Source organism: Dermacentor silvarum, chromosome 8, assembly GCF_013339745.2.
Source record: "Dermacentor silvarum isolate Dsil-2018 chromosome 8, BIME_Dsil_1.4, whole genome shotgun sequence".
In the NCBI taxonomy this organism is placed as follows: Eukaryota; Metazoa; Arthropoda; class Arachnida; order Ixodida; family Ixodidae; genus Dermacentor; species Dermacentor silvarum.
In genome coordinates this window covers 52597971-52742149 of record NC_051161.1, presented here as the reverse complement: position 1 = coordinate 52742149, position 144179 = coordinate 52597971, and the positions used below count along the sequence as shown (strand labels likewise).

Here is a 144179-nt window from a genome sequence, read left to right as displayed (position 1 = left end):
GCAAAAACGTGATTGACGAAACTGACTTCTTATTGGGGCGTAGCTGTGCCCACAAAAGCAAGTTGCACTCGAAGCACAAAGATAGCGGCGAACACAGTCGGCGATCGTCGAAATCTTATCAGCAGCGAAACGTGTCGGCTTTTATACACAAGTTATCGAAGGTTCCAGAGTAATCACTGGGGCCCGCGTGTCTTCCAGGAAGTACTAGACAATTCGCGTCACTCATAGAATCAGATTACATAAGCGTCGGTGACAAAAGACAACGGATAGAAGCACCAATAACGTTACAGAAACTTCCGATACATGCAGGTGCGTCCTGCGCGGAGCGATAACGTTTAACATTTTGTTAGCCGGTGAAAAGCGGTCACCGGTGAAAGATAAACAAGTACACGTGTCAATACCCAAAACATCGTCCCGATGCTACAAACACGAAAGCGAAAACAAAACACCGCGTAATAAAGAAAAAACAACACAGCGGCAAAGTCCCTAAGTTCGTCAACGGGCGTAGAAAGGCTTAAGACGCACCACGTGGATGACTTCAGGTCCTTCGTGATGCCGCTATGATTGCGAAATACCGTCTGGCACGACCTCATAGTCCAGTGCGCCAATACGTCGGATGATGTTACAGGGTCCGAAATAGTGTCGGCACAGTTTCTCGCCAAGTCCTCGTCGGCGTATCGGAGTCCAGACCCAAAAACTTACGGCGGGCTGGTACTCGACATAGCGTTGTCGAGGATTGTAGTGTCGGCTATCGGTTCCCTGCTGGTTATTGATGCGCAGGCGGGCGAGCTGTCGACCATCTTCGGCGCGCTGCAAGTAGGTGGCAACGTCGAGATTGTCTTCGTCGGTGACGTCCGGTAGCATGGCGTCAAGCGTCGTTGCCGGGTTCCTTCCGTAGACCAGGTTGAACGGCGCCATGTGCGTCGTTTCTTGCATGGTCGTGTTGTATGCGAAGGTCACGTACGGAAGGATGGCATCTCGCGTCTTGTGTTCGATGTCGACTACATTGCCAGCATATCGGCGATGGTCTTATTCAGGCGCTCAGTGAGGCCATTCGTCTGCGGGTGGTATATGCGGTGGTCTGGTGATGGCTTGTCTGGCTGTATCGCAGGATGGCTTGAGTTAACTCTGCGGTAAAGGCGGTACCTTTGTCGGTGATGAGGACTTCTGGGGCATCGTGACACAAGAGGACGTTCTCAACGAAGAATCTGGCTACGTCGGCGGCACTGCCTTTGGGCAAGGCTTTTGTTTCGGCGCAGTAGTGAGGTAGTCCGTAGCTACGACGATCCATTTATTCCCGGACGTCGACGTCGGGAAAGGCCCCAGTAAGTCCATCCCGATTTGCTGGAAGCCTGGAACGGTCGGCGAGGTGGTCGGCGAGGAAGTACAACGGAAAGCTGCACTTCGTAAAGGACACAGACGCGAGTATCCAGGCGTTGAGCCACCGCAATCTCTGCGCTGCAAGATGTTCGTACACTACAACACCGCCCTTCCCTCTAGTGCACACATCGAGCGAGTTTTCAGTGTTGCTGTTGGTGTCTTCGCAAGAAAAGAGGATGACCAACGAAAATTGTGAAAAGCGGTTTCTTAGTGAAGTTAAACAACGTATGAAGGACTGCAGAGGGCGCACTGAAAGAGCCAGGCCAGTTCGTTCTATTTACTGTATTTGTGCGATGTTAACAAAATTGGGAGGAAAGTGAAGAAAAGGTAATGGGATTACCTTTTGGTTATTGCTCAGTTGCTCTTGTGGGGCAGTAATTGGTTGTAGCCAATTGTATTCTCCAATTAATGAATCGTATTTGTAATCGGTTACTCTCTTTTTTTTTGTAACGCGCACAGGTCTCGCCGGGGCTGATAAGATATTCAATAGAGTTAAGGTTGCAGAAAGGGAGCAGACAAAGAGAGAAACGAAGAGGGAAAAGTTGGGAGGTTACCAAGGACGGGCCCGGTTGTCTACCTCACACTCGGGGTGGGGGAAAGCGGAAGCTAGATAAAAAGGAAACATAAGAAAAAAAATCACAGCATATCCACGGGGTGAATGATGATGAGTGGGCGAAGCTCCGGAGGGAATCATCGGATCTCCCGCTTAAGGGTACGCTAGCACAAACGCGTTAGAAACGTGCAGTACTCTCTAGTAAGGGGGAGCGGCCACAGCGTCTTACGCAGCCATTTACACATGCCGGAACGTGCACCGCGTTTGCCGACGCCATCACATGACTGCTGAGAGAGTATACCCGCCGTATTCATAAACGCTCCTCGACTTGAACTTGACTTGCCACCGCCTTGGGCAGCGCGTTCGAAACGCGTTGAAGGTAAGGCGGAGAGGCCACAGCGTCTTACACCAGCTTCTTACACGGGCCGTAACGCGCTAGCACAAACGCGTTAGAAACGCGCTAGAAACGCGGCCTTTCGTTAATGTTGGGTATTTATTGCCATCGTGGTGCGCGTGTCTATGTGCGCTTCGTGGCGTAGTGGAGAATAAAGAAAAAAAAAAGCTTCGTGGCGTAGTGGGCTAACGCCGCGCGCTCGGAAGCGAGGTGTCCCTGGTTCGATTCCGCGCTACGGACACAACTTCGGAATTTTTTTTTCTCATTTTTCTCAGACTGGTTACACACTACTACTACGACGACGGGGACGGAACGGGTGCCGCTATAAGGAGCTTCGCTCCTAAAATCATTACGAGGTAGCCATTGTGAACACCCTAGTTTCTTAAGCTGCGCTGAAAATGCCATGCTATGCGCGCCGACGAACGACGTTCCCCCGGCTGCGCGCCGACGAGCGCCCTCTGCCATGGAGGAAGGAAACCCTCTGCACAAGCTCATGTTTCCCGATGTATTGCCAGATGGCGTCCATGTCTCACGCAGCGCCTCCTCAATTTTATCAATGCCAGCCAGATGCGGCCGATTCAACATAAAGGAAGCGCTGTCTGAGGCAGGGCAAAATATAAATGGCCGCTTGATGAAATAATGCGGTAAAATGAAATCTATTCAAACAAACCTTCATGCCAGGACGGAAATGGTACGAGAACAGCATCACGGGTGGCCGCGGATCAGACCAGCACTCATGTAGTACGGCCGGCAGAAGACTATCGTGTTTCGACGACATTTGCAGCGAAGCACGCAGATACGCGGCAATTTTTTTTAGCCACTTATGTGCGCGAAATAGTTTTAGTTTTACGTCAGCCTGTACTAAGCTGCCACTTCGACTGTGACCTATCAGCGTCTGTACCTTACTGTCTGTGAAATGTGATGTGTGTAGACTACGAACAAAGCACCCGTAATGGGCACCGAAACGTCAAAGAATATTTTTTTGTCCTTTGTTTCTCTTGGCGAGTGTATATACGTTTTTCTTTAACCTTGCAGTGTGTGGTTACCCTACTTTGGTGACCTGTATATGTACGTAGTTAATACAAAAAATTACAGAAATTCAGAGAATTGTCTCCTAAAGGCCGTTTCACATGATGCGAGTTTCATCGCACCGGAAGTGCGATTTCCGTCGCATGCGACGAAAATCGCAGTCGCAGTGCCGACTCTGCGATTTTCGGCTGCGACCAACCGGTTGATCGCAGCATCGCAGCGATCGCTGCGATTTTCCGTCGAAATTGCACCGAGAGCTATTTCGCGGTCTGTTTCGGAAATGGCGTCTCGCTCAACAAGTGCGATGCGCGCGAAGGTGGATTGCTGAATCCGGTACGTACGTGAAGGGAGAATAAAAAACTCGTGCCACAGATTCCATTATCCCATTTCTATGCGTTCGTTGACGCGCTACGTAGCAAACGATGTGAATTTTCACCTTTGATTCGTATGCTGTAGACACACCTACGCGAGCTCCTAATACTACGAGGTGTTCGGTCCCCACGAGACGACACGGCCTTTTGGGGTCGTCAAAATTTTAATTTGTTGAGTAGCATACAGAAATCGCACGTACGAAGCAGTTTAAATAATTGCAACATCTGCAAGAGCAGATGACAAGGCAGAAAAGTACCCGAAGTTTCAACGTTGCGCTGAACGCACGACCGTTTAGATGCATTCTTTTCTGCCGGTTTTCCACACACGTAAGCTTCCCGGGGCATCTTGAAAGGTTATCTGGACTCACTTGCTTATTAAACTTGACATGCCAAGCGTGCAGGCTATCGTAATTAATTTTCTACGACAGCATATTTAACTCCGTGGCTTGAATAAACAGAGTCAAATTGTTTTCGAATGCTCCATGCACGTTAAGTTGTATCTTCTCTGATGGAGAACTTTTTTTCCTAGGAAGAAATCAATAAACCTTGAATATATTGCGGACTTTTTATCCTATTCAGGCTGAACGACGCATAGAAGGCACTTGAGACAACACACAGCGCTGAACAACCAGCTGCGAACAGCTGTTTACGTACGTCATGCATAGGAACCGCCGTTGCGCACTCCAAAACAAATTTAAACTTTAAAACGTTTTTAAATTACAAAACACGCGTAATATTTGGTCCTAATAAAGAGAGGTCAATTATCTTATAACGCGCACGTCTTTTTCTTTACATTAAAAGAATTACGCGGCGTGTGCGACAAAACCGAGCAGCAAGCAACCCTGGGCGTCGCATCAGTCGCATTGTTGTAATCGCAATCATGCGAATGGAGCCTTAATACGTAACATTCTTTGGCTGGGCTCGTACTTTTCATTCCCAATGTTTAGCCTAATTTGTATTTTTCTTTTCCTGTTGGCCTACCCCAAATTTTAAGTTGGTCCACGCCAAATTTAGGTTGGCCCACCCCCATATCACCCTCAAATTTAGGTTGGCCTGCCCCAAATTTTAAGTTGGCCCATTTCCATATCACCCCCAAATTGAGGATGGCCCACCCCAACCCCATGTATTTCCATGGAGCCCTATGTACTCTTATAGGAAAAGAGTCACGCTTTTTGCATTACAGGCATGATTTTGCATGATCTTGCTTCCAAAAATCGCTGGGGTGCTCGCGAAAAAATGCTACGCATTAAAACAAAACACAGAGGTTAGAAGAAATGTACATACACCGACGTGTGGGAGTGATGCTAAAGAAAGCGTCGCTTTAGAAACGCCACAAATGTCCATGCATTCTTTGAAGACGCCATGCACGCAGCCAACAAGCATGGCGTCTGCTTTGCCCTCACAAAACTGATCAGGGACTCACAATCGGCTGTAACAAGCCAGGCGATAAATATACGCAGCTTATTAAAGTTTGTGTTATCTCTGAATTCATTGTTTTTTTTCTTCTAGCTATTGCACTCTGCAGGAATATCTATCTATTGCTGTCATTGTTTGATAAAAGTATTTGAGGGCCTGCCGGAGTTCACGAAAAGAAAGAAACGTTCGCGAAATGCGGCCACGGGCACCTGCATACACAACCACACGAGGGTCAATGACTGAGCCGACGAAATGTAAAAACGCGGCTAAGGAATTAGATAAACTATCCGTGGACACGCACTGTCGCAGATAACGCTGCTCTCGCCTCGCGCTCAATCGGCGCCGACGAACGATAGAAGTGGCCTTGAAACCTACGCGAAAACACCTTAACAGCCATAGAGGCGCAAACTCCACCTAGCTGACGGTGCGGCGAGTAACGCCTATAAAGCGACCACAAATGCAAGGTGCTATTTCTTGCTGTAGATAGACTGGTCGCAAACATATCGCCGAACAACCTCACCCTCGGCGTTCCTCCGGATTTCGCTTTTGCCACCGTTTCTCGAAGACGCTATGAACTGTCTAATGGGAACGGTTCGATTCTGGAGGCACTCGTCTATGCGGGTCATAGCCGTCGCTCCCTCGACCAGGAGCAGTAGCAGCGAACGCGACCCGAAGACGTTTCTGTGGCTCAGAATGCACAACTACCGGGACAACCTCAAAGCCCTGGACAGTGTCCGGTTCAGGCGGCCGGCTACCGAGGACTTCCAGTACCTGGAAGTTGGATGCGGACCCGGGAACTTCACGACTGAAGCCCTCCTGCCTCGACTGCGTCCATGCCGCCGCCTGGTGACCACTGACAAGTCGGCGTCCATGGTGGGCTACGCCCGCGAGCACTTCCGAGACCACCGGGACGTCGCCTACGAGGTCCTGGACATCGAATGCGGCGGCGAAGCCGCCAACCATGCCGAGTGTATCGTGGACACGTACGGACCGTTCGACCGCGTGTACTCGTTCATGACCTTCCACTACGTGCGAGACCTGGAGCAGGCGTACCGCAACGTGTTCTTGTGCTTGAAGGACGGCGGCGAGTGCCTGACGGTGTCGTTCACGGGTGCCGCGATCACCGACGTGTGGTACCGGCTTTGCAACGCCGAAGAGTGGAAGGCCTTCCTGCCCGTGAGTGCTTTTATTCACAAATCCATACAGATGGTCTCGGTAGTTTTATAAGTGGTTGCTTGTTAATCTAGGTAAGGGATAGGAAGGAACGAATATGCTCCTGGACCCACTGTAACCGTCTTGGCTCGAGCTGCTGATTCCTGAACGGAGGCCAGCGTAGGGCTTACGGGAATACCAGGCAGGGAGATAGGATAGTTGAAATTATAGCTGGAGAGGCAGGGAGATAGGATAGTTGAAATTATAGCTGGAGATGGAAAAAAAAGGCTATTTACATTCTGTGTGTAAGGACTGTGAGTCCGGTCTGGAAAGTTCGAAAATTCGCTTCCGTAGAAAAATCGGCGGAAGAAAAAACTAATCTGACAACAGCTGTTTAGCTTCAAGGGATACGGTGTCCGAGACATATGCGGCTTGAATGCCTTCGTCCATGGCCACCACTGTGTCTATTCGCTATTAACCAAGTATGTCTTTATCTGTTACGCAACATACCTCTCTAGCGCTATAAGCAGAATACATAGAAAAAGTATCTGCCTCCATTCCCTCCTGTGAAAGTGTATGTTCAGAGAAGCTGGTGCGGACATTAGACGACTTTACACAAGCACCAGCACCACAAGCGACGTACGTGTACGTCACGCGTGCACCCACGTGTGCGGAAGTGCAGCGTACATCCTCATTCTTCTAGGCCGTCCGCACGTGCCTTATTGAACTAAATGAATGTTTACAAGTAAATTGCTTCAGAAAATGCGTAAAGTACGACTTACAAGCTGCAGACATGATAGCTTTGGTTTCTTGTTCGATTATAATTATGGTGTTATAGAGAATATAGACCATGTGCTCGTGGTGTGCCCTGAGTATGCACGCGAAATACTTACACTGGCAGCCACCTTGAGACATTTATATAATAGACCACTGTCGGAGGACCTCTTGCTAGGCGCAGGGCCACAGAGTTGTCAGACAACAGAGGCAATGCGTGCTTTTTCACGTTTCTTAGGCGGCGACACGGGCCTGGACTCACGCTTGTGATAATCATTTATGCAATGTGTCCTTTCACCTAGTTCCTCCCATTATCATCCCCCATTGTGACCCTCTTTCTTCCCCTTCCCTCACGCAGGCCAGATGCTCCATATTCCGGCCGACCCCTCTACATTTTCACATCAATAAACTACTTCTTATATACGAGAAAAAAAAAACATAAATCTGTTTGCGTAAGAAAATGCGTAAAGTACGATTTACAACCTCCAGACATGATAGCATCGAATTTGTATTCCAATATAAGCGAAAACGTTACGCGGAAACTCAAATACAAAGTCTTCCAGCTGCTGTTTGTTTTTGGGCCCTCCATCTGGCGCAACTGCGTTATTGAACTAATTGAATATCAGAAAGTAAAATGTGTTAGAAAATTCGTAAAGTACGACTTACACACAACCTACAGACATAATAGCATCGTATTGTAATTGGAATATGCGAGAAAAGATCATTATTTTACACGGAAGCTCAAACACAAACCCCTTTTCAGGGTTCCGTTTTTTGGGTATGCACGCCGCGAAAGATCCCGACCAACTAGAGGCTAACAGCTTCGCTTTAATTTCAAACATCACTCGCGACATATTAACAGAAAGTAAATGGCAGGCAACGAAGTCGATAGAAATAAAATAGGATTGTTACCAAATTTTGTAAGGGTTACCGTTCTAAATGAATCCACGCGTTGTTAAGGTGTATATCCGTCTTTGGTTCGGAACGACCAGTTTAATTTACGCGTTGTACATGTTACGTGAATATCTACACTGCCATGTTTCAATGTACACCCAAATCATCAATCCGTCTTCTGCTAAAAGAAAAAAAAAGAAAGAAAGAAAAACAGCGTAAGGAGAAAGAGGGGTGAGGTGGTGGCAGAATTAGGAAGTCAAAAACATTCAAAGTACAGCCGACCTCAAAAGATTACGCAACATGGAATCTAATTCAATTAAATTGTGAGTTTTAACGGCCCTAATCTACACGGTGGATTTTGAAGAACGTCGTGTGAAGGAATCCGGATTAATTTTGATCAACTGAGTTTCTTTAAGCAGCACCCGGTGCATGGTATAGAAGCGTTTATGCATTTTGATGGGATCAAAATGCAAAACCGCCCGTGTACTTAGCTTCAGGTACAGGCTAAGGAACCTCAGATGGTCAAACCTAATCCGGAGCCATCCGCTGCGGTGTGTCTCGTATCCAGATCGTGATTTTGGCGCGTAAGATCCCAGAACCCAATTTCTTTAAATCAAGGCACATGACTATTGGCAGGAATGGCGATGCTCTCTTCAGCTGGCGGAGCATGCGCACAAGCGACCATGTCGTTTCAGCTTCCTTTCGTAAGCAGCGCCAAATGCATACCAGACGCGCACCGCAACCGCGTTCAAGACGAACGTTGCTCTAGACGGCCGTGACCCGAGTTGTACGCTCATGCTGCAAAGTGGTCGTCGCGTCAATGTCGCTCGCAGATGCTTCACTTCACTTTATTTCCTTAAAGAACCCTCTGGGGGGTATTACATAAGGCTATTACATAATTATTACTAATCATCATTGCAGTTTTGCGCCTCTAACTTACGTCGCCTACCGCCATCATTCATATCCGTCGACATGACACTAAACCGTCTTTCCCATTTCGCAAGATCGCTTCTCTGCATGACACATTTGCTCGGCTAAAAGCGGCACCGATTACTATTCAAACTTCAAACAAAAACCAAGTGCAAGCTGCACACGTGGGGGGCCTGTTGCTTGCGCATGGTTTCATCACGTTTTTTTTTTTTTTTTTTTTTTTTAAGCGAAAAAAAAATTTTGCGAACTTCGCCGGGCTTTCGTTACCGTGGGTGCTGCGTGGCTGTTCTCTAGCCAAATAGGCCAACCAATCGCAGCGGAGGACGCGCGCCGTGCGTGCCGCTGGGTTCTTCGCACCACCACCAGATGACGCTCGCCTCCGCTCATCCCGTTTCAAAGGGGATGCCAATAAATCATCATCATCATCATCATCATCATCATCCGCTCTACGAGGCGTAATAGTTCAGCGGAAATCCGCTAGGTGGAGATAAGTAATTAAAGGGAAACTGAGACACCCACCCAAATGTAGCAATTTGCTACAATGGAAACCCAACGGGGTTCCTCGAAAGAAAGCCTCGCAGTTGAAGAAAAATTCGTCCTGGTCCGGGACTCGAACCCGGGACCACCCGGCGGTCCCGGGTTCATTGGATCTGCTGCAATTGTTTTTACGATATATGTCACAAGCAAACTGCCGCTCGTACTCGCTGATTAAAAAAAATCGCCACACCTCGATTAGCTCTCTTCACAAACTGCTTCTCGGGAAAGCTGGCTTTGTAATTAGGAAAAGGGTTATCACTTCTTCCTTTAAGGCGGTGTTTCATTGTTTGTTATTTTTCTTCGCAGAATCCGAAGCAGTTGCTCTCCGAGCGGTTCTGCTACAGCGTACCCATACCGGAGGAGAGGATAGCGAGCGAAGAGCGGCTGGCAATCGCCGCTGCCGGAATGGAGCTTGTGTCGTGCCGAATGTACGATAGCGTCTGGACGATGCCCGACTTGGACAGCTGGCTTGGTAAGCGAAGCCGACAAAGCGGCCACCGTATAAACGTTCGAAGTGTAGCATTCGCAAATACCTTTCGTACGCTATAGAACAAGACGTTCTTGTCGCCTTTTATGTGTCCGTTTTGTGTTCAAAAGCCATTCTTCCTATGCATGTCACGAAAGCAGTGTCACTTGCAATATCAGGTCATGTCTTACCAACCATAGCCCCCGTCGAAGCCCTTCTAGCTAACCTATATAAAACAGTGGGCGCAATGTGCGCATACGCAGTACACAAACTTTGTGTTTTAGGTACGCGCGCTAACTTTCAGGTTTAGCTTTTCGTAACATGGCGGCACCGAGATCACCCGCTTCGAGTCGGCTTGGCTGCTATAGCTCTTAGTGCAGACAGCAATGAATGTTAAAATCAGTTCACTTTGAGGACACGTATACCCGATGTCTTGTCTTTGATTTAGAACCTCAGTTGTCAGCGTTGACGCTGCTGTTGTCGCGAAAGTTCCTGTGGGTATGCCTACCAGACGGTTCCACAACATTTTATGTTGGCCATGCGGAACGCTTTGCTCAAGCTTCCACAAGAAAATGCATGTAAGGGAGCCGTACGCTGTATTGGGTGCGTCCACGTAAGTGGCTGAAACGTTATACCAAAAGTGTATAAGGAACGTGACGTCCTTGTCGTGCCCTTGCACTGGTACTAGTATGTTCCACTAGGCGGAACATATTTGCGAGAACGTTCCATTTCTGTATATCCAGATCTGTAGCGCCCAGATATCGGCGGGCGTGCCTGAGAGAGAGGGGTAAGTGAAGGCAATTAAGAGGTGCGTTCACCTCAAAAACGTCTCCACACTGGCCGGTGAACAAAAGTGGGCAGCCTGCAAGTTTCTGTTCGTGGTGTCAGTCATCGTGGATGCGGCTAGCAGAATTCTTCCCTTTCTTTTTCTCCTTCCTTTCTCTTCTTCCAACAGCCAGAAGAACATGTAGTCGCTTTTTCTACAACCAGACGCCAGCTGACGCTGACGCCGACGCTGCGACGCGTACACGGGGTTCCCGATCGTTCAACATGCGTCGCGAAGAGGAACGTTTTAATCTTGTTCCGCATAACTTTCACGAACTCAGTGAAACATCTTTGCAAAAATATTTTACTACCTAATCTAACTTACGTGGAACGAGATTAAGGCTGCATAGTTTCACACCATACGCGCGCCTAAGTCTGGAATCTAGATATTGCTAGACAGATATATTGTACCAGCATGCGCATAGTCTGGAATGAGGGATGGATAAGCCTGAACTCGGGGGGTCTATGTGGACGCTGTCAAACTCCGCCATATTGTCGAAATTGCCACCTTGTCAGTTCTGGTTGACTCAAAACGTCACATCGCAACAGAATTCGTCATGGCGTAATTTAGGTGTCATGCAGAACTACGCATTATTGGTCCCTCTGCCTTCGAACGACCTTTCGCATTCACATGTTAGTCATTATACAGCTAATTTACCGCTGCAGCTGCGTTGCATGCCAACATTAACTCATTTGGTCTCTTCATTCTATACCGTTAGGTGGTTCTACAGAACATAACCAGCAGTACTTTAGAACGTAAAAAGCAAAATTAATCATGTAATGCCCAACGTATCATATGATACTACGCTGTTCTGATATCCTCAAAACTCTGATTTAAGCGCAACGTATTGTAGCATGTTCGGTACGCCGGAAGAAGTGCTCAGTTGTGAATATTTAACCAAATATTATAATGAATAACTTATAGCTAACCTAACATTTTATTCTTTGTGCATATAGAAATGTATAGTTCTTGAAGAAAGTAATAATTTCACGCGAGCGTCGACAAACACGACAGTCAGCGCCGTGTCGCGCATCGCGGCTATAGCTCTAAAGTAGCCCCGGCAGGCGCATGCGCACAGTGCTTCTTCTTGTCCGGGGATCGTGTGCTAGACTATTCCGGTAAAATTCATATATCCCGTGCTACCTAACCGCTACCTGCGCCAAAAAACGGAAAAACACGCACACGCACACACACGCGCACACACACACACACGCTTCTGCGCGCACAATGGTCAAATTTAGTGGTTGCCAACGACACATGTACCGCTAAACATCGGGGGCCATCCCGGATTCATTTGAATAGTCTAGCAGACGATGCTCGGGCACTAGGATGCTCTGCGTGCATGCGCCTACACCCTGGCCACCTTCGAAGGTCTATACTCAATGACACGACACTGATCGACGCGCCGGTCGGGGCCCCTGTGAGATTTTTAAATGCAAAAAGATGTGCTCCTCGTGGCCAGAAATAAAAGTGAACAAGCTACCCCTAAGTTTTCTAGATGTGTTAACTTTGTTTGGGCATTACGGAATTACGCCGGATGGTGAGCTAGCGTCAACCAACGTCCAGGTCCAGCGACGCAATTACGTTAAGACAGGAGAACGTATCACACTTCAGCGCTATCAAATTGCCGTGGTAAAAAGCTCGTGCGTTCACTTGTATGTCCTGCAGATTGCTACGTGCCATTCTTCAGGCTGGACGCCCAGGTGCCCGAAGAGAAGCGTGTCGCCTTCTTCGACGCCTGCAGGTCTCCGCTCCAGGAAGCCTCGACCGCGACGCCCTATGGAGTCGGTCTGAGGCACAGCGTCATCGTGGTCCACACGCAAAAGCCATGTCGTAACACTGACTTCGATTCGCGATAGACCGTATAATGCGACCCCACAATACCTGCACTCAGTGGCTTGCCCCCTTGAGGGGCCGCCGGACTGAGGCGCAAACACCCTATCGAATCAGCAGTTCGATCGTTCGCGAATTGGGGTATATACTGAAGGGCGTTTTATGTCGCACATAAGATAGCCGCTGATAACATAAATCGGGCCATCAAAGCACCGCCACAACAACGTAGCGATGCAGCCCATGTGTGCGCTTTTTAGACCCCATTGCGCCGATGCAGTCCTCAGAGATGCGTGGACTGCGTTTAGATAAATGTCATCGGAAGAGCGCGCAGCGCCGGACGTAAGGATTGGTGAACTGAAGCTGCTTTCTGTTCGGAGACTTTGTGAATTGTTCGAATAAATTATTTCTCTAACTGGTTTCTGGATCTTGCTGTCGTTCTTGTTTTTCTTCGCTGATTGTTTCTCTTTGTCCCAGCCGGAAGAAAGACGTAGCCAGCGCCTCTACGAGGCGCCAACATCTTGAATACATTTGTAAAAGAGTAAGGGTGGAGAGGTAGGTGCTGTAGTTACGAAGTATAGTTCGTAACTATAGCTCATTATGATGCGTATACGTACGCTATTAGTTTCGGCTATAGTTATTGCCCCGGTTATAGTTACAGTTGCGCCGTTATATACGCTGCTTTCGGTACAATCTTAATCCCGTAACGTCGAGGAAGCATGATTTAGTGGAACCTTTAGCACGTTTGATTGTGCATGCGATTTTGTCGCGCACAGCAATCACGGTGCCTATACTCGTGATTTCTGCGGCGTGTAACGCTTAGAGAGCGTCATTTGAAGTCACTTTTTTGCAAGTTTGATTTACACGTGGCGAAATTTAAAATGGCTCGCGTACTTAGACTGAGTTCAACGGTAAAGAAATCAAAATCTGTAATTTGGGCGTGCCTCACAATCGCACATCGTGGCTTTGACACGTAAAAGCTCATAACTTCTTTTTGTTTATGCGTGGATTTTGTCTATTTCCCGCGCATCTCGCCTGCTAAGCGTGAGCACAGCGGCGGTGTCACACTCGCAAAGCGCGACTTGATTTTTACGCTGGTCCTGCGGTATGACCGAATTATTCGTTCATTTTCCCAGCAGAGCCTAATTGGTAAACCCACCTTCTGAGCAGACACACACAGCTGTTCTAAAGTTGTAACACCTTCAAGTATGAAAAGGCACTTTAGAATTTGAAGGTATGCCAACTGCAGAGAAATGGTGTACAGGTATATCTTTCTATTTCTCAACAAAACGTCGTTTCATGCATTGACGCACAAAAATTACTGGAATGCCAATGCGTCTCTCCGCGAAGTTCTGGAATCATTATCTCGAAACTGGCGTCATCCTGAGAAATCGTTTCAAGTGGATCCGCCTTGCGAACTCCACGGCTAGTGTTTGTAAATTGCAATATGGGCAGTAAGGTAATTAGTTTACAACAGAAATAGTGAATTTTTGTTAAGTAGTGAAATATGCATTTTCATTTTTTTTTTGTGCGAGTAGTGTCCGTCTCTACGAGTAGACCCGCTCATGTACTAGAATTGTGCTATCTGCCGGGGGCAACCTTTAAAATTTTTGAAAACACCGTGTGTGTGTGTGTGTGTGTGTGTGTGTGTGTGTGTGTGTGTGTGTGTGTGTGTGTGTGTGTGTGTGTGTGTGTGTGTGTGTGTGTGTGTGTGTGTGTGTGTGTGGTGTGTGTGTGTGTGTGTGTGTGTGTGTGTGTGTGTGTGTGTGTGTGTGTGTGTGTGTGTGTGTGTGTGTGTGTGTGTGTGTGTGTGTGTGTGTGTGTGTGTGTGTGTGTGTGTGTGTGTGTGTGTGTGTGTGTGTGTGTGTGTGTGTGTGTGTGTGTGTGTGTGGTGTGTGTGTGTGTGTGTGTGTGTGTGTGTGTGTGTGTGTGTGTGTGTGTGTGTGTGTGTGTGTGTGTGTGTGTGTGTGTGTGTGTGTGTGTGTGTGTGTGTGTGTGTGTGTGTGTGTACATATATGAGAGAGAGAGAGAGAGAGACCTACACGATACGTGAGGCCCAGTTTTGTGTGTCGTTCCTTTTCGTTGTAGCCAAACTTCGTTCAATAGAGGGTGGAGGCACGGGCAACGGTGTCCGCGAGCGCACCCCTTCCGTCCCAATACATCTCCTCCGCACGCGCGTCATCCGTGTCTTCGACCGAGAACACGCGGAATAATGCCAAGAGTGGGCGGGTTTCCAGGCCGGGACGCTGACCACGGGGTGTAGGCGAAGCATGCAGGAGGAAGAGGAGGGAGGCGCCATTTTTCACGGCATCCTTCCGCCCCTCGGTCGGCGTCGTTAATAACCATATTCGGTCGACAGCGCGACGACACCGGCGACGACGAAGCGGCATCGGCTAGACGACCACCGCCGCTGCACTTATGGCTCTCGCGTCCTATTGGTAGAACCGTGCAGTATGCGATGGCTCGGTGGCTGTATATATAGCGTTCTGCTTGCTAAGCACGCGAGGTTGCAAGTTCCAGTCCCAACCGCGGCGGCCGTCGCATTGTGGTGGGAGCGGAACGCAACAAACTATTCTGTAGTTAGATTTAGATGCACGTTGGACAACCCTAGGTAAACGCACTTAAACCGCAGCCCTTTACTACAGCGTCCCTGATTAGCCCGTTTTTGCTTTGGGACGATAAACTCCACACTTGAGGCGAGCAACGCGAAATTAACTTAATGCGAGGGAACGGAAGACGACACGTCCTTCGTATTAAGCGATTTCGCGCTGATTTCCTCAACAGTGGAATGCCTGCTCGCTCAGCGAACACCCATCTTTCTAAACTCCATAATTTCATTTTGATTTGAGCGAAAAACGCGAGACAAAGACGATGAAAAATGTGCACCAGAAAAGTGCGTGCTGGACTTACGTGCTCTGCGATAAAGGTTGTCAAGAAAGTCAGCTGTAGAGAGAAGGAAAACGTGAGCTTGTCAGGGAATGGTTTTTTCTTTTTTCTTTAATTGACACGAATAATTAGACAGACCGCCGACATCGAGAGATAGCGCCGGCTTCTCCTTTTCGCATGAGAAACATGGAAATATATGTCGCATGCCGCAGCCACACGATCACAAAAGTAAAACTAACACATCTTAACGAACGTGATAAAGTGAAACGAATACTCAGTGCACTAAATATGACAGCAGAGAAAGGAATGCATGTTTGCAAAATGTCGTATGCACTATACAGATGCCTGGAGCACAAAATGTGACAGGAGAGAACAATCGGCACTTGTCACTGCTTCAAACTGAAAATGCAATATATCACACGAAGTGTAATTGCCACCGGACAAGGTAACTTGAGTTGCGAACAGCATTAGGAAATGCAGCGCGCGCATAAAACAAGGAAATGGACAATTGCATGACGTCTTCGCTGTCTTGCTTCTTTCTTTCACGCATCTTATTTCTTAAACGCTGTTTACAACTGAATTCGACGACTCCAGGCGTTCCGTAACGTAGCACCTGGTCGCTGCAGAAGCTCTAGTGCGCTTCACGCGAGATACTCGCTGAAGCGTAAGCTTTACTGAAATGTATATACCCATCAAGAACGCATCAGAATCAAGACATCCATACGGCATCACCTTCCCGCTTTAGCACTGCTCTTTTCTTCTTTTGAGCTTTCTTGAGGCTGTGACAGAAGACACATCGAATAATCAAAAGAAACTCATATGAGAAGAGGCAGTGGCAGGCTCGTCGGGAACTCAACCGAGATTGTGGCACAGCTTCGTGGCGGAGGGGTTTGTAAATGTTTCTTCCAACTGTTCCGTTAATGAACTTAGAATAGGGACGCACACATGAGTGTGTGTCAGTCTCACACCTTTAATTGCGTGTGTTTTTAAAGAAAACATGAACAGCTAGCGCTGCAGAGCGAAGCGACCAAATAAAATTAATTTGAAAGTCCGTTGCGATTAGGTGCGAACTGTTCTCTAATCGCGGGATTATTTTGCGTACTTGAAATATTCCCGTGCGTTTCTTTCATATCCCAAGGAGTAGACGAAGTGCGGCAACATCTTGCGCTTGTGTTAATAAAGGTAAAATAAAAGCGATGAAAAAAGTATTACAAGCAACCATTACTCGGAGATGTCAACCAGTCTTATTGAATTTTTTTTATGTAGTTTGGCACGAATAAAAGCAATTCAATTGGCTGTTGGCCATACGCACGTCTTTCATAATGGACAATGCGACAGGCCGCAAGCTTGGTTGCGAATTGTTCTTGCATGCTTGCTGCTATGCTAAGTCGGACACCCGATTAACTGACGACGCGACTATATATAGGTTTCGTCACATTGCACCCTTCTAGCGAGACTCGGTGCAGAACGTTGACACGCGACTGGCAGAACATGCGTGAGGACCGATAGGGAGTAAAGGATCGAGAACCCAAGGGGTATCGCCGAAACAACGCCAGCAAAATCCCGAACAAACTAGAAGGCTTAGCCGACCGTGCGCTCGCTCGCGTTGCCTCCTTTACGCCCGGCTTCTGTCACTAGATGTGTGCAGTGCGGCGGATCCTATATACGGACGCGCTGAGGCGAGTGCCAACGCGCGGAAGAATGTAGTTCCATTTTCCGATGACGTTTTCACTTCACAGTTTTGACTGTTCAAACTGCACACAATTGCAGCGCTTCAACGTAGCGCCGTGCATGTGTTCTGGATCGTCGTCTGCTCGCAGTTCCCGATAGCAGACGACGTCTTAGCAGACGGATGTTCGTGCACACCGCGTAGGGATACATATACATGATCGCCCAAGGTTGTGATTGACTGACGCGACACTTCAGCCTTCATAGTGCTGCATGGTATTATCGAAGCGGTCCTCCTGGTCATCGCGGGATCGTGCCTCACTCTTTTCTTTTGGGGGCCTTTCTCAATTTCTATCTATTTTCTTTGCGAGCGAGCGTGTACTTCTGGCATGGTCGCAGTGCTCACGAAGAATCCGCGGCTGGTCCCAATGTGGGGTGTTATGGGTCCGAGCAGCGCGCGCCAGATCGAACGGGCCGGTCATCCATCATTTCCAGCTTCGCACAGACTCGAGACCTCCCGATTGTTTGTTGGATTCGTTTCGATTGGCTCTTGCCGACTTATTTTGTCGGCCCGCCGAGCCGGCCCTCTTGCTCTCTCCAATGGTTCCGAGTGTGGCTGCGTCCAGCGACGACCATACGGGTCATGCGTTTATTTATTACATTTCCTTGCCATCGTTTTCTTTCTTCACTTTTGTTGTTACCCTAGCTCCGTGTGATGCCTAGGATTTTTGCAGCCGTCTCCTCCGTACACTGGTGCAAACAGAATAAAATCAGTAGTGAGAACAGCAGCGATTCCTGCAACTCTGAACTCAGCCACGGCGTCAGAAGCAAGCTCTCATAACGGAAAACCCCATCTCTCTCGCTTGCTTACTTGTTAAAAAAATGAAGCTATTTTTTTTTTAACACGAAAGTGTTTTATGCCGGGGTCCACCAAGACTTCACTGACGTATTTCCGTCACGGAAATACGTCATAGAACATAATACAAAGAAAGAAACCAGAAGAAAAAGTTCCACAAACATGCAAAATTTGGGAATCGAACCCACGACCTCTCGGTCCGCGACGATAGATCGCCGAGCGTTTAACCCATTGCGCCACAAACGCATTTGCGAGAGCTACACAGACGCGCCTTATATATCTAACACTCCTCCGTGTACCCGCGCTCTTGTTCGGGGCGGTGCCGCCGCCTACGAGCAGAAAAGAGAAGTACTGCATTATGACACTAACGCGCACCGACAGTGAACGCTTCGGTGGTCTCACCACTACGACGCCTCGATGCCAGCATTCGAAGGGACGCTGGCATCAAGAAGCACTACCAACGCCACCTAGGTGGCGTTGGTAGTGGCGTTCACCGTACTCAGCACAGCGGAGCATGGCCTCCGCAATTAGCTCTGAAAATGTTTCTGAAGTTGATCGCGGAGGCTGCAATTACGACGCGCTGTACGCGCTGATTTGACTCGGTGACGATTCTGTTACGTGCTTTGTCTTGCGCGTTGTATTAGTGTGTCAGTTACGTGCTTCGTCTTTCGCGTTGTGCTAGCGTGTGCAGCGTAGTGCAGCTTCCATATGCACGACGGTTGCTCATGGTCATCGACGTTGGTAGTCGTGATGGAGGAGACGTGCCACCAGGCGTCAGCGTGGGTGCATCAACGCCTAAGGGCGCTTTAGCCACAAAACACCAATAGACATTATATATCAATGTGCAATAAACATTACACTACTTCTGTGAAGACACGTTTCACTTTCGTGTTCTATACCGATTCCTATATAAGAGGGATCAACCACATTTTTTTTGAAAACCAATTTCCTTGCGACACGCTCGACATCATCCTCGTTCACTACAGTGTCGCTTACTGTGCACTTCCAAATACACGCATAGGTAGCGCAACTCAGAATCTGTGTGGATGCCAAATTCCCGCACAAACAGCCAAGCGTGAATGTTGCGCGATAGCTCATGGGTTAGTAAAATCTTCATTAGGGCTAGTTGGTTCATATTTAGAACTAAGGATTGAACAGCGCAAATAAAACAAGGACACGAAGAAACAAATACCACAAACGAGCACTGACTGCTAACTGGAAGTTCACCAGCCATTTTTGTCCCTTTCCCAGTATAGGCATGCGTACACCAGTCACATATACATAAGCAAAATCATAATCTTTCATGCAAGAAAGCTGTTTGTTTTCCCGACAAAGAAAGAAGAAGAGCGCCTACACATTTATCTCCTTCCTGTCGAATATCATATGATGCCATTATTTAGCTTTCCCTCTTACGTTTTCCTTTCCCTATGAATTTTGTCTTTTAAAGCATGGGAGCGCATGCGCACTTGTAACAATGTCCCGCTAAATGACTTCCATGTCCATTCTTCACGTTAGTGCAGTACTGATGAGCTCTGTCACTGAAACGCTGTCCCGTTTCTCCTATACGAGTATATGTTTTACCGCAGCTCAGCGCTATCTGGTAGATAACGTTGAGCGTGCACTCCCTGAAACAAGTTTTATGACAGGTGGAGGCACAGGGGCCTTTCAAGCGTTTTCATACGATTGCATGGAGAGGAAAGCTTGCACGGGGCACTGAAAAGTAAATTAACATTATGTCTATCGGGAACTTTCTTTAGATTTTGCGACAACTTGTGCAAGTACGGCACCATTTGCACTGGTCTTTTGTCTTTATTATTTTCTTTGTGTGCAGGTTCCAAGCTTATACTCTTTTCTTTCTGCAAGGTGGTTTCGCATACCGAAGTGATGACACAAGTGGGGAAACCTGCGTTCTCTAATCATGCTGTCTGGTTTAATAAACTTCCCTCACACTCGTGCTCACATAACTTACTCAGTGCTGCCTGAATGCATGCGGCTGCTAGGCCCCTCTTAATCAATTCTGAGCGCGCGCTGTCGTAGGGCAACAAGGTTTTCTTAGATCTGGGCCAAGCATCCAAGCTCATCCAAAGAAAAAAATGGGCAAGTTTGCACTCGGTCGCGCAAAGCTTAGGCACAGCGAAACTTACTGGCTGCTACTGCTATAGGTATTAACTTGGTTGCTGCTAGGTCTTAACTTGGTTTAAACTTAACTACGCATGTAGGGAGGTATTCTCGAGCGATCATTTTCGGAGGTACCTTCCCTTTCGCGTCATTTCGCGTGGCTAGCGTTGGACGCGTCGGCGCCTACGAGCGACAGCGCTCCTGGCATGCCACAAACGCAGGCACGCTAACCAAGTTTGGTACAGTGCCAAGAACGCTGTCGCTTGCCGACGCCGAACGCGTTGGCGACATTTCGCGTGACCAGTGCTGGACGCGTCGGTGCCTACGAGCGACAGCGTTCCTGGCATGCCACAAACGCAGGCAGGCGCAGTGCCAAGAACGCTGCTCCTTGTCGACGCCGAACGCGTTGGCGACATTTCGCATGACCAACGCTGGACGCGTCAGTGCCTACGAGCGACAGCGTTCCTGGCATGCCACAAACGCAGGCAGGCGCAGTGCCAAGAACGCTGCTCCTTGTCGACGCCGAACGCGTTGGCGATATTTCGCATGACCAGCGCTGGACGCGTCAGTGCCTACGAGCGACAGCGTTCCTGGCATGCCACAAACGCAGGCAGGCGCAGTGCCAAGAACGCTGCTCCTTGTCGACGCCGAACGCGTTGGCGACATTTCGCATGACCAGCGCTGGACGCGTCAGTGCCTACGAGCGACAGCGTTCCTGGCATGCCACAAACGCAGGCAGGCGCAGTGCCAAGAACGCTGCTCCTTGTCGACGCCGAACGCGTTGGCGACATTTCGCATGACCAGCGCTGGACGCGTCAGTGCCTACGAGCGACAGCGTTCCTGGCATGCCACAAACGCAGGCAGGCGCAGTGCCAAGAACGCTACTCCTTGTCGACGCCGAACGCGTTGGCGACATTTCGCATGACCAGCGCTGGACGCGTCAGTGCCTACGAGCGACAGCGTTCCTGGCATGCCACAAACGCAGGCAGGCGCAGTGCCAAGAACGCTGCTCCTTGTCGACGCCGAACGCGTTGGCGACATTTCGCATGACCAGCGCTGGACGCGTCAGTGCCTACGAGCAACAGCGTTCCTGGCATGCCACAAACGCAGGCAGGCGCAGTGCCAAGAACGCTGCTCCTTGTCGACGCCGAACGCGTCGGCGACATTTCGCATTACCAGCGCTGGACGCGTCAGTGCCTACGAGCGACAGCGTTCCTGGCATGCCACAAACGCAGGCAGGCGCAGTGCCAAGAACGCTACTCCTTGTCGACGCCGAACGCGTTGGAGGCTAGCTGTTCGATATCAATCGGCCATCTTCGTTGTGTCTTGAGCTTTGCGCGGCCTAGTGCAAGCTTTCGCCTTTTTTTTTTTTTTTCAACTGGCTCAGCGCGCCGCGGAGAGGAGAGAGGCGGGAGTCAGGAAGGCAGGAAGCTGGCGAGGAGGAGACCGCATGCCTTCTCCTCCTTCTCCTTCAGGTTGCCATGGCTACGGCACGGCAGTTTCCTTGGCACGCACCACAAATTACGGCTGGCTTAAACAGCTTCGCTGTTAAAAGAGAGATCAATTTTAAGAAATTGAATGCGGTTATTAATCGGCAATTCGTACGTGAACTTAAGTCCTCCCGATGAGTTGATGAGCATGTCCAATATTTCTTCGACGACGTCATGAAAATGCATACACACGTCTTTCTTCATAACAATTAAATAGTCGTCAACGTACCTAAACGCTCGCGTACAGGCGTGTCCACCAACCTACCAGAAAACATTGTCAACAGAGGATAAAAATATATCGCACAAAATAGAGGCTCTGGCTGAGCCTATACAGATGCCGGTACTTTGGATTGAGAACTGGCCATCATAATTGATGGCAGTTGAATGAAGATAAAAATCTAACAGCGTTAAGACATCACTGTTAAGACCCACAGAATTCAGAAAATTCAGTTCTCCCAAATCTTCTATCCTTTTACGCACAGCACACATCAAACTATCACGCAGCACACAATAATATAAGTCCTCTACATATATTGCAAATACGTTTTGTGCAGTCCCCCGGTCTTCATTCATTACCAAGACAACCTCTTAGGAGCTTCTTACCACAAAAGGATCCTTTATCTGAAACTTCTTCAGAAGGCTTTGTAGAACTTTTCCTATGATGCCTTCTCGCGGACACAATAACCAAAAAAGGTGATCAAGCTTGTGGGTTTTGAAAGGGAAGAAAGCTTCAAGAAACTCTGTATCAGCTTTGTTAACAAGCATCTGTAACGAGTCCAGTTGCAAGTCTTTGAACGAAAAATCCAAGCAAGCTGTATATGAAGAACTTCAAAGCCGTTTCCTTCGAATCGAAAAATGCAAGAGAAGGCCACCCTAATGCTAGTCAAAGACTTGCAGCTGGACTCGTTACGGCAGCTAGTTAACAAAGCTGATACAGAGTTTGTTGAAGTTTTCTTCACTTGCAAAACCCACAAGCCTGATTACACTTTTAGGATTATTGTGTCAAAGAAGACGTCGTGGCAGTGCCATGTAGGAAAAAGTTCTGCGAAGCCATCTAAATAATTTGCAGATGAAGAACGCTTTTCTCTTGGAATCTTGAGTTATTCACTAAACACAGTCTAAACCCTTTCTAAACCCTAAACACTTTCGCAAGACGCAGCCGGAAAATTCACAACTGTCCATATTATGCAAAGTGTCTTTAAACGTGCGCGCATCCATGCACGCGCTCGCAGTCACCATCTACGATGCCTCGGGGTTACAATACAGTCGCTTTTCCCATGTGCGATGACCGCTTCTCGTCGGTAGGTTTATACGAGCTCGGTTAGCCGTCTCGATTTAAATAATAATTTAATAGCAATATAAAAGCGCAGTTATCACGCTCGTGGCAAATGTGTCAGCATTGTTGCACGGACGGCGGCGCTAGCTCACGTATATGCTCGCTAAGCCCCAAGACGTGGTCGAGAGCTCCGCGACTCGCTCCACCACATTCGCAGGGGACGTGACGAGTGCAGTCGTTGCTCATAATTTGGTGAATATATTAAGCGTTCGGTAAGTTCGCGTCCGAAAGACTGCGTTGAGCCTACTCGAAGAAGCCTAACCGATCGACGAAAAAATACGTTCAGGCTTAACGCTTCCTCGTCATTCTCTACCAAACGTACACACAACACTTTAAAAAAAAGTGCATATATAAAGTACAGTCACGTAAAGAGCAGGCATGGTAAAGTGCAGAGGCACAAAGTTCAGATACATGTAGAGCGCACTTTTTCTGAGCACTTTTGTTATCCACGCGCGCACTAACTTGGAGTTTTATTCGACCTCAAAAATGTTTCACTTGGAAGTGTATATACACCCTGTACCCGTCACTCTGGCTCAACAAATATATGGCCTTTTGGTGCTGAGCCCAGAGGTCGCAGGTTCGTTTCCACGGAGGCGATGGAATCCGATGGGGGCGAATTGCAAGAACGCTTGTGTGCTTACGATTTAGGTGTACTCTAAGGCAGCCCTGCGTGGTACACGCAAGATTTCCGCACGGCATACAACATTACCTTGTTTCTCTCCAAGTACGTGTTCTTGCATGTTTTTAAAGTTTGGTGCAAGGTACGTGGGACCCTCTGTACAAGCATTGTGCTTGGGCATTGCCTTCTTGCCCTGTAATGCAATAATATGCGAAGTGGATCACATAAAAAGAATCCGATGACTATTTCTGAGGACAATGTATCTAGAGATGACGATTTGAACGCTTGTCAAAGTAAACAGCACAACTTGTACCGTAGCAGAATGGTGCCCACGCTGAAACGATCATCGCGCATGTTTCTAAACTACGCATTGCTCCCAAACAGCAGCTTATAGAGTACAGGGAGAATGCTGTAGTAAGGACACATTCGTGAAACGAATTTTCAGAAATACGCAACTGATCTCCGAGGCTGATTGTAGGCTCAAACACGCGCGCACACATCGCGCTGGGTGCGATGTGTGCGCCTCAACGCCGCAGAAACTCCGCAGAAACTCCGGCCATGCCAACTTAAACCACTTCTGTACGTCACAAAGAACCGTTTCCCACGCAGAAGACGCCACGTCATACTAAATAGACCACGCGACGCGAACACAACCACGGGAAACTGTCGCTGACCGTATCATCATCATCATCATCATCATCATCATCATCATCATCATCATCATCATCGGCAGTCCTCCGATAAACGTATTAGACACGTTCCACTGTACCTCGGAAAAATACTACGCACAAACTGTCGACGATGATAGTCATTGTATATACAAACGAATGGTCAAACGCTTCTAGAAAGCTATTCGCTTTATTAAAGGAACGGTGCTCTTGAAAGCATACACTTGGTGCGGTGAGGATGTTTATGTAGTGTTTCTTGTTTCATTATGTAAATACGTAGAGGACAGAGCCGTTAACCAGCTCATCTGTAGTGGTAGTATAAGTGGTTATACGTTCAAGCCCATTCGCCCTATGTGTCTTGTTTCCAGCGGCGCAAACGCCGACGACTCCATGCCTTTCCTCGCTTCTGTTTATCACTCTATCGGCGGTATGATGCACGGTGTATAGCGCAGGGCTCCAAGTCAAAATCTTGACCACCTCGGGTTCTTTTAAACTTGCAACTCAATCTAAGTACCCGAGCGTCTTTGCAGTCTACCTCCCATCGGAACAAAGGCCGTGGACTACACTCGAGTGAATGCGATATACCGAAGCGAAAATTCAGGCGGCGCCAAAAACAATAGCCGCTGAGGAAGACGAAGGAAAAAAAAAAAGCACTGTTGAAGTAAACTGCATCCGCTGTGACGACCGTACGCGGCTGCCGACACCGACGCAGGGGGTACCGGGCGATTTATAGATTCGAGGAGCAAAGTTATACGTCGAGGCCGGAAATGTGCTCGTTTTCGGAGGTCGAGCACAAATCAAAGAATTAAAAGGTGGTGCACTGCAAAGGAAACTGGCGGCAGCAGCAAAGACGGCTGCGAGGCGTAACGTTCTGCTTGGAGAAACTTGGCTTATTGTGGTACACGCATATCGTATTCAAGATCGCCGGCGGCTCCGAGTGCGAAAGATAAAACAAAAGGGATAATGATAAAATACAAAACAAGAGCGAAAGAAAGAAATGGTGAGAGAGAGAGATTTCCGTCGAAATTACGAATGACGAAGAGTGTGGGTTGGAAGAGGGAGGAGAGTCGCATCTCGAGGAGAAGAATGGAGAAAGAAAAATAAGAAAAGAAAAGTCAGTTATTTGTTACGTTTCGTTTTGCTTTCGCTCGCATCGTGAGAACTCAATGGAACCGAAACGTCATTAGCGGAAGCGACGGGTAAAAACGATGCGATAAATTTGTTCTTTCCTCTCCGAAATGCGCCAGTTTTATGACCCCCTATTTTTTCGTTCCACAAGGGCAACAGCGCGAAAACTGAGCCGCTGAAGAAAGAAAGAAAAAAATAATGAATGAATGAATGAATGAATGTGCGAAGTATTTAATGGAAAGAAGAAATAACTTATGAATTAATCAAAAATTGAATCAATTAAAGAAAGAACAAATAAAATAAAGGCTAATTGAATGACTGAATGCACGAAAGAGTGAATGAAAAAAAGAAAGAAATAATGAACGGACGAAGCAAGAAGGAAAGAAAAAGGTAAAGACGAACAGGTGAATGAGAAAAAGAAAGAAAGGAAGAAGCGGCTTTCCTGGGGTGTAGTATACGTTTCGCAAATACATTTAACAGACTGTGTAGAGATGCTTAGTCGCACGAACGTCCGAGTATCAAACAACGTCAGTTGATGATTCTTTTACTTGTTTTACACACACCAAATTTTCAGACTTATGACAAAGGAAGTGGCGCAAGTTACCTTTCCCACCCGCCTTCCTCCCCCGCCACGCACCTTCTTCGAATCACGGTATTTTTTTTTTTTTTTCAGTTTACGCCTTGCGCAAACAGATTTCCAGTCAGTCCGCAAACAGATATTAAATGCTACTCACTTTCTCAACTCCGAAGATAACTCAAAATAAGCACGGCGATAGAAAGTTATTATGATGCATTGCCAAGAAAACAGCATACCGCAGTAGATTCACAATTCATGATTAGGCTATATTCAATAAATTTACTTCTGCGTCTCGGTTTTCAAAAAAAGAAAAAGAACGCACGACGACTGCCATTATTTCTGATTAGAGCGCCGGAAAGAAGACGTAATTTCTCGAGCCATCCAATCGAGCACCGGCGTGAAAGTTGCGACGCAAGCAACGTTTCGCCGCACATACAAGCAAAAGCAGACAGCGCGCTAAACATCAGAACAAAAACCACCGTGGGCCTCCTTTTATTCACTTCGCAAAACAAGCAACAATGACGTTGGTTCGAAAAAGAATGGGCTCCGGCGAGCGAGCGGCTTATGTAGATATGTGCTATATGTATACACGCACACGCATGCATATATAGAGCAGGCGTCAAGCACCGGAAAACTCATTCGAATAATTTTTCTCGAGCCGCGCATATTCCGGACTGCTCATAATGCGTGTCGTCGAAAGAGGAGACGCAGTGCTCGGTCGAAAGTGAATCAAAACGAGGGAAATGGCTAGAAAACGCGTCTTATTTTGTATATCAGTGAAAGAAGAAAGACGAACGAGTAGGAAGAAGACGGAGCTATCAATACTGAGCCGATGAAGAAATGCAAGCGCAGCTGCAAAACATCGCATTTCCATAAGGCAAACGCAACTATTTACAAGAAGAAGAAGCACGCTAGTGAAGACAGGCGGTTCTTTTCTTTGCTTTCGCAAAAGATGAGGGGGCGAGTGGATGAAGAAAGAAAGAAAAGAATGGAGTGGGTGGGCGGGAAAGAGGGAGGTTGAGTGGGATGGTGGCCATTTGCGGGGCTTTGAATTGGCGGCGAGCAATGCGGAGATTTCATTTCACAGGCTATCGCTCCCGTAAGGTCGCCGCGTCGCTCGAACAGAAAGTGAGGGAAAGAGAGGAGAGAAGAGGGAAAGGGTGAAGACGACGCTGTAGTTGTTGAATACACGCACTTGTTTCTTTTCTTTTCTTTTCTTTTTGTCTTCCCTCCAAACTCATTTACACAGCTGCTTCACTCTTCCCTCCCCACCCCACCCCCTACTTTTTTTCTTTCTATCCAGTTATCTTCAATCTTTCCATTCGTTGCTTAACTTCTTTGCCCGCTTCTCTATCGCTTCTAGAGGCATCTTCGCGACGTGCTATTAACGCTCTTCCTCTGTCTTCGAGCTTTCCTTTTTGAAAGCCTAAGCAAAACTTCGCGCGCCCGCGCTACGAGAAAAGAACATAGACACATCAGCATGTAATGCGACGCAAAACACATAAAGCAGAACCCAGATATGCTGTTCCAGAATGCGGAAAACGAGTTTTGAAAGTCGTCCTCGAGTCCGTTATGTATGTATATACGTCTCTGCTCGTTGGAATGTGCCATCTCGTAATGGATAAGTAAAGGAAGAAAAAGAAGAAGAAAAATAAGAGGAACAGCGACACCGAAGATGACGGTGGTAGGTAACTCTTTCGCCATTGTACTTTATTTATAATTTCCTGCCATCCCTCTTTCGTGCACGTCAGCGGAATTTTCTTTTATGTATGTGAGAGAGCGTTTTTGCTTTTCTTTAAATAAAAGCCGAGCACTCTTTCTTTCTCGACATTTTTTATTTATCTTGGTTTGTCGACTCGAGGCCGAACAAGATAAGTGTTATTCACGTGAGTTTTCTGATCGCTCGCGTCGACATTTACCTTTGTCTTGCCATGCGCTACAAAAAAAAAAAAAAAAAACGCAGTTTTTTTGTTTGTTTGTTTCTTTTTTAATGTTCGAGCACTGATTACGAAAATTCAACCCTTCCCTTTTTCTTATTTTTGACATTGAATTATTCGCGGAGTGTTTGTGTTAAGGGACGTTTCAGCCTTCGTTTACGGCTTTTTTGACTTCGCACTATCGTGATACATACGTACTTGCGTCTAGCGGCGGCGCGGCTGACGTCATCGCTTGCGGGCATTTCTGTTGTCCTATCCGTCTCCGACGTGGGCGAAAATATGCGGGGCTTGCGAAAGGAACGTTGCAGAAATTGTTTCAACACTAGGCGGCGTCGTCGCACGCGCCGACGCCCTCGGGCTGTACGGTGCGCAACGCGAATGAAATGGTTGCTAGAAGCGTAGAGTGAAGGGGGGGGGGGGGGGGGGGAGAGATAAAAGGAAGGCAGGGGTGTTAACCAGTCAAGAGCCCAGTTGGCTACCCTACGCCGGGGGGAGGGAGAGGGGAAATAGAAAGAAGAGAGAGAGGGGGGGTAGAGAGACGTGCACGGACACCACTACAGAGTCAGAGGCGCTCGCACAAGCCAGAAAGCCTTTCTGTTCACAGAAAGCACGAAAGTGCCTTCACTGCCTCGTGAGCCGATGATAGGTGGAGACGGCGTTCTAGTATTGTCCGTTTACTTAGAAGACGGTCATCTAGTTTTCTGAATGCGTTGGGCATAGACTGTCTTTGTGCTTCAAATTGAGGGCAGCGGCACAATAGGTGGTCAATGTTCTCCTCGCAGCCGAAGACATCACATGCAGGACTATCAGCCATTTCAATTAGTGCTCAATAAGCTTTCGCGAAGGTAACTCCCAACCACAACGGACATAGAAGAGACGCTTCGCGTCCGTGCAGTCCGGCCGGAGGTCCGAGTTGCAGCGAAGTGTAAAATCTGCGTAATCACTGCAGGCGGCGCTTGACTGTGAAGCTGAGTAGGTGCACACCACTGATTTCCCAACACAATTTGTTTCGTTTCGCTTTCTGTGGTTCCGCTGGGGTACAGGTAGGTTCTGTGCACCCTTAGGTCTAATGCAGCGAAACCGAGACAAAAAGAGCCCCTACTCCTTTTATCAAGAGCCTCTTTTCCTGAAACAATGTGCCAGCGGAGCATTATAGTGTAGCGCTATTATAGTGCTATGTAGTACATGTGGTGTTCGTCAGAAGTACTAAAGAGAGATAGAAAACACAGTCGAACGCCTTTATAACGAAGTGATTCGGGCCTCCGAAATCGTTCGTTCCTTGTAAAGGTCTCGCACCGCACCGCTCACAATAGAACCGAGACACAATTATTCCTTCGTTATATAGGTCATTTCGTTGTAGGAGCGTTCGTAGTCGAGGTGCTCAACTGTATAAATTTTAAAGATTGTGCGGTTCTTCACTCGCGGAAGAATGGCGTAGCGTCAACGTAATGAGGGAACTTTCGGTTTGCTCATACATTATTCATCCACGATGCCATAGTTGTTGTACTCACTATATTCCCTACCTGAACCTGCATGTGACGTCATCTCTTCGCCACGACATGACGTCTATTTTAATAGGATGTAATTATACGAATTAGTCACCGGTCCCTGGCGTTGTGGGTTATAATCTTGCCAGAGAAATCGGAGGCCATAAGCGGCAACACATCAGAGAGAGAGAGAGAGAAACGAGAAGGGAAATGTGGGGAGGTTAACCAAGGACGTGCCCGGTTGGCTACCCTACGCTTAAGGAGAGAGAGGGAGCTTTGCTTGTAAACGAACGTGACGGACAAACAGCGCGCACCCGCGTTACTGTCACCGCGCCAACAACGGAAGTTGCAGCAGCCACGTGACCGGAACTCCGCCAAATCTCGGTCGCTCTCTCAGGTCGAAGGTGAGAGCGCCTCCGAGCGCTCTGAGCTGAAGCGCAGCGCTCCGAAATACCCAGCCGAATCTGTTCCGAGCGCTCTATTTCGACTGGCCGAATGTAAAGCGCACAGTCAAAGAGGCAACCAGGTAAGTTTACCATTAGTATTCTCACAGGTTTCTTGAATAACTAACTCAAATGCAGCTTCGGTCCACTGCATGTAGCACGAATACACCAATTCCCCAACTACCTGTATATGCTCTCTATCCAGAAAGCGTTAGAAGTATACGGTCTGCCGATATTGCATGTTTGAGTACGAACGGCGGCTCGTTCGTCTCTTTAACCTCCTTGGTCCCTTCTTGTTCTGTTCGTCGCGCAAAACTCTCTAATCCGTAGTGGCAAGAGAGAAAAAGAGCTATTGCAAGCGGAACACCATGCCGAAACTGCGGCGCAGTCACGGTGGATTATCACCGCTCTGCGACAGCAAACTTTCAACCAGCTATACTCCATACGTATATCGAGCGACGAAAGCATTGCGCGGCGGAAACCGGCTCTCCTGTTTGTTCTCCATCAGAATTCCAGCGGCAGGGAAGGAACACGGGAGTGGGAGGAGAGAGAGAGTTAGAAGGAAGGGGGGGGGGGGGATAGGTCAGATCCAAGGGTTGACTCGAGCTCTATATACGTCGCGTGCGGCGTAAACACACATTGCGACAGACAAACAGACACCCGGTCGTCGTCGTCGCCGTCGTATATATCCAGGCGTGTTGAACCTCGACAAACAGAGATCTCCGCGCGCGGACGCGGCTGCAGAATTAATCACGGCACGCCGGCGGCGGCTTCCGAGAGCCCTCCGCGTGCGAAGCTCCTCGAAAAACAGTGCGTCGCACACGGCACGCCAAGTAGCTCAGTCGTATGCTCCCCTTCCCAGCTGCTCGCTCTTCACCACAGTTGGGAGCTCGGAAAGCTCGCAAGACCGCGGAAAGGCGCGAGGGTTGTGTTGTTAAGCTGCTCGCAACGAACCATATATTACATCAAAGCATTTTGATATCGTCGATGTCACGCGTAACGAGTTTTTTGTTATATAGGTCGTTATAACCCGCTAAATCTTCGTAAGGCAAGAATCGCGTACAGTCAAACCCGGATATATCGAATCTGAAGAGGATCACCAAAAGTTCGATATATCGTATATAGGTAATTCGATATATAAAATCAAAATTTTATACAAAAAAGTTGTCGCAGTTTCACCTGAAAGGCGAAGCATCAATTGCGATAGCAAATTTGTAGAGAGCTATACGGAGTAATGATATTAGCTTTATCAGCTGTATAAACTTGGACATGCAGCAGCACCGGCAACACGCAGAACTATTGTCGACGCCGTCGGCGTTTTGCCCGCGTTCGCTCAAAATGCGTGCGGCGTTGGTGACTGTTGCCGGAGCCTCTGATATAAATAGGCACTTGGTGCCGCAGCTAAACGTCGCCTCCCTTCCCTTCCCTCCCCCTCCCCCCTCCCCCTCTACCACGGCCTCTCGCGCGTAGGAAGAAGGCGCGTTTGCTCTACATATATGGTGATTGTAAAGGAGGAAAGAGACGCTTACTTCTGCAGCCCTTAAGCGAGCACGGCGCAGAACGCGCGTTTGTTCTCCGCCGTGCGTTCACTCCCCGTGAAAGCGCGCGCCCCTCGCGCCCTTTCACTCGCACATACAGCGTTCGGCGCGCGGCGACGATTTCATCTCCATTGACGTCATACGGAACCTCACGGCGACGGCGACGCCGACGGCAGAAATCTGCTTTTGAGTGTCCATATAATTGCTATCGCAATAAAAGTTTATGAGGAGCCGTTTGTTATACTCAATAATTCGTTATATGAGGGTTCGATCTATCCGGGTTCGACTGTATTCTCTTGAGCAAAGCAGGAGACACGTGACTCAACGTGCATGAAGTAGGACGAGACATAGCGGCGGGTTGTAAAGCCTGTCGTGCTCCGGCGTTGGGATCTTGTTGGATGTGATTTTACGCTGGACGCATAATCGTATGACGTGCCCAGCTCTACAGACCCAAATGTTTCTGTCTTACTATTTTTTTTTTGTTTACTGGGTTACTCGTTGTTTGGGTTTTTCATATTTCAGCTGTATAGAAGCGTCCGTATGTCCATCAAGGCTCGATCGTGAATCAGGATTACAGTGCGTTACGGATAGTGCAAACTGGGTGAAAGGAGAATGAGCGCACAAACACATAGCACAGCTGTTCAGCGCTATTAATATATATTAGTATGTCTTACAGCGCATCTATAAACTGCAATGCGTTACCAGCAAGCCCAAATCCTAAAGCGTGTCGGACATAGCAACCTTACTGTCGACCCAGAGTCTACAAAGCTACTATGCCACTTAGGTGTCTCATATATGTATGATTTTATTTCTTTCGCGTTCACGTGGGCAGCCCACAAAAAAAAGGAAAAAAAAGAAACGATGGAAACCCATAACAGTCCTGTAGTATCATTTGGGCGGCTCAGAAACACTGCATTTTATGCTCCCTATAATCCTGGTTGGTACTTCTGGTGGCTCGGAAGATGAGAGTCTCGTAGATCAACCAGTATAGGCAAATAAAAGATTGTCTGCACAGATTACTCAGTATTATTATTTTTTTTCTTTTTGGCTTCGTATAAATTTCCCTGAAGACAATCGCTTCAGATCATGGGATGCAGTGGTTTTCTTTTTCTACAAACGCAGTTTCGTAGCATGCGGTGCATCGCTCACCGCCTTGGCCATGAGGGGGCGCTGGCTAACACTCCCAGGGCTAATTTTGCGAGCATACGCAAGCACTCAAGAAGATGAACTAAAGGATGGCCTTGATTGGTAGAAGCCGCACACGCCTAAAACGAACGATGTAGGTCCGGTCACCAACTGAGCGACCAAGTTATCTTTTCGCCCTCTTTCGTTCCCCTCTATACTTTATTATTTCTACATTTCAAATCAGCCTAAGAACTAATTTATTCTGTACTTTCTCTACATTGCCTGTCTGTCTGTTTCGTATGGTTATGACGCCGTGGTTGTGACCAACAAAAAACAAAAATCGAGCCCCTCGAATCGCCTTATTTGTGTCCCTCAAACGCAGTTCAACAGTCGCAGGACGAAGACACTGCACTTCGCGCTGACCAAGTACGTCGGTACAAGTTCTGCCAACCCGCCGTTAAGGTATGAGCTTACGTTTCTCCTCAATTCGTAACGGTGGGTCGTTTTGATGTTTCAGGCACCCCTCACAAACGGTCATTTGCCACAAGTCACATTCGGCTACAACGAGCAAGCCAAACTTGCAAGCACTCTAAAATAATTTACAACCTTAAAAGTGAAAAAAAGGTGTAAATGTTAGTCTATAACTCGCACCCTAACGCCCAAAAACAGTGTTAGGGCGTGAGTTAAAGACACATTTGCACCCTTTTGAACCTTTAAGGGCGTAAATTATTTTACAGCGCGTGGACCCTCCAGCCTCTAGTTTTATTTTATTTCATCGCACGCACTGATGTTGGCTAGACGTCACGTCTCCTTCGCTTGCAGCGTTAGCCTTTACGCCTGAAGTGTTCTAGGCAGGGGCTGCTAAAAAGAAAATCTGAAAACGAGATGGTGCGCGTTATTATAGTCGAACATCCATTAGTTGCCCGGGCGACGAACATAAATACATTCGGTTTTCCTCGATTTTTCCGTATCTCAGTGCTCTCAGAACCGAGATGAAAGCGCGGCGCCAGCATTGAGAACCGCGCATTAAGTTCTGACCCCGTTCATTCGCCTTCTCTCTCTTCTTTTCTTTATTTTTTTCTGACTCCGAATAAAGAATTCATTCACTGCGCCTCAGAGCGATCATTAGTATAGATCTTATTCTCGGTGGCAGTACAGATAATGCTATAAAGCAGAAAAATCCCGTTATAGGGAACCAGTCGGGACTGAGCAAAACGTTCACAATAGAGATGTTCATTATAGGCGAAGCAACTCTGCACGCTTAAAGCGACCAACAAAACTGCTATAACCACCCACAAAACTGTTTACCAGCCTATTTATTGATTGGTTGGTCTATTGATAGATTGATTTCGTGGTATATAGGTAGGTAGAGAGATAGAGTGAGTGAGTGAGGTGGAGTGAGTGAGTGAGTGAGTGAGTGAGTGAGTGAGTGAGTGAGTGAGTGAGTGAGTGAGTGAGTGAGTGAGTGAGTGAGTGAGTGAGTGAGTGAGTGAGTGAGTGAGTGAGTGAGTGAGTGAGTGAGTGAGTGAGTGAGTGAGTGAGTGAGTGAGTGAGTGAGTGAGTGAGTGAGTGAGTGAGTGAGTGAGTGAGTGAGTGAGTGAGTGAGTGAGTGAGTGAGTGAGTGAGTGAGTGAGTGAGTGAGTGAGTGAGTGAGTGAGTGAGTGAGTGAGTGAGTGAGTGAGTGAGTGAGTGAGTGAGTGAGTGAGTGAGCGAGCGAGCGAGCGAGCGAGCGAGCGAGCGAGCGAGTGAGTGAGTGAGTGAGTGAGTGAGTGAGTGAGTGAGTGAGTGAGTGAGTGAGTGAGTGAGTGAGTGAGTGAGTGAGTGAGTGAGTGAGTGAGTGAGTGAGTGAGTGAGTGAGTGAGTGAGTGAGTGAGTGAGTGAGTGAGTGAGTGAGTGAGTGAGTGAGTGAGTGAGTGAGTGAGTGAGTGAGTGAGTGAGTGAGTGAGTGAGTGAGTGAGTGGTTTGGTTTGGTTTAACGGGCCAAAACAACACTGGTGCTATGGGTGTCACCGCAGTGAAGGGTTCCGGAATAACTTTGACCGCCTAATGTTTCTAATAAGTTATGAGCCCTCGACATCCTGCTCAGCAGCAGAACGCCATAGCCACTGAGCTGCCAAGACAGATTTCATTAGCTCAACAACAGACGGCAAGAACGTATAACATCAATTACGTTGCGGTAACGAAGTTTGTTACAAGGCTCAATCACCTACGGTGAGAATCGGGCACCTGGGTTGCGACGGTAGGTGATGAGAGCATCCTCCACGAGTCCGTCGGAAGCTTTATGGCGCATCGGTAGCTTACGGGTAAGCAGATCGGATTTTAGCTCAATGACAGCGCCGAGAGGACATGTTTTTGTCGCGGAGAGATTGGTCATGTTGCACGAGGCAAGTTCAATGGATAGCGCAACCAAGTCTCAGTGACAGTTGACACTACTGTTTCATACAGGCTTTGGCTCTGACACTGCATTAAAATCTATATTGATAGATTGTTAAGCTAACACAATCATGTTCCATTGTTTTCTACGCTGATGTACCAGTTTCTACTTCCTCTTTTTTGTTTCTTCATTTCTTTATTGAGATGAGAAAAAAAGAAGAGATGACTGTTGGCGCACGCGCAGGATTACTGGCGCTCTGTCTCCGCGAACACGTCATACAGTTACAGTCATAGTTTTGTGCCGTTATGCGCATTACTTCTTTAAAATAATGACTTGAAGAACAATTGTCATCGCGCGCTCAACGACATTACAACACAATAGCCACAACAACACGACGACGTCCCAAAGAAACTCAAACCAATGGTGTGAACGAAATGCCGACTCTTGTCGCATAGGAATCACACGAACTCTATCGTGGACCGGCACTGTCGTCTATTGGAACAAGGCTTCCACTGCATCCGCAGTTACAATGCCGGGATTTCTACTGTACACCTCCCGCGCCGCGCTGGTGACAAGTACAAATGACACGGCCACGAGAATGCTTCATCAATTCAACAAAACGCGCGAAGCGCGAACGCCCAAGAACGTGCAGCGAACCGCATTTTGCGCAAAACAAACCGATCGCGAGCGCCTCCATGCCTGTCGACCTCGCTTTCGCATCTCACTTCGCACGCGTTCACACGCGGCAGCGAGCGGATATACAGCACACATCAATGAGCATAACGCGCGCGCGAGCGTACAGTGAAAGACACGCGCTGCAAATTTGAATTTCGTCCTGGGAAAAAAAAAAAAAAAAACGCGCGCGTAAAATGCGAGGCAAAGAGCACGAAGCGACGCGCCGGGATTGCAATAGGAACGGGAAGCTACACGCTTCACCCCTCTCCCTCGTATACCACCCCCCTTGCCCACCTCCCACATCCTCCCGCCCCGCACTTTCCTATCGCATACAACCCGTCGTTCCCAGAGGCGACGCCCCATCGACGTCGAATGCATTATGCATGACGCGCTAAATACGACTGCCATTTGCGTTCCGAGAATTGCTTCGATAGTATTTTCTCTCGCGTGTTGCCTCGCTTCATACTTGCGCGCATTGCAGTGCACTTTTCCCAGCCCGTTTATGCGTAGCTTTGCCGTACAGCGTTAATTTATTTGCTTTACATTCCTTCTTCTTTTTTTAAGAAACAAACTCGGCGTTAGCTGTACACGCAAACATGCTCGCATGCGCCCGAGCTTATGCGAGAGCGGGTGTCCAACAAAAGGCCAAGACACGCGCCCTTGGAATCGCATGATGGAGTGTCATAGCATATTGGACAGGGAAATATATTCCGGTAACCAGAAGAAGATCAAGACCATGTGTCGCAACAACATGTAATTTCCATGAGCAATGGCTTGAGTAGCGAGCTTTTAGCATATATTTACGCAGTCTGACAGCGTGGCAACCAGATTAGCATGCGCAAACAAAGTGACGAACAAGTTTGTGGTGGTTAGTCCGGGAAGGAAGAGGAACTGAGCGAGGTGGAAAAGTGAATACGAGCAGTTGAGTTTTTCTGGTGCTGGCGACGGTGACGTATGCGCAGTAGATTATGTGCATCATTTATTCTTGTTACTTTTATGTTCCCTCTAATTTCTATTTGATTACTTTTTTCAGATCCTCCAGTGCAAGGTAGCGGCAGAATTCGGCCTTGGTTATAACCTAGCTCTATTTCCATCCCACGCTCGGCGTTTATAGAGTAACCTTGGTTGCTGCAACTTCTCAGTCCGCGAACGAAGCTTCTGATGACATGTGGTTAGATTTATTTATTTATTTATTTATTTATTTATTTATTTATTTATTTATTTATTTATTTATTTATTTATTTATTTATTTATTTATTTATTTATTTATTTATTTATTTATTTATTTATTTATTTATTTATTTATTTATTGCTTCCTTTCAAGCCATCTATATAGACTTGAAACATCTCCCGCGGTGCCTAACCGGGTTTCCACTGAGCGATACACTTTCGTTTGTTACGTTCCCTTTACTGCCGGTCCGTACCATCATCTCCAGTTTGAACCAGACGCTCCAGATGCCTGGCGCGATTTGGCCTCCCGTCGCGCTTGCGCCATAAAACCCCATTACTCATCACCGCTCCAGATGTGCGCAGTATGTGCTTGTGTATGCTGCATGCGCGCCTATAGTTTATGAATGGATCATTTCACGCACCACCGTTTTCTTCTGGAGCAGCATCCGTCCATCTGTGTGTCGGTCTGTCTGTCTCATCACTGCTCCCTAAATGCAATGGAGCCTGCAGCGCCTCGTTTAATGCGGAAGTAACGGTTTCTTCTTTATTATTTAAATTCGGTTTTCCAAAGGTCTCACGTTCCCGGTGGAGTACATTTGCTCTACCAAATTGACCGTTCTAGTGCTCTAGCCACTGCTTCCGAGACGTTCGGCGTATTCACGACGAAGATAACTTTTGCTACTCTCTTGGTACGAACTGCGTTATTGCAAAGCGGATGCTTTGACTTGATCTGTGTTTTTCTTGTTTTTTTTTCTTTCTTTTTTTCCGCTCTAAACTGGTTATAGTGATGCTCGTCAGCAAACAAATTAGACAAATTTCCTCCTAAAGTATGGACCTTGCATTCGCACACATATGTCAGCAGACTTTGTCTAACGACGACAATTACGCTCACATAAACTTAGTGTATACGCTCACTACGCGTATTTTATACGCTCTTCATGCAGTGTGCACGTCAATGTGCGGCTCTCACTTTGCAGGCGATCTTGAGGCAAGTACCGGCTGAAGTTGTATCAATGCACTGCGCACGGCTGTATAGAAAAGTGAAACGGTCACGAAGAACAAGTGATCAGCTTTAAAACCAGGTGATTGTACACTTTCCCGAGGGGAAAAAAGAACCTCCCGTGCTCTACACACACGTGTTCTCTTTTATCATTCGACCAGTCTGTATACGTATATAGGGCTGCAACATGTAACACCTAGAGTAACACCTAAGGAAAGCTTAGGGAGCGTATACATACATGGATTCTACGCTCACGAGCTCCCTGGCGCTACAGAATGGGGATGGCAATCTCTTTTCCCAAGGCCGAATGTGACGTCCGCCCCACCCGTTTCTGTGACCACACGCTTTACAGCATTAATACTGGTCGCCCTTTGCTCGCTGCCTCCACACACTGCATTCGTACACGTGTACGCTACTAGAATATATATATATATATATATATATATATATATATATATATATGAGACTGGGAATGGGGAATCGTAACGACAGTGCAGGCGCGGCCGGTCTCGTGGGCTCGTTTATTTAAACCCCAGAAAGCGGTTAGGCAGCTATAAACGAGCAATAAAGAAAACATAAAAAAAAATCAACTCAGCTCAAGCCGCCAATCGCCGCGACGACACACGCCTTTTTTCCAGAAGCGGCTCTAAATATGTTATGAGCTTAGAACACGAACACACGGGCAGGGGGGGGGGGGGGGGGGGGGGGGGGGCTATCGCGCAAGTTGGGCCACACTCGCGCTGCGACGGCCGGCAGCCGGCGCGCATTACGAAGGTAACTAGGTCAGGCGCCGTCCAGCAGCTTCGGCGTCGTTTTTTGGGCCGCGTATGCAAACGACCCGCACGGGGGAGGCTTCTGTTCCGGGGATGAGAAGCGGCGCCGGCAAATCCCGCGCTGCGGGCGTCAGGCACAGCGCGCGGTGCCCTGCGATAGCACTGGGTCCAAATGGCACATCGTGCTGGGAGCTCTTTCCCGGCAGTCGCGGGCGTATACGGTCGTGTGAGAAGCTCGCTCCTATACGGTCACCCGCCGTTCCCTTAATTCCACCGTCGCGAGGGTACAATACTCCATAACGCCGTGCCGCTTAGCATTAGAGAAATGCGCGGCGGACCTGATGGTTGCCAAGAGGTGCATACTTTGAGAAAAAGTCGACATTTCTGCAGCGGTTGTTCACTTGGCTGTGGCGTCCGTGACACTGAGAAGAAGGTCGCTGGCTCGATTACCGAGTCAGCGACTGAAGTTTACTAATCACATTGCGCACATCAAACAAAGAAACAGCATTTGGTATTAGATCACTGCTCAAATTCACGTGCATTTTTTTTTTCAAAGAAGCATTAGTATCATTGTACTTCGCTTTCATTCATAGTCATATCATTGTCATCCTTCCTCTATTCAGCACATTCAAAATCAGGCTATTCGCACTATAACCCGAAGACATTCTTCTGTAATGCCTCCGCTCAACTACGTACAAACCGCATTCTTCAAGTTACATATTTGTTCAACTATTTAGTAATATTATTTTTCGATCTATTAACTAAACAAGTTTCTTACAACTTCGTTAGTTCTGATCTACTTCTCAATCCTAATAACACAAGGTTTGCAGCAGAAGGAAATGTCCTGCTACCTTATGTCGTACTAATTACGGAAAGATGGCTCCTTCTTTTTGCGCACTTAAACTTTGGAACAGTCTACCATATGTCATTAAATTGTCATCTACCTTGTACTCATTTAAATACCAACTTAAGAATTATTTGCTGTCTGATTAACTTTATATAATGATATTTTGCTAATTTGTAGATGTGTAATCAGCTATGATTGCGTACGTTTTTTCTTCCTTTGTTTAAATGTGTGTCCTCACTCAGTTTCTTGCTTATTTTTTGCTTATTCCATTTTGTTGTTTCTCTGCTCTGTATTCCGCTTTATTTTTTATATATAGCAATTATTCAAGGGTCCCGGTGCAGTCTCTGACTATTTAACCCTTGTCTGTATATAACTTCTTGTAACTAATTGTATGAACGAATAATAAACTGAAATTGAACTGAACTGAAGTGAACAGAACTGATGGCCTGTTTTACGATGGAGCCGGAACACAAAACACAGGTGTAAGAACTCGGGTCATATTAAAGTGCGCGATAAAGAACGTATGACTAATAAATCTGGCTGGTAAACCGTAGTACACGTACATAGCTCACTGTGAGTTATTTGAACGTTTCCTTTAGCTTGGGCGAGGAGCAGGGTAGCGTCTTCCTTTTGAATTGGCACTGAGATGATTGGTTGGTTAATTTCGACGATAATTTAAAAGGTTGGCAATTAACATAAAATTAAATTATGTGGTTTTACGTGCCAAAACCACGATATGATTATGAGGCACGCCGTAGCGGGGGTTTAGTTTTGCCCACCCAAATGTTGGCGATGATTGTGTCACTGACTTCTCCACAAACAATAAATTGTTGAATTATTAAAGCACGATAATGGGAGGTGATATCTGAGTATGGTGACAACAAAGCATTTCCTGCAGAAAATCGGCATACAGTTCATCTAGAAATTAAACAAGGACAAGAAAACAGCACGTTCTGCAGTTCGCGCGATTAAACACAAATCGACAGATGTCAATAGAATCTTAGTGATTCATGGAGACAATACAGGAGACTCAACACCATAAAGTAACACAAAATGGCACGAAGCTGGCAATTCATAAATATATGCAACATCGCTTTATTCAGACAAAAACAGCCTTAATAACTTTTATTTTTATATTATTTATTTTGATATTGAATTTGTAGTTGTATTAACGTAGGCTTCCCCGCCAAAACACTCCCAATGTGGCGAAGTACCATTCCGTTCTAAAGGCACCGTACAGAAACATGGAGGCTGGTAACGACTCGGTGAATCAGAAGCAGCGTTCACAGAAGTTTTCGCTCTCGAGATTGGTCAGTGATTGGCTGGCGTTTCTACGTCGGCCAATCACGGCATGCAGCGATGTGACGGCCAAAGAAGCCGAAAATAACCATGCCTCGCATGTGAACGATTGGAGCCAGCTCTACCGTTTCCGCAGTGATGCAAGGCACTTTTCAGACAAGGTGCGTGCGCTACAAAATAAATTCGCGTGTGCTACAAAGTTAATTCAGAAACACGCAATATCCTTCAAATTATCAGCAATTATTATAAGTCCGCTTGTCGATCGTAAAACAGCTTAGCGTTAGCGCACCTGCTAAGTTCCAATCAAGCAGACAAGATGGAGCACATTGTTTTAGGTGTGAAGCACCTTATGCGCCCGGGCTGTCGGCGTCTCCTGTCGTAATCGTCGTCGTCGTAGTCGTAGTGGTAGTCATGGTAAGCAAGCAGCTCGTGCTCGCGCTCGGCACGCGCTCGTGCCACTGCTCCCGCGTTCGTCATCGTCTTCCACAACTGGCTGCGTTGCCGCTCATCATTCGAGCGTATTATTTCACTTCTCTTCTGTCGTCGTAACGGGGAGGCCACGTTTACGTGGTTATGAGCCATTGCTTAAGGCAGTATGACCCCATTAGTGGCGCATCACTGCATGCTTCGCACCTCCTCAAGGTTTCACGTTAGTGGAGCTGCATTTCGCTCAATGGGTCATTTGACACTTATGCATAATTGTGCGGGGCGCGTTTATTAATCGTCAGCATTGTCTTATCTTTACGTACCTCCGTATAGAAGCTACCAGCGACTGTGACTGCGCGGATATCGCGTTCAGCCGCTGTGCACGGGGAAACGAGTTCGATTCCTTGCCGGGGCAGTTTTATTCGCATGGGAGCGTACTGCAGCAACGCTTGTTTATCTAGATTCGCGATAATGGAATCCCATGTGTTCAAAATTAATCCATTGCCACGGCATCTGTATATAAAGACGCCCCAGTCTTACTTTGGGACGTTAAGCATCATGAAGTTGCCTGCAATATCACTACTTGCGCAACCTTCAAACTTGACTAACAGTAACAAAACCATCATAACTCTTGTAATTATATATCCTGTTCAGAGGTTAGTGCGATAGTTTCGAGAAAATGTTGACCTTTGAAGAGGTCTAACACTCTGTCACCTTCTTTTGAGATAAATCTGGAACTGCTACTTGTGTAACTTCTACACTTGTTAAATAATATGTCAATTGTATGAGTTTATTTCCCGCCTTTCCCCCCTAACCTGTAAAAGGGCTCACAGTAATGAGAAATAAATAAATAAATAAATAAATAAATAAATAAATAAATAAATAAATAAATAAATAAATAAATAAATAAATAAATAAATAAATAAATAAATAAATAAATAAATCATCTACGTGAAGTTAGCGTATGCTCAAGCAATTTGCTAGTTAATGAAATGAAAAATGAGACATCCTGTTCGCTAGCTGTAGCAGTGGCGGCGGTCTGATTCGATGCTTAGACAACACTCTTAAGGCGATTTCATATACTGCATGATGCGTGGAAGCAGACTAACTTTTTTTTTTTTTGATTGAGCAGCTTGACTTGAAGGATATATGTGTATTAAAATAAAAGCGTGGAGAACCTCCTCATGTAGAAATTGTAGCAGTGGTTTAGCGAGATTTATTGTCCATTAGCCAATGCACAGAACTGTCCCTTTGATCCGGGTTCATGCCTTGGCAGCTATTAGAATCTTCTCTCGAGTAGCCGTCGCTATTGGGCAGAGTGGGCTGAATGTCAGCTGTTAGTGCTGGAGCTACTTGAGCACCGGACCAATCCAGATCGACGACACAGGCGATTGCACAAATGGGACCCAGAAATGAAGTTACGCATGCCTCATAAACTGAAGAGGAGTATGACGAGTATGATACACCGGATTCGTCTTGGTTTTGCACTCACGAGGCGTTATACGCATGTCATAGGGTGCAGTGACATTGGTCCCAACTGCGATCACTGCCAAGCACCAGAAACACTTGAGAACATATTTTGCTCATGCCCAGCGTACGCGCGAGAACGGCAGAGCCTTATTTCTAATATTCAACGAGTGACTAAAAGGCCTATATCTGACGAGATTGTATTAGGTCCTTGACCTGACGCCAACAGCGCAGCTGTGGTCATCGGAGCGACTATAGCCTTCCTTCAAGCCACTGGACTCGACGCACGACTCTAGTATGACCTCAACGTGATGGACATGTTTTTCTCTCCCCCCCCCCCCCTTCCCCAGTCTAGAGTGGCAGGCCAGCGCAAACTAACACTCGAGCCGCCTTCTCTGCCTTTCTTCAAACAAACTTCTCTCTCTCTACTTGCTGTGAGCTGTCCAATCTGGGAAGCAGATGAGCTGCGCTGATTAAAATGTTTAACCTAAGGGACAACTTGCGTGGCGCCGAAGTATTCATTGATATCGCTTCGCTATATATCGTGGCTGACCAGCGCAAGAGTACCAATCAATCAATCAATCAATCAATCAATAATTAGTGTTTTCAAATGTCATGACGACTTTCTGCATATATGGCCACATATTTTCCCCAGTTCGAGCTAATGCTCCTTCTGACTTTCAGTCCTCCTTATCCAGTGCAGGGCAGCCAATCGGGCTCAGCCTCAATTAACCTCTCTGCTTTTCTCTCATAATTTCTCTTTCTCTCGCCTTCTTCTTATACAGTAATGCATATCGACGGGTAACATGACATGCAATGTCATGTGTAATACAATCTTAATGCAACGAATAACGCAACCTCCCGAAAAGCCCGCAGAATAAAAAGCCTTCTGTTTTTTTCGGGCGTGTGAGAAGCTCGCTCCTATACGGTCACCCACCGTTCCCTTAATTCCACCTTCTGTTTTTTTTTTTTCTTTTTTTTTGCGATTACATGCCATACATGGTAAAACAGTGACGAAAAAAGCCTGGAACGCACCTTCGCACACATCATACGATGATTTGGAATGTAACACTGTATAAAACTTCCCTGTAACCATCTTTCCGCCATTTAGACGAAACGCGTATACGCACCGCAAACGACGCCTTCCACTCCAACAACGCATCGCACGCATAAGCGAGCCGCGAAAACGCACCTCCAACGGCTCTATTCACTGTTATATATATACACGCATACACTACACAGCTCTCACGGACATTGCCTCATTTGAATACACGCGTTCACAAAGTAATATCTAACACTGTTTGTGCTTTAACGCGACGCTCGCGTTCCCGCCCACGTGAAAAGTGCGTAAAAGCAGTTGCAAAAGGGAAATTACGCATGCGCAGCGGGGCGGAGAGAAAAACAGAGCAGCTTAATTGCATCGACGCATACAGACAGCGCTCGAAACAAAACCGCCTCGGTCGGAACCGCGGCCAACGTCCGTGGAATGCGAAACCTCGAATGGACAACGACGACAAATGCAATGACGACTATGTAGACTATGTGTTCCTCCTCGTTCGTGTTGCGCCCGCGGCTTTGTATACGCGTGCCTTTCCCGGTCATGTAATATGGGCTGCCAGCGTGCGAGGCTTCAGGCCTATAGCGCTGTGTGCGTCTATATAGTTGTGCGCCTCAATGCCCAAACTGCGAAGGCTGCTGTCATACCGTATTTTCTAGCGTAAGGCACGTTCTCGAGTAAGACCCGCATGCTCCTCTGTCGTGTCGAAAATTCTGAAGAAGGGAAAAAAATATTCACCGACGATTACGATACTCCCTAATGCAAATTTTGAGTGCAGCTGTTTACGTGTTTTCATTTCGCGCATATATTGGCTGTCGCGGACAATCTGTCTCGTGCGGCACGTTGCAAACGAAGCGAAGTGCGACGCGACTGCCTCGCTAATCTGGAGATCGCGAGAGCCAGCGCGTGGGCCCGACGCGTGGACTCGATTCACAGCAGGGCGCTGCCGACAAATCTACCAGACGATGCGCGCTACTCTGGCGCCATCTCGTAGCAATCGTCGCCGCACTACGCTTTTCTTCTCACGCCTTCCCCATGCCCTCCTCCTCCACTTCCCTCCTTATGGTACCGCTGCACCCTCCTCTCCACTTTCCTTCTCGCGGCTTTCATCTCCCGCTGCGATCCGCGTTCGCTTCTATCTTTCGCTGTGCTCGTTCGCTCAGTTACTCCTCCGCCGACGGTTGCCCCAGGAACGGGCGCTTATAAGAGCTATGCTCTGTAAAGAAGTTTCGCCAAAGATCAAATCTCGAACGCGGGGCATTGATATCGCTTGATACCGTCACTACAAGACTTGATAGCTCCTAGAATACCTCACAGCACGAACAGAGCCGAGGATGACCATTTTGGGGAATAGGCCGATGAGGTATAGTAACTCCGATGACGTCCGGAGCAACATCGAGAGTGATGAAAAATGAAACGTAACTTTATCAGTAGTTGTTGTCTTCAATAAAATGTATGTGTATAGCTGCAGTGTTCGCATTATGCTGTGCAACGTTCGTGACCTCGTCCGCGGATTTAGACGGTATAGTCATGTACCTGACTCGTATAAGAGCCGCACTCTGTCATGATTTCGGGGATAAAAAAATCACAGCATATCCACGAAGTGAATGATGATGAGTGGGCGAAGCACCGGATCATTCGGGTACTCACAGCTACGGACGAGAGCTAAAAAAAAGAGCGCGCGTCGGGAACGAGAGACTCAAGGTAGTTTTATCAGCTGTATGAACTTGGACATGCATACAGTGTACTAGAATAGGGCAACTCTTCTAGTACACTGTAGACATGCAGCAGCACCAGCAACGCGCAGAACTGTTGTCGACGCCGTCGGCGTTTTGCCCGCGTTCGCACCGAACGCGCGCAAAGTGGAACCGGAACCGGAAGTGGAACCGGAAGTGGAACCGGAACCGGAGCGCCATCTAGTGAACACTTCATAAACCTACAGGCGGCTACATACTACTACTACTACTACTACTACTACTACTACTACTACTACTACTACTACTACTACTACTACTACTACTACTACTACTACTACTACTACAGAGGAGGAGGGAACGACCCACACCCTAAGGAGCTTTGCCCCTAAAAGAAAGTGTGCGTCTTACACGAACACATACGGTATTTTGGAGCGTTCTTGCGCCCGCACCCACGTAGATGCTTCTGGTGCGCATATAGCCTTCCGAGCTCGTTCGTGGAAACGACGTCTCACCGCAATGGGGAAATCCCGGCGATATTTTCCCCCTTTTCTCCCGAGACCAATGGGTGGCCAAACGCGAGTCATTCTAGATTTCTTGTTTTCGTACGACTAGCATTCTCGCTTTGTGCGCGAGCTTGACGGCTGCTTGTGCACGATACGAGGCTCACGCGGCTGCAGCTCGAACAAAGCTACACGTTTTAAAGAAAACAGAACGAACTTTACACCTACGTAGACGAGGGAAGGAATAAACGACACCGCCAACCGTGGGAGTAGCCACTCATACGTCATGTCGAGACAATGATAATGCGCGGGATTTCGCGCAAGCGCCTTAAGGAAAACATGTAGCTTGGTGTGCTGCGTCCTACGCCTGCTAAGGATGCGGAAGATTCTGTGCATATAGTGTGTGTGTGTTTGAGGGGGGGGGGGGGGGGGTATGGAGGGAGGATGGAAAGCTGAGGTGTCAGGGTTGATCTATACGGTCAGCAGAGGAGTTTACTGTTTACGTGACATTGAGTTCTCGTTTACTTACTCCTTCTTCTTGTGGTCATCTTGCAATGCTGGTGTTTCCCTATATACACGGTAGTTTCGTTTTAGCTGCACCAAATTTTTAAAAATTGCCTGTGAAAGAACGCACAATTATAATCCTTGATATAAACTACTCGATGAGGCGGCCAATAATTTCACGAGAAATCAAAACGCCTAATTGAATAATTAACATAATAAACGCTAATTATATTTTAATAATTTATTTTACTTCACATCTTTCAATCGACGAATTATAGTCGCTGAGTTCGCAAGGCATATCTACTTGGAACGAATTCAGTGCATGATGTATGTACTGAAAGATAAGCCGCGTAATATCATCAGCAATTTCGATGACATAGTAAAAGCAGAGGAAGAATTCTATACTGACCTGTACAGTTCCCAGAGCAGCCAAGCTATTTTCATTCGAAGTAGCGATGAACAGGATACAGAGGCCCCTTCTATAACTAGGGATGAAGTTTGAAGGGCCTTGAAACACATGACCAGGGGAAAATCTGCTTGGAGAAGATGAATACCAGTCGATTTAATCAAGGATGGAGGCGACGGCCAATTCGCCGCATTATACAGTCGTCTGTTTCATCTTTATTTTGTGCTGTGGCAGGCACTGTGCAACAAACCGACAAAGCTAAACCAACTAGGCCCTTTTGAACCTATGCTTACATTAAAGTCGGCTGTTTCTTTTCTTCTGTTCTCACTATGCCTGCTTGTGTACAAGCATTTAAGCGTGCCTGTATGTCATGCGATAGTAGCGTGAGTTAAGCCGCAGCTGTATGACGTCATCACGTACAGTACAGCACACTGTCCCTGGACAGAGAGCGCAGCTTCGTGATCTGCTTCTACCCCTCTGACGACGCGGTGTCCACCCTGGAGAGGCCACTGCCCAACTACGGCGTTTCGGCCGGAAAGTTACTGCGTGGCATGAAGCTGTGGAAACCGTCACCACTCAACGGGTTCCCGCCACAGCCACCAGGGGCCCATCCGCGGTACTACGAGATCTCAGACTTCCGAGTGGGCAACGTGATCAAGGCCGTCAGCAGGCGCTTCATTATCGTCCGCGCTGACCAGTTCACTGCCAACTACATCAAGCGCCACCATATGGAAACATTCGTGAACGGTGGGTGAAAGCCTCGGGGACCATAAAAATTTCTTAAGAAAAATTTTAGGGGAATAATGCGCTGATTCTTTCTACTTTTCTTGTGGAGAACCAAGGTAGCTGTGGAATCCTTTTTGGATGTTTGCCAATATATTCAGGTATGCCTCCTGTACTCCTTGATTACGCAATGCCTCTATGACTGCTGGTATCTCTACTGAATCAAATGCCTTTTCATAATCTATGAAAGCCATGTAGAGAGGTTGATTGTACTCCGCAGATATCTCGATTACCTGATTGATGACATGGATAAGATCCATCGTAGAATATCCCTTCCTGAAGCCAGCCTGTTCTCTTGGTTGGCTGAAGTCAAGTGTTGCCCTGATTCTACTGGAAATTATCTTGGTGTATATTTTATACAATACTGAAAGCAAGCTAATGGGTCTATAATTCTTCAATTCTAATTCAACAGTAGAAAGTTACCTATCAAGAAAGGGGTCAGGCAAGGAGACACAATCTCTCCAATGCTATTCACTGCATGCTTAGAAGTATTCAAGCTCTTAGACTGGGAAGGCTTAGGAGTGAGAATCAACGGCGAATATCTCAGCAACCTTCGGTTTGGGATGAATTACAAGAAATGATTGAGGACTTTAACCGAGAAAGTGTAAGAGTGGGGTTGAAGATTAATATGCAGAGGACAAAGATAATGTTCAATAGTCTGGCAGGGGAACAAGAATTCAGGATCGACAGTCAGCCTTAGAGTCTGTAAAGGAATACGTTTATCTAGGTCAATTACTCACAGGGTACCCTGATCATGAGAAAGAAATTTATAGAAGAATAAAATTGGGCTGGAATGCGTACGGCAGGCTTTACCAAATCCTGACAGGGAGATTACACTGTCGTTGAAAAGAAAAGTGTACAATCATTGCATTCTACCGGTGCTAACATATGGGGCAGAAACTTGGAGGTTAACAAAGAAGCTCGAGAACAAATTAAGGACCGCACAAAGAGCGATGGTCCAAAAAATGTTAGGCCTGACGTTAGGAGACGGGAAGAGAGTGGTGCGGAAAAGAGAGCAAACGGGGATAGCCGATATTATAATTGACGATAAGAGAGAAACAAAATGGAGCTGGGCAGGCCATGTAATGCGTAGGATAGATAACCGGTGGGCCATTAGGGTTATAGACTGGATACCAAGAGAAGGGAAGCGCAGTCGAGGACGGCAGAAAACTAGGTGGGGTGATGAAGTTAGGAAATTCGCAGGCGCAAGTTGGAATCAGCTATCTCAAGACAGGGGTAATTGGAGATCGCAGCGAGAGGCCGTGGACATACATATAGGCTCATGATGATAATGATGATGATGATGATGATGATGATGATGGTATCGGTGGTGTCATCGGTGAACAGACGACGCGCGTTACTGTAGCGCCATCTGGTAGCCATCGCCGCCGCAGAGCCCGTCTTGCGCGGCACTACGCTTTTCTTCTCCCCCTTTCGCCATTGCTCCTCCTCCGCTTTCCGCCTCATGGTTCCGCTGCACCCTCCGCTTTTCTCCTAGCACTCTCTTCGCTATCGCCGTCTTACATCCCCCGCTGCTCATCCTTCGATGTGTTCGTTCACCTTGGTTACGAGGGACGCCGACAGTCACCGCAGGAACGGGCGCCTAGGAGCTGCTCTCTAAAGCTTTTGTTAATATCTGCTCTGTACCACGTGCCACCGCGGGTCGTTGGGAGCAAATGTGCGTGCACAACCTTAGTAACTGTGGTTTCCATCTTCCATGGTTACTATGGCTTCACGTCACGCACCGTGAAGTGTTGTTATCACTCCCACAAACACAATAAGGAATTTATGAAAAAGGTAGACAACGTACTGTGAAATGTTTCCTGAATGGAGTTCGATTGAATGAAGGGTAAATTTCTCACATCAGCTTTGTTCTTGACTCGCAGATCGATTTCCTGCTTTCTTTCTGCGCGCACACCGCACGACAACACGTAAACGTAGTCAAGAGAAGTAGACTCACTGGCAAAGTAATCGGCGGTGTGATTGGTCGGGAATCCTCGGCCCCCTCTCAAGCGACGCATCACAATATTCATGCGTAGAGATTCGAAGTGGATGTCGGCGAAATTTACCTTAATGGAACAATTGACTTTTCATCAGGTCTGTGCAGTGTTTCCACTAACCACTAAGCAAGACGCCCAGCAAATATTATGGTCTACGAGTAGTAGTGATAGTGTAATGCAACGCCCTGTGAAAGTACAATGCACATTTAATTGAGTCGACAGGTACAAATGATCCTCCAGTGCAGGTGCATGTCTTACCCACATTAAATAAAGCGATGCTGGAATAGGATGTCATACGCTGACACATGACCGTAGTTAACGTCACCGTACAGAACAATTAAAATTAAATGTAGGGTTTTACGTGCCAAAAGCACCGTCTGATTATGAGGCACGCTGTAGTGGGGGGACTCCGGAATAAGGCTGACCACTTGGAGTTCTTTAAGGTGCGCCCTAACGCACTGGTACACGTTTTTTTTTTTCGTTTTTTTTTTGAATTTCGTCCCCGTAGAAATGTGGCCGCCGCGGCCGCGAATTGATCCAGTGACCTCGTGCTTAGCCCCGCAACACCATGTAGGCCCTAAGCCACCACGGCGGGTCACTGTACAGAACAATTTCTTTAAACACAGACCTTAAACTCAATCTGTAAGGGGCCTCCAGATTGTCGAAACAGCCCGCTTTACTTAGCTTCAGTTATGAGAGTACGAGAACAGAAACAGCACTAAAGAAATCAAGTAGCATCGCACGAAGGCATACATCCGCCTAATACTAAGAGAAGAGTATCCTCCCAGAGCAACGCGAAGCACCAAAACCCTTTCAGTAGATTTCCTACAACGTTTCATACACTCCACACCAGCTTCCGGTAATGTTTCTCTAAAGAACGGTTTCCGACAGAGTGTGCTTGGTGAGACACGACCATCAGTCATTTCTTGCTCCCCAAAATGCACTGCAGCCCTGCCAGATAAAAACGACATCGCCGAGAAAGATTTTCTGCGTAGCCATTTTGGTAAAGACAAGTACCGAGCGAGTAGTGTATATCGTAAACCCTACATTAGAGTGCACCGCAAAACCCATTGAGAAAAAAACAGTACAGTCTCCAGCTTTTAAACAACTACTGTCAGCTCTTTTGACAATATTCTTCCATTATTACACGTCGCAGAGGAAAACGGACCTCTGGATCACTTGCCTTGTCACGACTGGTCAGACTAACGCAGCAGCCCAGCCATGATATTATAGCCGATGTTGAAAATAAAGACATTGAAAAAAAGTTTGAGGAGGGGGTTCCAACAAACCACGTAAGCTTTTTTCTACAGAGGACAAAAACAAAAAAAACAAGCAGAACAATAGAAACAAACACTAAAAAATGCAAGACCTCCGTTCGTGGATGCACTCAGTTCACCCTACGACCAATTGCATACCGCATAGTAAACTTACAGTCACCTACCTGAAACACTGTTTTTTGATACTGGTGCTCTGATATGATTTTTCCCTCGATGTTTTCAATTGCCCCAACAGCGCAAACATAGGACAGTCTCAGAATTTCCATCTGAACACCTCCCGATTAAGCCGCTAGACTAAGGGGTCTCCACGTCCTGCTAACCATTGGGAATGGTTCCGTATAAACTCAGGCCGATTTGAAGTTCTTCACACACACCAACATTTTTATAATCGGGATTTATTTATTTCTGTCACATTTCGTCCGATCAATATGGCGGTTCCATAGCCCCGAATCAAACCTCCCACCTCACGCTAAGCAGGGGAACGCCAAATTGACTCAGTCACTGGCGTATTAGCGACTCAATTCAACCTTTCCTTCGGTGCATGCACTGCACGGAGCGCCAATAGAGCATGCTACAGTGCGGACTCGAGCAATAACAATACCAGGTTCAACGACCATAGTCGTACGTCACTCCATCTGTCCCTGACTAAAAAAAACCCTCCATCTATCCCTACTTATAACGGCTATATCAAATAACATTATATGTAATTTGGGATAAACAGGTTTTTATATAGCATCATATATGTTTCATGTCAGGTTACTGCAAACCAGAGTTATGGTACACGTTTTTCTTTCTTTTATCAATAGGGCTCATGTACACACTGCCATCATTGCCGCAAGGCGCTCAACCTTGCAGAATATAAAATGCCCCGCAACAACCGCCACACAGCACCTCCCGCGGCGTCAGACTGAAACGCCCATCAAGTTCACTGATCCTATGACAGCGTGTGGACAGCTCCAATGAGAGGAGATTTACCCGCCTGCATGGCTTAACACACCTCCAAGCCAACGTATACACGTACCAGTCGAAAGCGTCTGGGTACCAGGGCACGCGGGAATGTGGGGAATTAACGAGCTAATGAGCTTGCCTCAGAGTTGTTAATACAGGTACTGAAGATTTCCCCCATCCCCCCCTTCGCCCCCACCTTCCCTACCGGACGACGTGGAGCTAGATCGCCACGAACTAAATCCATATTCGATAGTGCGGCGCAGTTCCCTTCAAATTCATCCAAATCGAACACGAACGAAAGCCGCACTCATACGGCCAGACGCAAACAAACACGTTCTACAACCCGGCGCACATTAACATCCGTCAACGTGTAGTGACGGCAGCATATGGATAAAGCTCACGACTCTAAATATGACAGCTTGGGCTGCTGAAGATCCCTCTATGCTGTGCAGCTTTGAATTGGCTGATTATGAAGAGAAACAAATACGGAATTCCGAAGGAGCCCGACATTAGGACCACAGCATATCAAGTATTCTTCATATCAATTCACCGAAAAAGGTATTTTAGTAAAGACGAACGCAGCGCTTTGGGCACGGCCGTCACTTCAACACGAGCCTCGAGCTCTGGTTATTGTTGGAAGAGCAATAGGACTATTTATCCCCCCCCCCCCCCCCCCCCCCGTGCCCGTAATGCACGCAGAAAAATTGTCCTTCGTATTCGATATGCACTTGGTCCATCTTGACGTCATGCTTTCGAAGAAAAAGACAGCACTGCGCCGCGTCGGGTCAATTCGGCCAATTTTCTGTCCACCTAGTGTGTGTGTTCGCCTTGCTCGTCCTAATTTGGCAGCGTGCTCTACGAGCACAGTACTTTACCCGGCTGCTTCGACAGCAGACAAGCGTTCCGTGCTTGGACAGACATAACGTGACCGCGAACGCGAATCGTAGGGATTGATTTCGACATAGGGAAGGAAACATTACCCCGATATTAACATGTCCGCGACAACATTACAGCAACCACATAATAATAATAATAATAATAATAATAATAATAATAATAATAATAATAATAATAATAATAATAATAATAATAATAATAATAATAATAATAATAATAATAATAATAATAATAATAAATGAAAGAAGAAGAAGAATAACAGCAACGATGACAATGACGATGAGTTGAACTGCATGATTGAGACCTGGGAAGGTATTCTGTAAGAGTCCACCTCGTGGTCATGTCCGTTTTGCTGCTGAAGCGCCGAGTGACTGGGGGCGCCCGTCTCCTTCTGATGCGTACCTCCGTCCAGTCAATCAGAACTTCAGCAGCAGACGAAATGGACATGTCGACTAGATGGACACTTCCAGAATAGCCCTTGTTCTAGGCATCTCCACTTAGTTCAGTTCGGAATTATCGAACTACATCCGATCTGCAACTTTCTTTAGCTAGTCCCTCACTCTAACCCTCTGCCACGCTCGATTGTTACGATAGGTTGCGATGTCCTTTATTTAGATGGAACATAAAATAAAAAAATAGAAAAAAAAGAGATGCCCGTGTGTAGTATTGGGTGGGCAACTTTAATGAGTTCATTTAATGTGGCTCATCTGCTTAGCTCTTGGTTTCCAACCGAGACCAGAGCGGCTGCGCTAAGGTCGGCACTCCCCACAATATCAAACTTTGACGCCTTTACATCTTGCTTCCCCACTTTGCAACTTAGCTGTGCGAAGAAGTCAACTAACAACATATGTACGGCTACCACAACAGAATAATAGTTGGCTTTATTCCTTTACTGAGAAGCTTGGAGGTGGCGAAATAAAAATAAAAACGAGAAAAATAATAAGAAGATGAAACGAAACGTCGCGTTATGTGCAAAGCACGGCATGCAGCAAAAATATAGCGTAGCTTGCACTGGAGGCGCTATGCTAAACAGACAGCGGAGCTGATGGGCACCTAGCTAGTCCTGGCTTTTGGACATGGCTAGGTACAACCAAGTCATCCCCAGCATTTTCCATAATTATTTATTATTGATCGATTATTGATTAGCTATTGATTGGCTATCGCAAGGTATTGGTTACGTATTTGGGCTAGGCTAAGCACTAACAAGTCATCCCCAGCATTTTCCTGGAAATTATTATCGATTAGCTATTGATTGGCTATCAACACGTTAACGCTCGGCTTAAACAGCTCCGCTGTTAAAAATATCTCAACACAGTCGTGTAAATGCGATACGTAAAGCTATACCATGAAGATATGTAGTTGCGCACTTTCAGTGGCACCTAATGTCTAGCTTACTTAAAGTCTCTGCTTGTGCTACTGTTCTACTGTTTTCCAGTGTTTGTGTTTCTTCAGCACTACGCACTGACGCGCTTGTTGGCACGTGTTGATAAAGCTGAGTGCAGACAAGATGACGCAAGAAAACAGGACAAGGCTCTCCGGTTCCTTCTTTATGTGTTCCGCTGAAGCAGTATTACATACGTTAGAATTCGCCAAAAAATATACTGTGAACTCACTAAAGCTTATCAGTCTGGAGCGTCGTCGAGATAAAAGATAAAGTATGCACAACAGGCATTCGTAATGACTGCAAAGCATTCAACATACTCTAAAACTTCAAAAACGTCAGCTTGAAAAACTGCATGCGAAATTCGCCGAACTCCGCTATCCTCTTCAAGCGCATCTTCGCCGCTAAGCAATCCGAAATTCAGCCAGATATGGCCGAAAATTCGTGAATATGCTAACATTGCTACATACCCATGTGCTACCAAGTGCAGGTTGCCGACATGTTTGCTGGTCTAAGCAACGAATTGTAGCTGTTCCCGATAAAAAGTCGCCGAATAACATTTACGCTTTTAAAAAAATATAAGCTATTATATGTTCAGAGCTCCTTCGGGTACTACCCTGAGCTCTGGACTGCGCACATAGGTGTTCAAAATTCAATGTGTTTCACCAGAACTATAAATGCTCAAAATTATTGCCTGTGATTTGGGAGACGCCGCTACGTACTATCGTTCAAGAAAGCTTACGGGCGACGGGATTTCAGAAAACGCTAAATAACCGAGCAGCCTTTAAATATAGCCAGTAAAACGGTACATCATTATGTTGTTCGCATATGCCAGTAGAGGCTGGAAATGGGAACACCAGGCTTCGTTTTGAGGCTGCGGAGACATTCAGCTTTTTGTCAGATCCCTTGGTCCGTAAACTTTTTTGGTCGATAGTACTTGCACAGCAAGCGCTATACGCGGTGTCTTTTGAATGAGCTGCGATGAGTTAGAGTTGGCGTTGATAATTTTCCCGCCTTAATAGAGAGTTTTAAATCAGGGGACGCAAGCGGCTTGCGTACGCAAGAACTATGGGCCACTGTATTGCGCATGCGCAGACAGGCTCAGTGGTTACGGCGTTCCGCAGCTCAGCGCAAGGTAGCGGGTTCGCTTCCCCCTGGCATTGGTCGCAAGCATTCTGGCGGGGTCGCGATAGAATGTAAAATACTCTTTTTATTGGTATTTGAATGCACCTTAACAACCGCGGGTGGTCAAAGTTAATTTGGGGTTCTCCCCTACGGCTTCTATATCGTAGGCTCTTTGTTGCTCAATGACGTCAAATATCGTCAATCAATCGGGCCTTGATGGTATCAGTGACGGGAACCTGTCAAAAATTATACATGACATTCAATTTTAATTCGTCAAAAAGTCTGCTCAACGCGGAAAAAGAGTCTCAATTGAAACACAACAGGTGTTCGCCTAACAGCCTTTGTAAGCGATGGCGGTAACCTCAACTGACCGTTTATTCTCTCCGCATGGCGCACCGTATTGCACATTAGGTGGTCAAGTCGAACGCCGTCGTGGCCATCGTTCCATGGCCATCAACAATCGTTTTCTCCTTTGTGGACGCGCAGCGCCGACTGTCCTGTCAAAAGAAGCACCACGTGAGAAGCGTGGACTTCGTTCATAGCAGGGGGCGACACCACTCTCGGACCGTCTGCCTGCGTTGTAGCCTTTTAAATATGTATTGAGGACTGTATATAGGCATCTCGTGGCTGCTCTTGCTTTTATACAGGCATGTAATTTCGGCTATACAAGGTCTATGAAGAGCAGCCAGTAGTCATTATTAAGTCTATTTTCTCATGTTCATTTGGGCTCTCTGAGCAACTTAGGTGTGAGTTGGGATGTCAAATTGCCGGGAATACTGGGCGAGAGGGAAATTGCCGTTTTTTTTTTCGTTTATCTTTTTACAGGAAATTTGCTAATATCCGGTTAATTTGTTAACAAAACGTCATTTTACACATTGAAGCACAAAAGTAACTGAAATGCTTATGCATTTCTCCGCGAAGTTCGGGAATTATCTAGAAACTGGCGTCATCCGGAGAATTCGTTCCAAGTGGATCCGCCTTGCAAACTCCACGCCTAGAATTTGTAAGTTGCAATGTGGGCCATAAGGTAATTCGTTACAAAACTTAATTAGTGAATTCTTGTTCATTAATGGATTATGCATTTCATTTTTTTGTGCGAGTAATGTCCGCCTCTTCGAGTAGACCAGCTCATCAACTATAATTGTGCTATCTGCCACAGGCAACTTTTAAAAAAATTTTTTAAAGTGTTCGCTTAAACACCCGGTGTATGCACTTGCTCTTCACTTGGTAGTACTAGGGGTGCTTGCTAGATACGTGGGCAGGCCTACAGATTCTTTCGAAATTTTGCAGCTTGTAATGAAAGATACCAGTATAACAGCACAATTAAGCTACCATGTGAAAGGCATACTAAATGTTGGTATGACTTATGAAAGTGGTATGTACACAAAAAAAATGTCACAGTTTCGCCCTAAGGGCGAAGCAATGAATGCGATAGCAACACAGCAATGTCATACGAAGTAAGGTGAGCGGCTTTGGTAGCAACAACACGCAGAACTGTTGTCGACGCCATCGGCGTTTTGCCCGCGTTTGCTCAAAATGCGTGCGGCGTTGGTGACTGTTGCTGGAGCCTCTGATATAAATAGGCACTTGGTGCCGCAGCTAAACGTCGCCTCCCTTCCCTCCCCCTCCCCCACGGCCTCTCGCGCGTCCGAAGAAGGCGCGTTTGCTCTACATATATGGTGATTGTAAAGGAGAAAAGAGACGCCTACTTCTGCAGCCCTTAAGCGAGCACGGCGCAGAACGCGCGTTTGTTCTCCGCCGTGCGTTCACTCCCCGTGAAAGACGCGCCCCTCGCGCCCTTTCACTCGCACATACAGCGTTCGGCGCGCGGCGACGATTTCATCTCCAAATGACGTCATACGGAACCTCACGGCGACGGCGACGGCGACGGCGACGGCGACGGCGACGCCGACGGCAGAAATCTGCTTTTGAGTGTCCATATAATTGCTATCGCAATAATATGCAACTACAACACTGTATCCAGATCATAAAAATAAACATAAGCAAGGGCAACTATAAAAAATTATTGGAGCAATTGCTTTGAATAGGCTGTTCAATGAAATGAGCACATAATCTGTAGATTATACATCAAGCATTTCAACTAAGCATTTCTACAAAGCATTTTAACTGAAATTAGCGACAGCTTACGTACTAGCAGTGTAAATTGCGTTCACTCGTCCTTCCTGTGCTATCAATCTGATTGTTTGCATTTCTTAAACGATTTGGAAGACGTCCTTTAAGTTTCCCTATTGTATGTTCACATGTTCTGCCGCCCTTTCACCCGGACCACTGTGTTGGTAGCCACTGTACTGAATGAGAAGCATCAGTTGGCACATTGCAAGCGACCAAGAATAATTAAAACCACTATGTGCTTATAGCATTATAACGTTTTAGGCCACCTGTCAACTGCTGCCTACGATTCAAGACACTATGCTAAGTTACCATACATTTGTCTGATCATCATCATCATCATCATCATCATCATCATCATCAGCCTATATTTTACGTCCACTGTAGGACGAAGGCCTCTCCCTGCGATCTCCAATTACCCCTGTCTTGCGCTAGCGTATTCCAACTTGCGCCTGCAAATTTCCTAACTTCATCATCCCATCTGGTTTTCTGCCGACCTCGACTGCGCTTCCCTTCTCTTGGTATCCATTCTGTAACCCTAATGGTCCACCAGTTATCCATCCTACGCATTACATGGCCTGCCCAGCTCCATTTCTTCCGCTTAATGTCAACTAGAATATCGGCTATCCCCGTTTGTTCTCTGATCCACACCGCTCTCTTCCTGTCTCTTAACGTTAGTCCTAAGATTTTTCGTTCCATCGCTCTTTGTGCGGTCCTTAACTTGTTCTCGAGCTTCTTCGTTAACCTCCAAGTTTCTGCCCCATATGTTAGCACCGGTAGAATGCAATGATTGTACACTTTTCTTTTCAACGACAGTGGTAAGCTCCCAGTCAGGATTTGGTAATTCCTGCCGTATGCACTCCAACCCAATTTTATTCTTCTGTAAATTTCTTTCTCGTGATCAGGGTCCCCTGTGAGTAATTGACCTAGATAAACGTACTCCTTTACAGACTCTAGAGGCTGACTGGCGATCCTGAATTCTTGTTCCCTTGTCAGGCTATTGAACGTTATCTTTGTCTTCTGCATATTCATCTTCAACCCAGTTCTTACACTTTCTCGATTAAGGTCCTCAATCATTTGTTGTAATTCGTCTGCATTGTTGCTGAACGTCTCCATTTGTCTGATACTGCGGCATTTATTGGCACACTGTCACCTTGTCATCACATTTTCTACTTAGACCTCCACGTAGGGACCAATCTATGCAATTAATCATGCATGGATCTATTCCGCACTTCCATGGTTAAAATAGCTGTGTAATTAACCCATATCACATGTGCTGTAAGCAGCAGATGTTGTGTACGTTTACCCTTCAAATTAGTGCACATACATGCCGAAATAGGCGGCGCGGGTCACACATGCAGCGGCAAATCATTGAGAAACCCTTATTATCTACCTGAGAGTCTATTGATCCTGAAAATGGGGCCTACTGATATCCGTACTGAAAATGCCTATACAAGTGATGAGACGTATAAGTATAGAATGAAGCAATTTTGCATCAAATTCGAGAGCTGAGTTTTCGCACACGAACATTTGTTGACGGATACGAAAGATCCATGAAACCCTAGCCACAGACAGATTCGCTGTAAAAATAAAAAAAAAATAAAGCACGCTGTGCAAGACGGCGTCTCAAGCTTCGTGCGTACACATGCGACACGCACAAACTCGGCAGGCGACCGACTAAGTGCCGCGAATGCCGCGCAGCGTAGAGTCCAACACCAGTAACTAACTGCAAAGAATCGTGACAACTCGGAGTAACAGGATATTTTACACCAATAGAGAGAGAGAGAGAGAAAGAGAGAAACGAGAAGGGAAAGGGAGGGAGGTTAACCAAGGATTTGCCCGGTTGGCTTCCCTACACTTGGGGAGAGGGAAGGGGAAGAATAGATAAGAAGGAGCGTAGGCAGATGAGTTAGTCATTCACAGAGTCAGTCGCAGAGGAATGTCCGCTGTCGCAAGCGCTCATACGGTCCAGTCGCCTTCAAGAAGTGCAGAAGGGCTTTTGCGGCGACATACGTATGCAGTATCCACTATAGAGTTATGCAGCGTATTTGCGATATTAAATCGCCAACTAGAAAAACTATAACTATAAAGGCACCAAAGAAAATTGAATTTGGCCGTCTCATATTGACACAAGGTGTCTCTCATTATTATTATTATTTGGTTTGAGTACATATAACACAAGGACACGAAGGAAATAGGGAGGGAGCAAGCTGACAACTGCCACCGAGAGGGGCACAACGCCTGCCTACTCTTTCAGGGGGAGGGAATAGAGGAATTGAAAACATGAGGAAAGAAAAAGCTATGAAATACCAATCACGTGGGATAAAAGGAACCATGCGCTGTGTGTGTCGCCTTCTCGTTTCGTCCTCGTCAGTTCACGCTGTTATTAGTTCAGTATGAATCAGAGCCAACTAGCCCACCAACAAGCCACAGGTATACGGCGTCGATTCCCATAGATGTGGAATGCCACTCAGTGCAATCGCAAAGTGACGCCGCATATTGCCTCAGCAGCCGCATAGCCATTATGTGCCTCTGCGCTAAGCAGGTGGCGAGGGCAGCATTCAATGAAGATGATCACCAGATGTTCCCATTGCTCTTATTCCCGTGCTCTCCTGAGATGTATCCAAAGTCGCTCGATCATGTCGTTGGCAGATGAATTAAATGCGCTCGTGTGCAGTCAATGAACGTGTCGGATGCCAGGAGTGGCAATGAAGGCAGCTGAGAAAGCGGAATTAAACTGTCGCTCTCTGTCCGATCCGCGTTGACGACTGCGAGGCAGCGCAAGAAGAGACCGTGTCGGCTGATGAAGGCGATCTTGGCGTCTCTCTCTTTCCCTCTGTATCTTTCCCTCTCTCTCTCTGTGCGCGCGCGCGCGCGCGCGCGCGTGTGTGTGTGTGTGTGTGTGTGTGTGTGTGTGTGTGTGTGTGTGTGTGTGTGTGTGTGTGTGTGTGTGTGTGTGTGTGTGTGTGTGCGTGTGCGTGTGCGTGTGTGTGTGTGTGTGTGTGTGTGTGTGTGTGTGTGTGTGTGTCTGTGTGTGTGTGCGTGCGCGTGCGCGCGTGCGTGTGTGTGTGCGTGCGTGCGTGCGTGCGTGTGAATCTACCGTTCATGATAGAGATCGGCATGATAGCGAGACTTTCGCCGTGGTGATAGCTAATTGTAGGCGCCACCTAATATTATTTTCATAAAAATTATGGGGTTTTACGTGCCAAAATCACAATCTGATTATTAGGCACGCCGCAGTGGGGTACTCCAGAAATTTGGACCACCTGGGGTTCTTTAACGTGCAGCTCAATCTAAGTACACGGGTGGTTTCATAAATGTTGGCCTAAATCACTGGCTATGCTTCATGGGCCCAGCTGTTCATGGGGTTCAAGTTCATGGGCCCAGCTTTCAAAGTTTATTGTTCGTAAGTGTGGTTTTCCATTGATCCACTTGCCATCTTCGTTAATACCTTCTACATTACGATTGGCTAGCACATGCTCGTACGAGCAGCTCTAGCGTAAGAACCGTTTTGTGAATATACGGGCGACGATTTCTTAAAGAAAATCATGTACCGTCTACACATATATGTATGCCACAGTTTACGCTGCCTTCTAACCACTTTTTGAAGAAGCGACGATCGCTCGTGATCACGACACAACAGTTATGCGTCTAGATATACGCGGAACCGTTTTCTAATTCAGATCTAAGGCCATTAGCACGGAAATACACTAAGGTGCCAGTTCGTCTGGTAAAACCGAAGCGTACAGTGTTCGTATATTAGTTGGCGTACGAGGTGTACAGTGTTACTTGTTAAGCGGAATTCAAGTGTGTATGTAGCCGCTCATAAATGGCAGCCATTCACAGAAGATTCGCACAAAAAAAAAAATTAGGAAAAGCTTGTTTTACTGCATATATAGGACGGGTGTTTCAATAACAAAGGCTACGAAGTTTGAAAACCGTTTTTTTTTTTTGTTACGACATAAACTTGCTAAAATATAATATATCTGCATCTGAATAAAAAAGCCATCTGTATAAAGGGCATTCACTATTATTTTTACTAATCAAAAGCGAATTTCGTCTGAAGCCTCACTGAGGAGCCATGCTCGTCTCAAAAATGCGTAGGCATATCTGCGTAAGAGAATTGAGGATTTCAACTATGAATCCAAGAGATCTTGGCATTTGACTCCTCATTTGATTCATGAATTGAGTATTTGAAAGTGGTCAATATTATTTACAAAACGAAGCTTTCTTTGTCTCTTCGTTCTAATTTGCCGGTATACTACTGCTGCTGCTCGCTCCTGCATTGCCAAATAACACTTGGTGAATGTGTGGGTCATACTGAAAGTAGCGTCGTCACCACGCAGGCGTTGTCCTACTGCTTCATCTCTCTTGGCTTATGGCTACAACCTTGGGTGATTGGCTGGTACCGAAGGTAGTGCAAGCACCCTATATAGTGCGAAATGAGGCGGCTCTTACCGAATGCATGGGTTATACCAAAGTCTTTCAATACTTAGTATTGAAGGACCCTGGTTATAGTGAAAGTAATGTCACTATCACGCTGCCGTCGTCTTACCAATGTCGTCGCTACTGGCTCCTGAGTACAGTCGTGGACGATCAGCCGGTACCAGGCATAGTGCAAGCAAACACTGGAGGAGGAGGAGGAGGAGGAGGAGGAGGAGGAGGAGGAGGAGGAGGAGGAGGAGGAGGAGGAGGAGGAGGAGGAAAAAAGAAGGAAAGGCAGGGAGGTTAACCAGAAGCACGTCCGGTTTGCTACCCTACACGGGGGAAGGGGTTTAAAGGGATGAAAAGAAAGGAGAGAGAGAGGGAAGAAAGCACTCGCAGTATAAACACATGCGGTTGTCCCACACTTCACAATCGGTCACTGAGGCCAGTCGACTTCATGAACTGTAACAATGCCCGCGTCGCTTTGTAAGCCTGCGACGCGTGGGGCCACGGTCCAAGAATCTTTGTCTCTGAAAAAGGTCTGCTGTCCAATCGGTCAAACACACTCCGGAGAAGGTCACGTTCGGTCTTATAAAGATGACAAAAACACAACACGTGTTCCACCTTCTCCTCATAGTTGCACGAGTCACAGATTGTTGTGTCGGACATGCCCAGAAGGAATGAGTATGCTTTCGTAAAAGCCACTCCTAACCAGAGGCGGCAAAGTAAAGTTGCATCACGGCGGGGGAAGTTCGATGGAATTTGTAGCCTCATTGTAGGATCCAGCCGTTGGAGATGACAGTTCGTAAAAATCGGGCTGCTCCATGACGTTTCTCTCTCGGTTTGAGCGAGTAAACGAAGACCCCTCGCAGCGTCTGTCCTCGATAAGGGTATAGGAACAGTCAGGGTTTCCTTATGGGCTGACCGGGCGGCATCATCGGCAAGGTCATTACCAACGATGCCACAGTGCCCCGGCAGCCATTGAAAGATGATGTCATGTCCGTTCATGAGGGCTTGATGGAGAACCTCTCTGGTCTCAAACACCAGTTGTTCATGTGTCTTGCGTCGTAATGCTGACTGCAGACTCTGAAGGGCTGCCTTGGAGTCACAAAAAATGACCCACTTTCGAGGTGGTGTTTCTACGATGTAATTAACTGCAGCACGTAGAGCGGCAAGTTCTGTAGCCGTAGAAGTCGTTATGTGGGACACTTTGAACTTCCTTGTGACTTGTAAGGTCGGGATGATAAAAGCGCCTGTGGAGCTGGTGGCTGAGACAGATCCATCGGTGTAAACTTGCGTTCTTAACTCATATGCATCGTTCAGCAATGACAATGTCAACTGTCGTAGAGCTACCGTGGAATGACTGAGCTTGTTCGTAATTCCCGGAATCGTGAGGTGTACTTGTGGCTGCCGTAGACACCACGGGGGTGACAGTGGTCTTGCTGCTGGTGTAAATCCCGATGGAAGGCAGCCTTGATGTGTCGCAACAAGTTTCGAAAACGTGGCCTGAGGTCTTTGTGCCGGCAAAACAGCAATGTGATGACTGGGTACGCGACACAGGTGTCGAATGTGTGCTCTGAGGTTGTCAACCGTGATGTATGTTGGAATCAAGTAGTCTCTAGCAATCACGATTGTTGCATGAGTCGAGGCGCATCGTGGAAGTCCAAGACATGTCCGCAGAGCCTGGCCTTGCAAACTTTGGAGGGTACGAATATTTGTTTTGCATGTATTCGCCAAAACCGGCAAGCTGTATCGTAAAAAGCCCAGAAACAGTGTTCTGTACAGCTGCAGCATGGACCGTACCGACGTTCCCCAAGTTTTTCCACACAGGAACTTCATTATATGTATAATTGAAATTAGTCTCCGCTTCAGGTAGATGCAGTGGGGGCTCCATGAAAGGTTCCTGTCAATAATCACACCTAAGAAGCGGTGAGACTTCTGGTATGTAATATCCTGGCCATTGAGAGAAACAGGGTACGGTGACATGGGTTTGCGCGTAAAGGCAATGAGCGCACATTTTTCGATGGACATAGTAAGGCCTTGTTTTCGGAGATAGGAACAAGTTAGGGTGGCTGCCCGCTGAATTCTTGCGCGTACTTGAAGACGAGTCACCGCAGAAGACCAAAGACAAATATCGTCGGCGTAGATCGACAGGTGTATTGTATTGGGTAATAGTTCAGCAAGGCCAATCATAGCTAGGTTAAACAGAATAGGGCTCAATACCCCGCCCTGTGGGACGCCGCAGTAGGTATAATAGTTGGCAGAGGGGCCATTTTCGGTCTGCACATAGAAGGACCTTCTGGTCAAATAGTCTCTGATCCATTGAAACATACGGCCACCGATTCCGACAGCCTCCAGTGATTCAAGGATCGCTTCATGTGTGACATTATCGTACGCCCCTTTCACATCAAGAAAGAGCGCCACTGATATGCGCTTGAGACATTTTTGTTGCTGTATGTACGTTGTCAGGTCGATAACATTGTCTATTGAAGACCTGCCTCGCCGAAAGCCTGTCATTGAGTCAGGGTATATACTGTGGCGTTCAAGGTACCATTCTAAGCGTGTAAGGATCATTTTTTCCATTACTTTACCTACGCAACTTGCCAGGGCAATAGGGCGATATGATGTCAGGTCTAAAGGCGACTTCCCTGTTTTTAGTAGCGGTACAAGCCGACTTATTTTCCATTGCAGAGGAACAATTCCGTCACGCCATGAGCAGTTGTAGTAATTCAACAGCTCTTGCCTGGCCTCCCGTCCAAGATGGACAAGAGCTGCATAGGTGATGCCGTCAGGCCCTGGTGAAGATGAACGTCGAGAAGCAGCCAAAGATGCGTCAAGTTCTTCCATAGTAAATGGAAGTTCCATTTCTGGTACGCGAGACACAGGGACGACACTAACACCTTCGGCGTGGGGGGTGACACACACGCCGGCGATCCGCGCACAAAAATTATTTGCCACCTCAAGTTGCGTCTGGCAGTGATGTAGGGCTAAGGCCATGAAGGGATGTCGCTGTTGTGGAGACGAGCGGAGGCCACGAACTGTCCTCCAGATGTATGAAAGTGGTTTACGAGGGTCCAGGGATTCACAAAAGGACTTCCAACGTTGTTCCTGCAATTTGTCCAAACGGCGCTGGATTTTCTTCTGTGTTCTTCGTGCCATTCTCAGGTCACAAACTGCCTTCGTGCGCCTGTACCTCCTTTCAGCTCGTCGTCGAAGTGCCGTTAGCCTCTCCAGTTCTACGTCAAATTGGGAACGGTTCGCTTTCAATGTTAGGAGGCATGAAGCTTCTCTCATTGCCTCTGAGATGGTTTCCTCTAGGCTATGGCCCAAGTCTTCTCTGCATGCATTTTCCATATGTAGCTTGAATTTAGTCCAATCGATACGTTGTACTGCATTCGACGAGGAGGAATTGTTTAGCCCCCTGATCTTCAAGTAAGTGGGAATATGGTCACTTCCATGCGTTTCTATGTCTGAAAACCACTGTACTTGCGAGCTGAAGCATCGTGATACCAAAGTCAAATCCAGGCAACTGCTGTACTTGAGGCCTCGCAGGTATGTAGGACTGCCGTCATTCATCACACAAAGGTCGTGATCATTGGCGAATGTTACCAGATTCCTGCCTCTGGAATTGATTGCCGAGCTACCCCAGAGTAAGTGATGTGCGTTGAAATCGCCCGTTATAATCCAAGGACCACTGGTATGTAACAATATGTCTCGCAGTCTATCGCATTCAAATCGTCCTGACGGCGATAAGTAGACACCAATGAGTGTGAATGACACGTGTTTCTTTTTTACACGTAGGCAGACATACTGATTGTCATCATGTGGTTGTACTGCATGGTGGGCATACGTAAAATCCGTGCGGATGTAAACGACAATTTTGCTGCGCTCCTCGCACGTCGACGACAAAAATGGTTCGTACCCTGACAGTTTGATGGGAGTAAGTACGTTGGGTTCACAAATAACGATTATGGGAATCCGATTTGTGAAAACATATTGACGGAAGGATGAGATGCGGGACCTCAAGCCTCTGGCGTTCCACTGTAAAATCGAAGCTTGTCTGACCTCAGTGCGAAATGACAGTATTGGACGAGCCATGGTGTCTACTCAAGGCTTGCAAGTACCGGATTTAGAGCATCCAGTACCTGTAGTGCACTTTGAGCTGACGGCGTTTTTAGCTTGCCTAGGAGCACGCGAATGGCGTTCATCATTGATCGAAGCATCGCGATCACTTGTTTGTCCTCTTCAGGCAGTTTATCGGCGGGAGGTTCAGCATTCGTGGTTGCCGATGTGCGCTGTGGCTTTGCGGGTGGCTGTGGTCTTGGCAACCTAGGCCAAGCTGCATCAACCGCAGTCTCACTTTTTCCAGCATTCTGGTTCCTATCAGCCGTGACCGGTCTGGGCGGCAAGGGTGGTGGAGCCGGTGGATATGCGACAGACGCGGTAGAGACGCTGATTTTCTTCAACGAACGTCGGCGACGATATCGCCGCTTTCTGATGGTTTTGGCAGCCTCTCGGTGAGACGAATGGTCTCTCGCCATTTGTTTTAATACAGCCAGCTCCCTTTTCATGTTTGGGCAATCCTTTGACGAAGCTTCATGGGGCCCATGACAATTCGAGCATTTAAGAACAGTGGCCCTGCAATCATCCGCGGAGTGCGTTTCAGCGCAGCGAGAACACACTGCTGCATTCTCGCAAACGCTTCTCACGTGGCCCAGCCTCATGCATTTGAGGCATTGTAGTGGCTTCGGTACGAAAGGTCGCACAGGATGTCGAAAGTGGCCTACCTTTACATATGAAGGTAGACAGTCTCCCTTGAACACTATCTTCAAACAGCGTGAGCTGCCCAGGCGGGTAACACTCGCGATGACATCAGCTTCACTGGCTGGTTTCACAAGAACTTCCAAGTCGGAGCTGGGAATCGCCGAATCTACATCGTAGATGACACCGGTGACGATGTCAGAGCCCAGCGGGATGTGGGAACGGACCTTCATTCCATCCAGGTCGGTGACGTTGCGCAGGGTATTCAGTGCGGCTGCATGAGTAACGTCGATCGCCAGGACGTTCTTGCGCGTGTTTACTCTGATGTCGACAATTTCATTCGGCACCAGTGCCTCTAGCAGCACCGAAACGGTTTGCCTGTTGAGGCGTTTCATGTTCCCGTTGGGTACAGCAGGAACGAAGAGGATGGTGTTGGTCGCAGGCCTCTGTTGTGGTCTTTCATTCAATGTGCTCGAGGACGAAGAGGTCCTGGTGTTGCGTCTCTTCGCCTTACGGCTCATAACAAGTTCGAAGTCGTCATCGTCGGAGGCCTCCTCGCTGCTCAGTGAGTAGATATGGGTGTCCTCGCTGTCAGAGTTGCTGTGAGGGCCAGTCCGCTTTCTTGACGCGGCCACCGCTGACGTCGCCGAATCTGGCAGACGTCCGGGTTGGTCCGCGTCCATCGCCCACGAACAAAGAATCGACTTCTCAGAGGTACACGTATAATTCCACAAAATGGCAAGAGATACTCAAAAAACGTTCTGCCAAGCAGACACTTCGTCGTCGTCTCACTGGATATATTTCGAATCGAGGCTGCTCTTGCCGAATGCATGCGTTGTAATGAAATAAATGCCGCTATCGTAATGTCGCTTTGTATGTGCCACGGGAATGTGCCGCAGTACACTGAAGAAAAGGTCCCTAAACTTTATCTGATCCGAACATCCGTCAAAAGTGATCCTCAAGGACAGCAACCTAATGCATTACCAGGCTGCGCCACAAATGCACTTGGTATGTATGTATGTATGTATGTATGTATGTATGTATGTATGTATGTATGTATGTATGTATGTATGTATGTATGTATGTATGTATGTATGTATGTATGTATGTATGTATGTATGTATGTATGTATGTATGTATGTATGTATGTATGTATGTATGTATGTATGTATGTATGTATGTATGTATGTATGTATGTATGTATGTATGTATGTATGTATGTATGTATGCATGCATGCATGCATGCATGCATGCATGCATGCATGTATGTATGTATGTATGTATGTATGTATGTATGTATGTATGTATGTATGTATGTATGCTTTATTTCCACAAAACATAATACAGTCTTTCGGAGTTAAAGTGGGGATGAAAATGCTCGTGGCAGCTTGACCAGCCCTACATACCCGTAAAACAAAAGGAGCAGCAGAACGGAAACACCGTTTTATTGCGATAGCAATTATACTGTGCATCCTCCTCCCCCTCCTCTGCTCTCCTTGTCCTATCTCCTCTCCTCCCTCCTCCCCTTCCTCTACTCTCATAGACTCATCTCCTCTCCTCTCGGCATTCCTCCACTCCTCTCCGGATTGCGCAACGAATGGCAACGCCTGTAGCTCCGCGCGCGATAGCGCGAAGCAGCTTAGGTTAGAGGCGCGACGGTAGGCGACCCAGAGGCACCGGCAACAAGCACCAACGCCGCGCGCGTTCGGTGCGAACGCGGGCAAAACGCCGACGGCGTCGACAACAGTTCTGCGCGTTGCTGGCGCTGCTGCATGTCCAAGTTTATACAGCTGATAAAACTACCTTGAGTCGACCCTACTACTCAAAGTTCCCCTACGGGAAGATTGTGTAATTTTTTGTATATGCCACGCCTTCTTATATGACGTGCACTAATGTTCACTAATATGACGTGCAATAATTCTATCACTAATGTTGCTCATACCTTGTGTCACTTGCTTGACAAAGTGATTCCTCGGAATTTTGAGAATGACAATCCACAAACAAATGTCATGAAACAAAACACCCACAGCGCATGCCTTTCATGTTAAATCTTCTCAGACTGAAATATTAAAAGTGCGAAACAAATACGGAAAGCTGAAAATGATGCAATTTCTTTGGCGCGGTTGTGCACTACCTCCGGGATCGGCCCACGCAAGAGGCCGCGTTTCCACCAGAAAGCTCGCCTACGTGCATAGCGTTCACCGCCAGTGTTTACCAGTAACCATTACGGTTGCATAAGCAGCGCAGAGGGAGCCTACTTCGTTGACGCTGCGGGCCCAGTTAGAGGGATTTGCACAGTAGCAGTCATCCACCAAAATCAGGTAGTTGACGGTCTATCAGTAAAATGCTCGGATGCAGCGATTGTAGAAGAAACCGCGATCGCCCTTGCAGCAACACACTCTTCTGCGGACTATATATTTACCGACTCTAAGGTAGCATATAGGAACTACATGAGAGGACGACTTTCACATCTAGCTCACGCCATCCTATGGCAGGTACGAACACGAGCCACGAGAAAGTGGCTCATCTGGGTGCCGGGTCACCAGGGGGTAGCCGGAAACCAGTTAGCACACAACTCGGCCCGAGCCTTCCTTCCCCGGGCTCTGTCTACCGACCACTCAGACCGCGGTATTCAGTTACCAACACCCATTACAATATACGCAGATATACTGCAACTATATCGCCTGCGTAGACAAACTCTACCTCATCCCACAAGGGACTTACTAAAGCAGAAGAGACTCGTCTGCGCAGGCTCCGAACTATGTCATACGGCAGCCCGGCCGTGCTGGCCAAACTAGATCCCGAACATTTTAACGCTACCTGTAAATTCTGTGGCGGTCGGGCTGACCTGTACCCTATGGTTTGGTCGTGCCAAGCAAACAGCAGCATAGAGCAAATTACGCAGCCGATGTGGGAGGGGTGGGAGGAGGCCTTGTCCAGCCCGGGTCTCGAGGACCAGCGGAGCCTCGTGGAGCGGGCGCGAGTGGCAGCCCTGTTCAACGGAGTCCCGGAATAGGGGCCCGCCCGACCCTCTCCAGCAATAACTGATACAACATATACCTTTCAATAAATGTTTTATTCATTCATTCATTCATAAGCTGCAGTCGTCGGGAACCGTGAGTAGCAGTCAGGGATCTCTGAATGCTATCGCATTCCACTCTTAAAAGTGAAGCTTAATTAAGCGTCCTCCAATTTTCGTTTGCACCTTTAATATTTAAGCCTGAGAAGCTTTAGCATAAAAGGCATGCGCTGTCGGTGTTTTGTTTCATGACAATTGTTTGCGGGCTGTCACTCTCAAAATTCTGAGCAATAACTTTGTAAGGAATGCAAGACAAGGTGCGAGCAACTTTAGTGGTAAAATATATTTGGAGGGCCTGCGTGGCTGGGGAGCATTTTCGAGCGTGGTTCCCAGTCATAGTTACCGACAGTATGATTCAATGCATTCTTCACAAACACCAATAAAAAAAATTACACCATCTTCCCGTAGGGGAACCCTGAGTAGTATGCGAAGCAACCATGGGGTCGACTCAAGTTCCCATTAGTTTTCAGATCGGCCTGTCGCCGCTGCCGTTTCGTGGCAGCGGCTCGAGCCCTCTTCTCCGCGGCGCTGTCCACGGCGCTGACACTGGCGTTGACGCTGGCGCTGTCCATGGCACTCATCGCGGCGTTGCGGGAGGAGAATGAGAGGACGAAGTGAATGATGATGAGTGGGCGAAGCACCTGGGGATCATTCGGGCAAAACGCCGGAAGCGTTCTCCAGAAGCCGGAAGCTGGCTTCCGGAACCGGAGGAGGAACCGGAAGTGGAACTGGAAGCGGAACCGGAAGTGGACGCCGCACGGCGGAGGGAGGGAGGGAGTAACATAGCCGCGAGCATAAGATGCTTCGCATCTAAAATTGTTGCAGTTTCACCCGAAAGACGAAGCATAAATTGCGATAGCAAATTAGTAGGGAGCTATACGGAGTAAGGATAGTAGTTTTATCAGCTGTATAAACTTGGACATGCAGCAGCACCAGCAACGCGCTGAACTGTTGTCGATGTCGTCGGCGTTTTGCCCACGTTCGCACCGAACGCGCGCGGCGTTGGTAACTGTTGCCGATGCCTCTGGGGGCGGCTCGGAGGTTTTCGACGAGATCAGAATGGGACACTCGTCGAGCAGCGTCGGAAATCTTAGCCACCTTCTCGACTCGCAACGTTTTTATATAAATACGCATTTGGTGCCGCAGCTAAACGTCGCCTCCCCTCCCTCCCTCCCGTCACCCCACTGCCTTTCGCGCGATGGAAGATGTCGCGTTTGCTCTCTATATATGGTGATTGTAAAGGAGGAAAGAGACGCTTAATTCTGCAGCCCTTCAGTGAGCACGGCGCATAACGCGCGTTTGCTCTCCGACGTGCGTTCGCTCCCCGTGAAAGCGCGCGTCCCTCGCGCCCTTTCACTCGCACATACAGCGTCCGGAGCGCGGCGACGATTTCATCGCCGTGGACGTCATATGAAACCTCACAGCGACGGCGACGACGAAGCCGACGGCAGAAATCCGCTTTGGAGTGTCCATATAATTGCTACCGCAATAAAACTTCGCATAAACGGATTGACGCTGCGCGTGCTATTTGCGGATATTTATTCTAATGTATTTGTTCATTTACTTGTACTTGCTCTAAGTGCCTAAAATCATCCATTACTTTATCCAGATTGGGTAATATTTTATTGTGAAATGGTGTGCGGCATGAATGTGCATTACCATTTTAGGGGCGAAGCTCCTTAGGGTGTGGGTCGTTCCCTCCTCTGTAGTAGTAGTAGTAGTAGCAGTAGTAGTAGTAGTAGTAGTAGTAGTAGTAGTAGTAGTAGTAGTAGTAGTAGTAGTAGTAGTAGTAGTAGTAGTAGTAGTATGTAGCCACCTCTAGTTTATGAATTGCTCAATAGATGGCGTAAGTGGTAGCCACCTGTAGTTTTATGAAGTGTTCACTAGATGGCGTAAGTCCGTAGCTCTGGTTGGCATGGAGACCGCTATGTATGTATGTATACGCATATATACATATGTATATGTATAGTATAACCGGAAGCCGACTTCCGCTTCCGTTTCCACTTCCGGTTCCGCTTCCGGTTCCACTTCCGGTTCCGCTTCCGGTTCCACTTCCCGTTCCGCTTCCGGTTCCGGAAGCCAGCTTCCGGCTTCCGGAGAACGCTTCCGGCGTTTTTCTTTATCGTCCGTAGCTAGGGGCGCTGCGGTGCACCAGGGCGTTCGTTCCCGACGCGCGCTCTCTTTATCTCTCGTCCGTAGCTGTGGTTTACCCGAATGATCCCCCGGTGCTTCGCCCACTCATCATCATTCACTTCGTGGATATGCTGTGATTTTATTTGCTCAGATGCGAACCTCGACATACGAGGTGCTACCCAAAAGTTCCTGGACTTTGAAAAGCACGGGCAAACTAAATGTGGTACACATTTCCGCCTCTAGATGTCGCTAGCAGTATGCCTTGCATATCAGTCTGGTAAACGACTTCATCTAAGGAGAAGTATTTTTTTTGCGAAGTGTTGTTTTGCAACGCAATGTTTCACTGATTTGGCGCATTTCTTAGCACATGACAGACTTCAAGGAGCAAAGTATTTGCATCAAGTTTTGTTTCAAACTTCGCAAAACTGCGGCAGAAACTCATCGTATGCTATAGGGCGCTTTTGGAGTCGGCGCCATGAGCCAAAGTATTACGCTTTTATGGCATAAACGCTTCAAAAAGGGTCGGATGTTAGTGTGTTGACGACGATGAACGTTCTGGACGCCCGTCAACGAGCACAACCCCGGAAACGATAGCGGAACTTCGTAAGGCTATCGTTCGAAATTTCAGGATAACTATAAAGGATGTCTGCGACATTGTAGGACAATTCTACAGCACAGTTCAGCGAATTTTCTCGGATGTTTTGAACATGAAGCGCATTTCTGCAAAATTTGTGCCAAGACTGCTCAGTGACGAACAGAAAATACACCGTGTTTTTGTCTGTACAGAACTGAAGCAACAAGTCAGAAGCAATTCCACATTCCTCTCCAGTGTAATAATCGGGAATGAGACATGGGTTTATGGCTACGATCCTGAAACCAAACAGCAGTCATCGCAATGGAATTTGCCAAATTCCCCGCGGCCGAAAAAGGCACGTCAAGTTTGTGGCAATGTTACGTCCATTCTCACTGTTTTTCTTTTTATCTACATGGAATTGTCCACGAGGAATTCGTACTTCCTGGACAAACCGTGAATATCGAGCTTACTGTGACGTTTTGAGGGGCTTAAATTGGAGCATTCGTCGCAAACGTCCGGAGAAGTGGATGAACAATAACTGTCTTCATCATCACGACAACGCGCCCGCTCCCACATCACTCGTTGTTCGAGAGTTCCGGACTTCCAAATAAATCACAGTACTTCCGCACCCACCCTATTCACTTGACTTCGCCCCTTGTGACTTTTTCTTGTTTCCAAAGTTGAAGTTGAGGCTGAAAGGACGTCGGTTTCACACTGTTGAAGAGATCCAGTCGGAATCGCAGGCGGTCCTCAACACACTGTCGCCTGGAAAGTTCCACAAATGCATGGCATCGTAGCAGAAACACTGGGATCGGTGTATACATGCTCAAGGGTACTACTTTGAAGGAGACAGTGCTGATTAGGCGTTATGATCAACAAATTGTTTTTTACGACTGAATTCATGGAAGTTTTGGGTAGCACCTCGTATGTCACCTGTCCTTGGACACGCGGTCCGATTTTTTAGGGATGAAAAACGACTACGAGGACCACTACATCTAGTGCTCTCAATTTCAGCGATCCGCAAAAACTTCCTTGAAAAACCTCGTCAGACTCCTTGTCTACGCAGTCCCTCCAAGAACGTCTAGGCCGGCACAAAGAGCAGAAGATATCTGCCCAGCGGTCCACTTAGGCTCCTCTGGCCTCCTTGAAGCCCTTGGTTTCAGCGAGAGCAGGGGGAAAGCAAACATGTTCGCAATCGAGATTAGTAAGAGGCGAATGGAAGATTGATGGAAGAAAATTCAGTGTCATTCCACTCAGTGAAGGTGGATTACGAGCGAAGCTGTGTATGTGGTGATCGACCGTCGCTCCTGTGAAACGTTCCACGTGTGCGGGGTCGGGACCACGTGGACGGTTCGCATTTCTTTCCGCCTCGCGGTCCTGGCGGGCAGCACACTTACGCTTGGCGTCCGCGGCCCGCTCATCGTCGGTGGTCTCTTACCGCCGACGCCACGCCTAATCCCTTTTCTGTTCACGCCGTCGTTCTCGGTAGGCACGCTGTTCTTTTTCAGACCATACAACATGCGGCCTACCCATTTCACAGTCAGAGCAGAACTGAGGAAAGGAGCCTACGTAGAGCATGACGTCAGGAGACAGAAGACAATCAGATTGGTAGACACTAGTTTGTTTAGGCAGGATCGCGTACACGGAAGTGTACTCAAGATCAATCCAAATAAAACTAAAGCTGTTATATTTCGTGCTAAAAATAAGACAGTCACTACTCACCAGCCCTTATTCACAGCGAATAGATATTGTTGATACGCATGAAATACTTGGGGTTTACTTTTCATCGAATTTAAATTGGGATGCGCACGTAAACTACCTCTGTAGAAAAATCTCGTCTGTAACAGGAGTCGTGTATCGCTGCCGTAATCTGCTGCCGCTCAAGGCTAAACTTCAAATATACCACGCGTTGTTTAACTCACATTTAAATTATTGTACGTTGATATGGGGCACAACAACTAAAACAAATATAAATAAAATTCTTGTTCTACAAAAAAAAAGATAATCCGCTACATTGGAAACATCGAACGTTTGGGAACCACCTGCAAAGCGTTTGAAGAATTCAATATAATACGGGCTGACAACATTTACCCATATCGATTGTTGAACACACTCTACTTCTCCAACAAAGAACTCTTAAAATTCATTACGGCCTTATCATGTCTAGAGCGTCGTGTTATTACGGTGCCCACAAGAAACACCCATATTTGGTCTGTACCTCGGTTTCGTACAAGCTATAAGTACCAAACTTCGGCATACAACGTCCCTACAATACTAAACACATATGCAAACACAACCAGTTGGAGTAAAAAACAGTTACGTTCATACTTTTGTTCTATTGTGCGCTAGAAGAGGATTAATTATCTGTAAATGATATCGACTAAACTGTTTCAACTATGAATATATTATTCATATTTTTTTGTACATTTGTGTGACTGATAAATATATTGTTACTTGTAAATTTCCATATCCATTTCTTTGTGCATTGAAATTTTAGGTGCATTTGTGTGATTTATGAATATGTTCTGTAATCTGCTTGTTTTCACTTTACCTTTGTCACGGCGTATCCACCATCTCAACCTGCGCACCTTGTACAGCTGCTGCCATGTAACGGTCACCTGGGCCCTGTCAAGCCGTTTTCACGGCTTTTAGCCCAGCGGACCTTCCAGCTTATTGTCTGGCAAATAAAGTTGAATTTGAATTTGTATATGGTGCGAACGTAGACATGACCGGCACGGGTCAAAATGTAGTATCTGTTCTTATAAGCTTAATATCTGATACGGATTGTATGTGGACCCAAGACATCAAACTTAATTCTGCAAGTTGGCGGAGTGCTTGAAGCCTGCTTCACCTCCACCACGGGTCGGCCCGGTATTGCACTATTTTCGGGATCGACCCACGCTGTTTGGTCTGCGGACATCGATCCGCTGGAAACTAGCCATATACACCATTGCTGTAAAAAGTAGGGAAACCTCAAACAACGGTGACGTATAAAAACAATGTTCCCGATAGGGGTTCAGAAAGTTTGGTGATGTAAATTCCTCGTGCTTTTTTTTTCTTCTTTTTTATGACAGGTAGGACATTTGGGCAATATAATAACAAGACCTTGGCGGCGCAACCCACCGCCCCGTTTCAAAGGGAACATACAGCGGCTCAGGCATGACAATGGGGCGGTGAACTTTGTGTGCATGCGCTACTCTTGCTGATCTCGTCACCGCGCGCCGTTAGAGGGCGCTGACCGGCCGGCCATCGTAGGGAGCCTACATGCAACGCCGTCTTACGTTGCATGTAGGCTCCCTAGGCCATCGGGGCACCCTAGGCCAGTCGACGCTCACGCGGTACTGTTAAATAATCGGTCGAATTTACGTCACGCGCGCCCGCAAGTGTGCGGAGAGAGAGAGAGAGAGAAAATGATTTAACGAAAGGCAGGGAGGTTAACCAGGACTGAGGCCGGTTGGCTACCCTACACTGGGGGAAGAGAAAAGGGGAAAGTGCAGCATACACCTTCGTTCTTCTAGGCCGTCCGCCACGCGCAAGTGCCTTATTGAACTAAATTAATGTTTAAAAGTAAATTGCATCATAAAATGCGTAAAGTGCGACTTACACACAAGCTGCAGACATGACAGCTTTGGTTTGTTATTCAAATATACGAGAAAACATAAATCTGTTACGCGGAAACTGAAAGGCAAAGCCCTTTTCCAGCTGCCGTTCGAGGTCTGTCTGAGTTACCGTTACCACAGCATAAATCCTCATTCTTGTAGGCCATCCGCCTAGCGCAAGTGCGTTATTGAAGTAATTGAATTTCTCAAGGTAAAATGCATCACAAATTTGTAAAGTACGACTTACACACAACATGCAGACATGATAGCATCGAATTGTAATTTGAATATACGAGAAAGCATAATTATGTTACGCGGAAACTCAAACACGAGCCCTTTTTCCAGCTGCCGTTTTTTGGGTGAGCACGCCGCGAAAAATCCCGCCCAGCTAGAGGCTAACAGCTTCGCTCTAAAAATATACGGACATCTACTGGCGCATTAAGAGCACTAAGAGGCCCCGTCGTAAGCTTTTGAAGCACAAGCTCGGAGATATAAGAGCACGGAGTTCCCCAGCTTGATATCGCTGGAGGCAGATCGATTAGCCATTGCAAGCTGTAACTTCTCCGGACCAGCGTCACATCACTCGGAGATCAAGTTTGAATCATGTAAAGCGCAACTTTTGAAAACATTTCGCCTAATATAAAATTGCGAGCAGTTGCGTGGCTACGGGAGAGCCAAATGTCTAAGCGACGTGTTATTTCAGCGATACAGATATGTGCACTGTCCCAATTTATCTGCGAACCTCAAATGCGCTCGCGTTTTCGAAATGAGGTATAGATGCCGCGCACACGTACATTTGAAGGAGGCTCTAATGGCGGTGGTACACCACTGCTGAGCCCCTTGCTTCCGTTAAAGAAAATTATGCATGTATGACCAAGCTCTGATCCATTAAATACCCATTCGATACATCTCCGCAATGACGCCTAAGAAATGCAAGACTTGCATTGTTTATGGGTACACGTGGGCTGCACGATAACCGCTTATAATGATAGGCCGTCCACTCCGCAAAATCTCAACGATCCCCATTTCGATAATCACGTCCCATGTCTATCGAACTACTGCCTTATTCGAGGCCTGGGCAGCGGAGATGCGGACGCATCGATCCGATTCTTAAGGCGACTTATTCTGTGTCATCCAGTTTCTTATATACTTAGCGCGTCGTGCCTTCTTTGCGTAACCCTTACTCGAAAGCATAACGCATATCGGAGAAAGGAGCTATACCCTTCATGCTATACCCCCGCTCGAACGATGCAGTCCACAGATGATCTTGGTATAAGTATACCAGAGCACGCCGAACCGAACACATTCGCTTGGATCACCGCTATTGGCCAGTCAGGCGCGGCCAAAGACCGCTGATTAACGACGTAGCGGCCGCGCCCTTTCATTTTAATTATCGTCGTTCCCCGATGTCGCTGACGGCCCGTCACATGTGACACTCTCCAGAATTGCCTACATGAACAGAAAGAAAGAAAAAAGAAAGAAAGAACGTCAAAGTAACAGAAAACGTGACGCTGCTGCGTAAGTGAGTTGCACGTGCGAAGAGTGGCGGCGGATACCTGTCGAGCACGTTTCTTCGCTTACCTCAGATCGTTGTGAATAATGTGAGCGTTAACCCTGCGACACGGCCTGCATATTCGATAAGCGCAGTTATGTGAACGGAAAAACCATGTAAACTCCTTTGTCTATTTTCTCTTTTTTTTTCTTCACCCTTTATTTTCTTGGCGATATATGCACAGTTGCTACAGCCCTGTCTATTTATTTCCCCTTGCCTTTACGTTTACTGCAACGTGCCAGTGACATTCTCCTTCGAGCCTTTCAATAGTCACATATGTAATAGGCAGACAGGTCTGACCTTTATATGCACGCTGAAGGTGAACACTAAATCACGATAAACTGATAGACTATTCGCTAAAAAAAATTGTATTCGCCTTCATTTACCTGAAAATATACAGCTACAGAGTGGGTAAACGAAAGGAACAAGAAATAAAAGAAAAGCACGAAGGTCAAGTTTCCCGCTTATGAGATTCGCGCTTGCACCATGGCATTGATGATGTCAAGTTGGCATCACGGATCTCAATTCGTATTCGTATATCTGGTAAGTTCCTAAATGTTCCCGGTGGAGTCATTGCTTACTTTTGAATGTACTTTTGAACTATTCACGATACAGCGCCGAGCAGGCGCTGCGAGAATATCTGACGGCACTGGGTGTGAATTATGAATTGGGGAGATGTTTGCCTGGCGGCACGCCTAACATGCTATCCCAGGTTGGAATGATGAGAGATGGTCTGATACGTACGTTGCATGTCACCAGACACAAGACATACACAAAACACGAAACAACGCAGCAGCATACCAAGAGAGAAGGAGAAATAGCATGGGAAAGGCAGGAAGGCTAACCGGAAGATCTCCTGGTTTGCTCCCCTGCGACGGGGGAAGGGTAAGGGGAAATGAAAGACGGAGAGAATAGCGGAGAGATAAAACAAAGGCGCGAAAGAAGTCTCACATTCAAAAGTCTCATTCAAAATACTGTCCCTCAGTAAGGTTAACTGTGTCTTCATTTTGCGGGATGCTGAGGCAGCATGGGCCAAGTACGGGTCGCAGGTTAAGACATGATCGGATGTATATTCACTGCTGACAGTAGGAGATCTTGTTTCTAACATGAATAGGCTGCAAGAGCAAGTTAAGGGGTCTACGTCTTCTCGTACGGTTGCGCACAGGACAGAGATGCTATGCCAACTTGAAATACTAAGTATTTTGTATCATCGACATTCAGCCGAATACTGTGTAGACCTATCACTCCTGTCAAGGCCACACGGCAAGCGAAACTATCACACTGGGTCGCCCGCTTTCCTCTTTCTATTCCCCCTTTCCCTTCCCCCAGTGTAGGATACCAAACCGGAAACTTGTCTGGTTGACCTCCCTGCCTTTCTTCTTGTTTTCTCTCTCTCTGGGTCGAAAATGCGAATGGGTTCGTGCTGCTGCTCTGAGTCGGTCCAGACACCACCTGGATAAGTATATCAGGAGTTGTTCAGCAGAGCTGCCATGCGATGATCCAGAAGTGCAGTCTGCATGGGCTGTCAGCAATAATTCAGAGGCGATCAAGCCTAAAACGACTACAATGCATTGTTGCGTTTCCCGATCAATCTGCAAGTGTAATCGTGGCTTTACTTAATCTCCAAAACGTACGTCTGGAATTACGCCATGGTTAGAAAGCGGTTTCGAAATGAGTGCAAATTGCACCTCGTATGTAATGAGGCTTAAAAGATGTCCCGATCAGTTCTCTCTGGTCGCGTTTCAATTTGTGCTGCTGGCACACTGCCTGCTACCGCTGTCCTGCATCCCGCACACTTTGGTGTGGCAGCACACTGGGTCTGTTCCAATTCTGGCCAGCTTCAAAGACAGTCTACGTAGACAACTAAGGAGACAGCCGAGAAAGCTTCGAGGCCAAGTAATGGAACGCGTTTCGAGCCGTCTGGAAGGCGCTTCTGCGACGTGAAGCCACCTCGCGGCGACAAAAAAAAGTTGAGAAAAGCACACATTATTTCTTTATTTTAAGCATTTTCGCCTGCGAACCTATGAAAAACACGATGTGGCTTACAATAAGGGTATAGAAAAGCCTGTCTACGTTTTCGTGTTCGTGTGCGTAGACAGCCTTCCGGTCGAGTTTCCAAGCGTCTTGCTCAGTCGCCATCTTGTTTAGACAGGAAAGTAGCCTGCATCGTTCTTGACTTCGATGCTGTCTTCGCGAGGCTGTCTAATTTGACGTCTTCGTGAGACTTAACATGGCCGCTGTCCGCTTAGCCGTCTACTTTGCCATCTAAGGCGAGTATTGGAACGTAGCCACTGTCTGTAAAACATTGTGGTTACCAAGTCTGCTTCCGCTAGTTTATAGTGAAGTCCATATAATTCCGAACGGGTTACTTTCAGAAAGTCTACAGACATTAGTGCACAAAAGTGAGTGTGAGGCCATAAGCGCACACATTGTCTAAAAACATCCTACTAACTCCCGTAAAAACGTGTATAGACTTTCTCTAAACTTTCCGAATATTTTTGTAAGGGGCCGTGTCATGAGAGAAGAAATGTTGCTTGTGAGACTGAAGCCAGATATACACCGCTGCTTTCAACCCAAGTCTGTCCGTTACGAATAGACTTCAAGATTTCGCAACAGTAGCGTGACAACTGTAAGGCCAACTGTCACCACAAACCCGTGACACCCGTTCACCTATAGCCACCTAGTGAGATGACACAGCAATACAATTACTAAGGGCTCTACGGAAGCGTTTTCTGTCATTTTCTTTTTTTCTGGGGGTGGTGGTGCTCTGAAATACACACACAAGAAAGAAAAAAAAAAGCGCACGGGCGCCCATAAAGCAACAGAGTTCGCGCCCATATATGCACGCACGGAGCAATCATAACGCAACAGATTGCCCAAGTTCAAGGCCTCTTGTCAATACGACGAATAAAGAAAGTAAGCGATTCCAATAAAAGAAGATATACAGCCTGGACAGAGGCCAGCGTTAGCAAAAGAGCGGCGTCATTAAGCCTACAAGAGGCGATGACGCAACTCGGCTGGGGTCAAAGAGTCCTCCTGTCACGCGTGTCCGCGCCAGGTCAACAACTCAGTGGCGTGCCATGCGGCCCCCGCCAAAGGCCGAACGAGAAATCGACCACATCCGCTCTATTTGCGCAATGCACACGCCGCGACGGTCACACGCATTACATGGTTAAAAGCAGACCTTGGCAGACCGTTGCAGGCGACTTCCATAGGTTAACATAACACCCCGGTTGCCTCCGACCGCGTGGGCATGACTCTCCTACATGGACCGTACAGCTTTCTCAGAAAAGAAACTTTGTGCGAAGCTCCCAGCCAACCACTTCATTAGTGCTGTTCTCCGATTTCACTGGGTCGCGCACGTAGGTCATCCCACCGTGCACGGTGCAAACGTGGGATGTCACGATAGCGCGTGTTCTGAGGTGACTCTACGGTCAGCTGCCATATAAGAAAGAAAGAAAGAAAGAAAGAAAGAAAGAAAGAAAGAAAGAAAGAAAGAAAGAAAGAAAGAAAGAAAGAAAGAAAGAAAGAAACGTGAGCAGGCCTGGTGCTCTAACCCTTTCCACCCCGCCCATCCTTTCGGTCTCACTCGATGACATCACGCGCGACCCGGATATGTGACACGCGAGGTTCGACTCGACACGCCAGCAAAGAGAAAACCGCAAATAGTAGAGGGCCCAACCGTCGGAGGGTCGGGTACCAGTCGGTGCGAGAAGCTGAGACGAACAAACAGCGCTGGCCTGCTGAGAAAGGGCGAAAGTACTCCTCGCGGAAGGGTAGTGAGGGAAGAATGGGGAAGGGTGCACGTAAAGATGCAAGGGGGGAGGTATAGGAAGGCATCGGGAAGAGTGCGGAGGTGTAGGGAACGGGTTGGGAAGTGCAGGGAACAACTGGAAAAGTGAGAGGGGAAATGGGAGAGAAGAGGATGGGAAAGGTATCGAACATGTTTTCTAACTATTGAACAGTTAGAAAAGAGAGAACGGAAAATGTTGAGAAGTGTAAAGGGGACGTAGCAAGCGAGAAGAAAGGAATACAGATATGTAGGCAAGGGGGAGGTAGGTGAGTGTAGGGGACAGCAGGGAAATATAGACAGGGAAGAGGAGAGAAGTGAGGGGAAAGGTTACGATAGCAAGAAGGAAGTGGTGAAGGAGGTAGGCGAGTGCGAGAGACAGATAGGAAAGCGAGAAAGCAGAGAGGAACTGTAGGAAGGGGCAAGGAAGGGGAAAAGACGAGGATGCGCTTCCCGCGAGTGGAGAAGGAGAGTATAGGGACCGGGGAACGACACCGGCAAGAAAAAGAAAGCAGCATCTGCGCACACTAACGCCGCGGGGAAGCACTGGCGCTAACACGCACACACACATGACCACGCACACACGATACCAGAAAAAGAGCGGAGTCGTCATGGCTACGGCGCGTCCGGGCCGGGCCCAAACATACAAGCCGATGAGGCGCTTCCGAAAGAAAAAAAGAATACTGCGCCCGCTGACCGGCCCACTCGCCTCGCCTGCTCCGCAGCGGGAAATAAGTTCAGTGTGCGCGCGCGCACCTGTCTGGTCGAAAGGACGACTCGCGGAGCGGGCTCCGCGTCACGTGTCGATGTGTGTAAGACGCTCGCTGTTCGTTGCGTCGAAAAAGTGAGCCGTGCTTCCTCGATGTTAATCTGTGCTACACTGACGTTCAGCGAAACCGAAGTGCTGGCACACGAAGAAAAATGAGCCCGAAATTCTGGACGAAAGATGGAAGAACTTTCTTATTCCTAAAACGGTCAGGGTTATATGATTTAGATATCGGTGTCTAATTTCTTTTATTCAGAAGTTCATTCGCTTTTTTCGGCGGTCTGTGATTGCAACATCAAATAACTCTGATTTCGGAATAGAACTGGCCTGGCCGAAGCGTTGACATCAGATGGTTTACGGGAACAACTGATGTGCGCCTAGAATCAACGCTTGCCGTCTGACTGAAGCTTTGCAACGAGTGTGTACTTCACAACTTTTTGCGGTTTATTTGTCCTTTCTGGTCATCTGTCGACCCCGTGTTTCAAAACCTTTGTAGAAATAACTGCCGGCTCGAGAAAGAAGTCGACGTCACTAAACGTCCTTCCCAGCTCCCCACTTCACTGCATCACAACTCCGCATGCCTGGTGCCGACCATCCGTTCCGGCAGCTCGACTAATAGTGCGAACTGTTCCGTCAGCGCGAATATGGAGGCAAGGCTTACAGACAGGCTACCCATGTTACCGGGATACTCCTTGCCCATTGTGGTGAGTAGACGAGACCGTCATTGTCAACGTCTGCTGTATTTAGACGTTCAGATGGCACGTTTTCAACTTACAAGCTTAAGTGTTCGAAGAGCCATAGCAAGTGCTTTACCACTTCCCCTCTCCCTTCTTCCTTCTCGTATTTTAACGACGTTCTCTTTGCGAAGGGTAGAAAACCTGGCTCGCATTCTGGTTGGCCTCTGTGCCTAATTCCTTTATTCTCTTTCTCTAGTTAGATTCTTAGGTTCTAGGGTTTTAACTGCCAGAATTGCAATGTGATTTTGAGGCACGCCGTAGAGGAGGACTCCGGATTGATTTCAACACCCTCGGGTTCTTTAAAGTTCGCCTAAATCTAAATACATGAACATTTTTTTTTTCTCGCTCCCATCGAAATGCAGCCGACGTTATCCGGATCGAACCGGCGCCCTCGTGCTCAGCAGTGCAACGCCCTAGATACTGGGCCACCACGTTCGGTAGGCGTGTGTGTGAACAAAACTAAAATGTATATGTGTGAACAAAACTAAAATTGGGCCAGTCGGTACGTACCGACTGCATGTTTACCTACAGAGCGAACAAAGCAACCGGAACACGCACACCACACCGAGCCCGTGTGATCTCCTCTCTCCTTGTTGGTCCGTCTAATTCGTTGTGCTTTAGGTAAGCATATACGATTAAGTATGCTACGCGTGCCGCATTAAGTTTTTCGTGCTCTCCAAGCTGCTGTCTAACAAGCGATGAAATACTGCATAGGTTGCAGTTTCAACTGCGCATCTTTTCTTGCTGACTCTTTTCCTGTACTTGTCTGTAAAAGTACCTATGGCGTGTAATCCGCCAACCCGGCTCCGATTCACAGCTTGCGATAAATGCCTCAATGATTAAAACAATGTTTCGTTTTATTCTTATGAAATAAGCAGCCTCGAATCGTGCACTATATGTCTTTGTCCCTTTCGATGCCCCTTCAAAGCGGGCTTTTCTGTACGACAGACATGTACAACTGCGAAGCCAATTCTACTGTTCTTTTTTTTTTTTTATATTTTTTTTAAGTGAGCGGCGTTGCTTCAGAAGGCTGATTATTATTCCCCTTAAAGCGCATTAAACCGTGATATTATGGGAGTGAATAATTAAACATGGTAATTTTATCAAAGTAACAACATGAGAATGCCCGTTCCTGGTTTAGATTCGTAGATACCGATTCGCCTTCGTATACAAGGAAGGAAGCGCACCATGATTCACAGAGGTTAAAAAGAAAAAGAAAGAAAAAAGACGAAATGTTTAAGGAAGAAATCAGACTTGAAAGACGCTCAGTTGTTAGCCTAGCGTCCTTTCTATAGGTCTCCTTTCTTCAGCTTTTTACTACTGGAAATCACGCTGCCTTACTCAGTCAACTTACTAGCCCATCTGTTAGTCTGAAACATGTGAAAGAAAGAAAGAAAGAAAGAAAGAAAGAAAGAAAGAAAGAAAGAAAGAAAGAAAGAAAGAAAGAAAGAAAGAAAGAAAGAAAGAAAGAAAGAAAGAAAGAAAGAAAGAAAGAAAGAAAGAAAGAAAGAAAGAAAGAACAGGATATGCAGCAATGTCACGAATACTGTGATTGCGTTTTTTTTTTTTTTCTGTTCCTACTGTTCCCACTTCCAGTGTGGAATTCAAAACCGCATGTTATTTTTCGGTTAATTTCCCTGCCTTTCGCATTTCAGACCTCTCTCTCTATTTAGGTCGAGGTGCCAACAAGTCTAATAAGTATACTAGATCATTTGTGATATAATATAGCCGTCTCCAGAAACGTCACCTAGAAGGATCTTCGGCAAAGCTGTTCCATAGAACATTTTGGTTTTCTGCGCAATGTAGGTAGACACCAGAAGGAACCAGCAGCTTTAAACACGCGGTTTATAATACACATTAGAGCATTAGAAGAAGCCTTACAAAGCATAAGTTTGCTGCACGGAGTAAGAAGAGATATCTTGCACAAGTAATCACAACTAAAACTCACGTTAACATTTAATAGAAGGTTACCGTGACTATAAAGTTAGCTTCTTCGGCTCTGCACAATCGCGCGTCAAGTGGCGTGGAAGATGTCTCGATACTGGACCAATGAAGCCGAAGCCGAAGCCCGCAGTGCAATGCCGTGGAACACATGGGAAACCGGGCTAGTGCGATGGAGGCTGTTTGAGATTCAGCCTGCGCTCAGCCTTCTGAGTTCGCGTTGCACTGAACGCAGGGCGTGAACACTGAACATAATTCAGTGTTCAGAACGCAGGCCGTTCAGCGTTCAGCAAGTCCAGAAGAGTGGTCTGGCTCAGCGGGTTTAGCAGGGCGTGCAACGAGCTGAACAATCGACACTGGCTGAAAAAAAGCTGGTAGCCTGCCGTCCCGAGCCTTCGTACGTAGTCTTCCCGAAACTACTGCCAGGCTACTTGAACTAGGACCACATCAACGTTCTCTCGTTGTAACCGGCTTAACGCGAGAATGAAATAATCGACAACTCAGAACTTCAATGTAATGTAGCAGAGACGTTCTTCATATATCTACAATTTCTGCCACCAATTATTTATGAAATATGACTCCACCGACGACAGTTACTGAAAGTTAACGTGCCTTTTAAAATGTATTCGGAAGAACAAAGCCCGATTGTGTTGCACGCGAGTGTGAGGTTTTTTTTTTTTTCTATTTTTTAACTTTAGTGGGCGGCTTTCAGCAGATATTGTCGCCCACATGTGTAGCTGGCAACCCATTTTTTGCAAAAAGAAAAAAAAACGAATTCACAATAAAAATATGCTTGGCGATGTATACCAAAACGCGACAGAGAACAACATAAATAGCAGGAATAATAAGAATAGCAAGAGAAGACACCTCTATACACATAAACGCCGTTAGGTCGCATAAATATTGAACAACGCAACTCACAGACAGGAGCATAAAAACACATAAAATCAGGTTAGAATGGCTTATATTAGCAATCGAATGTTGCATGAACTTCCGGGGTGCAATGGGGCAATGGATTCAGTGTCGCTATCGGCTGAAGCAATTCGAATCAAGTGTGCGAATATTTGACAACTTGACACCCATGAACAAGACACTTCTCTGCCAGGCGCAAACAAAAGCGAAATAAATGAGGTATCGTTTAATTTAATTTAATTTTTATTTATTTATCTTTATTAACATTTTTGGGGGAGGGGGGCAGGAAAACCGGCACATTTTGGCGGGGAAAGCAGAAGGCGATAACGTCATTCGAATTCACAGTGAATACGATCTTAACAAAATGACTTAGGGTCATGCCCACAAAGTTGCTACGTAACCGACATTTAAAAAAAAACATTATTATGGCAATCTCTCCCTTGTTCTATTTCTTTTCTTTTCGAAACGTCGCTTTCAATGAACTAAAGCAGCCGCACTTCTCTTTTTATTATCTTAATGCTTGCACTTTAAATAACGTGGATGATCAGAATATTTGCTTGCCATCTCTATGTCTCAACTTTGACGTTTAAGCCTTCCAGCAAACTTGGTTTTCTATAGTGCTCATGACATAGGGCGATTTGAAACTTACCGATTGGAATAGCTTAATAGAATTCACAAGAAGAGTGGCGGTGTGGGCTTCTACGTAAAGAACAATTTATACTACACCGTCATAACTGAGTATTGTATTATGACGTCAAGATGTTAATCTTTTTTTTCTCTTTCTTTTTTTTTCTTTTTTTCAAATGCCACTTGTCGACTGGAGTCGTTTATCGACCTCCTTCTGTACCTTGTGGTGAATTTCATAGCATCCTTGAGTTCTTGCTAGATTCCTTGTCAACCCTCAAATTGCCTGCCGTTTTTTGGGCGATTTTAATATTGACCTTCTGAGACCTAATACAGCACTTAACGATTTCCTTCACCTCATGTACCTGTACGTATTTTCAGCGCATATTGATTTGCCTACTCGCATTACTGATTCTATAAACGGGAGTGAAATGTTCGATGCGACTGGTTCTGATTGCAGTATCCCGTATAACTTGTTCCTCGATAAAATTATTGAGCTAGCTTGATGGATATTCATTTGCCGTGGTGACACCGAGGAAGCGCAAGAAAGCAACAAAATAATGGCTAACTTTTGACCTACTGAAAAGGATAAAGGGGTGAAATAAACGGTTCGCAACAATTTTGAAGCAAAGACATAACGAGCTTTTAAAAGAATACAAGAAGTTTCTAAATAAACTAAACGCTGACCTAAAGAAATCACGCATTGTGTATTATACAAAAAAAAATTCAGATATTTCGTGCGACCCGAAAAAAAGTTGGCGCACTTTAAGCACTTTATCACGGCCTACTCTAACTGGTGTCCCACAAGAAATGAAACTTGGTGAGCAAACTTTAGTGGTATAGCTCTCTTGCTGATGAGTTTAATTGCCATTTTTATACTCCGGGTCATTTAGTTCTTTATGTGCCGAATACTTTTTTTATGATATGTAACTGTTAGTTGTAACGTTGGTAATAACGAAAGAAGCACAATTTTTCTCCGTACTGTTACATCGAGTGAATTTTTCTTTAATAATTAGTGAATTGAAAAACAGTTGCTCGTGCAGTTTCGATTAGCTTCAGACGGGACCAATCAAAGCAGTCAATTTCTCTAGTCCCAATTTTCTTTAAATTAAGTGACAAAGTTCTGAACGATAGAATAAGAGGCCAGCTTTAGAAAGTGAAGTTAGTATAAGCGAATCAGTACGGATTGCAAAAAGATAAATCTAACAAATCAGATCTACTTAACATCCGCGATAAAATTGCTTGTAATATCGAAAATCAGCACTACACAATAAAAAGTTATTTAGACTTTAGCAAAGCTTTTGATTCTATTAAATACAACATACCTTTTTTTTCTAAATTACCACGACATGGAATTAAAGGCCACGCAATTGATTTATTTTATCCCTATCCTATCCTATAGCTATTATAAGAATCACTCTAAATTTTTTGATATAGATTGCGTTAAGTCTGATTTGTCACAGATAGAATATGGAGTTTCTTTAGGCTCAATCTTAGGCCCTAAACTTTTCCTACTTTACATAAATGATTTTGTAAATTTCCCTGAAAAGCCTGACATATTATTATATGCAGGTGACACGACCGTCCTTTTTTTCATCATGCAACGCTTCATCTTAGATTCTAATTGTTAATAGGCGGGAAAGTAACCTTTCGAAGTCGCTGACTGCTAACGAACTACTTTTAAATCTTAATTAGACAAAGGACATAGTATTTGCTCCATTCAATAAGTCACTTCTTCCTGCTGCCGTAATTACATTTTAATCTCATTTCTTGAAGAGGGTTTCAGAACGCAAGTATATCAGTGTTTTATCTCCTGAAAACTTGCTTTGGACAAATCACGTTAATTTTCTTAAACGTAATATTGCACAATCATTTGGTGTGTTAAACAGGAATCGTGCATTGTTACCTCTCAAACTAAAGCGCCATTTTTTTTTCTCTGATTCATTCCCGGTTTCATTGCTGTTTACTTGTGTGGGGTGTAACTTGTAAAACTCACCTGCAAAATTTATGTATAATGCAGAAAAATAGTATTCGTTTCATCTATAATTTATCTATGTATGAACATACTTTTTTCATATTTTAAGCAAGGTTGTATACTAAACTTTAATATTTTCTATGAACAAGAATTGTCTGAAGTCACGTTCCTAGAATTCAAAACGGATCGCGAAAACTTTTTCTGTACATACAGCACTACAACTTAATACTCCTTTAGAAGCAGACATTTTGTTAAGATACGAACAAGAACAAATTACGGCACTCAGTCAACTTATTAGAATGGCAGGTTCTTATTTGACTAAATGCACATACTTCATTAACTGACATCATAAAACAAGCTTCATCTGTACTTACATTAAGGAGGCAATCAAAATGGTATATTTTCTGGATTGTTTGTAACCTTGTGTTCTTGTGTGCTCGTTATTTTTGATAAATGAAGCAGTTAACTAGTCTAGTGCACCAAATTGCTGGAATGAACAGTTTATTCTCTGCACCTTAAAAATGTGTTGGTTGCTCATAGTATGAGAAGCAATGCGTGTACCGTTGGCCATGTGTCAAGTTTCTTTATGTATATATATATAAGCACCTGCCATTCTAATAAGTTGACTGAGTGCCGTAATTTGTTCTTGTTCGTATCTTAACAAAATGTCTGCGTCTAAAGGAGTATTAAGTTGTAGTGCTGTATGTACAGAAAAAGTTTTCGCGATCCGTTTTGAACTGAAACACCCTGTATATATATATATATATATATATATATATATATATATATATATATATATATATATACAGGGTGTTTCAGTGAACACTTTCAAAAATTCTTAAAGGTTGCCTGTGGCAGATAGCACAGTTCCAGTTCACGAGCTGGTCTACTCGAAGAGGCGGACATTGCTTGCACAAGAAATTGAAATGCATAATCGAATAATTAACAGAAATTCACTAATTAAGTATTTAACTAATTACCTGATGGCCCATATTGCAATTTACAAATTGTAGCCGTGGAGTCCGCAAGGCGGATCCACTTGGAACGAATTCTCGCGATGACACCAGTTTCGAGATATTAATTCCCAAACTTTGCCGAGAAATGCGTTGGCGTTCCAGTTAGGTTCTTAACAACACGTTGCTTTTTGCATTGAAGCACAAAGTTAACTAGAACGCCAATGCATTTCTCCGCAAATTTTGGGAATTAACATCTCAAAACTGGTGTCATCGCGAGAATTCGTTCCAAGTGGATCCGTATTGCGAGCTCCACGGCTACAATTTGTAAATTGCAATATGGGCCATCAGGTAATTAGTTAAAAACTTCATTAGTTAATTTTTGTTAATTAATCGATTATGCATTTCAATTTTTTGTGCAAATAATGTCCGCCTCTTCGAGCAGACGAGCTCATTAACTAGAATTGGGCTATCTGCCACAGGCAACCTTAAATAAATCTTGAAAGTGTTCGCTGAAACACCCTGTATATATATATATATATATATATATATATATATATATATATATATATATATATATATATATATATATATACGGGCTGCTCTTTTTTTCTCGTTTCTTTTTCTGCATTTTTTTAGTACATTTTTCTTCTCACGCATCAAAACATGGCACCCTGAAACAGTATGGAATATCGCAGCCACAGTTAACGCGCATTAACAGAAAGAAAAAAACAGAAAGACTGACAAAAAGGTGTGCATAGTTTGAAATGATTTCAGAACGGAGGGGTGGAGTAAGGGGGAGGGGGCTCTTTCGAGAACCCTCTTACTCAGTAATCTGTATTGTCTTTTCGTGCGATGTGGAGCATTGACGTTTGCCAAAGGCAGAAATGCGGCGTTTCTCACAGCCTGTTTTCTTGATTCAGCGATTACCTTCTGCAAACTCGATGAATGAGACCGACATTACCGGATTAAGAAAATGTGGTTTATTTGTTTACCTTTCTTCATATCATCGCAGTTGCTGTACTAACAAATAAGTATGCTCTAAGAAGTTCACGACTATTCACTTGCTACGTCATCAACGTCTCTGCGGTAGCCATGATGTACCAATAACATCAAGCACCTTGCGTAACGCTTAACTCTGGCCGCGCAGATAAGAATGTTTGGTTCATTTTAACATCTACGTTTATGTACATTTTGCACATGTTTGTCTAGCGTCATTGTTTACTTTCTGTGCAATAGCCCTTGCGACGAGGCAAGCTTTATGTTATCTATAGGGTCGGCCTTATTCCTATGACAATGCACCAGCTCTTCGGCTTGGGGTTCATTAAGAGTAACCTAGAGCAGAAACACGGCAGCTGTGATTGCAGAGCCGTGTCGCCTTTAAGCAACTCAAGCATAAAAGGCAACAAAAAATGGCACCTCGCGCAAACGACGACGCCGACGTCGCGTGTGTACGAGTATACTTACCAAGGACGATCGAGTTTTTAAAATAAGTTGAGAAATACGCCGGATTTCGCTCGATGAAGGCCCCACCGAGACGGGTCACGTCTGCAGTGAAATGTACCAGTCTGTATAAACCTTGCAGCGAACGGTGGATATCTTGTCATGCCAATGGTCACGTCGTCTTCTATAAACTCAAGGTTTTGATCTCTGATGGCAAAGTTTTATCGATAGCTATATACGCAGTGATGAAACGTTCACTGCGATTTCAACGTCAATGAATATCTCCAACGACAGAGCGTCACAAGAGCGCCCTGAAAGTCGCTTTCTCTTTCCGTCAAAACTTCGCAAACGAGAAGCTGTATCTGAATTGCAGCTTTGTCTACATCGCGTATCTTGAACAACTAAATGTTCGTAGACGAGATAGCACTTTGGCGGTCTGCTTTTTTAATTAATCACCCCATTTCTAATGACTTCAAGAAAGTTTCGCATAGCCTTCGTCATTCAGTCAGTTAGACAAGTGTCTCGAGAATACTATACTATCGCGGTTAAATTTAGTGCTAATGACTTCATGAATGCAATGCAGTGGTTCACGACACAGGTGGTCATTCACGTTTGTCATTTCCTTCCTAAATATAATCAGTAATCACCACGTGGCTCCTAGTTTTCTTTTTACTCTGGTCAAACCACGCATAACTTATGTCAAATCACGGCGTTTTCGGGGAAGACGGGCGCCATTTTAGAAACACACACTGCTTTCCTTGATGAGTTCGCACAGCGTTCTTCAACGGAAACGGCAAATTGTTCTTGTTAAAATTATTTTAGTTTCAAGCCTTCTAAAGCCGAACTCGACCTCCTGTACATCTTATGGACATACTTCTCGGAACGGCAGCGTTAAATCGAAATGAATTATGCAAAGAAAGTACTACAGTGTTTTGTACATAATAGACACGACAGAACGCATTCAAAAGTTTACAGGAACAGAAGTTTACAAATCCGTAACTCCGCAGCAAGAATAGATATCGCAAGTTTTAAAATGCACCCGTTACAACATCCAAACAGGACACATTTGGCACATAAATTTATATCTTATGTGAATTTGTTACATTGTTTAGAAGGGATTTGGAAAACTCCTACTCACATATTAGAGGTCTATTTGAGAGTCATGTATAATACATAAGTGTTGTTCGCTTTAAATATACTATTAGATGCAATTTATAAAATTGTGATATCGTTTTTCATTGCTGAGTTAGAGTTGTAAACTTCATAGTTTCGTTTACTGAACATTTTTGGTTTTCAGCAATGTTTATTAAAAACTTGGTGGCCTAAATCAAAGATTCACTGCCAACAGCCACTAGATTTCAACATTTTCGTTGAAATGCAATCAGCCACATTGAATTTTGTTTAGTGGGATGGGATGGGATGGGATAACTTTATTGCAAGGTCCTGCGGGCTACGGGGCGCAAGGCCCCATAGAGCGGGCTACTCCCACGTTGGGACCAGGAGTTTTGACTCCCTGGCCACATCGTGGGCTCGCTGGACGGCCCAGAGCTGTTCCTCCAGGTCCGTGCTGCGTAGTGCTTCTTGTAGCATGGCGTAGTCTTGATTCTTGTTTGCGTGGGTCAGACCACACGGCCAGAGTAAGTGATGTACGTCTAGTGTTCTGAGCCAATTTTCGCAATATGATGTTGTCTATAGCTCAGGCATGTAGTGATGTAGTCTGTTCTGCGTGGGGTACGGGTTGGTTTGAAGCATTATGAAGGTGATGGCTTGAGGCCTGGTGAGCTTATTGTGAGGTGTGCTGTATATTCTGCGGTCTAAATAAAAGCGCTTTGTGACCTCGTTGTATGTGGAGGGAGGGTCCCGATTCTCGCGGGGATGTGGTTGCCGAGAAAAACGATTTACCCTATTCCGTGTTTTTAGATGGGAGCCCCCAAACTGAAGCTTCCTCTTAAGGTCCCAAGCTTACGTTGATTATTATGATGATGATTTAATGGCATCCCCTTTGAAACAGGATGGTGGTAAATAGTCGCCTAGCCTGCTTGATTTATTTAGGTATGTTATACATGCTTTTTTTTTATCTAGCACACCTATGGTTCTCACTGGGTGAATCCGTTCGCATTCCATTCGGATGTGCCGACTGGTCTCCGGATTTTTGCTGCAGCATACACATGCCTCATCTAGTTCCGAATGATTGCTCCGGTATGGTTTTGCCCTTAGGCAACCGGCTCGAGCCTCAAATAGCAATGCCATTTGTGTTGTCGTATATATATTCCCTTCTAATTTCTGCCTTCTCATTCAAGTAAATTTCCAAGGTGATTTTTGTTTGCATTCTTTGCGTCCAATCCACTGTCTCCGTTTCTCTTGCTTTCTTTCTGATGACTCCTGGTTGTTAAAGCGAAGCTTTATATGTCTCACTGATTCGTCCGTGAGCACCGAAATGCACTGCAGGAAAGCCAACTTACACAATGGAACTATCTGCGCATCTGCACACACAATAGAATAAGGGCTGCGCGTCTGCACACAATAAAACAACGGCGCACGATATACGTATCGTAGAACACTACAGTTTACGCTCGTACATTCGCAGTTGTACCGATAAGAAGAATAGAAACTGCAACGCCACGCTACCCAGACGAACTGTATATATTTACATTGCATTACGCGGGTCACGCAATACATTGCCGGCCGTCGCCATGGGTAGGCCGCAGGAGCAGCGCACGGCAGAAAAAGAGGCTGCCGTACGTGAACGCGATCGTGCCCGTAAGGCCGATCCCGTGTATCGGAAACGGCAGAGCCTCTGACCGTCTACCACAGCGATCACAAGGCAATACTGTGCAAGTGTAGAGTCGTCCGTGAAATTGTGAGTGTGTGCGTGTAATGAACGAGTACATGATCTAAAATTTAGGATATGCAACCTAACGAAATGTGTCTTCATTCAACTTCCACGTTCAAAAAATACAATCCTAAACGAGCAATCAAATCACATATGCATCGCATCGGGTCGCTCAGCATTTCTTGGTTTCGTTGCGTGGTCGTTGGCGTTGGACTTTGATTCAGTTTGCATGGAAGAAAGCTTCGCGTTCAACCATCTTTCTTTAAGAAAGGGGCTTCGATTTTTTTATTCACACTTTCAATTACCCTGTACTAGGTCACCAAGTACCGAGTAACGCAGGGTCAGTTCGAGGTGCCACGGCGTCAGATGCTGTGAAATAGAGCAACCGAGCCAGTGTGCAGGCCATATGCCGCGCTGCTGCTGAGTTTGAGTACGGCCGTGCCTCGACAGAGAGAGAGAGACAGATAGAAGAAAGGGGAAAGGCAGGGAGGTCAACCAGATGGCATGACCCGGTTTGCTACCCAACGCTTGGGACAGAGGGGAGGGGGAGGTAAAATGACAGGAAAGTAGAGAGAGAAAAAGAAAGGGACCACAGATACCCAATCACAGTCGGTCACTGTCACCGCATTATAGCACCGCACAGCACAGTAGCACTTGTAGCACTGTAAACATCAGTTCAGATTACAGCCACTTGTCTAAGTCTCTTGTCCTTAAAGACTGCAACAGTGCCCTCGTCTCCCTCTGCTGCGATAGCATGTGATGTCGTCCTCGTGACATCATCCTGTCGACGTTTCACTGTGTGCACTGGTACGAACTGCTGTCAGCATTTCGGCATGGCTTGCACGTGGTGCACAGTCCATAAACATGAACATTGCATGACATTAAAGTTGTGACCTGTGCGGTGCAGAAACATAAACATTGCAATGAGATAACACGTGCCATAGGATGGCAATTAATACAGTTTTGCGCATCGAAATTAATGATATAACATTTAATTAACAACTTCAAGAAAACTACGCATCACTTTGATTCCAGCATGTAGATTGGATTTTCATAATTGTTATACTCACGCCAGCGGTACTTTTACGTTCTAAATTGGCACACCTCGCCTCCTCCCCGATCGGGTTTTTATCCTATTTTTGCATCGGGCAGCAAATATACCGTTCTTTCTGACTGAGGGTGTTCTTCAAGAATGTGGTTACGCTTTAAACTAGAATTACCGATGACGGCTCTGCCGAGTGATGCCCAATCACGATTTTAATGTTCCGAGTTATGTGTTACGTTTGCTCGCAACAGCACCATGACGACCACAGGAGCTATATTATATTCAAGTTTTCACTGGCGAAAAGGTAACGACGATCTTTCTAGTAGTGGATAAGCTACTGAACATAACGTCATTGAACTCGATAACCATAAAACACTGCTGTTAGCTACGTAGATAGAGAAAGATAGAGACAAGATAATTCACAGGGACGTTAGCAAATGTAGGGGGGCAAGTTAACCCTGGTCTTGGTAAAGTTTCGGTTTAAGGGTAGGAAACGTTAACAAAAGGCAATTCCAGTTGTCCACCCATGCGCCGGAGGGACGGTGGTGGCGGGTGTCATTAAAAGATGAAAGTAAAAAAGTGAGAAGCAATTTGGGCACACGTGCGAGGACCAACCAAGCATCTCAAAATTAGAACCCCACCAACAAAAAAAAAAAGAAAGTTGTTGCGTGTCGATGGCCGGCAAGAAGGCGTGAAACTCAGACCAGGCGGCTCTCGGTCGTGAAGACGCAGTACTTGCGCGCCTTAAAATAGCGGGGACGACGCCGCCAAGGCCTGCCGTAGTGCGGAGTGTCTCGCGATCACTGCAAAGCCACGACACAGCGCGGTCCAATCGATGCGGCCCAATTCGGGAGCCCCCCCGCCCCCCGCAGCCGCTGGGCATGGACAAATCTCGGTGCGGCATGCGTTATCTTGCTCGCGTTTCGGCGGCGCCCGAGTATGACGAGGTGGAAGCATTTATTCGCTGTCCCCTCTCTTGATGATTAAGGCGCGACGCCCTCACCGACCCTCCATTTTCGGCAGCTGCTGCGTTATCTGCGTGTGTGTGTTTGTTTTCTTTCTTTTCTTTACCCTTTTCGGGGGGGCTTCCTTCGATCCCTTAGTGACCCACTTGTCTGCTCAGCTGAAGCAAGGCGTCGGGGTCGGAGCGACCCGGTCCGCGTAGAGGACGCTTATTATTGTTTAATGTGCACTCAGATCGGTTGACTCCCGTGGGCCACAAAATCATCCATTGTTATCGCTCTTTGTATAGTGACAAAATATAGCTAAATGTGCGGAAGGGAGAACATTGAGAAAGTAAAGATTCCGATTCACATTCCGTTCTTTCTTTTGTTATTTTCATTCTCTGTTTTCAGCGTCAGGAAAGGGGCCACAATGCGCTTCTTTGACAAAGAAGACAATGTACACCGACAATATTGGGTCTGTGCAACGCAGTCGCTTAAGCTTTACTTTCCGAAACTGGTTTGCACGGAGTTTTTCTTATGCGCACAGAAGCGGTTTATTTGATATGTAGTTCGTACGTTGTCACCTTTCTCGAGGTACGAAACAATAAAACGTGGAGCAGCGGGAACGAAGAAAAAGAATCAATATAGTCACAGCTACATTGGTGCAACTTTATTAAAGAAGCAGAAAGAGAGTCAAGCCGCCAGTGAGGAACGCGGCGTACGATTCGCAAAAATGTCCCAATACTTTTCAAGCGACGCTTGTATTGCCTCACTCGTGTCGGTGTCGGTTTTATGGTGTCAAGCCGCGCGAAAATAAAAATTGCTCGTCGGGCTGAGGAAACAAACCACCGACCTTTGGTTTGAGAGACCACCACGCTAACCGATACAGCCACTGTTGGTTCATCATACACGCCCTTTAAAGCGGTGTTTTATATGCATGAAGAAGTAGACGCGGCGCCCGCAGCTGGCGCGCGCGATCACACCATACCCCCAGCCAATCACAGCCGTCCCTTTCCTCCGGAGGAGAGAAAGGGTGTGATCGCGTGTTCGCTCGCCTCGCGCCCGCTGTATCCCGCCAGTTCAGGCCCGGCAGTCAGATAGCGAGGCTGCGTTTGGTTTGTTCTGCTGAAGAGCAAGCTGCGTTGAAGGAAGGGCAACGAGCCCGTGAACATCTCAAACGCTCAAAAAACTAAACAAATCCTCCCCTAGGGTTGTACAAGCTTCGCGTGCACGCTTGTTTCCGGTAGGGGAGGGATTTTGCGTGTTTTTTTTTTTTATGTCAACTATTTCAAAAAACACCAAATGGCATTTCTCAAAATAAAAAAATGGGAGCCGACAAGCCCCCCTTCAACCAAGTTGGTTTCACCTGCTGAAACTTCGGCCAGCATGTCTAAGGTGCTTTATCCTGTTTATACAACTCGTGTCCCAAAATAAAGTTTTTCACGCCGCTAGTTATACATTATTAAGCAGCAAGGTTGCGATCACGGCATGACCGTTTCCTTAAAGCGTTAAAGATGACGTCTCTATTTGCGCAAAATCTTCCGCCGACTTCTTTTCAAAGCTCTTCGGTCGCGTTTAAGTAGCAGGAGATAGTTGTTTGAATTGTAGTGCACTTATATTAACTAGGCGCACATGAGTCACCTATTTACAAATATCCGAAATTGGTCGTTAAACAGAACTTCTGTGGCCACCTACAGCGATCACCTGCAGTGTCGAGAAATCGACAGGTTCCGGCTATACTAATTTAAATAGCCATAACTGTTCCTTTGTCGCACGGCGAAGTAAAAGGCCTTAAAAGTATAGTTCGCTTTTCTTTTTTTATTTTTCTCTCGAAAGGTTCAGTATTCAAGCAGTCCAGCAGGCTAGCAGGCTTGCTCACACAAGACGATGGTAGCGCGAACGTTGAGTGTCAATAAAAAAGGGTGTTCTTTTTTTTTTTGGCAACATCGTGATCTGTAATCCGTCTGCTTGTTTGCTTTGCGAGCTGCCGCAAGAGCAGCATCCGAAACAATGGCAAATGCTTCTAAACATCCAATGCACAAGCACAAAGCGTTAAAAACAAAAAGTTGGCATCCGCCGCGCTAACTCAGTGACTATGGCATTGCGATGCTGAGGACGAGGTCGCGGGGCCGATGCTGGCGTCAATGGGAGTGCACGTTTTGCTGCATGGGAGCGAAATGCAAAGAACACTCGCGTACTTGGATTTAGGCACACCTCCCGGTGGCCAAAATTATTCCGGAACCCCCATAACGGCGTCCCTCACAATCACAACGTGGTTTAGGTAGGTAAAAGCCCAGTATTTAATTTAGTAAGAGGTTCTAGTTTAAATAGAGTGTGATACGACCAAGGCTTTATTTTGAGAGTACTCAATTTCAAAGGAAGAAGCCAGTCAGTAACTTGCAGTTGTCCCCGACATAATTCTTAGGGTGTGTTTCAACACATTTCCTTACTCCAACTTTTGCCATCGTTTTGTATTCACCAAACAAAAAGCCGCAATCGCAAATATCTCAGCCTGAATGAATTGATCGAATTAAACAGCGAAGCTATAATCGGTTAGGCCTATCGAGAACGTTGAAATAGCAGTGGAGATTTCACTCTTTTTCACCACCTTCATTTAACGCACAAGATTCTATCCTCCGTGCTATGGTTTGGTTTTCTCCTCGTTAAAAGGGACCGTAAAGCAGCACAACTAAACAAACGATTGTTATAACAATTGAGATAACATTTATGATGACCTTTCCGCAGGAGATGTTGTCAACCCGAAGACAGAAACAAACGCGCAAACAAGCAAACAATTTTTAAACCAGCGGGCATTCGTGTTCTGCAAGTTTTGTCATGAAGTATAAAGGCCAAACTACACGTACACTTGCTGCGCCTCTCGAGGAATGGCGGTTTGAATCTACAACACACGCGCCAGCGCGCACCCAGTTGCCTCACTATGTTCGCTTTGGTTTCGTTCTTTTTTCTTTCTTTCTTTCTTTCTTTTTTTTTTTTTTTTTTAAGGCAGCTAGAGCACTGATATTTGTCTGAAGAAGATACCCGGGCACACGCCGCGCTTCGACGCGTACGATCTTTCCCGCACCATCTACGCATGCGTAGCCGCGAGCTTTCGCGCGCCGCCAAGCGTACGTTGGGCCTTAAGGCGGTGGTCCCACTCCGGCGGCACGAGCCCCCAGTTTTCAGTACTTTTGGAGCAACCGTGGCGGCTCTTCTACTTAGCATATGAAGTTGTCGTAAAAACTATAAAAACTGCTTTGTAGTAGTTGTAGTTGTAGTAACTATAGTAGTAGTTGCAGATTCCAACTATATATAATATAAGGAAATTGATTAATGTGATTTAGAAATAAATGCTCAAGAACAAGCAAGAGATACATGGTTTTTGCGAACTGTGTCTCAGTTGTGACCATATTTAGAAGACACTGCCGCGCTTACTTCATTGCGGCTTGCTCTGTAGCTTTAGGACATATTTATCTAGTTCCTAGACGTAGAAAATTAATTTTTAATTTTTACTTTTTGGATAACTTGCTTTTGAAAATTGCGAAATATTGCAATCTTGTGTTGTAAACAGCCCGGCAACTACATGCTCAAGGAAGCTAAATTTTGGATAAAGTAGAGCTCAAGGAATTTACATTTAGGACACAAAATTTCATTCGTGTAACTGGTGTCAACGCGGGTTCTCGTGAGATGCTAGACGGCGAGCACCCGTCGAGTGCTTGCATGAGTAGTTCAATCTTTGTTTTTCCTCCTTTCAAAGACGTATACTGTGCCGCGATTGCTCAGAGAGAGAGAGAAGAAAGGGGAAAGGCAGGTAGGTTAACCAGATGGGAAGATCCGCTTTGCTACCCTACGCTGGGGAGAGAGGGGAGGGGGAGGTAAAGTGACAGCAAAGTACCACGGAAAATCCAATGTGCAATGCTTATAAGCTCTCGTCCTATCACAGTTGTGCAAAAATAAAGTTACCGTCGTGGCTGTAAATTCGACTGTCCGCAGAAGGACCGCTACCCGCTGAGCCACACGTTCGACTACCGGGGCGGCCTGCCCATGGCCCGGTCGCTGCCGACCTCGGTCTCGTCTATGCAGCGATCGCTGCAGTCGCAGCTGTTCGAGACTCGGCAGTCGAGGCCGCCGTCCGAGCTCCACGACGGCGCTGCGTTGCTGGGAAGCGGTCACACTTCCGAAGGGTCGCAGAGCATCGACGACGATCCCTACAGGCACCGACGAAGGAGACCAAGCGCCTTCAAGAATAACTTCCTGCCAAACTTCGCCTTCAACGACAAGAAGGTATGCAGTGCGCTCAGTTCCCCTTGGTATATGTCCCGCGAAATTTAGAGTTTCTCTTGAAATCAATGGCGATGGAGGTGAAGAAAGTTTAATGAGACGAATTAAAGGCGGAGATGGCGGCCGGAGGGGCGCGTCTCTGGCCCGCCATTTCTCACTGGGTTAAATGCAATTGGGGCACAGAAGACAAGATATTAGTAGTAGTAGTAGTAGTAGTAGAAGTAGTAGAAGTAGTAGTAGTAGTAGTAGTAGTAGTAGTAGTAGTAGTAGTAGTAGTAGTAGTAGTAGTAGTAGTAGTAGTATTGATGTAGGCATATGAAAAAAACCACAAAGAGAAATAAAAGTGGGCTAGCAATTGTCTCCTCAATGTGACGCCACACCCACCCACTTGAAGAGGCGAGAAAAATAAACACACACACACACACACACACACACACACACACACACACGCGCGCGCGCGTTATAACTAGGTGAACGCCATTTAAATCAATAGATATACGCACAATATCTACATGTTACTTCTGGATGCGATGATGGCAGTGGTGGTGCATGGTTGCGGTGGTATTGGTGGTGTTTCAACCGATGATCTTATCCCTGAAGCCAAAAGCCGCCTATAATGCACGGCCTCTCGTGCTTGATGATTTTTGTTTCTTAATAACGCTTGGATTGAGGTGTAGTGACAAGTCTATTGTTCCTGAAAGAGTCGAAGGAATCGCGAAAGCTAATTGCCACTTAAGTATGCCGATGTTGTACAAGCTTGTTAGATCACTCGCTGTTTTGGAACGTAAACATGTTCATGCCATGAGCTGCTGACGTCATCGTCTTCGTCACAGTCATTCAATGGATTGTAACCGTTACTACGACCAATAATCACTATCATCGTCATCTCCATAATCACCATCCTTCTTTATGTCACTCTTGCCTGCAAACGAAAGAGTCGGATCGTCGAGGTTTGCCCTATAACCTTCTATATAGCTCCAACTGCGTCTCCTATTTAACCATTTAACCTTTTATGGCGAACAAAGATTTGTTACCAAGCACAACGATCAAAGATCAAGCGCAACTATGCTAGCTTCGGTGACCTGACGAGAACCGGCGTCGCATGACATGGTCGATGTCCTTATACACTACACCCACAACCGCGAGCGGTGACGCGAATAAAACTGCCCTCCTGCTAGCAGTGACCGATTCCATGAATTAGGCGTCATGATCAAAAGTGCGAAAACGCTGACCTCGATTGATTGGCGCAGCAACGCATTCCGTAGCACGCGTGAAAAAAAACCCGCGCAGTGCAGCACGAAAATCACGAAACGTAATTAGGGCAAATGCATTTTTCTCGTTATCCTAGCGTATCCTCGTAGTGCGCTTGTATATTTAAAAAAAGACGAAATAAAATAAAATCTGTAAACAAGCCGATGCAAGGCCCTTCAAAAAACATAGAGAGGTAACGGAGTGTGCGGAATTTTGGCTGAAAGCATCGGAGGCGGTTTTCCCCATGACGTGGCAGCACGGAGGATGAAAAAGAAAGATCAATATTTCGAGGTCATGGAGGAAAGGAGTTCTAGCAAATTTCGCTTCGCTCTTGTTTTCTTTCCTTCTTGTTTCGTACTGCAAACCCCTCATAATTAGGGCGTCGGAAATTACTGTATATATTTGCTATACCTGTTGTTCTTTTTCTTTGAATTAAAGCAAATGGAGAAAATAGACCCATTTTAGGGTCGTATTTTCCAGGCTAACTGATAACAAAGCGACACCACACACAGTATGAACAATAAACACATAAACAACCCAGCGCGAAATAAGCAAGAATAAAAAAAGAAGAAGCCAATGAACATATATTGTTTTTAAGTGAAGTCTAATTTTATGTTATAGTGAACAAATCTCTTCAGATTTCGTGTTGTCTCTACAGTAGGCTCCATCAGGCTGTCACATACGTCGTCGGCAAACCTCTCAGGCTATAGTTGCAGGGATAACCGAACCATTACTACTAACCCCCACCACGCAGAAACGTTATGATGATATTAAAATGAGAAGGAAAAAAAAGACACCAAAAAAAGCACAGAAAATTCTTGAAACCACGTTGTCTTTGTTACTTTACGGTTCATTCCTTTAAGTGGTGCATTGGCGTTGGATGCTGCAAATGCTATTGGCTTGGTTCAGAGAGGGCTCTTTAGTTAAACGCAGAGAGGTTTGCCGACGTAGAAGTATTCGCCTACATGGTATACTCTGCAAATTAAGTTGGGGGAAAACGGAGAAAAAGGCCACCGAAGAAGCAGGACAGAAGAAAATGAAAAAAATATTAATAACAACACAACTTGATAACTTTAACTTTGAGTCCAACTTGTTCGTACATAATTTTCTTTTATTTACAAAATTCGTGCAACGCTGTAATGGCATTACTGCAGAGATCCATTTTGTCCATACGAGTTCATTTTTACTTCACTGCTGGCTTTTTATGTGACGTACATAGTCTGAATAACAGCTAGAGTTTTGAGAGGAAGTCAATTGATTGAAGGTAATCTAACAAGAAATCCAACACTTTGAGTCCGATCTGGCGACCGCAACTAGAGGCAAGGGTTAATATTTTCTTAATTTCATAGCAAAGCAAGGAGTTGTCACCTTTAAAGCAGCATTTAATTAATTCAAATCAATTCAATTCACTTTTTTTTTTTCGAACACTAAAATGTTGAGTACCGTGAACAAAAAATCCGAGGACACCTAAGCATTTCTTATGAGTTTTGAATGCGAAAGCATTAATGTCCAACTGAACGCCGCTGAGCAGTCCTTCGAGTTATGAACTCCCCGCGGGCAGGCGAGCGCGGTGAGACGCTTGGCAAAGCCGGTGCACTTCGATCCGTGACGTCAAGCTACTTTGCCCGACTGCCATGGAATCAAATTATTATTATTATTTTTTTTTTTTGGTTTGTACACATATACACACAAGGACACGAAGGCAATAGGGGGATGCTCCCGAATAACCCACGGTGATTTTGACATCACCGCTTCCGTGACCCCGGGCTTGGCAACGGAAATTTCGGTTCAAGTAGCATGACGTCATGCTGCTTGGATCAGAGTATCTATAGATTGGACTCAGAGCAGATTACCTAATTTTCAGTGTATATACTTCGGCGATAAATGTCGCAGCTTGTGGAAGACCATAGTTCTGCTGTTGTTGACTATGCTTTGTGAGACAGACGGTAACTCTTCCTTGCTTCACGTGCAAATATATAAAACGCAGCAGTCTAACTGACATCTGTCATTGATGCATCTGTGACGACAAGCGTACTGTTTACCCTTAGTCGGCTCATATGCAAAAGTGTCAAGAATCTTCATCCAATAGATGAGCTGGACTTCTTTTGGATTCCGAGAACATTCAGAATCACTAAAGGCGTCGTCAGACGCCAAGGAGTATTATCTATGTCTGAACGCAGGATGTGGAATTCTTGGGCAATTGAGCTCGCCAGTGCTCGCATCGAATAACAGAATCTGCTACACCTCAGCAGAAGATTGCTCTTAAGCGGATAATATTCATCTCGTTATTCAATAGCAGGGGCTAAGTCCTCCGGGAACCTTTCCATACTGGTTGTTGCCGACTCACCGCCATCGACGCCTTCAAGGACTCGATTCACACAACCGAATGAAATTACCGACCAAGATCAAAAGACGTTATGCAAGCTTGCTTCACAGGTTACGACAAGATGTGGCATTCACTGGGCGATACCTACACCTTATTGGCCGTGCAGACAGTACAGACTGTGAGGAGTGCGCGGTACCCGAGACAATTGAATAAGTCTTGTGCATTTGCCCGCCATATGCTGTGCAAGGACAATCAATTATTGGTACAACATAGGCTCAAATATACCAATCAACCTTTGTCTGAAGAGGTCCTATTGGGACCTTCGGCCGGTTTCTTGTCGGCGTGATGTTGTAAAAGCTCTAATCAAATTCTTGCGCGAGAGCCGTCTAGATTTGAGACTTTTGAAGAGTCTTAGCTGTTCAAGATCACTCATCGCCATATTCACCCTCATCATCAACGCCTCTCTGCCTCTATCTCTTTTTACTCTAGTCTCCCTTCCCCAATGGTATCACTTCAGAACTTTGATTCAGGGCGACCTCTCAGCTTTTCTACCCTAATAAACGTATCTCTCTCTCTCTCTGTGTCCGTGACCCTTTCGGCATTCACAATGTAGGAACTTTTGTTGCAACAAAAAAGAGCATTTTTTTTAAATAGTACCTCACAGTTGACATGTGGAATTTAAAATTTGGCTTGTCCTTACGTGGTTACTTTTTTTTTTCCTGCTGCTTTCGTTCATCACACGCAAACACTGTGGTTGCTCCGGGCCCACGTCGCATACCGTCGTCGCGCCATTAGCAATGCATGAAAGTGGTTTCTCCGACTTGGCCGGGAACCACTCGCAGAAATTGCCGTTAAACAGAAAGCAGAGCAGAGCGGGCGGCACATGAGTTGCGTGTTCCACCGCAGTGCTCACGCATCAGTGAGCGTGCGCGCGGGACCAGTCGTGCGGAGGGGTGATCGCACCAAGCGGGCTCCGTTCAGCTTCGACCCCGCGCTGATGTTGTATTTGTTTCCTGGAAGCGATGGTTGACGACCCTTCGATCGAGCTATTATACTCTGCCTCACCACGTTGCTGCTGTGCAATGAAAACCGCTAGCCGCGTGAGCCAGTTAGAAGTATGATGTGTTGCCGCCTTCTCTCGCAGCTTTACTTTCGGTCGTGTTTTTAGCGGTCCAGCAAAGCATCGTGTCCGTATCGCACGACTCATGTATGCTGCACACTCTTGTTATATCATTGGTTGTAAGAAATATGCATTTATTTATTTATTTATTTATTTATTTATTTATTTATTTAATTATTTATTTATTTATTTATTTATTTATTTATTTATTTATTATTATTTATTATTATTTATTTATTTATTTATTTGTCTGCGTTCCTCATTTTCGAATGCATCATTGCTGGTAGCCATTGTGCATCTTTCATTCATGCGCTCACGGATGTATATCTGTTTCTTCACAGAAGATCGAGGCAAAGCCAATGGTCGCTATACCTGACGTGGCTTCACGCCGAGCAGATATATATATATATATATATATATATATATATATATATATATCTGCTCGGCGTGAAGCCACGTCAGGTATAGCGACCATTGGCTTTGCCTCGATCTTCTGTGAAGAAACAGACATAAACGATCTCTCTCTCCCTCTCAAAAAAACAACAAAAAGTGGCAGCGTGTCCACTTAATTGTGTTGGGCCGCTAATCCTGACGTGACCCTTACAGCAGCTGGCGTTGGGCGTGGGGAAAAAGAGGGGGGGCGGGGGGATTAGCAGTGGGCAATCCTTTTCGTTTCCGTTTTACTGGCGCTACCCCTAGCGTTTGACGCACTGCACGGAATTAGTGAGACGCAATATAGCGCTTCGCTTGTGGGGTTCAAGCCGGCCCTTACGCGTTGCAGAATAAGGGGACACTAACGCGAAATAATTTGGTTCAACAACGGCGGTCGGAAATCACTCCGTGCCCTTCAGGAGTGAAGTTAACTTTCATCGTTAATGTTCGATACTTTCTCGCCAAAAAAAATAAAAAAAATACAGGCCGGTAGAGTTTCGAAATACCGGTCTAACCTTATTTCGTGTTCGTGCTTAGTGTCTTCTTCAAATGTTTTTATCCAAAACCCGGCGTTTTGCTCGACCATAATCAAGCTACAACAATTTGTTTAATTCAATTTATTGGAATGCCGTACATAATCCTGCTTCTCCATGCGAAGCTGTTAGCGGTCTGTCTCGTTCCTGCTGCTGAAGTGATCATGCGTTCAATCTGGAGTTACGTAAAGCGCCAATCGGAATCAGCTCGGGGGAAGGTGGTTATTGTGACGGCAGCTTAATTTTGTGCCACCCTTCTATACGTCACAGAATGGTTGCACCGCCAGCCACGTTTCGCGGTGTCCTCATGCGTAATAAAATAACGAATAACTTGACAGCAATTATTTCGATTTACATGGCCATTTTGAAACGTAGAAACACAGAACTAGACTTTTATGACGATTTCATTCAACTTTCTAGCGTGAAGCTTGTAACACGGAAGTTATTAATGCGATTAGTTTAATTCGTGAATGGGTTGCTTTGGTTTTCCTTGCGGACGATGTCCGCCTGGGCAGATAATTTGCCGGCAGTGAAGTGGTCCGAGTAAATGTCGAGGGCGTTTTTTTTTCTGTAAGTGTTTTGAAGTAAAGAAACGTACACACTATTTGTAACTTAATTATTCAAGGGGTTCACCCTGTTAATTCCGTTTCCTACCGGCCAGGTTTTGCACTTCCAAGGCTACTTCCGGGAGGAAGTGGACAACTCTCCGCTGGAACAGTACCGCGTCAGGCCTGTGGACATTTTCTACTTCCTCGAAGATGACAGCATCTCGGTGCGAGAACCCAAGCAGGAAAACAGTGGACTCAGCCAGGTACATGTTTTTCAGAATTGGTTGCATCACAGTGACCTCCGTCACTGTGTCTAAATGACAGTGCTAATGCCCGCACTAAATGTACCTCTGGAATCACACCTTGGGCTACAAGATGTCCTTGGACCATGGAATAGCGTCTGTTGTGCGTCCTGCGCTACGAATGCGCTCCATAGTTCAAATCGGTTCAATTCAATGCACTTTATTTACCAGGAGTTCCAGACCTTGCGAAAGAGAGAGAGAGAGAGAGAAAGAGAACAAACATTTATTTTCAAAATCCATGTCCGGGTCTGTGCTCTAGGTGAGGCTTGAGAATCCTTCGCCACGATGCTGAGTATATGGTGGAGGAGAGTTGTCCACGACGAGGTCGTTTTGCCCAAGTAGGCAACCCAGACCCGAAATGTACTTATGTCAGGATAAGGTGAGTCACGTTGATGCGTTTTGGCTCTTGGACAATACCAATAGGTATAGTAGTAGTTTAGTGTCGGTAATAGAACCGCACACTTTGCAATGAGGCGTATTTGGGATTTGTTGTATTTTGTGTAGTGTGAAATCATTTAATAGTGAGTGTGTTTGTGCCTGCCCCAAGAACGTCGCATGTTATCTCGGAACGCGAGGTAATGTCATTTTTCACCTAGTGAAGGTGACTGCGGACCGCGTGTCGGTGGAGCATGCAAACTAACTGTTCAATATTTTACGGCTTTTGCGCTGCCCAACACGAATAACGAACTGGAATGCTGAGATAGTGAATATGTCTCTTTCATCATTTCCTTTAAGTTAAACTCCGACGTCGCGTGGCATAAAAATCCGTTGTCACAACTCTTGTATGAAGTCCTGTGAGATGTGGCATTCGATTTTAGTCACTTTGGAAAGTACTGTTCAAAGAACAAGCACATGCCATCTAGTCCCACATTGCGATCCTGTGGAACCTATATGTGCAGAGGATAGTCTAAGGTCTCGTTGCTCGGTCACGGCCGCTGGATATTTTTTTTATTTTTTATCCAGTGGCCGTGACTCAGTTGTGCTGAGTCGTCCTGACTTTACTACGGCTCTCAGGCATTCTATAACGCCACGAGGTCCTGAGAATACTTGCAGCTCAAACTACCTGGCGTTCTATGTGTAGAAAATGTTTTGTGTGCAACCTCCGCGACCTCTAATCAGTCCCCCGTTTGTATATGTGACCATCTTCAGTATGTAAACCAATCCGCTCTCAGTTTTCAAGTGTCTTTATAAATTTAATGCGCCCATAGACACGCAGTGTTATACCACAGTATCTTAGTGTCTGTTTGTGATACATACGTTGTGTTTTCTGTTTTTACGGCTTTCCGCGACACACATGACTTTAGCTAACGTTACGGTGCAGGCAAGATACCTATGAACACTGCTAGTACTCTCTCTCTCCTTCTTCCTTTCGTCTTAATGCCTCACTTAACACCTTTCCCATTGTGTAGGGCAGAAAACCGAACGTGCGTCTGGTTGCTCTCTCTATTTTTTCCCTATCTCTCTCCTCTCGTCCTCACTCGCACAATTTGATGAACGTGTGTTGTTGAAACAACGGTCACTCTTCCGGAACTTCCTCGCACTTCACAGCTGGCGTCAAGATAAAACAGCTGTGAGGGTACGCGTTCGCACATAACGTTCGTGTTGGCGTTCCCCCAGGGTTGCGTGTTGCGGAGGCATCGCATTCGCAAGTCGGACGGCCGCTGCTTCCACTGGAGTGACCTGAACGTGGGCAACACCATCTCCCTCTACGGCATCACCTACAAGATCGTCAACTGCGACAAGTTCACCAGGGTGAGCGTTGCAGGGTAGCGGCACTCGCGTATAACACCGAGAATGCTGGCATCTAATACAACCTCGTTGACCCACTTTGTAGGTATATTGGATGACGTATACCGCTCAGAACATACGCGATTGGTTCCTTTAGCATTAGCTTATCTAGTTAGGGGCTCTCAGAGAAAATGGCAGTCTTCACCCCACCTATGCTAAGTGATTTCGCCTTGTATTCAGATGTACCTAAGCTGGTCCGGTGAACAAAATTATGGTGATGATGACGATGACCTTAACGTCTTTGGCCCATACCCACTCACGGGGATTGGCCAAAGGTGATCGTGCGGGCACCGAAACGTCTATTTCGTCGTTTTGAGGTCAGTGACAAGACTTATAATTGCTGTAACGTTGTGCTACCAGGCCAGACGGCTCTCAGACAGACACTCGACTGCATCGAAATATGAAATGTCCAGTGCTCCAGTGAGAACCTGAGGTGAACAAACTAATGATATCCAGAAATTGTATTAACCTACAAATGGCCAGCTCCTAGCATGATGATGATAATGAATATCAATTGGTGTATATTTTCTCATTTGTGTGTCTCTTCAGTTCGGAACGCATCGCGGCCTCGTATGCCTGTTCAGGTGTCAGTGGCTCAAATTATCCCCACCTGTTGTTGCGTCTATACGTTCCAATGTCTTGGATTATATCCGGACCTCGCTCACTCTCTAGCTCACGGCGCCCTTGACTTTCCGAAATTGCGGCGTTTCTTCTTATATGCTTATAATAATATTTATTCATTTCATTATTTTTAAAAGGAGTGGCCGTATGCATTATGAGGTGACGAAACATATTTCATTTATGTTTATTTCAAAAATAAAAGGATGAAGTTGCACTAAACAACTTCATAGTAAATTACTTTGAGGCATTATTCATTTCCGCTGCGAAATTCAATATGTTTTGTTTTCTTCCTTTCTTTCTTTCCTTATTTCTTTCTTTCTTTCGTTCTTTCTTTCTTTCGCAACCTTTATTGTGAACGGCTGCAACCGCGGTTTCGCCGCCGCGATTTCGCGGGGTTAAAATCGCCGGACCAAACTATGCCCCCTCGAACGTGGCAGTAACATTTCCCCGTCCGCGCGTAACTTGCGCACGCGACTCGACGATGTGCACGATGCGTGCTCGTCCGCAGGACTACCTCCGGCAGCAGGGCGTGGAGGTCCGGCCGCCCGAGCCGCTGCCCGAGGACCCGTACACGGCCAGCCGGCGCATCCTGTCGCAGCAGCAGCGCAAGCTGCACACCACCAAAAGTCAGCGGGACAAGCTGTGGCGCTTCCTGCGCTACGACCGCCACGTCCTGCGCTTCTTCTGCGTCGAGGACGGCAGAGGGGTCGACCCGAGGCACCGGAAGAAGCTCGTGCTGCAGGTACACCTACTACGCGAAGCAGAATATCGTTCCGCGTGAATTCAAAAGGTCGCGTCTTCTCCCACAGTACGAAACAGTGAGGTGATGTGATAGCTGGTGGCATAACGATTGATTGAATCTCTTTATTGGCAATTAGGATGACCCGACTGCCTAGTGATTTGCAAGCAGGGGAGGAGGGGCGGAAAAATAACTACACGGTCGACGCCGCGTGGTGCGTCCGTCTATTAGGCGCAGTAATTCTCGGTTCGGTTGGGGTAAGCATTCTCAGCTGCGCGCGAATAATTTTCTTCCGGGAAAAAGAAACCTTTATTCAGTGATGCCTCTCGTTCGAGTCATCTTCGTGGTTGTTAGGTGGCGCCCTCCAGTGCTGGATAAGTGAGGAAATACAGACTCATTCTTCGTCCTCTTTCCTATCATTCATTTCGCTCCCTGTCCACTATCTTCGTTCATTTTGTGGTGCGAGAAGTGACCGATGTCACGTATGAAATCATTCCCCGCCGACCTCTCAGCGTCATCGTCAGCTGCAAGTGACATCGTGCACGTGGCGAGACTAAAGCCATACCGCACACCTTTCACCGCGGATGTGTAGCTTAAGCACCGGGACGGGGCTTCATCTGCCGGGGGTGATGACACGGAACAGCCGCCACCGTGTGGCTGCACTCAGTTGAAGAAAGACGACGTGTTCCCGCTTGATATAGCGTCGTAATTTTGGTCTCCGTTAGCTTCCCTGTGTAAATAGCATTGGGCATCAGCTACACGTAACAATATTATGTCACCTTGACGCCGATTTGCTGTAAACAACAGAACGTGACGTCAACCAATCGTTTTAAAGGGCGCTCGAGAGGCCAAGCAAAGTATCCTCCATGCGCAGTATCCTGCTGCGGTCTCGGCGGTGTAGCTGAGAGGTTGAATGTTCGGCTAGTAATCTGTGGGTCCGGGGCACAAATTTTCGCGAGGTACTGCGACTCATTTTTTTTTTCCTTCATAACATTTTGGCAAAACACTCTTGGATTCCAGTGGCGGACGCCGGCGGCACTTGCGGCCATCAAGGCGACTAGTTGAAGGTGCCGTCTATCCCATGTAGCACTGGGAATGTAACCAGTACTGGGCAGAATGTCGAACTAACACGGCCTACTTGAAGGTCCGATATGACCAATGCTGGACCTGCATTTCTCGTCGTGCTTCCTTAGCTGCTACGCATAGATCAGGGCTCTCAAGTCAATTATTATAGGTCATAGAAGCTTCCTACAGAAATTACCAGACGGTATATACCTGCAGACGGATCTCTGGCCCTAGTGTGTACGGGTACCGTAAGCACGGTGGTTCCGCAAACATGGGAATGATGAGTGCAGTACCCGGATGTGCCTAGACTTCAACCCTCTGGCTTCACGTAGCTTTGTGACTTTGCATATTGTTTTGCATTGCACACCCCTTTTCACCTTGAGAATCGAGCACAAGGTAGCCAACCGGATATATCCTCTGATTAACACCCCCAGCTGTCGGTCTTAGTTTACTTTCGTATTTCCACTATCTGTCTCTCTTTCTCTGTCTCCTTGCAACATTTCTTTTCATTTGCCCTTCGTCATTACGTCACATGTCGCCGCACGATTCAATGCCTGAAGGTCCAACGAGACCGAACGTCTAACGAGCCCAATCGTCCGACGGGACACGTAACCAGCGAGTCGATATGGCGTACGAGACAGAATGGCCAACCGAGACGGAATGGAAAACGCGCTTGAATATTCAGCGACTCTGAATGTCCAGCTTATTGGCAATTCCGTCTCGTTGGATGCGTTCCGTCTTGGACATTCCGTGTCGTTGGACATTCTGGCGCGTTGGAGATTCTGTTTCGTTGGACATTCCGTTTCGTTGGACATTCAGGTGCGCTGTACATTCCGTCTCATTAGACATTCCGGCGCGCAGGGGCACCCCGTTGGACGTTCAGGCGCGCTGGTCATTCAAGCGCGTTGGACATTCAGACCGCAAGCTGTCGCCGCGCCCTCGTTATCGCCGGGATCAATCACTTGGCGACACGTGATAAAATGTATAGAATCGCATAAAAAGAGAGAGGGAGAGAGAGAAGCAATGAAAGATTGGGGGATTAGCCGCACGCACGTCTGGTTTGCTACCTGGAGCTGGAGAAAATAATCCTTACAAAATAGGGCCCCAGACGACTTTCAATAGAGCGCCATAAAGGCACGACCTACAAACTTAGGGTTCTGAAGTCAGCTACTATATTCTAAAGGCATAGCACATGGCTCCTCACGAACACACTGAGGGGTTTAGGGGAGAGACAGAGTATTGATGACGACATTTCTAAGGGGGAGAGCGTTTAAACTGAAGATATAGACGCAGGTATCTTCGAGGAATCTACAAAAGCAAATTGTCCCCTGATTTGTTTTTTGTTTTTTGTTTTTTTCGTTTTTTTTTTTCGCTCGTTTCCCTGCACAGTACTTCTTGGTGGACGACACCCTAGACCTGAAAGAGATGCACCGGCCTCTCGAACAGCGGGAGCTGGCGCCGATTCTGCTGGGACGCCAGAGGATTCCCAAAGAGCAGGAAAGCAGGGGTGAGTGTAGCACGCAATGGTATTAGCTAACACACTCAACAAAGGACACCACGTCTCATCGTTAGCTTGTTATACACGCAAATTGCTTTATGTTTCGGAACATTTACATGCGTAAATAAATGCAAGTTCCAAACAAAGCAGTTCTAACCATTCAATGCACTGTGAAGTCATCTGTTTGCACGTCGTGTGAATTTGGTTTGTGCGGGCGCGCGTGTGTGAGAGAGAGCGAGAGCGTTCTGATTAAATGGTCATTATGCTCATGTATACGCTAGTGCCCCACTACCACAGCAGTTTTTTTTTTTTTCAGTGTTGTTCCATGTTTTGTTTCATCATCCATCAATCTGTTCTTTAGCAAAGGCTCCAAATAACTCAAATAAAGCACTCGAGGTTTCATACGCATTCGCATACGATCTTTGTAATTGTATAGGTTATTTATGTTAAATGAACTTTCAATATTCCTTTAGAAGAATGCAAATCAATTGGTTTTTGGGTCTCATAAAAACGGTAGTACTTTTAAAGGTTGTTGCTGGTCTTTCCTTGTTTCTTAACCTCTAATACAATAGCTACGATATGTTATCTCCGGGGAGTGGGCGTATATTCAGATTATTTTCACTGCACACACCAAGCAACTATAATGGCACATGCAGGTTGTGCCATGTAAACACAGGTCTAGTGCAAGTGCTCTGGGACTGCCCAATATGTTCTGAATCTTGGAACCGAGCCCTAATACTTCAGACTTGAGCCATCGAGGCATCAGGCCTATCTCTATGAAGAAGTGGGCTTATCCAACACGCTCCACTATCCCAAATGCTGACAAAGAGCAGTTGAAAGAGCTGTCAAAAGAAGCTCTGACCGTCGCTCATCAACTTTCTATAGCTCCACGACCGAGCAGCACCCCCGGTCCGCGCACGGCTTCGGAGTTACGAATACAAATCCAAGAATCTAGATAATACCAACGTCTCTCGTAGCACAACCACTTAAGGGCCGTGAACAGTGGAGGAAGGTGGCTGTTACCCCCCCCCCCCCCTACACACACACAAACACAAACACACTTTCCCAGCCTTTACAGCCACTGCAGCGACGTATATGCGTAAAACTTATAATAAAACGCGTTTTTAATCAATGCGCATTGCAGGCTTGTTCCACAAGTACGAAACGGAAAGCGACGGAGAGGAGTACATAGGACCCGAGGACCTGCAGCCGGGAAGGCAGCTCAACATCTACGGGCGCAGCTTTCTCATCTACGACTGCGACGACTTCACCAAGAACTTCTATCGCGAGCACTTCGGAGTGGAGCACTTTGACGTCATAGACGTCGACGTCAAGGAAGAAGGGAGGCCACAGCAGGTAAGAAGCAGCGCTCCTGACGCTCGCTTCGGATATTACTTTGACACTAGCCTTATTCTCTCCGGAAGTTCCCGAGATTAGTGAGGGTGTCTGTGCACCATGTACGCCGGGAGCAGCACTTTCACGGACGCCATACGTGTGCGTGTATCACATTTCATAGCTACAGAAGGACGTGAAACCTTAGGCACATGAATTTAGGGGTAGTTTAACATAGCAGATAACAGTTTTATGGTACTGTCGATAGATTAACAGGGGACGAGTTAGCCAAATTAATGATATGAAAACGGTAAAGGCATCAAAACAGCGTCAAACGAAAATGCTGTACCACATTAACTGCAACTGTTGATAAACAAGCGTTTCTTTTACAGCTTCTTCTCTTCTTTCTGGGGTTTTACGTACCAAAACCAGTTCTGATTATGAGGCATGCCGTAGTAGAGGGCTCCGGATTAATTTTGACCACCTGGGGTTCTTTAATGTGCACTACAACGCAAGCACACGGGCGTTTTTGCATTTCGCCTCCATCGAAATGCGGCCGCCGCGGCCGGGATTCCATCCCGCGATCTCGTGCTCAGCAGCGCAACGCCTTAGCTGACTGAGCCACCCCAGCGGGTCCTTTTACAGCTGTCTTTGCAAAACCAATGTCCCAAGATGTGGGAAAGTATGGAAGTTAAGAATATAACATGTACAGTGCAGTGAATCAGCCGCTGATTAGGTGATTGCATTTTACTCAGTGAATAAAAAGCAAAACGGTACACGGGCCTTTCAAGCTCTTGATTGATTGATTGATTGCTTGATTGATTGATTGATTGATTGATTGATTGATTGATTGATTGATTGATTGATTGATTGATTGATTGATTGATTGATTGATTTGGCAGCTTGTATCTCCAGCTTCTCCTCAATGCTTTTTTTTTGTCATATGAGCATATGTAAAAGTAACGTTAGATACGGGAAATATTAATTAAAATCAAATTATACTGCTCTTATCCGGTGGCTTCTCATAATTTCAACTGCAGAAGGACATGTTGCTTGGCTAGTTGGTGCTTACTTATTCGTTGGTTGGTTATTACTTGTTGCTTACACAATTCATATGTGTGCTTCAAATTATGTAAATGTTCCAAACAAGATATAGAAAAAATTAGCCATTGGCAAGACTTCTAAAGTTCACATACGCACGCGCAATATAAGTACACAAAAATAAATGTTCCTGAGCAGTTCGCAAAACTGCATCGTTCGTGTGAAAGCACAAAATGAGATCCCTCGACAGTGGCAATTAAACACAGCACTCGAGAACACGGACACAAGAGCCGCGGGAACACATAACAAAAGGAACTATGGAGACACGAGTATGCGCAAATGTTGTCTACTTCCTACCATCTGATTACACTATTGCGCTTAGATAAAATTTCTAAAAAGAAGCATCTAAACTGTTTCATGAAGTAAGCAACAGAAGCAAGGAACACACAAGTTGTAAGAAATCATTATCTTTACTTGAAACCAAATGCACACTTGCATTCGTGATCGAAGTAAGAGGTGGTTTCGTAATGTTTCGAGACTGGCTCTGTTTTGAAGACAGTAATTGAACACTGTCGCCTTCGAAACGAGTGCCCTTGCGCGGCGCTCGCAGCGTTCCTGCCATTTTGCAAATATGCCACTAGAAGTCTCCTTTCGGAACGAGTCGAACACCTTCTGCGATACGAGCTTAACATAAGCAATCATGTCAAAATGCCGTCCTTCGAACTGGGTTTTAAATTTTGGGAAGGGAGCGAAATAGGCGCGAGCCAAATCAGCGCTGTCAGCGTTTTTTTCGAACATGTCGCTAAACTGAGACAAAGGAACCGTCAAATTTTCGCTAAACTTTGCACCAAAGTCACTAAAATTGTCCCTAAAACTATCGAGGGAAGTTTCATAGTGTAGGTGCTTTTGGAACGCTATCGTATAGGCTAACATAGCGTAACGCATTTACCCAAACGTTTCACGTTCCTTTAGTGCACAGGCAGCTGTGAAATAAACAGTGAATTGACCAGTGGAGTGCAGAGGACCTTCACCTTACTCGTGTATGAAAATAAAACAAAGCTTGATGAAAGCTGAAATGCTGTGTTTATCTTCACATTTTAAGATTAGAGATTCAGCGCGGTTGAGAAAAACACGTCAGATATCACTTGGTTTTCATAGAACAAAGACGCACTCGGTCCACGTTATGCCAGCAAGTTTTGTAGTTTTCAGCACTCATCGAAGAAATTAATTATTCGACACGATCTTGTTCATGTTAACACTGCAATGACCGTTACGTGACGTTCATACAAGTCAACTACTACTTTGCCGCCCCTTGATCCACCTTAAAGTTCCATGCAGTATATTGATTTGTCCGAAGGATTCGCGTGAACGAGCGCAGTCACTTCGGTATGTGCGCATTTCTACAGTTGAGCTGTCTTTATTAATCCCCAGCTGCGTTTTAAATCTCACCATAAATATATTGCAAAAGGTGTTGGTAATTTAATTTACTCCTACGCTTGCGAACGTCCTGCAGTCTAACTCACTTGAGAAAACAGAGGCACCCGCAGCGACGTGAAAGACGTGTCATTCGACAGGTTTCGCTCCCGCATTTTTAAAGCGAAAGCCTTAGGGTGTCTATATTGGTGGTGCCCTCGGCGGAGACCTTGCAGTGACCTTGGCGAAACTGTCGTGACGAAAAATGGCCGACGCCGCAAAGTGTAAAAACACGTTTGAAAAATGCTCGTATTGACGTCACATTTCGCAGGGTAGTTCCTGTAAACAAAGTAAATTAATGGCTTTGAAAAGGAAATGTGGTAAATGTGGTAAAAGCACGCTTCCCTGAAGTCTACAACTGCTCCACGGTTGTGGTTTACTAAAGATGTGCCTAGTGCGTGCCGATTGCACACGTCACGTTGTGACAGAGACGCGCTCGTGCCACAGCTCGCGCGTTCGTCGTCGTCGTCTCTTTCTCCAGCTGGCAGGCTTTCGCCTTCACGTTTTGCAAACGTGTAACACTTGCTCACTTTTTCTCGCTCTCCGCCCAAAATTAAAAATCCAGCTGAAAGGTCGCCATTTTGACACGATTGCTTAAATCAAGCAGACTCGAATCGCAGAAGGTGCTCGATTCGCTGCCGGAAAGGAGACTTCCGGGACATATTGGCCAGAGTGCGGGTACCCCTAAACAAACTATATACCTTCTTTCAAAAACAATGCCAGTTTCGAAACTTCTTGATACCGCCTCGTATATGAGTATACATCACCGTGACTGGGTGCTATTTTACGCGCAGGCCGTTCCGCCGCACAACGGCTTCGGCTCCCCCGAGGACACCTTGCAGTCGGTGCTAAGGATAACTCCCCGGAGGGCGCGAAGGGACAGCCGCCTGGTCCTGGAGAAGGAGGGCATCGTCCTGCGCTTCCAGGCGACTCTCGTGAGTGTTCATTTCGTCGTGGCTATACTCGCGCTGCTTAAGACGTAACAAAGGACAGGTTAGGAGCGACAAGAAGACATACAAAGTGAAGAGCGAACTCACAGGGGGATTATTTTTCGGTTTGCAGAAAAAAATGAACCAGTTGCGTTGCCTTAAGCAGCACGTCTATAGTTGCGTAATTTCACCAGCCAATCCCCGCCGCAGCATTACTAGTGTTTATTTCATGCAAGAACCCCCCCACACACACTTTTAAAACCGTCAAGTTGGCTTCCTCGCATAGCTGGCCGCCCAAAATGCGGCGGCAATATCAATCAATAAAGGGACAGTGAAACGTTAATTATACGTTTCTTACAGCACGGCATGTACGTAGACTCGTGCCCTCCGCATACTTCATGAGGAAAAAAGAAAACGCGAAAGCAGCAAACATTTATTCCAGATAGACAATGGATATTGTTCGACATTGTTTCAAGCACGAGGAATCGCCGGCATGTTTCCTTGCCGTTTATGAAAAAGTCATAAAATCATAAAATGCATGATTCGCGTTTTTCTTTTATTGATTTCAACAAAGCCGCCTGGACGCATGTCAGAAGGGGTTGCTTAGAAAGAAGCTGGTTGCGTTCTCTGCCCCATGCGCCATGTGAAAGGCGATTCAGCTATCATTAAAACAATCGGGCGGACATGTACGAGACTGCTTCGCTTAATGCATATCGAGAGCTCTGAAATTTGCATAATTAAATTTCAGTGTAACAAAAGCCCCGTTTTTATTCAAAATGTCCGCACTTTTTGAGAGGAACTGAGCTGCTCCATCATTACATTGAATTAAAGATACAGCAGTTCTTCCATCACACTGTTTTTGCAACTTCCGCATTCAAGCATGCAAACGGATAGTTCTCGCCTTACTTCGCTATACAGTGCCATCTATTGCAGCTTATCGCACAACACAGATGAAACGTCCTGGATCGACAAAAGCTTTCACCACAGGCAACATTAATACATATGGGTCATGTCTGAATAAATGTGTGTATATAAACTTTATTTGACATGAAAACATTTTAAGACTCACACACTCGTGACAACCTGGATCCCACAGATATGTGCCATTGTATGTTCATTGTATGTTCTTATATTAGGGTGCATGGTATAATTGTGGTGGTGTCCATGTTTTTCTTTTTCTTCAATTATATTATTATTGCATTGAACTTGTGTTCTAGCTTGTGAACCTGGATATCGAACAAGTAGTTCTTGTATCACGACTTGTGAACTGTCTACTCGCGCGAATTCCTTCTTTAGTGCTTTTGTGTTGCTGTGGCTTTGTTCTTCCAAGAGTGTTCCTCCTCTTATTGCATGTTGGAGCGGAGGATTTGCCGGCGCCGCTACAAGTAGCCATCATCTCCTTACATACATTTAATAATAATAATAAGAAGAAGAAGAAGAAGAAGAAGAAGAAAAAGAAGAAGAACACATATATGTGCATGTCTGCGAAAATTCGACACCTTCGTATACCAAATCGAATTTTCGCTATTCGTAACTACGAATCATTTTCGAATAGTTCTGAAATACGTCAAATCGACAGCTGTGCTCGATCGAGCATCAAACTGCGGCAAATGTGCGATAAATGTCATCCCGCGGTGTTCATAGCAGACATAAAACACGAGACGTTACACATAGTGCAGCACGGTATGTCGATCAGGAAGCCAGACTTTTCCGGCTAAACCGTTACCATTCGCATTCACCAGTGAGTCCTAAATACGCGAATAAATGCTTATCTGCTCCCAATCCTCCGTCTGTGCTTTTTTAACAAGCAAGGCTTCACATCGCGCTATATAGTGACAGAAACTTGCTAACGTCAGTATAATGGAATGTGAAGATCATTCTATAATAATGACGAGAACTGCGTATAATGGAATGTGAAGATCATTCTATAATAATGACGAGAACTGCTGCTTACTATGCGAAAGTTAATCAAAAAGCGTTCTATATTTTATTCGATTAAGTTCTAGCACTATTCGATTCGGTTAAGTCCCAAAAGCAACTGTTCGCACACATATGCCGACTTTACAAAGCTTACTTTACAAATAATCCTGATCGAAGCGGAGAACAGCGAAAAAAGAACTGAAATTTCAACGTACGGTCGTCTGTTACGTATTTATTTCACGCTGTGGCAGGCACGGTGCAACAAAACGATGATGCTGCACAAACTAGACCCTTTTCAAGCTATGCTTACTTTAAAGCCCTCTGTCTCTCGTTTCTGTTCGCACTATACCAGTTTGCTTACAAACATTCAAGCTTGCGTGTATGTCATGCGATAGTAGCGTGAGTTAAGCCGTACCTGTATGACGTCATCACGTGCAGGACAGCACACTGTCCCTGGACAGAGAGCGCAGCTTCGTGATCTGCTTCTACCCCTCTGACGACACGGTGTCCATCCTGGAGAGGCCACTGCCCAACTCCGGCGTTCCGGCCGGAAAATTCCTGCGCCGCATGAGGCTGCGGAAACCGTCACCGCTCAACGGGTTCCCACCACAGCCGCCAGGGGCCGAGCCGCGGTACTACGAGATCTCAGACTTCCGAGTGGGCAACGTGATCGAGGCCGTCGGCAGACGCTTCGTCATCGTCCGCGCTGACCAGTTCGCTGCCAACTACATCAAGCGCCACCATATGGAAGCATTCGCGAACGGTGGGTGAAAGCCTCGGAGACCATAAAATTGTCTTACCAAAATTTTAGGGGGCGCTGAGTTAAGCCGTAGGGGGCGCTGCCACGGGCGGTGGTGTCTATGGGCGGTGAAGGTATGGCGCTTCAGGCAGCGTGGAAGTCAGCACATGAATTTGCCTAAATTTCGGCCTTCTGGCTTCGAACGGCTTCGCGGCTTTGCATAACTGAACAAGTAACTCAGCGCAAATATAAAGACAGAAACAAGAAAGGGACAAACAAGGACAAGGCTTTGCAGATTGATCATCTTCAACAAAGTATTGCTTCATAAACGCGAAATTTACTTCCAAACTGAAAATTTTGATGGTGCGAAAAGCTTTTTAGTCCTGTAATACTCAACGAGTCACATATGCTACGCTGAATTTAACGCCTGAAAATTCTGATATGAGCGCCTATCGTATAAAGTTTTTGATATGCTCGAGCGAGTTTTCCATTCTGGATAGTTGAGCAACGGAACTACTAATTATTTATTTACTATACTAATTAAATTTAACCTCACATTTTCCATTGCTTTTTGTACAAATGCGCTCTCCGTGGTCAGAAATAAGAACGAGCAAGTTCTTCTAATTTACCTTGATGAGGAACTGTTCGGGCATTTGAGTGCTAAAGAAAAGCTGGAACGCTGACAAGTTCAAATTTGTTGCATAATTAATTTCCAACTACCGAGCGAACCTATGGAGCGAGTCTGAAAACGGTGCATTCTCCTGCTCCCACGTGACCACCTTCTGCGTCATGACGTCACTACACAGTAGTCTACTAAATAAAACCAAAATTGGCTTTAGAGAGCTCTTAAATTTTTCGTGTGCCTTGAAACTGCCCATTTATTATCATTATTTTTTGTACAGATGTACTTGCCATGGCCAGAAATGAAGGTGAACATACTAAACAACACAATTCTACCTGCTTTAATGCCTTTTGAAAGGCGATGCAGGTATACCTAATAAATAAACAAGATCATAAAAATAAATAAATAGTTCCAATTTTTCTTGTGCAATTGCGTTTGGCCATTATTGGGCTAACATTACGTCGCCTCTTGTGTACTGGGAGACAGGATATATGTATATTTTCTGAGCAATTCAATGTGGTTGTAGAGTGGTTCTAAAGCGCCCTTATCACAACCGTGGTGTTCTTCGTCCGAACCAAATAAATTTTTATTTCTTATTTTGCGTTGACGCAGCTTCGAGACAGTTGACCAGATTCAGGAAATTGGGCTGGGATGCACGAACAAATGCTATCGTCACATACAAAAAAAAAACAAAAAAACAGCGACAAGCGACAAACTTCGGGAAAAAAACACACAAGAAGAAATTCCTAGAAAGCTCCAAGCCCGAAATCATCTGATAATAAGTTGTGCTGGTCATCCTGCTTGCTACTGATAACATGTATGCTAGATACAGTCCAGTATCACCGGTATCGCTTGCAAGGATTTTTTTTTTCTCTCTCTCTTTTTTTTTTTTTTTGACGAAGGAGCGACTTCTCAAGAAGACAGTTTGAACGATATCTGCCGTGCCACACTACGACAGAATAGTGGGAAAACGCCAGCGTTCCCCACATCGGTGATGATGATGATGAATTTGGTGTTTTGTGGCGCAAGGGCCAAGTATGGCCAAAGAGCGCCATCCCCACATCGGCGATCTCGTAATCTACAGGGTCGCGTGTGGCGATAAAGCGCTGGTGCTATCGCGGGTCACTTAAATGTCATCTGTTTTTTTTTTTTTTTTGCTTAACATAGAACGCACACACTGTTAACATGAAACAACAAAGCTATAAGCCGTACGTAGTTTAAAAAGAACATTTTTTTTTTTTTTTTCTGCAGAAGATTTTTTTTCTGAAATTGATTCGTTTTCTTTTTGTGAAGGGCGGATTCAGAGCACCACTGCAAACGGAGATCACCAGGTCAACGGCCAGCTTCTAACAGACCCACAGGTAAGGAACGGTGCTGAAAGTTCAGTGAGCATTCGTGAGAGTACACATGCTGGTGGCGAATGATATCAAATATTTAAAGAATTTATACACTAATTCAAATTTGGGTTATGAACACTCCCGGCCTCAGGATTAACTTTGACCACACTATTATTCAAAGAAAGTTAAAGCGCAAGCTACATAAGGAACTCGATAAGAAGCTGCTTTTATTCTGAGCAACTCTCTGTGAGTGTCATTTGATTAGTATGTCCAGTTTTATCGCTAAGCGTTCATTCTATTTTGGTTGTTCTTTTGTAGCATGTCGCTGTCACCAATTCACTTGACGGTGCTTAAGAAATCGCTCTCCTCGTTCTGAATAAAATCGCTTGGAAGTTGGCGGCCTTCCTGTCATGCATGTTCTATGTCCTCGTCTAGTTTCGGCCTTAATTTGTTTTATTTATTGTTATTGCTTTCCAACCAGCTCAAACCAATATTTTGCTTTAACCACACGGGTTTCTTCAACGTGCACCGACATCTAGGTATACACGATCCTTTTGCCGAACCCGTGACTCATCGGGAAAACGTCATATCCCGTGAGCCAACGCGGCGTGCGATTCCCTGCCGCGGCTGGCCGTATTTTGCTGGGAGCGGAATGCAAAAGCGCTCGTGTACTTAGAATTAGGCGCACTCTAAAAAAACGCAGTTGGTCAAAGTTAATCCGGAGTTTTCTACAGAGCCCGGCGTATCTTATGAGCTCGTGAATTGCTTTGGCACGTTGAACACTAATTTGATTTGACATCCTAACAATTATAACTACACATCAGTGTCGTTTCCTTACAGGGAGAAGATTTGACGCCATCTTGAAGAATAGCCTATGGACAAAAAAGAAGAAAAGCCGGATCAAGAAGCGTCCAAAAAAAATGTTTTATTCGAACAACTCAGCAGAGTGCTCATCATTTCATCGTCCTCATGCAAGTTGTTCGTTGCTCTCGGGCGCGAACTAAAATGACACGAAATGCATCGCAGTCAAACGGGAAGGAATAAAAATGAGACAACAGGGAAAGCGAGAAATGACTTTGCGTAGAACATTAGTGCACTCTGTCGGCAGAGTCAGCAGCGGCGACCGATTACTACCGCAGCCGCGGTCACAGCTATGTCGAAATAGAAACATGCCACAATATGCGAAGTGGCTCTCAGGGTTGCAGATACGATTTCGATAAGTACATGTACGGAATCATAGCATGTGACCATGCGTTCTAACTCTCATAAGTGCTAGCAAAGTTTGTTCTGCTGGCCATCAACGAGCACCCACAGTTAGAGAATAAAAATCAACCGCACGCAAGGTTTCGCTCGAACACTGTTCCAGAGAACGCCACGAGAAAATTAAACGATTTAACAAATAGGAAGCACCTATCGGAAAGTCCGCTTTACGAACACGTCTGTTCACACACAGAGATAATCGATTATCTACAGGGTGTGGGACACTGTCCCACACCCTGTAGAGTCCCAAAATAACAGTGTCCAAAATAGTCCCAAAATAACAGTGTTTCCTGGCGTCGCGCCACTGTTTCAGTTAAGAACTCTTGCGACTGAACAGCTCAGCATGGCCTCAGGAAAAAAAAAAAAAAAAAAAACGAAACACGGTTTTTCGCTCACTCGCTCAGGTCGATGACCTTGAGAACGATGACCTTGAGGGCGTTCTCTTGCAGTGAATGATCTTTCAACGAACAGTTGTAAATGCACAGCCCCAAGAAAACATACGGCTTATATGGAGGCGCTCCATTCGCTCAGGTCGGTGACTTTGACGAGGACAGGCACCGCGCTCAAGGAGGGCAGGTGACCGCTGCCGCGAATCGGCATGGCCTGAGATGCGGCGTCCATCTGGCCAGAGGCGCCACTGTTCATCACAGCGGCGGCACCGCCGCTCGAAGACGCAGCGCCGACCCCCTCGGGGGCATACGTGGTGGCAGAGACGTGATGCCTCTGGAAAGTGGTCATTCCGATGCCCGGGGTAGCAGCGGGGGAGGCGTTGCCGGTTATGAACCACGGCACGTGAGGCTCCTGGCTACGCCTTGGCTTCTTGCGGAAGCGCGTAGCCACGGCCTGCATCACGTCATCGGCCTTGTCGGTGATCCAGTAGAACTCGGTCCTCTGGTACACGGCCACCAGGAAGAGGAAGGCCGTGAAGCCGATGATTGGCAGCAGGCTGTACCAGCTGAACGGCGTCAGGATCGAGTCGACTGATGAGGGAGCCCATGGCTCCAGACATGCGCTTTCGGTTCGATTCGGTCAAGGGCCTGCGACGTTGGAGAGATGAAAGGACGGGCGTGTTTGGCTCGTGCCACGAGGCAGTGCTCTGTCGGGAAGTGTATATACATGGAAGGAAGCGCGATCCAGTGAGCGTGTCGTCAAGCGAAACGCGAATCGCGAATACGTCACGGTCGTGGACAGAAAACAAAAAAAAAGTAGCACGGATGACGTTGACAAGCCCGGCACGGGTCAGCTGTCGACCGGCATCGAGCTGTGAACGCGGTGTAGCCACCGTCGAAATGCGATAGGCTTTTCGATTACGTGCCATAACGGAATGCTGTGTCATTGGCAATGTCTGAAAGTTTCGACATCCGCGGTGCGTAGAGATAATGACGGATATACTACCCAACCGGATCAACGCTACAAGATCGCTGACAAAGCATAGCCGAACAGACATTTGTTGTTTCAATAATGGACACCTGCGCCAATATTTTCTAACAATTTTCTTTCTTTTTTTTCGTCCTATTCAGCCCTTCGCAAGTGACTTGCGCGAAACCGCATAGCAGCTATCGCCTGCGCCAGCCAATCGTCAGGCTGAATGGCAAGAACTGAAAAGATTCGAATGAAAATAATGCTTATGAAATACGGCCCCTGGCCATAATATTCATTTTGTAAATGAGCGATTCCGAGCTATATGGCTACGTGAACTATAGCGACTTGCGTTTCGACAGTTTTAAGAGCATATCTTCATTTGTGCGTAACATACAAATTAAAAAAAATGCGCTATGAGGGACGTCGTATAGTGCACAGATGAGGGGCAATTTTGACAACCTTGCGACAAGAGTCTGAAAAACTTGCACTGTCTTGAGTTCTACGCGTAACCCGTCAGTGGCAGCTCAGTGAGCGTTGCGCTGCTGAGCTCGACGTCGCCGGTTCGATCCCGGTCTACGGTCCTCCACTACGGCGTGCCGCATAATCAGATCATGGTTTTTGCAGGTAAAACCCTCCAAGATATATTCTTTATAAGCTTAACATAAAAGACGTATGACAGGTAGGAAGAGAACAAGAACGAATATCTAAATTACGTACCGAGATGACCCGCTGGCCGCAGTCACTCCACTACTTTGAACTTACGGGGCTCGTAAAGCAAGCCGAACGAGCTCGACAGTGGGCCAGGCACCAACGCACCGAGTCGTCCGCCGTGGTTATCCGCTTCGAGACGATGAGGGTGCGTCAGAGAGGAAGCGGCCGCTTAATCCTTTCCTTGTTTGTCCACAGCTGACACCGAGCTGCCGATGTCGGGGACAAGCGCAGGCGCTAAAGAAACACCCAGACGAAAACGCGGAGGCGTTCGCAGAGACAGGCTAATCTTCCCTAGTGCAAGATGGAGACAAGAGAGAGAGAGAGAGAGATAGAAAAAGCTTGGTTGTCGCTCGTCATCTAGCAAATATGCAGATGGACATGCGTGAACTGTCTTTACAAAGCTAGCAAAGCAGGGCCTTCAGCTGACACCCTCGCCATCCGATCTGACAAGCGACAAAAAAAAAAGAACGCTAGTAAGAAATCGGACAAGAGACGTGAAAACGAAAAATGCAGCTCCCACGCAGTGTGGGAATCGGTGTAAGCGCAGCATCGCTTTGGTCCCACAATCGGGCGCCTAATATGTCATTAATTATCGTTTTACTTGCGCAAATGAGCGTTTCACTTGTTTCAAAGTGCTAGCTGCCACAAGCGACGAGTCGTAATGCTGAGAATTAAGAGGATTACGAATTAACAGCCTGCCCCTGTGGCCTAACGAAAAAGACAAATGTTTAGAGCGTTGGACTATTATGCCTTGTGGGTTTTGGTTAAAGTATCACAATCGGACATACTCTTTTTTTTTTAATTTTTACTGAACGACCGTTTGTGCTAAAGCCCCGCTGAGCCTAATTGGCAAAAGTGTGACCGGCCGACTAACGCCAAAACCCAGGAAGGTACGTAAATAAATCTCCGAGTTAAAGATTCTCAGATTTGTGCGTGTTATTTCAGTCGTACACCGCAAGGAGATAGCCTGCAAGCCGGAAGAACAGAAATGTTTCGATGCCTGTGGATTCATGAAACAGGTTGCATGGGCCTTGCGGACCGATATTTCACGTGGGAAGGCCTCCTTCCGTCATCGTATGTTAAACGCGATTACTGAATGAATGCGTCGTGAATCACGTTTAAACGTACCTTCATGGTTCGTGATTCAAAAGCTGCTCAAGGCACAAAGAGCAAGGGTGTATGGTGAAACAAAAGACTCGCGAAACGAAATACGGTGAACGAAAGAACACGTTTAACCTGTCTGTCTGCGCATAGGACACGGCTTCATACATCGATGTCTTTTGCTGAGACCTTTCGCATGATCATCTTTCATCGGAGTGATTATTCTTCATCGCAATAAGTTCATAAGTAAGGAATGACGCTTTTTGACTACGCCAGGTCCCTGTGCCGGAAATTCCCACATCATCATCAGACACAAGAGCCTGCGCCTGTGGTTCATTTGTTTCACCGTAACCTTTCATCGCTGCGTTTAGTGCTTTGCGGTTCCTTTAAATCACTGAACTTTGACCAATATGCTGAAACTATCATTGAGCGCAAGCACGCGCTCTGATGAATCCACGGTACTTAACTGGCTAAAGAGAAAGAATAAAGCCAGGAAGGTTAACCAGACGCACGTCCGGTTTTCTATACCCTGCAATGGTAGAGAGGAGCATACAGGGTCGAAATAGAGGGAAAGCGCACTAGTCGAGCGCATGCGTGAAGTTGTGCACACTGGGTCTACAAACTGAACTCATAGGGCGGTCACGTAAAGGGATCATTGCTCAGTGCCTCACCCATTACGACGGTGCTCCAGCTAGCCACACACGGCATTCCTCGAAGGGGGCGCCACTCCCGAAGCCATAAAATACGGGACTACGCCGGCGTCGACGCAAATGGAGTGCGTAATGCCTCTAATGAGCCACACACATTCATTCACTGCAAAAATAGAAAGCGAAGGAAAGATGAGAAAGCTAGTGGTAGGTCGCTTTTGGTCTTGCTTCCAGTTACACCTATACCTCTCTCGGTGCGAAGGAGTTCGGCAAGTTGCCGGTTGCGACGGGCATGGGTGAGAGTCTTGTCTCGCTTCTTTCTAACTTTTCCTTATGCGAGCCTACTTGTGATTTTGCACGGTCAGCGCCGCATTGTTTCTTTTTATCTTTTTTTTTTCCTGCCGGTAAACGGAGCCGCTGACTCGACTTCCACGGACGGACGTGAAGCCCCTGCCGCAGCGGTGTCGTAGATTCTTGCTGCGTCTAAAAATGATTTCGTGTTTGCCAAGGTCCGTACGTGAAGAGAAAGAGCTAACAAACACGTCGGCAGTAAACGACTTTTTTTTCTTTTTTTTTTCAGGTTTTCCGTCAGGAATTAGCACCGCACATCTTGCTTAAATTGGTCATATCAATCAGCAGTCGGATCGAAAAGCCGTCAACTGGTATACTGTATAATCCGCGCTAATATATATGAAGTTGGTCTTCGGATCTGGCGTTTAATAAATTGAAAGGAGTGCAGGCGCATGTAAAAAAAGGAAACACAAACATTTCATTTCGACGTTTCCGCCGGGGTCGGGCCTTCATCAAGAGTCATCATGAAGGCCAGACCCTAGCCGAAACATCGAAATCAAATCTGTATTTTGGCTTTTTTTTTTTTTACATGCGCCTGCACTTCTTTCAATTTATTAAACACCGGATCCGAAGAACAACTTCCTTCATACGAGGGCGAGTCGAATGAAAGTGAGCCAATGCGAATATATTTCAAACGGAGTACTTTATTTCAAAGTAGTCCCCATGAGCATTTAGACATTTGTCCCACTGACTAACTCAATAAAACTCATTGAGTTGCTGTTTCAAAAAGTCTGTAACTGACTCTTTCACGTCATCGTCCGACATGAATCTCGTTCCCTTGAACAGTTTTTTTTTTTTTTTTTAATTGCCGCAAAATGTGGAAGCCGCAAGGCGACAGGTCTGGGATGTATGGTAGGATGTTGCAGCGTTTCCCACTTGAACTTTGCTAGTTTTGTGTTAAACCACATCAGCGACGTGGGGAACCGGCGTTGTCGTGGAGCAAGATGACCCCATTCGTCAATCTTCGAGGTCGTTTTTTCTTGATTGCGACATGCATTCGATCCAGCGTTTCACAATATCGGAAACAATTGATAGTCTCTCCAGGTCTAGCAAATTCCACCAGTAATGGCCCCTGACAATCGAAAAAAAAAAAGTTAACAGCACCTTTCCTGCGGAAATGACGGCCTTTGCTTTCTTTGGGGGTGGTGAATTCGAATGTTTCCGCTGTAAGCTTTGCCGTCGTGTTTCAGGCTCGCAGTAGTGGCACCGTGATTCGTCCCCGGTCACAATTGCAGACAAGAAGTCGTCACCCTCATTGTGATACCGGATCAGACGAGTCAAGGCAGCGCCGAACCTCTCCGTCTTCTGGCGGTGGTTCAAAATATTGGGCATCCATTACGCACTCAAGGGCCGATAACCGAGATGGTCATGAATTACGGTGTGAACCGAACCGTGCCTGATGTTCACATGCTTGCCACTTCATCGATGCTTATCCCCCGCTCTTGTCTAATCAGCTCATCAACCTTTGCAATTACGTTGGGAGTGACTGCACGGTGGCTTTGGCCCGGTCTTGGATCGTCTTTGCAACTTTCACGTCCTTCTTTGAACCGTCTGCTCCAACGCTTAACAGTGGCCAATGAAATGCAATGTTCACCGTACACGGCAAGCATACGGCGACTAATTTCTTTTTGGGAAACACCTTCAGCTGTCAAAAACCTCACGACACCACGTTGTTCAACTTTTGGAGCGTCCATTATGTCACGCAACCATGTTCAACCCAGTGTGCGAGAGCATTAAAGGACATTTATCCTCACACCTGCGTGTCACTTTTGTAAATGAGAGATGCCTGTGTGCTACGCGCATGCTTCGAAGATAATGGACCGAACCATCATTGCGCGGGGTGGGTTGGCTCACTTGCATTTGACTCGCCCTCATATACGTATATATATATGCCTCGGAATGCCAAGGTATTTTTCAGCAGATTTTGGGGACGGATACCTCGAACATGGTGCTATTCTTAGGATTTCTGCTAAGCAGGCGTGACAAAGCGAGCAATTAAAATTTAAATAACATATTTCAATTACTTAGCGATATTCTTGTTCAAATTAATTTTGCTTCCACTGTCCGTCTAGCCGCGTAGACTTTTCCGCATAAAGAGAACAACCTGGTGCTGAATATTAGTGTTGAGTATATACAGTATCAGTGACTATATAAGACTGTTCTGGGCAAAGAAACCACGTTGGTTTCTCACCTATACGCACGAAAGCAGACGCTCAACCCGAACAGCTAATCGGCACGACAGGCCGCATATCTCGTATATCTCGGCTGAAGCGTTCGTACATACTAGAGTCAATATACCGGGACGCCCAACACTTCTCCGCCCTATGCAACCTTTCTGCGGCCGTCCCATGCTGCGGAGCCACCGAGCCCTTATCGAAGGCAACGCGATAAGGACTCCGGTGTGCACGCAGCCTTGTATTGCAGCGGTCGCGCAGTCGCGAAGCCTTGTCTACATGTCGAGCCTCGTCGCATCCAGGCAGAGTGCGGCGACTCCCCGAAGGAGCGCCAAAGCGCGTAGTCGTTGAAGTATAGTCGTTGGCCAACGTGCATTAGCACTTAGTGATAAACAGGTGCTAATAAACAGGTGCCCCGCCGTGTGACGTCGTATTCCACGAAATCCGAGATGCCTTCAACGCGGGCACGGTTGAGGGTGCGACGGAGGAAGTGATTGTGGAGGAAGTGAAACTGCGATGGTTCGTAAGATCGAAGGTCTGATCGTAAGAGCGAAGATCGAAGCACGGCGGCCAGACAGACAGGTGAGTGAGTGCCACTACGCGCATGCTTTGACTCCGGACGCCCGAATTCTTGTGATGCTCGCTCATGGAGTCAGAGTAGCTTAGCACACCGTTACCGTTATACCGTTACCGATACCGCCCGCCGCCGACTGCACGTGCGTGGTGTTCACCACGCATGCGCCGCTGGGGGAAAGCGGTAATGGTATGACCGGCAACGCTAGGCTAAAATACTCTAGTTTCCGCCCTTAGATGCAAGCCTAGAAGCAAGAAGCGCCGAGAAAAAAAATCGCTGTTGATATGGGCACTTGCTGCCACCAATATAAAGGACATTAAGGAACGCGTCAGCCATATATATATATATATATATATATATATATATATATATATATATATCGTCCACCATTTATCGTGTAGCACCTGCGACGTTATTTTTCAATTTAAAACGTAATCGTCCCTCCATCTTTCTCTCTCTCTCTCTCTTTATCTGCGTTGTTTTTTATTCGCCTCAAGTGGAGTACGAGTTGTGTTCTGCAGATGCCACAGAGTAATCATCAACGGCATCAGACTCTTTGCATCGGCAACATTTTTTTTTTCGTACAAAGCTTTTGTTTCATGTTATCACAACAATAAAACGCGTGTTTTGCAAGTCGACAAAAAAAAAGGGGAATCAATAAAACTGTAGCGCCTTTAGTTTAAGAAATAGCCACCAGGCGGAGCGCGCCGCGCACCCATGTCCTGTGTGGCGATCGCTGCTTCTCGTATAAACAGAGCGCCAGCAGTAATATTTTTCCACCGCTTACATGACGAAACGCAGATGTATAATCAAGGATTCATAGATCTCGGATTCGAAAGTACACACAGTTCACCGCCAGTTCAGTGCTTGTAAACTCCTTCAGAATATACAGCACAGCCCTGCGCGATGTGCAAAACTGACAACCAGTTTCAATCTGTTGTTGCCCTTATCAGGCAAAACCAACAGGTATAAGAAAATGAAACCAAAGAGGCCCTTCATTTTGTGCTCCTCAGCTTTATACATTTTATGTGTTGTGTTGTAACACGCTTGCCTAATGCGCATGCCAAGGTGCTTTTTTTTTTTTTTTTTTTTTTGCACGCGCGATTCAGTTTGGATCGTGTCAGACAAAAAAAAAAAAAAAAACTCAAGTTCACGCGCCTCTTCATCCCATAGACTGCGGATATAAGTTATTTCCAAGTAGTGCTAAAGTTTACAAGGTTAGCGTTAGAACCAAACGTAACCGCACACCTTTTTTCGTTAACTACTGTAACCTTCTGTATCACTTGAAGCAGTTCCTTTGTAAGCTGCCGAGTTACACGTCTCTGAAGTCTTGGTACCTTCCGTTGCAGGTATATAGACGGACACATTCCTCCAAAGCTTAAGCTAGGAGAAGAACACCAGTCTACGAGAACTCCACTATGCTGCCCATAGTAGCCATACTGTTGGCGGTCGCGGTGTTCCTGATCTCGGCCGCCACCCTCGCTTGGCTCTACCTCCGGCTGATCAGGCAAATGTCGTGGGAGGACCACAAGGGATCGTACCAGCCGTCCAAGACGGAGGAGAAGGTTCTCGGCAAATCGCTCTCTCTCCTAAACGGCAGAGCGAAGGTCGCCGCCTCCGACGAAACCGACAAGGACGTCGAAGCGGCCGAAGAACAACAACCATCGGACTCCAGCGTGACACTGTTGTCAGTCACACCTCGCGAGCCAGAAGACAGGCCCGCACTCAACGGTAGTTTCGCAGAGTTTGACCAATCACAGACAGCCCCCAGTACGTATTCTTCAGAGAACCATCCAATGACGTCAACGCCTGCAGATGGCCTTAGCGCGCGTCGCTATACAAGGCCACAAGTGCAGACTGCTTACGCGGGACGAGGCCTCAACTACGCGTCGATGTCCGCGATGCACAATGACCTTAGTGAACGCAAGGTGTTGGATACTTCTAGGACTATCGTTCCTGATAAACAAGCGACTCGACTGAACGAGCCAGCCCAGAGTCACAGCGCGTGCATGACAACAGCCGTAACGCGCCGAGAGAAAGCGATGAGTGACGTCGAAGAACTGTCGCTGTCACCGATGCTCTGGGACTACGCAGGCTTCGAGTGGCCCGGCAAGAACCGGGAAGACGTGTTCACCACGGACGCTGACGCTTACACCGGCTCAGAGTGCAGCGGCGCCGGCGAAGAGGAAGAGGAGGAGGAAGATGATTCGGATGGCCACTCGAGCACGTCGGGAGTGCAACGAGGAGTGCGCAAGAGGGAACGCTCGTACTCTTGCTACCCGTTCGTCGAACACTGCCCGCGGCAAGTGCAGCATCACAGATGCGTCCCATTCGTGCAACCAGAGTGCGCGGCAGTGCACTGCAGCGCAACGTCTTTGGGAAGCTTGCCCATCTCGGAGGAAGACGAGGCTGACCAAGGGTTCTTCGGGAAGGCCCAGCACGACGAGACCTACAGACAGTACCTGAAAAGTATCATTCTGAAGCGTAAAGCCAGAATGTACTATGGACCCTACGGCCATTTTCCCTACTCCTGAATACTACGAGAAACACCAGAAGGCGAGGTCAGCGCGCCGCCCTTTCAGCAATCCACGAACGTGTCCTTCCAACAACCTGAGTGTACGGTCAATGACTCATGCGTCTTGGACTGGCAACATAGCTTTAACCTCGTCTATGTCTCGTCTTCCTTTTTATCGATGCGGTATCAGCGCCATATCCGTTTATACCAGCACACAGAAATGTCCGCGAATGTCCGTGCAGCAAATCCGAAAAGCTCGAACGCACGAGGCACATGACGACAAGGCGACGCACACGGACGCTGACTTGACAAGTCGTAAATCAGCGAGTTGTAATTCAGCACGCGTGTGTGGCACCTTCTCGTATTGTTCCCCGCTCGTTCGCGCTGTTTTACCATTCACCTTCATCGATAACTAACTAGAACACCAAAAAAGGCATAACAGACTTGGAAGGTTTGTGTACATCGACGAATACATGAATATAACTTGAAGCAGCGCGAAAGGACGAGGACTCGATACGCTAAACGCAACTACATTTAAGAAAAATACAAAATACTACGGCACAATGCCAGTGCCGCGATACATATGCGTTTGCTCTATGTACGTGCTCGTTTTAGTCATGAATTCAATTTGTACGTGTTTTTCGTTTCCTGCATGAAGTAAGAAACATCGTGGCTGGAGTGAAGGTAAGCATATCTCTGTACGCTTATTTCGTTCAATAAATGCTTTTACTTCGAACAAATACAAATACCGTGATGGCAAACCTATGGAGAGTGGTCGTTGGCTTTACAATATACCTCCGGGAAAGGCACCCTCCCAAACTCTAACTAAATGACAATACCTTCAACGACGGCCATCAATTCTCTACTGTAGCGATTTCTACTCTGAACCACCTCTTCTCCCACCCATTCCTGTGTTTAGATTGACTGTAGCGTGCTAGGATTTTCTGCAATCCCATTATGCTATTTGTCCCTCGGAACTCATCAAAACGCCCTGTGATCGGCTTGGTCTCCTTTCTTGTCCCTTGCCTTTCCTGGCGCTGTTTGCAGCCTTAAGAACTATAGTTTTCTTGTAAGGTCCCGAAAGCTGCAGCGCAAGTGTTGTAATGAGCCAACACTGAAGGGCTCGAGGATTTGAACTCCAAAATTTCGAAGCTCACGCCCTGCGCTGTATATACCCGTACATAAAAATTCCGGCAGAACCAATCTCGCGATGAACGCCGACGTTAATGCGATTAGCATTGAAGGAATGTGGCGACGCACCGTATTGCCACCGCCGAAACGCGTCATGTACGAGGCGTGTATACGCCACCGGGCTCCTCTCTCACTCACCCCTGGACACGTGGCGCCATATAGCGGCGTCGCCGCGAAATCCGCGCGTGTGTGAATATATATTCAGACAATAATGTCTGAATATATATGACGCAGTCTGAATTCCGCCCAGCATCGCATAAATTTTAAAGGATTTTTTTTTTTTTTGTCATTGCAGAGGCGGCACAGATCCAGTGACCAAGTTGGTGTCAAAGAGATTAGTGATAAGTGGCCCATATCCAGTGGCACATAACCACCCAAGTTGGCGTTAAAGACGCTCACTTAAGAGCGGCACTTACCCAGTGAACTCAAGTTGATCTGAGAGCTGGTTTCGAACTCAGTTCCCTCAGGATAACAGCCCGAGGTTCTGCCCATTAGAGAATTGACTACCCAATGATCCAATTAGGTGGGAAAACAGTTTGATAGATAGATAGATAGATAGATAGATAGATAGATAGATAGATAGATAGATAGATAGATAGATAGATAGATAGATAGATAGATAGATAGATAGATAGATAGATAGATAGATAGATAGATAGATAGATAGATAGATAGATAGATAGATAGATAGATAGATAGATAGATAGATAGATAGATAGATAGATAGATAGATAGATAGATAGATAGATACTGGGATGTGCGTCATGTATCCTAAGGATGATAAACGCATTGAACTACTGCCTGTCTGACGCAAGTTGGTCTTAGATATGGGAGATTTGCGTGTTCTTTCTAATGGCAAAGAGTACGCTTGGCTTATACATGTATATTTAGAAGTCAACCTGGACATTCCCTTCACACTGGCAACATCCATCCAAAAACCTCTTTGCTTCAAAATAACACCAATGAAGTCACTCACAATGTTCTCTCACATACACAAACACACTTGTGTCTTATCAGTTCGGCGGCACAACGCAGTCGTGAAAAAGCACGCTATCAGAGTCAAAAATAGCAGTCGCAGCGCTTTAATCGAAATTCACAACCTGGTCACATCAGTCATATCATCCTGGACGCGTGTGCGGCGAACGGCAAACACGTCATCGAAAACGTCGCGCGAACGAGATTCTGAATGAAAAAAAAATGAAAAAAAAAATACCAGAACTTCACTCGTTCATGAGCCAACCGGTGACACCTGGCCGCCGCGAGGGCCTTCTTCCAGAAGGCTGCACGATCTCACTTCCAAGCGGAATCGCTCAGCACCGTCTATGTCCGTGAGAGGGGAGCACGACTCCCTGCGGTTCCAGCTGCCGCCCTTCAGGACACTGGGCAGTGACACCGCGGCGACACCCGCGAACCTCGAGCAGGGCAGGGCGCCGTTCTTGTCGCAAGCATCCGGGAACAGGAGCGACGCACTGCTGCACCCTAAGTCGATTTTCTCCAGCGTCACTTGTCCGTGCACCACGTCGCCCTCGCGGACGTCTCCGACGTACCACCGCTGTGGTTGCTTCGCGTCCGGCGGCCCGTCCAACGTGGCGCGACAAGCGGCTGACGCCAGGCGGCAATGCCGAGGCGGTGGCGGTTCCTTGACCTGCCACGTGCTGTCGTACAGCTCGATGACGCTCGAGTAAGAAGAGATCTGCTCGGGCGGCCCATAGTTGCGCCTCTCCAGGGGCGCGACGACCGCGGAACTGCTGCTGCCGTTGCATGCGCCGTCGCTTGGCGACGAGGGGTCGGCGTAGCCGTTGTACAGCCCGGCCACGCTGTGCGCGGCCGAGTTGAGCTTGAAAGCCGTCATGCAGGAAGCCGAGTTGAGGCCGTAGCAGAGGCAGACTGTCACGCTCAGCACGACTAGGACGACGAGGACGATGGCCAGTAGAAGGAGCAAGTGCATGACCGCGCAGCTAGCCGCATTACGCCTGCTCCTGCTGCTTCGATGCGTGCTGCTGGATGCGGTTCTGCAACGAAACCCTCTCTGTTTACAGACGGCCGTGCGTGGTCCGATAGCGCACAGGCCAACTTAACACACTTTCGCTCGGGGCTTGACGAGGTCCGCCGTACCCAGACGCTACGTCGTCGCTGGAGTGCTTGCGGCGTAACCTGCGTGAGACAAAGAGCAACAGTGAAGCCGGCTCAAAATGGTCCAGCTGTGCCCACCGCTTTTTTTTTTTTTTTTTTCGTTGACACACCAATAAAACCAGAACCGAGATATCGCAATTATAGCGGTACGTGCTGAAGACGTACAAGGAGGGCGCTTCGTGACGTGTCCAGCGGCCTTCCAGTTCTGGCCCTGCCTTTGTTCTACTATACATAGTGCTGTGCGTGTCTTGAAGCGCTAGCTACTACGTCTTAATCTCTTACTAAATTCCAACTAGACCAACTTCCTTCTTTGATAGTAACAATACTGCATGCCTCAAAACAAGTGTCAAAAGAGCACCCCTTGTATCTCGTCTGTCGAGAAGGAAGTTGCGGGCTCTAGCGTGCTTTCATGCTGGCTGGTTAACAAAGTGCTGTCAGTATCATCCTGAGCCTCCGCCAGCATGAAGGCCGCCTGCAACTGGAGTGTTTTCTTTCGTTCTCCACAAGCAAGATAGCGGGGCGAGTTGCATCCTGTTTGCTATTCCAGAACGAGGACAGCGGGGATAGAGAGATAAAGGGATTCGACAAAGAAAAAAGAAGAGGCTTAGTAGCACGAACGCGCCATAGAGGCATGCCTCGGCGATCTTGTCCGACAGTCAAAGTCTCAAAACCTACGACGATACCGCTTGTGAAAATCCCATCGTTGAAGTATCACTAGCACTGAAAAATACGAGCATAACGAACCCGCAGTCTCCGGGCCTTGTTGCGGCTGCCTTCAAAGCAATGATGTTTACGACGTCTTGAGTCGCTGCGGGCAGCCGTGTCTTCTTTACTCCGCTGAAAAAGAACAAAGCGTTGTAACAACCCCCCAGTGCTTAGCAGTTATTCGATACTTCCGCGTCTAAACAATAGCAAAAGGAAAGGGCAAAGACTGATTGTAGCCGTCGCCAGACATCACGAGTCCAAGAAGTTCGCATCCCTAATAGCCGATTTATCTTTAGTTATCTTTGCGAGCACCTGTTAACAGCCGGGAAAGGCGGTAATTAAACGTATACTGACCGCGTGTGGAAGACACGTGCGAGGTTCTGCCTCTCACGGTTCATGGAGGCCGTCGAAACAAACGACCGACGTGAATTCGTGCTCCTGACTGATGTCAGCGCGGCACGTGAACAAAGATAAACGGTTTTTAGCCCTCTTTAGGATAAAGCGATAACCTGCTTGCTGTCAGCACCGATCGCGTTGCGAGATGTCCGCACTGTGAGTCTTTCCTGAAAAGCGATACATGCAACTGCTGAAACATGCAGTGCCATTATTCTCCCTACGCGAAATGCTGAGTCTTCTCATTGTGTGGGCTTTGTGAGCAGGATCAACGCTTTTAATTTCATTTTTTGTCCTCGCAAGCCCAGGAACCACATCCTGCAGCAGATGCGCGCCAACTACACGCCCCTTATACTATCCATTTGCGTCTTAACAGGCGAGTATATTACTGAACTGCTAAAACGAGTGCAGATTCGCCCGATTGCAATGGCTAACGTCACTGGCTATATGAAGCTTGCAACAAACAGTATTTGGTTTTAATTGCACAACACATTAAGAGAGCCAAGAGGACGGAAGAAATAACACGAAGTACACAAGACGAGTAATGCATTCGCGTTCTTCGCGCCGTCCTTTTACAGCCTTTAGCATGTTCCACAATTTCGGGTAACCAACTCACCCAACTTTCAGCGGTATACCTATATGGTTACAAGCGAGCCATATGTGGCGTGGATAAAGAACCAGAAAGACGATCTTGTACGTGGATTGCGATATCACGAGACATCTCGAACTACAGAAAGGTGAGCTAGTTGATAGGGATTCATCGTGAAAGAAGTTAAGGAGTGCAGACACGGGCGCAATAGAAGAGAACCATGCAGCCCAAACGCCGGCGTTGGTGTTTTCGGGTCCTCTTCTCTTGTGTCCGCGTCTGCACGCCTTACCTTCCTCCACGAGATGCCTCGAATAGCCTTGAGACACTTCTGAGGAACCCTGGCCATCGGCCAGGCTTTCAGCGCAGAATTAATATCGAAGAAACCACTCATGCGCGGGCGATTTATTCCACTTGCTTGGGCTGCTTACACTGTTCTTCCGCCTTTATATGGCACATTATATCACGATAAAGGTTTCATCCTCCAGTACGAAAATACGACTCGTAACTCGCTCCTATCACCGACCCATCTCGAAGAAATACCAAACGAGCTTGCGCGCTGACACAGGGTCCTGCTGCACCGATGCCCATAACTGGACACGGAATCCCTCAGTGCTATAATCGTTCTCTCGTTCAACGAGCCTACGCTTTCTCTTTCCTTCTAGAAACGCTTGCCACGGCTTTAATAGGACTGCCCCCACAGTACAAAAAATTGACAGCGGCTGCGGCATCTTCTTCAACTTCATCTTGAATTTTTTATCCTGGAAGATGGCATGGCTGCCTTATCTCCAATAGCATCACGAGTTCTCGGCCCGGAGGGGAAAAAAATAAAAAAGGAGGCTTTCCTCGGAGAAAACCAGGCAGTCAGTAGAAAGCAGAACTAACATCCACAGAAACGAATTGGGCGGTGCACATTCTCCAGAGCAAAATATACGAACCTGCAACGATACCGATGCGCATCGAGGAACTGTAGAGCACCAGGACGGGAGTTGCTCCTTCGAGACTTGTCCGCTACGGCTGTCTTGCAGGGCGGTTGGTTGTCATCGGCTTATGCGCTGGATTGCGGGCTGGATAAGGTGCTCGCGACAGCATCGGAAGACAGGGGTCTCCGCGGGCGTCCCCGAACGCGCGAGCAAGTGCGCGAAGGAGGGCGACATAAACGCGCAGCCTTATCTGAAGGCGCGCGGCAGAGCGTCAGGCCCTTTGGGTGGGCACGCGGCGTCCCTCCACGACACGTAATCTTATCGCGGAGGTGGCCAAAGCGTCGCGGAGCTGACGCCCGTGTATGCCTTGTTGTCTTCAGTATAGAGGCAGGGCTGTACCTGGGCAGTTGCGATGGTCAGCTGCTCACTTATCGGCAGATAGGCTGTCCCTTTTGTCTTCCTGGTATGTGTACACAGCTCCGCGGTATTTTTTTTTTCTTTTTTTGGAATCCAGAACAATTTCACAATGAATCGCCTTCACTGGTTTACTTTTTTATATAGTTTCTTGTTTCATATTGCTGGTCGTCATGCGCGTAAGCTCACGGGTGATGTGGAAATCATTTTTACTTTCTCTGGGTGGCGTGTCGAGTCATAGAGGTGTAATATACGTTGCCTAAGGCAAACACAGAAGTTGAGGTGAGCCAGATTAACCAGCGAAGCAGTGAAAGCTGTGCCTGCCTTGTGTTGTGTGTCGCGCCCTGGGCAAGTGCTTTATATGGATAGCATCACGGTGGAGTGCGCACAATACACGGCGAGCGTGCTCGGACACAACACCGTTCCAGAAAACTTTCCGGGCTCGGAAAGAGGCACTGATTGCGGCAACCTCGGAAATCTAGCTCGAACCGCCGCTATCACTGCATCTGTATACCCTTATCAGCTTTGCAACTCGCTGAATGGGACAACTATAAGGGAGAGCACCTACCGGAAGCGAGCTATCTGTTCGAACCGTATATGTATCGTCACTTGAACGGTCAGTCATACAGATTATCGCACTCGCGCATCATCTATGCATGGTAATTAGTAACGACATCTTGCATTCCGCTGCGGCCAGCGCAGCCGGGATCGAACCTACGACCTCGCGCTCAGCAGCGCCTATGCCATAGCCACTCATGGGCTACGCGGCGGGTTCCTACATACAAGAAATAAATTGAGGATGAGAAAAGAAATATTTGACAGAGCTTCGCTGAAGAGCTACAACGACTCAGAATAGCACCTCCCAAAAAGTAACGTCCGGCTAACCTTTAGTGTTTTTGCGATAGGCTCTAGATCTCCCAAAAATAGCACAAGAATGGCGGCGCTTCTCCCCCTCTCTCTCTTTCTCTCTCTTTGCGTCCCTAATTTCACGAAACGCAGGCTGCATTTCATCGGCGACACGTTCACGTCACTGCGTTTGTCCATTCTGCGAACTGGACCTGACGATCGTCCCGATCCTCTGAAGGATCCCGTTCCTGGGCTACGCTGGATGGCGGCACGGTCCAGATCTTCATGATGACCCAGCAGCAGCGGAGGCTGAGCATAACCATCGCCACGCCAATCACGATGAAAGCGATCAGTGCGGCCTCCATGTCTCTAGGCTGAAGCTTCTACCCCGTCATCTATTTGACGGGTGCAAATAAAGTCACTTCTCTCTCTCTCTCTCTCTCTCTCTCTCTCTCTCTTCCCATCGCACTTGCGTCGGCTTGCGGGTGAAGGCGACATGGAACATCAGACCGGTCTGTAAATGGAAACGCTGGATTACAGGCTGGACGGGTGAATTACTCAATGGAATTACTCTTTCAACTTTTACTCGGCGGAGAACGATGGCTTCCCTGTGCAGAAAATGTGAGCTAAACTAGGAAGATTTTAAATACGAATTGATGATAGTTTAGACATTTTTTTTTTAATCTGTCCGCCCGTTTGTCGGAAATGTATGTACCAGGTGTTTCAGCGAACACTTTCAAACATTTTTAAAGGTTGCCTGTGGCAGATAGCACAATTCTAGTCCATGAGCTGGTCTACTCGAAGAGGCGGACATTACTTGCACAGAAATTGAAATGGATAATCAACTAATTAACAAAAATTCACAAATTAATTTAACTACTTACCTCATGGCCCATATTGCAATTTACAAATTCTAGCCGAGGAGTTCACAAGGCGGATTCACTTGGAACGAATTCCCAGGATGACACCAGTTTCGAGATATTAATTCCCGAACTTTACGGATAAATGCATTGGCGTTCCAGGTGCACTTTTGTGCTTCAATGCATAAAACGACGTTTTATGCATTGAAAGGGCCTGAAATACTGAGAGGCTGGCTCCCTTTAGTCTCTCAGCCATGTCCAAGCGCAAAAACTGCATAATCTGCGGACTTTCAAATTCGTAAAGGTCTAGTACACGTGACGGAAAGGCAGAGAGAAAGATAGTGGGCACTTCATAAAGTTTGCCCCTCAGAACAAATTATCCACATTTTATTAACGATGGTTTACTTCCAGATGCAGCCCACCAGCAGCAGCAAACTTGGAGCAGCAGAGGCTCCTTTTTTTTTTTTTTTTTTTTTTTTTTTTTAGATCACAGTGACCTTGCTCTGCCACGAGAGGGCGGCGCAAGTACCATCACAATTTCCTTCTAGTGTGCATTTGTTTCTGCAATCTTGCCGCCGTCCCATCTTTCCACACCTTTGAAGCTTTTGCGAGAACAGAATTCATTTTTCGTAAAACTTGACGCGCAACATTCGTAAAACTGCAAAACGGGACCAAATTCTAAAACTTGAAGGACACTGCTCAATGGGATCAACGCAATGTTCAATATCAATGCATATACCTGCCCAGTTGGCACTGGGCAAGTATGCAAATTGTGCTAGCATGCGTCATGACACCGAAAAAAAAAAAGAAAAATGTGTGATACCTGGCGCCAATATCCTGGCAGCTGGGGTGAGGATGTCGGCACGCTTTGAAGCCGACGAAGCGCTTCGCACGTTCATGCATCTTCTCTTCCATGCATGGCTGGAATAAAAGTGCCCCACTCGACACACAAACCGACGCAGATGTAAACAACAGGTTGACCGTAGAGCCGTATATACACTAAGCACGCTGAGAGCACTGTAAACCACCCGCCCGCGGTAGATCACATGCGCTCCTTCCAAGAACAAGGTGGGAATAGCAAACGGATGTCGACGGCCTGCTTCATCCTCTCGTACGGCGTCCGCTTTTCCGCCTCGATCTGATAAAGCGTTACCATGTGCCGCTTCGTACGACAGGCACTCAAGGCACGAACCGTCGCTGCTGGTGACGACGGCATCACACGCAGCGCTCGACAGCTACTTTGCATTCTCGACAGGAAAGTAGCGAGCGCAGAGTTTTCAAGAAAGTAAACGCAAGCAAAGCAGATGACGATTAACGTTGTGGGATCAGATAAACCCAAAAAGGTGTAAACTTTTTTAAGAGTGTACGACGTCTGACTAGTCTCACAGTAGACGGCCTGAAGGAGGACTGACTTTTGAGCTAGTTGGTCTTGCATTTTGACATATGGTAACTTAGCGCAATGTGGCGGACAGAAACAAATACAAAAAAACAGACAAGGACGGGCGCTTCTTCGGACGGGCGTTCCTCGCCTACCTAAACGCGTGGACAAGGCAAGGAAGCGGAAATGAGATTTAGCTTCGGCGAATTAAATTACGGGATTTAACTGGTTTAAAGTCAAATGTGGTTTAAAGTTCAAATGTGGCAGGCGCGTTACACAGGCCAAATGGCATCACGGTGAATTCAAATAAACCGTCAGGTGTGATGAAGGCCGTTTTTGGACGGTCTGACTCAGCCACTGGCACTTGGTGGTACCCGGATCGTAAGTCTAAAGAGGAGAAGAATTCGGCGCCTTGGAGGCAGTGTAGCTCGTCGTCAATACGGGGTAGTGGACTTACACCATCTTTTGTGACAACATGCCCAAGGTAATTAATAGCAGTGCAGAAGAAGACGAAACATTTCTGCAGTTTGCACTTCAAAGCTGCTTTATGGAACCTTGAAACATAAATCAGTTTTTTTTTTTCAATTTCTATAAATTTTTTTGAGAAATCCATTTTCGGTAATTTCGGAGTAAAAGGTTGATTATCCACAGAGAACAAAGAGGGTGAAAGTTCCATTCACTGAATTTCACGCCAAAACCTCATCGCTGGTACGTCAATTTGACGTCACGGGTTTTGAAATATTTAGTTCTTTTCGTATTAGAGCCTTCGCGGCTCAGTACAAGTTATAGAAACTTAGTAGGTTAAGTCGTTGGGCATGTTGTGCCTGGCGGTCCCTCGGGACAAAGGATGCTTCACCGGTTGACGTGCACCTGGGCCGCGATTTTGTAGCGATGCCTTATGACTTATTCTACACTAGTCTTATCATTCACCGCTCATGGCCGGCTGATCCCGTTGATAACGCGAGCGGACCGTCGCTCTGACCACTGACAAAGCGCGATAAGCGTGAAAAGGAATTATTACCGGAAAGGCATCGCTACAAAATACCGGCCCTGTGGAATGATATTCTCGCTAAAACGGAAACGGCGCTTTTGGGGTGTTTCCGTGAAGCACCAGCGGCCGCCCGGACTACCACGAGGCCCGGTGCCCACTGTGACGCGCCAACCAGGAGCTCCCTTCCGAGACGACTACAGCCGCCGCACTCCCTGGAAACGGTGGCTTCCGCGAAGGCCAGTGTCCGGACCAGGCCAAACTGACCGTCCCGGAGATGCCACTAATTATTGCCAGGGGTCCAACGTCGAGCATTCCCGTGGGAACCACGTCGACGTTTGGCTCCCAAGTTGCCACCCGTTGCCTGGTGTGAGGGGGTGATGAAGCAACATTGGAGGCGGAGCCCGGCGGAACGGTGCCACATCATGGGCCAGATATCGCGAACTGGTCGAAGATTGCGATCCCTCAACGAGTGAAAGGGGTAAATTAACTCCATAAAAATCGAAGCTTGAGAGATGTCAACGCTCGTACATGCAACGACTTAACATGTCAGCTCCGATCATCATGGAGCCCTTCTTTTAAACTACCATGTACATTTGTATATAAAACGCTTTTCTCATCTCTCTGGACCTCTCGTTCTCCCAGCACTTGGCACGACACCAGCCATGGAACCTTCGTGGTTGCTCGGACCCTCGGACTTAACAACAGGCAACGTAACAACAGGCAACAGTCATCTATGAATAAAAAAACTAGGCCTGTACAGACGCGGTCAAAATCCGTGACGTCATGGCTATGCTACTGCGGGAACTTTGAAGGCGGCGCCGCCAGGCGTCGCCACTTGCCTTTCGTTCTTGGGCTTTGCTTCCTCACGGTAATGCCGGCTTATTTTATTATTATTATTGTGATAGCAATTATACGAACCCTCCAAGCAAATTTTCGCCTTCGTCGTCGCCGTGAGGTTCCGTATAAATTTAGGTATATGTATATATGCTATATACAGAAACTTGGGGCAGAAATTTGGAGGTTAACAAAGAAGCTTGAGAACAAGTTAAGGACCGCATAAAGAGCGATGGAACGAAAAATGTTAGGCCTAACGTTGAGAGACAGGAAGACAGCAGTGTGGATCAGAGACCAAACGGGGAAAGCCGATATTCTGGTTGACATTCAGAGGGGAAATGGAGCTGGGCAGGCCATGTAATGCGTAGGATGCATAACCGGTGGACCATTAGAGTTACAGAATGGGTGCCAAGAGAAGGGAAACGCAGTCGAGGACGGCAGAAAACTATAGGTGGGGTGATAAAATTAGGTGATAACTTGCGGGTGGAAATTAGAATCGGATAACGGAAGACAGGGGTAATTGGCGATCGCAGGGAGAGGCCTTCGTCCTGTATATATAGTGGACATAAAAATAGGATGATGAAGAAGATATACATGTATACGCTATATGCTTATCCATACATGCGGGTTATATTGCTACACTATTCAATCAGTAAAGTTGCTCATACCAGGTCTTACGTTGTTGACTTTATTATTCCTCCGAATTTTAAGAATGGCGCAGCCCACGAACAAATGTCATCAAGGATAACATTCACAGACGCCTTTTATCTTACATCTTCTCACAATATAAAATATTAAACGTGCAAAACAACATCAATGCTCAAACCTGACAGTGATGTAATTTTACTGATAGCGGCTCTTTGCAGGCAGCGTAGAGGGATGTCATTACAGGCCCTACACCACGTGTTTTAACGTTTTTAAGGGTGCGCGATAAGTTTTGGCGCACTTGCGCATGTCGCGTCCGCGTTAATCGGACCCACGTATAAATAGAACACCCCCTTGCGAGAAGTTCAAGCGCTAAACTAAACATTGTTATCGCAGTCAGAGCTTCGCCCTTCGGACGAAACTGCCCATTTTATTTTAAGC

At 46.6% G+C, this 144179-nt stretch overlaps 5 protein-coding genes and 1 pseudogene across 9 annotated transcripts; 4 read left to right on the top strand and 2 right to left on the bottom strand.

The window, feature by feature from the left end:
• The first annotated feature begins 5539 nt into the window (after positions 1 to 5539).
• Positions 5540 to 12920, top strand: LOC119462130 (uncharacterized). Its single transcript, XM_037723475.2, has 3 exons — positions 5540 to 6319; positions 9737 to 9902; positions 12391 to 12920. Exons 1-3 carry the CDS (start codon positions 5714 to 5716, stop codon positions 12579 to 12581), a joined length of 963 nt encoding a protein of 320 aa, XP_037579403.2. The 5' UTR covers positions 5540 to 5713; the 3' UTR covers positions 12582 to 12920.
• A 61941-nt stretch (positions 12921 to 74861) lies between these two features.
• LOC119462964 (U2 spliceosomal RNA) lies at positions 74862 to 75041 on the top strand (annotated as a pseudogene).
• A 7446-nt stretch (positions 75042 to 82487) lies between these two features.
• LOC119461234 (EF-hand domain-containing protein 1) lies at positions 82488 to 121991 on the top strand. Its single transcript, XM_049672848.1, has 11 exons — positions 82488 to 82547; positions 99241 to 99531; positions 105810 to 106001; positions 107658 to 107792; positions 108958 to 109191; positions 111643 to 111760; positions 112896 to 113187; positions 113729 to 113765; positions 116392 to 116532; positions 118873 to 119209; positions 121101 to 121991. Exons 1-11 carry the CDS (start codon positions 82488 to 82490, stop codon positions 121229 to 121231), a joined length of 1968 nt encoding a protein of 655 aa, XP_049528805.1. The 3' UTR covers positions 121232 to 121991.
• On the bottom strand, positions 121992 to 123430 carry LOC119462129 (uncharacterized; the record flags this gene model as incomplete). The annotated part of the gene is made up of 1 exon (XM_037723474.2): positions 121992 to 123430. A coding segment is annotated over one exon (522 nt), but the record flags the coding sequence as incomplete, so codon positions are not given.
• Positions 123431 to 128835: 5405 nt separating this feature from the next.
• On the top strand, positions 128836 to 131992 carry LOC119461233 (uncharacterized). The gene is made up of 2 exons (XM_037722463.2): positions 128836 to 129332; positions 130674 to 131992. The coding sequence occupies exon 2, from the start codon at positions 130743 to 130745 to the stop codon at positions 131856 to 131858; it is 1116 nt and encodes a 371-aa protein (XP_037578391.1). The 5' UTR covers positions 128836 to 129332; positions 130674 to 130742; the 3' UTR covers positions 131859 to 131992.
• A 1920-nt stretch (positions 131993 to 133912) lies between these two features.
• LOC119461232 (uncharacterized) lies at positions 133913 to 141827 on the bottom strand. 5 transcript variants are annotated; one of them, XM_049672102.1, is made up of 5 exons: positions 140714 to 141827; positions 137782 to 139544; positions 135908 to 135995; positions 135114 to 135184; positions 133913 to 135042 (listed from the first exon to the last, which is right to left on the bottom strand). In XM_049672102.1, the coding sequence occupies exons 2-5, from the start codon at positions 137805 to 137807 to the stop codon at positions 134259 to 134261; spliced, it is 969 nt and encodes a 322-aa protein (XP_049528059.1). In that variant the 5' UTR covers positions 137808 to 139544; positions 140714 to 141827; the 3' UTR covers positions 133913 to 134258. The 5 variants fall into 5 exon arrangements, with proteins under 5 accessions (XP_049528059.1, XP_037578389.1, XP_037578390.1 ...); XM_037722461.2 differs by having other exon boundaries at positions 133913 to 135184; positions 135908 to 136000; positions 137786 to 139544; positions 140714 to 141808; XM_037722462.2 differs by lacking the exon at positions 140714 to 141827 and having other exon boundaries at positions 135908 to 136000; positions 137786 to 137834.
• Between the last annotated feature and the right edge of the window lie 2352 nt (positions 141828 to 144179).

Bases quoted from the DNA above. Each gene is read 5' to 3' on its own strand.
- LOC119462130 (XM_037723475.2), top strand. From the start codon at position 5,714: ATGAACTGTCTAATGGGAACGGTTCGATTCTGGAGGCACTCGTCTATG. The intron at 6,320-9,736 runs GTGAGTGCTTTT...TTTTCTTCGCAG, and splicing joins AGTGGAAGGCCTTCCTGCCC to AATCCGAAGCAGTTGCTCTC. The intron at 9,903-12,390 runs GTAAGCGAAGCC...TATGTCCTGCAG, and splicing joins CGACTTGGACAGCTGGCTTG to ATTGCTACGTGCCATTCTTC.
- LOC119461234 (XM_049672848.1), top strand. From the start codon at position 82,488: ATGGAGGCAAGGCTTACAGACAGGCTACCCATGTTACCGGGATACTCC. The intron at 106,002-107,657 runs GTACATGTTTTT...GCGTTCCCCCAG, and splicing joins AAAACAGTGGACTCAGCCAG to GGTTGCGTGTTGCGGAGGCA. The intron at 116,533-118,872 runs GTGAGTGTTCAT...CCTGTATGACGT, and splicing joins TGCGCTTCCAGGCGACTCTC to CATCACGTGCAGGACAGCAC.
- LOC119461233 (XM_037722463.2), top strand. From the start codon at position 130,743: ATGCTGCCCATAGTAGCCATACTGTTGGCGGTCGCGGTGTTCCTGATC.
- LOC119461232 (XM_049672102.1), bottom strand. From the start codon at position 137,807: ATGCGCATCGGTATCGTTGCAGGTTC. The intron at 135,996-137,781 runs GTATATTTTGCT...TTTTCAGCGGAG, and splicing joins ATCGGTATCGTTGCAGGTTC to TAAAGAAGACACGGCTGCCC. The intron at 135,185-135,907 runs GTTCGTTATGCT...TGTCTCACGCAG, and splicing joins ACAAGGCCCGGAGACTGCGG to GTTACGCCGCAAGCACTCCA.